At 40.1% G+C, this 144,179-nt stretch overlaps 1 protein-coding gene across 1 annotated transcript; it reads left to right on the forward strand.

Moving 5' to 3' along the window:
- Nucleotides 1–14,127: 14,127 nt before the first annotated feature.
- LOC150076567 (E3 ubiquitin-protein ligase PDZRN3-like) lies at nt 14,128–75,157 on the forward strand. Its single transcript, XM_090387384.1, has 9 exons — nt 14,128–14,195; nt 40,575–40,831; nt 43,726–43,852; nt 58,957–59,055; nt 60,957–61,019; nt 64,831–64,929; nt 73,132–73,200; nt 73,439–74,562; nt 74,650–75,157. Exons 2-9 carry the CDS (start codon nt 40,707–40,709, stop codon nt 75,155–75,157), a joined length of 2,214 nt encoding a protein of 737 aa, XP_090243510.1. The 5' UTR covers nt 14,128–14,195; nt 40,575–40,706.
- Nucleotides 75,158–144,179: the final 69,022 nt, after the last annotated feature.

Here is a 144,179-nt window from a genome sequence, read left to right on the forward strand (position 1 = left end):
CGTTTAGTTTCGGGATCATAGTTTCGTCTATGGTGACTAGCTGTGATAAATTTCCACTTGCTCTTCCTGGCAACACGACAACGTCTGGGAACCCATCTAGCAGACCTCACTAATTTGTAGCTCTGCAGCTAGTTCTTTGATGCTAATGGCGATCTTCCCAGATTACAGCCTCTGGGAAGATCATATTTCAAAACTCTTCTGTTGCAGTTGCTGGCCACCCTTGGATTTCTTCACTGCAGTTCTTCCACAAAAAACAGCGACCATTTCTTGTTGGATTGTTTTGGGTGTTTCCCTTTACAGAAATCATCTCTTTGGGCGCCTTCGCTGACTCGTGGGAACTTTACCACACCACACTTCGTGTACATGCTTATACGCTTAATATTTTCGCCACCGTTGTCCATCCTTTCACATAAGACTCCCATTAGACGTATTCTCATTAAGTTTTATATAATTGGTTTTTATAGAAAGATTTGTCGAGCCAAACCAAATTTCATTAAAATCGGACAAATAGAAATTCATCAGTTGTTATTTTTCCATACAATTTGCATATAAAAGAGATATTCGCAGATTAAAAGTAGTTTTAATGCAGTAATTAGCTTTAGACAGTATGCGCATGCTTCGCGCGCATTGTTATGCAACGCTCGTGAACGAGAGGCCGCTGTGATCAGATACATAAAAAGAGAACTTAAAAAAAAGTAATTTATATTTTACATCATAAAACTATAGAGTTTATTAATTCTGTAAAGTAATAATTATTAGCAGTTAAGGAGAAATATATTTACTTTTAACTTGTCGCAGTAAAATAAAAAAGAAAATTCAATTATTTAAGAAAAAGCCTGAAATGTAAACGCAATGCGTACATTATAGCTTTCATAAATCTATCCTCAATGATATCCAGAAAACCTCTCAGAATTACGTCAGGAGCCTTTAGAACTTCCCCACCTCAAAGTTTATATATGGAAGCTCATGAACCACCATTACATTTCAGAAGGAAAATTTTATTAGTGAACTGTGCATCCAAAGGTCGGGGCCAGAAACTCATCCTATTTGGGCATACGTCTTCCAGCCTCAACGGATTGCTCTATATGAAAATAAGCCACATTTCAATAAACCTGTAGGCACTAGACTCCATGAGATCACTTCAGACTGGAATCTACAGATTGAAAAAAAAAAAAAAATATCAAGATATGCTTCTCCGTGGACTACGGTTATGGTTAAATGTGATAGTTATTTCAGTTAGTAGGGTAAGCATCCTCCTGCAAGCTTAAATATAAGAACCTCATGTATCCACACGCAAAATTATTCTGAATATAATCAGATATAACTGATGGTTAGAAATCAGATAACACAGTAGATGCAGGGGCAGTCTTACCCGCTTTCACTGTTTCTGCTTCACTACGACACAGTTCAGTAATCTCTCTGCAGAACGTTTTGTCCTCTACCTAGCTCTTAATCACCTAGATTCTCAAACCAGAGCACAGCATATTATCTATACCGATTCTTTAAGCACTATTAACTCAATACAGAATGAAACACACAATTACCATCCCCTGATGAACCAATCAGATCTAAACTGATCCAGCTACAAGGCAAACAACTTGCAGTGATATTCTGCTGGATCCCAACTCATTGCGGAATACTCGGAAATGAAAATGCAGATCAGACAGCAAAACAACCAATAAATTAAAATGTAATTGATATGAAGATTCTTGTGCAAGACTACAAAACCATTTTACGAAAAACCTAATACTCCTGGAAAAATATATGTCAAGAACCTAGCAACAGTAAACTTATAGAGATGAAGACCCAGCCATCCTTCTGGACCTCGAGCACCAGGAAAGTAATAAGAAAAAGTGGTTCTTGCAAGAGTACGCATTGGACACTATCATATAACTCATATTTACCTTCTCAGAAACGAAGAATATCCATGGGGTACTCATTGCCATAATGTTCTCTCAGTAAATAGACTGCTCCTATTATCAGCAGGAAAGGTTACAATTATTTCTATCTCGCAGAAGTTTACAATGGATTGGTGGCAGGGAGAGTGCTTTCGAATACCCTCCGAAGTTTCCGCGCCTCAGTCTCTTAAATGGGAATGCCTGAAAGGTAAGGTGTACGCTCAAAAACCAAAAATCTTTGAGGATCTGTGATGGAACTACAGCAGGAAACACGTAGAATTCAATTGATTTGTGCACCGTTGTATCTACATAGTGTTAAAAAATATATATCCTTTATGTATGCGTGCAGATGGAGGATACCTTGAACACTTAATTGAGTTTTCCTTTTAAACAGAAGCGAAATGCAATTCAACTTTAAATAAAGTATTTAAGTTTCTTATCAGATTCACAAACTATGGATTGCTATAGGATGTATACACAATTCTGACTCACAATTTGGAAATACAAAGCTAGAAAATGCCAAATGACGAAATCCTTTTTTGTCTATAAATACAACTCTGTGGAACTGTCTGAAATTTTTCCATAGATCAACTAACTCAGCTGAGTCTGAAAGACCGCAGCAAGCTCCTCGCATTGTCGAAAGGATTCAAATGGTTTTTAAATCAGTGTCAAGTGAGAAATAATTACCCTGCTATGGAAGCCAAAGAGTTATATTAGAGAATGTGCAGCCGGAATTTTGTTTATTTCGAAGTAACGGATTCAAGAAACCCACGCGACGTACCACGAAATTAAAAGACAGAAATTACAAGAAAGAAAAGAACCCTTCGTGTTATCGCCGCTTGCTGAGCCGTATTACTTATTGGGCACGAGCTTTCGGACGGCACAAAAGAAGTATTCATCGTTGGGTTTCCTCTTCTCTGGGAGGCGAAGTTCACGCTCCTGGAGCACATCGTAAGAAAGTTGAGAAAGTGAAGATATTTGTTGTCGCACTTCGTTTGGCCCGCTGCCAATGAAATCGACACGTGTTGTGCTGGCTGTTGGCTTCTTTCGTTCTCTCTAGTTGCCATGGGTACCACGTGTTTTTCTTGTTAAAGCGTGAATGGTTTGTCGAAGAGAACAATCCTCGTGCAGGGCCCGGCTGCTTTACGGTTTCCTTTTGTCGATAAACTCTTCACGTTTTGTTGAGTTCGCAAAGAAGTGAAGTAGAAACATTTTCGGGTGAAAAGCGTCCCTCTAACTGCTCGAATTTTATTGGAGACGCAAAGCAAAGAGCAGTTGTATACACCGCGATGAAGAATCATTAAGTTGCCAGTGAAGAAGTCTTTTGTGCATCCACTTTTCTTTACTATCGTTGCCGCCAATAACTTGATTATTAAAGGATTGACCACGCCATGTTAATGATTACCTTGATCTTGGGATTCATTCCTTTTTTGGACAGTTTTAAAACAAAATTTCCGAATAGCTGCACTCAATGAATAAATGCCTAGTCGTCCGAAAATGTCCAGCTCCAGATTTAACCGTTCTTTCATCAGGCTGTTTTTAAGATGATATATTGTGGTCGGTAAGCAACTTGCGAAGCCGAACTGCCTTCCAGCAAACCCCAGACATTCTCAATTGGATTTAGATCTGGAAAATGTCTATCGTAATCAGGGTAGAAATGGACCATTGTAGGGTGAAGTCAGTGCCATACGACAGATATTCACCGGATGTAACTCGACCCTCTAACGGTATGATCGGACTTACTCCGCAGCAACAGAACATACTCCATACCATGATATCACCTGCAGCCACTTGAGCGGGGCACACGAGAACACATAGCTTCATGCATCGAGACTGTGTGCATGATGCATGTCGCACCAATGGTAGAGTGAAAGTGTAAATCGAAGATTGTCAGACAACACGATCTTTTTCCACTGTTCCATAGTCCAGTTGGCAGCACCATTCCGGTCAAATCTTTTGGACTTTTTTTTTTTTTTTTTTCAGAAGTAGCACACGACTGCCAAATCCCAGGTTCTTTTAACTCTTTCCACATAGTTCGGTTGGAAACGGGTCTTTCTTTGTCTAAACTTCCAACTTTCTCAGTCGGATTATCCCATTAAACTAAATTTTTCAGTCATTTTCTGTCCATTCGATCTTCTATTCTGACGCACAATTTGCTTTAAATTCCTGTGGTCTCGTTCATTGTATACTTTGAGATGGTTGATTTCGATATACCAGTGATTCCCTTTGTTTTTTATAAGACACGACATGAAATAGAGAGATCCATAATGCTCGCAATGAATAAATTTTGTGTTTCTAAGCACGTCTGTGCAAGAGCTAGTGGGAAACTAACCTTTGTTGGATCGGATTCAATTTTAATTTGAATTAGGCAACTAAAGACTTCAGACATCAGTATAAAGTTTATAAATTATGCGAATTATATTCGGCTGACAATTGGGGATGAAAACCCAGACTTTCCCTTTGTTGGATCAGCACTTGCTGTGGTACAACCATGATTGGCAATGTGCACTCCAGTGTAGTCTCAAATTAAACTGAAGTTCTACTCAAAATGGTTGCACGTAAATATATAAATTCGCATAAAATATTAAACCCAACGAATCTAAATATCATTGCGTACGTAAAACACTTCCAACTGTCTCAGTCAGATTATCCCATTCGTGTTTTGCAATCACTGCATTATATGGTCCCTCTTGTTTCTGCTACAAACTCCACTGCATGAATCGAAAAAGAAAATGAAGTTTAAATGTTCTACTTCGATATGTCCATCTTGCGCTGTAGGGTGAATACTTCTTTCTAATGGATTTCGATCTGCGTTTCATATTATCGTTGGAGCGTGAAAAAGATAAATCAAATGTGCTCTCTCTCTCTCTCTCTCTCTGCTGTAATAAAACATTAATTCTGCACTATATTTACTTGCCTGTTATGTAGCGTGACCGCTCCAAGATGGTGAAAGTACTGTGTAAGATATCCGCTTGATTATTGTTTAGTGGAATGAGTTCCAGTATCGGATGCTGAACTTCATAATCGTATATCGAAGTGCGGTAGCAATTCCTTTCTGACAGAATAGGAATTTCATGATGTACTGCCCCGAGTGGAAAAGGGACGGCAGCTGCAATTTCATTAAAAATACACCAGTGAGATGAGAAATGAGACCATTACAACGAAGCGTTGTCTCAGCTATTAAGAATGGCAAGATAAGTCTAATCGGATGGTTATTCTAGTGTCTAAGGGTACGTCTTAAATTCTGATTCATCTGAAAGACAACTGGGGGGGGCATTATGAAACCAGTTACCATCATGCATATTTGAGTTCGTGTCTCCAATTAAAGAGTATTTTCAAAATTCAAGTACCATTTCCAAGCCAATCTTAGAGGCTAAAAAGAACTTTACGAAATTCTCACGAAAATTTATGTCTGAATTCAACAACATAAAGAAAGATCATTTGCCTTTCAAACTCATAAAAAGAAAAGTAACTGCATCACCTAGCCAATACTGTGAGCCAAATTGTTGGAATATGTCAGAAATAGGGAGATTAATTCAGTCAATGCCAAATTGATCAAATCGTTTCACAATACCCAGTTTCAAGAAAATTTAATAAATGCAAAAATTATTGAATAAAATGAAATCAGATTAACTTCTAACTTGGTTTCATTGTAATCTTCCCCAAGCATGTCAAAATTTACGAACGAAAAAAGTTGATCTTTTCCAGTATGATAACAAACTCACTGGCCAAAAAATTAAACCTTTATTGAATATCTACTAGGGCCAACTTTTGCCCGAATTACAGCCCGAACATGTGGCTAGTTGTTGAGGAAGTCTAGCTCCATATTTGACTATTCTTCCAATGTTTGTTCCAATATATTGTGTGTCCGTTATTTGTTAACTGATGTACTGTTGTCGGCAGAGAACTGGGAAGCCGAACTGCCCTTTCCAACGTTTCCCAGTCATTCTCAATTACATTCAGATCTGAAGAATTAGGCCAGGGTACAAGTTGAAAACCCTCGAACCATTGAGATACAACTTTTGCCCGGTGGATATTTGCGTTGTCGTCGTCTTGAAAAAAAAATCCATCGCAATTCGGGTAAAAAATGAAGCATTCACGGTGAAGTCGATCTTATACAACAGAAAGATATTCATCGGAGGCAACACGACTTTCTAATGGTATGAGCCGACCCACTCCTTGCAAACAGAATACACTCCACACGATGATAACACCTTCACCCTTTTGACGGACACGAGACAGTCCGTCAAACGGATGTTGCATGGCTTCATGAGATACACACTTTTCCCTACCACTGGAGCAAAAAAATTGTAAATCGAGACTCGCTAGACCACATGATCTGTTTCTTCTGTTCCACAATCCAGTCTGGACAGTGGCGCCAGCATTCCAGTCGGATCTTTCGAATTTTTACAGGAAGAAGTTGCTTTTAGCGCTCAACTGCCAAATCCCAGATTCGTCAACTCAGCCGCATTCTTTGCCAAAATTTGATTTTTCAGTCATTTTCTACACACTGGATCTTCTATTCTGACGCGACAATTCGTGCGCTTGGACTACCGACTCTCTGCTGACCTTTTTTTCTTTTAGAGCTAATTGTGGCTCCTTTAAGATGTATGATGATAACACCTTTCTGAAATCGGAAAGATCTCCTGTCTGCCCCGTGACCAGATTCAAGAAGAGACGTCCCAGGCCAACGTACAGTATTTATCTGATAACAAGGAACTTATAATCATACGATGTGATACATTACTTTTGCTTACCAAATATTTAAATATCTATTAATGCCAACTGCAAAAAGTTTGTAATTTTTCGGCCAGTGAGTGTGGAATGGACTTTGTTATTTATAGTAAGGGAGTATGTGTAACTTTTTGTAAATTTTTTTGTAAATCAGGCAACGACCATAAATTGCATACGGTATCATGCGATCCTGATTTCCATCTAGATTTACCCCCATTCACTTGATAACAGCGACACCCTTCTATGGAATTCATTTGTACCCAGACAAACTGAGTCAGTTCAAATAAATCTTAAAGGACTACTTTTAAGTAGTTGAGACAATCACAATTTTGCATTGTCCATCCCAGAATTGACCCTCGCCTGGCTGAACAAACTATTTTCCAACTTATCGAGAAATTTCTTTCTTTCAGTGCATCTTTATTTTCAATAGAAACGCTTTGTGTTTCGTCCGTGCGGTTTCCGATTCTAAAAGGATTGCAACCAACTCGCTGTGTAGTCATTTTAACTGCCTTAAAGGACTTCTCCAGCTTTTAGGGGCTGCCTCCTGGAGTTTTTTCATTTATATTTTGATGATGGCTTTGTGCCAGGCTCGCAGTTTCTCATTTTCACGAGCTACTTCTTGGCGCCCTCACTCCCTCTCGTGCGCGTCTGTGAGGAAAGATAACAGGCACTCTGCTTCTCTGGCAAGCGAGATTGTATTTCTCGCGAGAATTCTGGCAAATATCTACGGAGCGATTAGCGAAGGAAAAAAGGCGTCGAACACGGGAACAAAGTTCACGCTCTCAAGTCCTTCCCCTGTTTGTACAATAAATGGAAAGTCGATTTTTTTAGCTCTTTTTTTTTCTTTCTTTTTATCTCTCTCACATTGCCAGGATGAATGAAAAAATTGGCGAACTCCAAGCATCCATTGTATGACAATAAACAGAGTTTCTAGTTTTATTTTTAACAGCGATTTAACAGTGATATTCCACTGTTACAAAAAATAACAGTTGCGTATAACTGCTCAAGTGATTTGAACAGTTAGACGCTACTGTACAGTCATCAATATCATCTCTGCCTGACTGAATAGAGTTGGACAATATACACCAGATAAGGGATAACGTGAACAGTATCCATGGGCGTTCCCTCTCCGATTTAATCACCATCTCGTTCGAGAAGTTGGAGAATGAATCACGCATTAGTGGTGGGGAATACCGTAGATGTACACTTCCCCCTTTACAGCAGTGGCGAACTCATAATAGTTGGCCTTCGGCCTCTACCCTTTGGCTATTCAGGGATCACCATTTCCTCTCTTCATGGCATCAACCGAGTGTCACTGAATAAACCTCACTAATGTAAGAAATGGGACAGAATACGAGATGAAAAGAAGTACAAGAAAAGGGGAAATGGAATAAACAGGGTAAAGATCAATCAACAAAGTTTTTTTAAAACAATACGCCATAAAATTAGGAGGGATGGATTAAAATCGAAATTAAAACTAAGAAATGGAGTAGAAATTGATTGAAAAGTAGGAATCTTTCGAAGGCGGTCCCCTAACAGAACATAAACGTCTAACGAATGTTCGTACGATTAATTCTAAGAAATAAGTGAAAGGAGGGAAGGGAGCAGGCCTAGGTTCCTACCTAATATTTCCCTGCCTCTTCTTGAGCAATTTCTGAGCAGAGGTTTGATCGCATTCCTCAAAGCATTATATCGGTGGTTTCCCTTCCAATATCCCTCTCAAATCTGAACTGGCAAAATGTTGCAGCGCACTTCAATCAATTTCTCGTGTTTTAACGGGAGAAACGAGATTAATTATTTGTGTGGAACGACACAAGCGCCACAGATCCTTCTTTAATGGAAATCAATTTCCTTTGAACGAATTTAGACGATGTAGAAGTTTCGTATGAGTTCCCTCCCCCTCAACTGTGTTTTTTTTATATATGCGTATTTAAAATATTTTGAAAGAAAGTGGGAGAGAACTGGGAAGGTCTTCTGGCAAATATAAAACGGAAATCCCTTTACAATTAATTAATATTTCCTTCCTATTTAATTTTTCACCTTCAAACCATTCGTAAGTATCACGCCAGATCAAAGGTTATTTCGTTGTTTTGCAGGGCAGCTTTGAAAGGCATCAACAAAATGAAATGACAGTCAAAATGATGGAAGAAATTTAGTTTTTACATTTAATCTAAACATTTGCATTTAATTTCTAATCGTGTGAAGATAACAGAGACGTTTGAGTTATCTTGGACTACCTTCACGCACATTTCTGAAATTACCAACAATTTTCATTTTGTTAATTACGTTTTCCTCTGATTACTCATGATCTTTTCTTCTCTTTTTTAAGGAGTGAGACAACTCAAGTACATAAAATCATACGAAAGCATTCTTAATACAGACTTATTTTACAACCAATTACTTCTTAAACCAAGAATACGTCCAGTCTTGGCTTTTAACAATTAAGACGGAAAATTATGCATTTTGATGGGACATGTCGATCAATTTTAACAGAATGTTTTGGAATTTACACCGGCAACAGTACAAACATCTTAACCTTCTAAGCCAAAGTGGTCATTGTTCAACCTCCACAGACTTCAAAACCGTGCGGAGGAAAACACCCTTGTAAATTCAAGTGAAGGAATTGCCAAAAACTTATATCATGAGTGGTCTGAAAGCACATCGACGAAATCTATGATTTAAAAACACCTAACCTGGGCTAAGGATCCTCCGAATTGAACATATTGCAGGTTTCCACTGTTGGGACCTTCTCCGATGAGTCCAAATTAAATCTCATGGATCGGCTGGAAATAGTATGTTCTGCATATGTGCAGTAAAGACTGTCACTCTGATTGTATTGAATCGAAAGTGAATTTTCATCGAGTCCAGATGATTTGGGACTGTATAAGAATCAAATGGGCGGAGCACACTTTATAAGTAGTACTATGGAAAAAAAAAAAGAGTCGGCAAGACTGTCTTTGCATTCACAAGAGATTTAAAGGAGAGGAGGGTAGTTAATAACCAGATCATTTTGATTCAAAATGGCTTAGATCGGTTTCAAAAATGGTCTGAAACTGGAAAATGCAATTGAGTTCTTCTAAATTAAATGTTTTTGCACCTGGAGAATAGGAATCCAGGAGCTTATAAGCTAGAGAAAAGGCGAGATTAAAAGACCAAGAATTTCCTATTCAGTCAGAATTTTCAACGTGGGGTATGGGATGCTAATCGATTTCCATATAAAAAAACAGCTTATAAATTGCGATAGAGGTTTACAAGACACTGAAGGTAATCAGTGAAATTAACGAGGAAGATATTTTCAAGGGCAGAAGCGAATTTCGGGGAGTAAAAGAAGGCTGATCTCATGAAGTTTGCTTTCGGACAGCGTGTCGTAGATCACTGGAATGAATTGCTTGGCACAGCGATAGTGTGGTAAAATTCAAAAATGGAATTGGACAGCCACTATTTATAAGCGGGGAAGGTACGATGACAGATCTTTTTTGGCAGATATAGGAAGAGCACACTTCCTTGAATATTTTAGCCATTATGCCACACTTAATTTTATTTTCCTATTTTTGTTTTTAGAAATCTTTATTTTCAACAACAGATACGTTGTGTTCACTACAATACGGCCCTTCACAGCTCGAAGGCCAAGAGTTAACGTGACAGAAATTATAATCTCCAGGGCAGGATAGACGTGTACAGTACCAGGTGGAGAACGGTTAACGCATATATTAGTGATGGCTAGTGAACGGCACGATTTAGTGATTGGAGTTATTTAGCAGCATGAATGGCTTGGATCATCAATAGTCTAATGGCACTAATCACTTCGCAGAGCAGTAGCCACCAAATTATCTATGCGCTTATATCGACAACTTATGCCATTGCGCCAGATCCAATTAAATGACTTATTCTTAGCTTCATAATAAAAAAAAGCAAATTCAGTTCTATTTGTCAGGAATTTGACTCTAGTGTGGAAAATATTGTTCAAATAGAAAATATAGTTCTACTTCAACAAAGCGTCCAGCATTGTTTAAGTAGAACTGTACCTTTTCAAGTAATTCGATATTTTTCCAGAAATCAGGTCTCCACGTCCTTACAGCATTCGAAATGTTCCAACCACTGATTTGTATATTAGTATAACCCTCTCTAACCATAATTTACGAAGAGGGGATTAAAGAGTTCTTATTGACCACTGAAAGCAAGAAACCAACTTCTTCGATATCGTTTTTCTCAAAAGTCTAGAAACAAATAGTGTTTCTTTCACGTTGTTTTCTTTAGGCATCGATGGCAATCAATTTTAAAGATGATATGGCGAATGCAATCCAAGTGATTGAGTAATTGTGTGCACCGAACACCCTCGCAGCTCCATTCCACGACTGCCCTCTGATTTTGGTGCTTCTGCTCCGATGTTAACTTCTTAACTGTATTTCAGTGAAGCCTTGATGCAATTACAGTCCAAGATGATCATAGAGAATCTGAAGTCCTTCATATCCAGTTCACCAATGTATTTTTGATACGCATTGAATCCTACAATACAGAAATAAAACCAAAGCAAGTAAACCTCATATTATATCAGACTGCAGGCATTAATTGAATCTTCGAATATATATTTTTAAGAAATCTTTCAAGAAAAATGAACGTACTAACCTTCGATAATATTTTAGTCAATGGGAAAAGCGATCCCTGCAAGACTTAACATTATTCAACTTCATAAGGCCCATGCGCAAAGGTACTCTGGACTCTCGCAAATACTTACGGATAGTTCAAAATTTGGCACAACCTCAAGAAATGCGAAGCTAAATCTGCCGCTGAAGAAATTTAGCATTGACCAAGTGGTCAACGATCTCCCGAACAGAGTAGTCGCGGGACCAGACAGATTTACACATTTTATTGTAAAGATATGCTCTATTTATACCGTAGATGTGCTACTGAAGATATTCGAAAAGATCCTTAAAGGTGGGACAATACCCAGCAAGTATCCCACCCCAGAAAAAAAAAAGAATAAAAAACTATAGGACGTTGTTCGGATTGAGAGAGTCGAGTCTGGAGTCAGTCAAGATGAGAGTCCTAAGAATGTAATCAGAACGACATATTCAGCAGTCACAAACACAGATGATCCTCGCTTAATCGACGGGATTCGAACTCCGGTTTTTTTAGGCGGTGTAAGGGGAAGGACAGCGACTCTACCAACTGTGTTCCCACAAGGACCCGTCAAAAGAAAAAGATTACAGACTTACAGAAATCGGCTGTTCACTGTTCAAGATTTTCGGGATCAGCCAGCCAGAAAAAAATGAATCCATTTTTGCCACACCAACCAAACATTTCATCTTCCCAGTACAGTATCATGTGGCAGAGATCACCAATATCAAATTTACTTGATATGTAGTTTAGAATATAAATGGTATAGGAGAGCACATTTAAACATGATATTCTACTATGTATTAAATTTGCTTTTGATGATGTCACAGTAATAATTCTTGAAAGATTGGCTTAATAAGATTGACTTAAGACGCTGCCCTTCTGACAATCTTAAGACCAAGGAACTTACTTTTTTTTTTTTTTTTTTTTTTAAATCGTGAAGTTGGTATTTCCCATCTCGTAGAAAGGAGTTTGCCTGGAGGTGGAGTCCTATCACAATTACTTTGGAACCACGATTACTTTGCCTCCTTATCCGCCTTAATACGTAGGAGTTGGTCATCCTTGCCGGAGGACTACAAAGCGAATGTCTTTTCCCACAGAATATTGGATCTTGAGATAGACGAACCAGATCTGTAGTTTTTGCAGTATCCATTTTAAGAACTACAGAACTTAATCGATATCTACAATCAAAACTAATGGATGCTCCCTCAACGATATACACCATTAAGGAGCCGAAAGAAAACAGCGGAATCTTCATTAAGAACCATTTATCGGTTATCTCAATTCTCTAACTAAGATTAGAGAACATCTCCCGTACGAGAATTCAATGATTGACATGAATTCGTATAACGATGTATCTGCAAGTATATTAATCGTTAATATTCAGGGATTAACAGAACCTCAATACAATATGTATCATAAAAGTTCTAAGGTTTTTAGACATTACTAAGATTTACTACTATCTGGAAGTGGACATTTACTGCAAATCCTTCTTTGAAATTTACTAACATAAAATCTATAACTTCCGTTCTTTGTTTGAGCCCCGAAATGTGTACCAAAAAAATCCGAAACTTTTAAGATTTCACCAAATGGTGTTAGCATTGATTTCCCGTTTGTTTTTATTGGCACCTCTGCGGGGGGGTCGACATCTACGATTTCAGTTTCATCATCATAACACGGCCGTCCGGAACTGCTAAGATGGCCATTTGATAAGGACAAAGTGTCTGCGAAGAAAAACACACTCGAGAGAGAGACACAACGACATCGGCGTTATGCTCGCGCAACTATCGGAGAGACATCGAAGATGAGGGGGATTTCGGGCTGAATGTTTGTCGACTCAATATGTGGGATGTCGCACCGCAAGTTGACGACGAACTTATTCATGGTAGCGGCTGCGGGCTCGTTTTCACGTGGAGTCTCCACATTCCTTCGATGCCACCAAAGCTAATCTGAACACGAGCGGTGCGGATTTGAAACCGGAACATACGATCGCATCAAAGGCACACTTGAATGGGAAGGTCTTATCTACAAGCTGTAAGAAATGCGCGTGTGATATCTAGTTTATTAAGAAAAACTGTTTTCTTAAATGAATTTAAGAAAACCGTCTTTCTTACGCAAAATAATCACACAAATTCGAAGAAATAAGGACCCCTCTGTTTAGAATGGAACCAGTAAAATTTTTATTAGTCACTGTAGCGAGGTACCTAAGTAGCTGTGTCAGTTCATTGCTCATTTCCTTAATCTGGGCTATTGATCTTTCGTCTCCTTACGAGGCGCATCTCCGTGCACTCACCTGTACTCCAACAGCTTTCCCCCATGTTCTCCGTGATGAGGGATGAGCAATGACAAATCTCTATCCCCTACCTCCTCCTCCTCCCACACAAGTGGAACGGCACGTCCGTATGGGAATAACTCCCCCAACATACCGTCCCTTGCCTGAGGCACTAAATCAACGTTCCATTACCAGTAACAAGTAAGCTATCCCCCGTTTTCCTCGCTGCGATCACCGTCTTACACGCATTGATCAAAGAACGCCCGCGGTAACGCGTACATACATACATGGGAAAAGCGCGCGTGCGCACACGCCCCGGCAGTTCTCCTCATTCACAGACAGGAAAGACCCGACGCTACGTTGCAATGGATGCAGAGAAACAGCCGGCATCTCTTTCTAGCCATCGCTACCCCCCTTCGGCCGTGGATGGGCCTCATCCAATTCCACGCAACAACAAATAGGTGTCTCCGGGAACGGTAGACAAGGCCTTCGTCTCTTGCGCACATGTGCCACGTGGCTAACTTTGCCTTGGCAACCGCCTTCTGAGTCCAGGGCCGCCGACCACCATCGCATATCGTACGCTTTTACTTTCTGAGGGGGGGTGTTGTGGAGAGTAGAGGGTGCAGAGGTGATTTGCTCAGAGGTCATCTGCCCACTGTACAACGGGAAAAGCGGTGAGTTTCTCATGTCCTCTTAATTTTTTGACCTCTCTGTTAATCCCTTGTTTTGTGTTCTCGTTTTTGTGGTACGAATTATGCGACAGTTAAGATTAAAGTATCGTCCTTCGTAATATTGCTTTGTGTATTCGATATTCGTGGGACCATCAGAAGCCATTCACTCTCATTTCCTGGGTAATCCAACACAATGGCGTTGGGCCCCAGTATGCCACGTTGTTTGCGTATTGATCTGATTTGTGGACTCGCAGTTAGCCGGGCAATTTCTGCAGAAACTAGTCTGGCAACGTAAATACCATCGGGTAAAAAATATCCACGTGCAGGGGCAACTAATAAGTCTCTGCCTTCGTACGAGCAATAAAATAAGAAATTATCAGCCGATGTCTGTGCATTACATTCCGAAAAACACGGTTTATCAGCTTGAGAATTTGTTAAATTACGATTAATATTGCGTACTTCCAAGATTTGTCTCTTAATTGCCCACTTGGATTTCCACAAGGTTTTCTGATGGACCTAAGGGCATCCCGACAAGGAACTACTGCAGTTAGATCATAGGTGGGTCCATTATAAGGATAAAGAATGTCCTGCCTTCTTCGATCCACTCTATTGAAATGGATCATTTGGTCAATTTCAACAGTGGTTGAAATGGTCCAATGGTCCATTTGGCGTTATAGCGGTGAAATTCGCGGAGGACACTACTGCACAATTTCCTATTTCTCAAGGAAATTGAAGATGATCGCTTTCATATGGTTCGCGAGGGTACACACGTCATCTACTGCACGAGGATTTTTTAGTATAACGCAATGAGTGAAAACACAACCACATTTTCTCATTCCCAAAGGCTACTGAACCCATATTGTACTCTCTGAAGTAGTAATACTGATGATAATTGTTGAATTGTCGTCAGCAACCCATTAAAGATTCTATGTGTATCCCATGTAGTGTAATACGTTAATTCTTAAGTTAGTTCATAACCAATACCTTTGGGGAAATGAAGGGATCGTAGCCGGTTAGCGAGAAATATTCAGAGATAGGTGAATCTTTTTCTAGGTTAAGAACTACTGTAACCATCCCGGTTTATAAACAGAAAATTTGTTTATTAAATTATTTAAAAATTAGCTTGAACTTTGGCAAAAATCACAGTCGCGTTTTACAGCAGCTTCGAAAGGTTTCACGAATTTTATCAGTATTCAGGTTTAACACAATTTATTCTCGAAGCGTTTTTCATCTTCAACATAAGCCGAAGAATTATTGATGGAAAGTCGTTTATTTCAAATAAAGTTTGTTATTTTAATGATGTTATTTAAAAAAAAACGTAAGACGAATATCTTTTTATGAGTGAAATAAATAAAAATATTAATAAAAAGTGGTCGGTTAACCTTCCTGATTTATGCTTAAGTTATCTTAAACCGATCGGGCGTGCATAACTCAAGTAGTAGAGAGTAATTCTAAATGTGTTCAGTCTTATTATTCTTTCAACAACAACTTACATCCCGACAGACAGAAACATTTATCTCACTTGGAACAGCGAACATTACAGTGACACAACAAGAAAAATAACTTCGCCCCTCTTTTCTCATATGTTTATAGTCTTCACTTGATGCCCAAGCAATCCCCTATATTGATCACGAAACAGTCTGGGGACGTGGGGTGTAGAGGAGGAAATACCTCCGTAAAGCTGCCAGACATCAGCTGCAACCTTTCTCAGAGACCTCCCTGCCCCTATACATCTTGCTTTACCTGATAGAGGAAGGGACGTGCGGAGAAGCCATTTTTCTATGGCTTGGGTTTGGACCGTTGCGAAGGTTGGCGGCAATTCGATCGCTTGATTTACGAGTGGAGTGAGAGACGGGCAAGCAAGCAACAGGATGTAAACCAGGAACATCCAGCTATCGATGATGGTTTTCTCACTTGTGCTCTAAACAAAAATACAAAGCTCTTAATCATTCTGTTTATCAAGTCATGTCACGTGCCGGAGAACTCAACTTCGAGAGCTTTCGGTTCGCTGATATCGCCGGAATTAAAATTGCTAATTTCGACTAAAACAACCCGCGTAATAAGGCAACTTCAGAATCGTCTACTACGCATTCTGAGGCACGCGTCTGTTTCAATGTCCAATCGGAAACGAGTTCTTGAGTACAAGTTCATTTAGAGTATCAGAGCAATATTGGCTTTCAAATTTCGAAATGTTCGTGTCTTTTATTAACGCTGGCAGATATTTTAAAGAGCCGCTAAATCTATTGGAAATTGTTTAAAAGATTTGATTCCATCGATTTTTTATCGATGTTTTGGCAACTTAAGCCACGATGCACCAAGTCCATCATTTCTAAGGTGAACGGCAGATACTAATAATATCCATTGAAGTGGAAACTTTTCTTAAATAATTTCAGCCGGAATCCACAGATCTAGTTAAAGTAATATTTTTATATAAATGTAAAATCATATAAATGTTACTTATATTCATTAATTTATGTATTCATAAATTTCTAAAAAATTAACTGAGCTTTAAATTTCTATATAGTTCTAAAATAAGCTCAAAGAACACGATGTATTTTAATTTCTCGGAATTTAAATGCTGAATACGAAATTATGTGGTAGAGAGAGAGATTTGATAAATTTCAACAGGAAAATCATGCAAATGAGATGAATTAAATGAATACAAATATTGATACGTTGATGGAAGTTACTGCTGGAAACTGTTCCTTGTAATAGATTAATAAAAGTAATTGTCGTCATTAAGACGAACTCTGGTATTAAAATATATATATATATATTAATAAATATAATTTATTAATATATTTATTTCACTTAAAGACACACAATGGCCAAAAATATTCGAAATTTTGTATTAAAACATTCGCAGACAGAAGAAATGTAAATAGATGTAAAGCCAACTTACGTGGAGTGATGACGTTTTGCCTCGTTGAGTATAAAGGCTGCACAGGCTGTTCGACTGCAGTAATCTGAAGAGAGAATGGGGAAGATGCGTGATCTATCGGACATTGAAAAAGGTCTTATCGTGGGTGCACGTTTAGCACGAGCCATGATTCAAGAAAGGAAAGACATAGAAAAGAAAGAAAGGTTTCTCAAAAGAATCCATCTCAAAGGTTTTTAAAGACTGGAAAGAAAGCGGTTCTTCCACATCTCAAAGGCGTAAATGTGGCAGAAAAACAATGATCCAAGAGCCGGCGTACTCTAAGGAGAACTGTATGAAAAATAGGACACCCAGTTTCAGCAAAACAATTCAATAAGCTCAGAATTGCCCTATTTCAACTCGCACCATGCGCAAGGAATTGAAGAAATTTGGTATTGGCATCGCCTGCCTATTCGGAAACCACTTTTTCAGAGAAAAACAGACAAATCCGTTTGGAAGAAAGTCATGGTGGTCAATCGAATTACGATGCACTTTATTTTGCACTGATGGTAGGCAGAGTGTGGCAAGAACTCTTCACGAAGCGAAGGACCTTGCTTTCCTTGTTAAGGGAACTCAAACATCTGGAGAGGTATCATGGTATGGGGGATGCTTTGCAGGTCACACTGGGTCCATTGATACCGTTGAAAGGTCGAATATCCTCCAGAGAGTATCTGAATATTATATCAGATTTGCTATATCCTGCAATGTTACACTTTTATCCCGAAGGTGATGGTTCCTTTATGGATGACAGCGCAACAGCGCATCCTGCCAGAATCGTGCAGGAATGGTTCGGAGAACATGACACGGATTTCCACCATCTTCCCTGCTCCCCACGTTCACTTGATCTCAGTCTTATTGACAATGTGTGGGATTTGCTGGGAAGACAGCTATTCAAGCAACCTCAGGTAAAATGTCTATTTTGCAATAGACTTAGTATAGTGTATGCATTATCCCACCAATTTATTAGAGAATCAAGCGTACAGATATCCGCATGCCCTCGTTCTTAGGAAAATGTTACTGTAGGTGATGTTCCTGCATCAGCGATCTCACGAGAGGCACTACAGTTGGCACTTCAATCAGTGGCTACTATGGGACAAACCCAACAAGTCAAGGCAGAATTTTCAACGGGGGTAACTAGCGATGTTTGATCCACCTCTGCTCTAAAATTGGAAAGCAACATTTTAAATAATCTAAACGGCGAAGATCGTTTCCGATACGACGATGTCTACAAGACGCGAATCATGCAAAAATGGTAAGCGGTATAGTATCCAGCATCTGCCATAGCCCGCACACTCGTCAGACGTGAATCCAATTGATGGGATCATCTGTAACGGCTCTCAGACGCATCCAAGATAGAAACCCCAGCAAGCAACAAATCTGACAGATCAAAAAGGTCATTCCCGAACAGGAATGGAAGAACTCCATCAGACACATCTGAGACGTTCCAACGCGCGTAGTTGATTTTGTCTCACACAGGATCTTGCTGTCATTGAAATTCAAAATGGACCAATGCGCTATTCTGTTAGAGAAGCGTATAATTCTAGTGTGGTTCAGTAATTCTTCATCGATTTATTAAACATGCACCGAAGGACTTCAAAAGTTCTTCGGCACATATGTGTTCCAACGTATTAATAGAGGTATTTAATGTTACGTACGTGTAACCAAAGATTATTTCAACTGTACCTCTTGTAGCTTCTCTTAACATTGCAAAACGTTAAAGAGAAGTTTTATTTCAAGGCCTTCATTTAAAAGCAATTATAAGTGTCTTCCACTGAGTAAGATTCCAGCGCATCTTAAACTAAGTAGGAGTACCATCAAAAGTGAGCGAGTGAGTAGCGTTGGGACTGCAACGCCGAGGTATATCTGCGGTTGTAAATGTTACCACCAAGATACAGCTGGCCATCCAAATAATTCGGCGAAGAAAACCTCTTCGCCGAATTACTTGGATGGCCAGCACGCGAGCTATTAACGCACAGAGGGACGTGGTGGTAGCGAATGGTTACCGCTGGTTTGGAGCCTTCCCCCTCGTTGCTTACAGCGTCCATCTCAGTCCTATTGAGGACCCCTTAAAGTGAGGCGTCCCCCGTGTTGCTGCTAAACGTAACTCGGCTAATTACATCAGAAGCTTTATGTCCTGAGGCGGCCGACCTTTCTACGAAATTAGAGACAGCCGCGTGATGCGAGTGTACCTTGGAGGAGATGACTTAGCGGAACAGAATACAAGAACAAACAGCGCCGTGTTCGGTTTGTTCCACGAATTTACATCGTCAGTTTTGAACAATGTGCCTCACCGGGTTCGCCCCTTTCGGGTGAAGAAGCGTTCTGTATCGAGGGACCGTGGCTCAGCTGCCGCCAGTAGAGCGAGACCGACTGTTTTTTTTTTACCTCCTCTCGGCTTTCTCTGACGCTTCCGACTTGGCCTTCTCAGATTTATTTTTCGATACAGCCTCGTGCGAAAATTCTTTACATTCGTTGTCACATGTCAACGGATAAGGGAAGGGGAAGACGCGGGAACGTACATACTGGTTTTTCTGTTGTCATCGGTGTCACCTTGTTGTTTTTCTCGGTCTTTCGTGAGTCACTCCAGTTTGGTGCGTCGTCAAACAAGCCACAGACACCACCCACTCCAATTTCGCAGTTTGAAGAAGCATCTAAAAACTAACCGCGTCCACCGACCGCCATTGCAGTTCATTCATTAACGACATTGTTGTCCGGATGACCTTCCTGCACATAAAATTTTGTTTCATAACTTCTGAATCGTGTTTGGAAGGGTTGGGGACGTTTCCCACGATGATACCCAAAGACCGCGTGCACAGTTTTAAGACAACGTTTTAGCCAGTGACTTAAGAAAAGTTAAAGTTTGCATCCCGGTGTTGGTATTTAACGAGGACCAAGAAGAAAGCCACGTAGCCCCTTCTGCGCCGTATAAAAGATTAATTCCCACCTCCAGACAACCCCGGATCAGGTGCAACGAAAGCAGTTTACGCTACGTTGACCCCAGGGACATGTAAATGAGTGCACGTGTTTTTATAGACCCTATCATATGTCGGAAGCTCGGAAACCACCTCGCGACTTTCATAAGTCCGTAATTAAATTTCATCTAGCGTGTTATCGCAGATTTATAGGTACCGAGCACCGTATCGACGCTAGCCAACAGAGACACCTTCGATCACGTGGCCGATGGCTGCGGCCAAGATGATTACTGACAGCTCAGAATTTTAATTAAAAACGCTAGGCGTCGCTGTTCTGCGGAACAAGTTAATGTGGCCTTTAGAAGAAGGAGATGGTTATTTTGATACCGGTCTGTTGAGCAGCTTCCATTTTGATGTAATCATTAATTTAAGGTCCCTCCCTCCGACCCACCTTAGCCAATTTACTCGTGCGTGATGAAGCCCACCGATACTATGACCAGCATTTTGCTATTGTCCTTCTACATTTTTCGGCATCCATTTCCTTCCTTAAGAAATATGACACCTTCGAATAATTGGACCATGCCTGCATTTTCTCTTGATGGTGTAAAACAAACATTATTTTCATATATGGAGGTTTGGAGCCTTCCCCCTCGTTGCTTACAGCGTCGATCTCAGTCCTATTGAGACCCCTTAAAGTGAGGCGCCCCCCGTAGGAGTTGCAAAAAGTGCTAAAGAAATACATACGGTTGGCCAAAGCACATGCGAAGATTTTACTGCTTTGTTTGCTGAAGCAGAGAGTTTTGTTGATGATCCTCTTTCGCTATATTCTATCACTGAGGACTCCTTGATGCATCAAACTCATATGAAAGATATATGCATTTATAGTCTTGAAATTTCGTAGTAAGATAAATAGGTGTCTCGGTTGTTGGAGTAGGGATTTAGGAGCATCAGCGACTAAGGCCATATTGCTCCTTGTATATTGTCTTTAACGTGTTCTGAGGTAGATTTTCTGTTTTATGGATGAAAAACCCGAGAGTGTGGAGATTTGATTTCATTATAACCTATTGCCATTGGTATATCTTCCAGAAGCCTCAATGCAGGTAGGTGGGGGAATCATGTGTAAGACGAGCAAGCAATACGTGAATTATCCAGATTATCCAGAGCTCATTCAAATGTATGATCGTAAATGAACGAAGTTATCGCTGCTAGACGAATTATCATGATGGATTACGAGGGTGGGAATTAATGTCTTCGTATTTAGTACGTGGTAAGAATATAGTGTCTTGGAAGATCCACAACTGTGCTATTAGAATTCTCCAAATGCGATGTTACCTTAAAGTTCCTATAGATAGATATTTGGTCACGGTTCCTTAACAGCTACTTGGTGTGTGTGTGTGCGGATAGTATTGGATTGTATTTTAGCCTCCAACTGAGCAGCCTGGAAAGCCGAAGTAGCTGTGGATCCAAACCCCCTTTTCTCGCTACGCCATGGCCGTGATCAATGTGTTATTAATGTGGCCCTAATGAAGCTATAGGTAGCTCGCATCGCGCTGTTTCGGAGGGGAAATCAATATTATAAACTTGTTAGGCGACGTGAACATCGCTGGGCAAAGCAGACGATCCCGCTGTTGGGTATTACTGGGAAAGAGGGATGATCGTGATGATAATGCCGCCATTATGTGGGGGGATCGGGGCACTTCGGGTCGTTTTTATCCCAGAGGTAACTAATGTTGGAAGAGGCGTACGGATGTGCAAAACGGAGGGCCACAAATGTAAACAAGGTCGAATCCTTAATTTTCGTACCACAGAGGGGGCTCTCGTGATAAAATTTTTGCTGACTATCGCGCAAATATAATAAAAACTTAAAGGAAGAAAGAGGAAGAGCTAATCCGATTGATGTTTAAATTAGAATCATTAAGAAGCAATTACGTTGGGAGAGAAAAGTGCAAAACAATAGCTGGCGACGCGTGAGTTAATTGTTCCTCTGGATTTCGGCATCTTTTTAAATAAGGCGGATAAATTATTTTTACTGAAGTAAGATTTAATGGCGCTGGAAAACACTTCTGAATATGAGAGATCTCGGAGAAAATCAGAAATAGAAATGCATTAATGTAAAAGGCTCACCTTTTTGTTGGGTTACAGCTCTTTAACTAGACATTTTAATGAAGTAGTAGATTTAAAAATATTTCACTTATTTTATTATTTAATATTAATTAAATAAGAAAATTTAATCCACCTTCTTTCAGGCGAAAGAAAGCAGAGGAAGTTTCTCTTTGAATGAGTTCTGATTACTGCTGGTTCGTCGCGTGCGTCCCAAAGTACTTTATAAGCATGGACAGGGTACGCGATCTGATGAAATTATTTCTCAATACTATCACGGACTGATCGGATAGTATTGAGAAGACTGAGAACCTTGCGGAATGTGGATGAGACGTGGGAGTACCCATGTCTCATCGATGGTCGTGATGAAAGTGCGAGCCGATAGATGTGAACGGTGGAAAGGCTGACCAGGGGACAACCAGCAGTTTTCCAAGACCACGATCCAATGAATCCTCTTCCGCATGGGCCACTGGAATAGGTGCCTAGTTGAGATACCATGCTTACAGCCAAATCACGTTTTCTGCTATGCCATATGGACAGTAGATGGAGAGTCCTGCGACAAACTGCGGAGAATTACTACAGTGTCCTGATTAACAGAAACAGGCAGGTAGCTGCAGATATGGGATGCTTTACTGGGAATCCCTCATATTCCTAGACCGCACCTGAATGCTAAAAACTAGCTATCCATTGTGACTGAACGGATACACCCCTTCATGGTGACTGTCTTCCCGGATGGAACACGCTGGCCATATAATATGAGAGTGGTTCACCAAACACGAAATGAGTCCCAGGTGTACTAGATGTCGAATGAATTCGTCGGATATGCATCTATTAGAACATATCTGAGATTACACGGATCGACAGATTGGATGCATCTGCATGGTGATGTATCTGAAATCTTTAAGAAACTAAATACTGAAGGCAACTTACTCTTTCTCAGGCAATGCACATAAGGAGGCATAAATTTAAATTGATGAAGAATAATTGCAGGACAAATGTGTAGAAATTTTTCTGAAGGAAAATTTCAGAGCGTCATTGATTGTTCGAACAAATTTCCATTTTGTGTTTTGGCGGAGGGTAATTTGGGATAAATTTTATTTATTTTATTCAGTCAAGGAATACGCTGGCAGGGTCTATTTAAAAGAAGCATTGGACGGAATTATTAGATGGAATCAATTAGAATTAATGCGTTCATCTTACCATGAAGATGTCAGCATTCATCGTCCGATGACTGTTGTTATTATGACATTGCAAAAGCAACTCAGGCCACTAGAACCTTTCTCAACTGGTAACCAATGCCATCTATCTCCTTTGTTTTCTCCCTAATGAACAGTATTATCAAATAATGAACTCAACCAACAAATTGGTTCTTGAACAGCAACAGCTGCTCTAAGAAACTGGAATACATTGTTTATTTGTAGCATTCAGAAGATGACATTAATTTCTAGGAATAACATTTTCAAAGATGAATGTCTCCTCTTACCATCTCCCGCTTATGGAAGTTTGAACTTCCATAAGCGGGAGATGCGGGTGCAGAGTATTAAGGCATTCCAAGAGAGCGAGTGTTTAATAAAAGCCCACAAAGGATTGAAAAATGAAATATTTGCCAAGTAAATATATCTTTATCAACCCCAAACCGAACGCTTGTGTCACGCTAATGAAAGTTCTTCAGAAAGTACCGCTTCCATCTACATTTAAAGACGTTCCATCGTGCTCCGCAGCAAGATCGCATTCAGAATGCACTTTTATGCCTTTTAAAAATCTGCGGGGCACACAAACCATTCTTCGCGGGGGTCTTTCTCAATGTCGTCTTTGTAAAGAGGGATCAGAGCGGAAATAGGATATTTTCCACACTTTCTGTGCTGTCCTCCAGACGAAAGAAAAGACGTTGAAGCCTCATTTCGAGAAAACTCTTTTTTTTCCCGAAGGAGTGTTCCTCGTTGCTCTTTTCTCGATGCCATTATCCCCCCCAAAGTGTGTATTTTCCAAACTTAAACTTTCTCGGGGTTGATATACAGAATATTTGCTTCATCAGTCCACACGAATATGTTCCCGATGCAAAATATCGCCATCTGGCAGTGTAAACAGAAGTGACAAATAGTGTCACATTTATTATCGCGAGTCTGTCTTCGTAACGCCCGCGAGTTCTTGGCGACGCACCCTCGTAAGTATGTAAATCTCCCGGAGCGAGATTAATGTGGCAACTGCTCAACCTCGCGCCAATTAATCCGCCTGCATGAACACCCACAGTTCCAAAAGGAATAAAATTATAAATAAAAGAAAAGGAAATGCGCTGCTTCGAAATAGAAAAATTATCCGGAGAACTCAGGAGGGCGAGACGTTGGTTTCCTTCATGAAAACAATACGTCGGAGGAGGGTCAAAGGAGATGGAAAGTGGGCGAACGGAAAAAGCTATTGGATTTTCTTCCAGGTTTGTCAACATTCGAAAAACAACAAAATGATATATTCGTGATGAATCCATCAGAAACAACCGACCGAGAAGCAGTGGGCGAAGTTATCCTTAGGAAAGAAGAGAGCGAAGAGATGATTGATGAATATGAAAGAAAAGGAGAAAGGTTGAAATACAGCAAGAGTTTCATTTCGGTTATTCATATGGAGATCAGCTCCTCCCTAGAAAATACAACTTTGAAGGAAAAATTATACGCTCGACTGACCCTTCTTTCTTTCTACTATACTGAAGAAAGAAGAACAGATTCGAGCTTTGCTTTTGTAAATTCAAGTAGCGTCTTAAGGAAGTCACAGATAAAACTATCTCCAACCAACTTCACAATCACTACTTATACAATAAGCTGATGAACTATGTTCTTCCCACTGGCGTGGTCTGAGTGGAAGAATCTATGCTGCTTTTTTTTTTTGGTCATTATGCCCACCTACCTAACAGTGGTTATGGTCTTCTATAGAGTCCATTCCACGGCGCGTGGCATGGACTCTGAACCTTGCAGGATGTACGTACATTTTACCATTCAGAATTGCATTTCATGAATCTGCGATAATCCAACTGGAGAATCCAAACGCCGGATCTGTCAATATCCACTTATCCACAGAGATGTTCTTTAGGATTCATATCCGGCGAATTCAGAGGCCAAGGTCTAGGGTTATTACGGATTTCTGCTATTTTTCAAGCTTTTAAATTTCTTTTCCCTCTCAAAAGTTAAAAGTCAAAAACGTGCATGGAATGTTAAAGGCTCATTTTTGGACCGGACAGGGGCTTCTACGACAACGCCGCCAGAAAACTGTTAAATTCCATATGCAGGAGTCGTCCTTGGTTCATCCAGCATCACCATACGTAACGCCAGTTTTAATTTTAAAATATTACATTCATCAGTTTTTTTCCCGACACCAACCTAGAAAGTTATTGTGCGACGGGTTTGCAAATAAGAACTCGCAGAGTTAAAGAACTACTCTGAGAACTCTTCTCTTAAGAAATCTAAGAATTCAGAGCTTTATTGTCAATATCAAGAGGTGTAGAGACTTAGCCGAAAACGTTTCTTGGAGGTTTTAAGGAATATTTGTGACAGAGAGATAGAATTTGAAAATTACACTTTAGAAGGTTTTTTTTTTTTTTTTTTTAATTTTAAGAAATATTTCTGAATAAAATATCATCGGGACCATAAACGGGATTGGCATAGCTCTGAATTAACGTTAAGATAACTCGGCCATAAGAAGTCAGTGCGTCGTGCATGCAAATACACTGCTCCAAAAAATTAACGGAACAAAATGTTTTCATGAATATTTTATTGTGAACATGTGGCCGAAAGTGAATATTTGGTATAATTGGCATCCTGACATGTAAATTCCGAGTATCCAATAGAAATCGATCTACCACCTTACACAGCGGCGCATTACGCAAATTATTCATAAAAACACGGGTTACCACCGCATCACTTCATTCCGTTTTTTAGCTTGCTCAGGGGATGGCCACATCCCCAGTACCCAGGATGACTAATCATCATTGTCGTTTAGATGATCCTTTGAGTTGGTGGGCCGTTGGAGTTGAAGCCAACAGTCTTCTCTTCTGGGCACTGTGGAAGCAGTTTCGGGAGACAGGAACCATTATATTTGAATAAGCACCCAGCGCTATGCTGTACCTTTTAAATGGCGGCTATAATTAACCATTTCATAGTTTCACAGAAGAATATTCACCTCCAGTGAATACCCTTCTGTCGTATCGGACCAATACAAACTTCAACCTGCAGTTTTTCAATGCTACTGGATTATGGTGGATTTTTTTTTCAATACCATAACACAACTATGCACTGTGCAAAATTTGTATCTGAATGGTGCGAGGATCTTTCCGAAGATTTCCAACGTCTATCCTGGCCACCTAATTCTACATATCTGAATACAATTGAGAATATGTGGAATAGGTTGGAAAGGGCAGTTAGGTTTCGTAGTTCTGTATCGACCACAATTAGGCAGCTGACAAATATCCTTAAGGAAAATGATCATATATGAAGTTAGATGTCTTTAGACCCTTAGTTCCTTTGAAAATATCTTTTGCTGAAGACATTTTTTAAGGGCATTTCTTCGGACTCGCCTTCTGAATCGGATGCCCAACTCTACTTGTTTCTTTCTTCTAAATCAACTAGAACATCTATGTCAATGACCCATCATTGCTCACATTTCAACTCCTCTGAAAAAACTTTCTTTTTAATATTTTTTCCTTAAAATTACATACTTCAGAAGTTCGAACCAATAGTAGGAAGTTTTACTCTCCTCCCCCCAACCCTTATTCTATCCATGATTCTAGGATATCATTTGCATTTGAGGATACCTTAAAATAAAGTTGAAAAATCTCAGCTTAAAAGAAATGCCAGAGTAAACTGATCCAATGAGAACTTTTTCCAGCAAGATGAATATACAAAATATAACTTATAATTTATATTCGTAAAATATTTAAGTAAACACGAACCTTAGCATTAATAATCCTTGGAAATAAGGAACTGCATCCAATGTGGCGCCCAAGACCTCGTCTTGATTAATAGATGAGGAACTTTAAAAACGTTGCTGTAAGCTATTTGGAAATCATTTGGGCACACCATGAAATTTATTTCGGATGTACAAATATTTGCATAATAATCCTTGTAAAAGCCGAAACAAATTCTACCTAGTTATGATGGAATGACAAAATAGGGGAGAAAGTAACTGAAACAGAGAGACTGTCGGCTGATGTTGAATGACAGTGATGGAGACCCGGGAAATGAGGACGTAGCGGGATTGTTGGAAGCAGCTGCATCCAAATCCTCGCATCACTGGAGCTGACACGCGAGGAAAGTTAATCGGCCTGCGAAACTGCCAGTCAGGCGTAAGGAGCGTGGCTGGTGGAGACGCTACGATGCGCACGGAGACGCGCCAGCAAGTCTTGAAAACAGTGTTGGAAGGATAAAGAGACTGACACTCACCACATCGGACTTTGTAATCCACGCATATTTTACGGGCAAGCAAGGGCTTTGAAGGAAGCTCGCATTCTCCTTCTCCGAGAGATAAATTCGCAGAAGACCGTCCGAATAGCGCCTGTGAACAGTTAGAAAGTTTCAGGTTATTAGGGACCTCGACTCCATAATTTAGTTTCATTCTACGCGGATGCTTAAAACAAGAAATATTTCTCTGATGCCCAACACCGCTCTCTTTTTCTAATAGCCTGATATTGGCTAAAAGAGATTTATTATTTTCACGGGAGAGTTCATCGAATAGCGACCTTTCTCTCCTTAAGAGATTCCACCAGAACTATATTAATGGGCAGCTATTCAAAACCCGATGAAAGCTCGATTTTCCATCTAAAATTTAAAATCTGAATTCTTTGGATTCTAATGAACAGAGCACTTATACTCAAATTTCGTGTGGAAATTTAACATCGATTTGTTTTCGTGACAATACTTTTTGTAATGTTCTAGAAGTATAACCCAAAATAATATTTTAGATTGCCGAAACCCAATATGGAACAATAAATATTCCAATCAATGTTGTTATGTGAAGGTTAGACGTTGACTGATTATTTGTAAGGTTTTAGGCGCATCAACAACTTAGGTCATATTGGGCCGTATATATTGTCTATGAATTGCGTGTGCTTTTTGCTCGATTTGCTTTTTGCTGGATGAAAAACCCGAGTTTTCCGGGTTTTTCATCCAGCCACCCTCTTCTGAGACTGACTAATTCAGCCAAGTTGCGAAAAGGGCCCATAAAAATATTCTGTAAGCATAATCTGTTATCCTTTTTCCAAAGCTAGATTTTCTGTTTGTAACTCTGCAAATAGGAATTTTCTTCAGTGAACTTCTTGAGTTAAAGAAAGTCGCAGTATAAATCAATAAGAAACTGCTACATTGAAGACTTTGTCTTATAATGTGCAGTTATTATCCAAGGATCTGAAAGAATTGGTTACGAATCTTATGTCAGTATTATATTGACAGTTTCAACTAAAAGATCAGAGGTCCCTTCCTGTTCCTATATTAATGAGTAAATGGCCAAATGCATGGATTGAAGGTTGAGAAAATGAACGAAGATACTTGTTGGCATCAGACTTGAATTTCTGTATACTGTAATTTTCACGAAATACATGCGAAGGAAAGTTCCAGAAAACAAAGTTGATGTGTTAAGCAAGGAATTTAAAAAAGTCGGTTCTGTGAGGTGGACATTGAGTGGATGCTGAATTGTTGAGGCATGTGTTCGGACTGGTTTGGAAGAAAGTGGGAGAACTACAGATGCCAATTCACAAGAATTGCGTCCATGGAAGTATCTATAGAAAGGCACACAGCAGAAACAGAACGTCTATGATACACAGAGTGGGGGGGGATTTTATAAGAGACATGTCATTAAATATCCTGTCTGCCCTCTTTCGAATGGAGTATAGAATATAGGGAGCTTTTGGGAACGCCGTTCCAAGTGTGGGAACAATATTCAATCATAGAGGTGCATTTCAGAGTGAATAGCTGTTTAGAATACGGCATAAGCACATCACAATATTTGTGAAGTCAGGGTAATCCTTAATAGAGATACGAGATCTTGTCTATAAATCTGAGAGTGGACTATGACAGGACTGAGTTCTAAAAACAGGACCGAGACAGAGATATGGGGTCCATAGAGAATATGACCCCCAAATCAGTGAGGCAGGCCTGCCCCACCAGAGCGGAAAGAGGGGCGGCGGGGAGGAGACCAGAGGTAACCCCCCCCCTCCCGCCCGGGGAGTGGAGGCCAAAGGCCACGCAAGTGAGCGTGACTAGGAATGCCTAATGCCTTGCATTCAAGAGAAAACAAAAAAACTTTCCGAAAATGGAAAAGGTTTCAATACTCAGCTGACTACCCGATGTACAAGAAAGAGCGGGCAACCTTCCTTAAATACAAAAGAAAAGCAATCCGGCAGCTGGTACTCAACAGAATAAATCACTCCAAATGTATTGCATCCAAATGCAACAAAGTTTTCCATACGGAAGAAAAGGGTATCTTTGACTTTCAACGAAGAGCCATCAGACCCAAACACCCGAAAACTGGTCGATTTCCTCATACACTCCAGGCAGCCCCTTTCAACTATATCTCTAACAAAGCAACACCTCATAAATACCATCAGTAGACTTCCCAATAAAACTACAATTCGTCCTGACGGTTTTCCTCTATTCATGCTTAAAGTGTGCAGTGCCTTCATTGTGGAGCCCTTTCTGTCAATCTTTAATCAGATATTAAATACCGGATCAATCCCGACAATGTGGAATCACTACAGGGTACAACCCATACCCAAAAGAAGAAACCCTAAGGAACCTAAGGACTTCAGACCGATCTCAGTGGGCTGCGCTCTATTAAAAGTGTTTGAGAAAACTATCTTATCAGCACTGATCGATCGAACAATGCTTCTCTCATAGACCCAAATATCTGCATACTGTGATCCCCAAAAGATCTACATATACAAACTTACTAGACACCCTGTTTAAAATTCAAACTGCTCTCAATAGTAAATCTCAGCTGGACGTCATCTTCCTTGATATTTCAGCTGCTGATGATAAGCTCTCAATTCCGCATTAGCAACAATAGCGCATTAGCAACTATCGCTATAATGCGCCAAAAAAGGTGCGAGAGGGGTCCTTCCTTTTCTGTAGAACATGCAGTGGACGGACATAGCGTCGTATAAAATTCTACCCTCGCGATTTTCTTTCTCGCGTTCAGTAAGAAACGAACTCTTCTCGACGGTTTGACTGTCATTGCTAATGCTTCTGTTGTTCGCTCGCACGAAGCCCACACCCCCTTCTGACTTTCGATAATCTGCAGCCGACTATCTCCCAGAAACATGGATGCACGGTGCTGTGAGCACGTTCTGTTAGAACGGCCTCCGTCTAACAAGTTGGCGACAAGATCCCTTGTCTGTTGCCTCCTTACGCGGTTCCAAGTTACCACTTAGGGAGAAATAAAAGCTCGCGAGAAGCGTCGTTATCTACTTCCAACTAACTACTAAAGAAGGGAGTGTTGTGTCGCAGTGTTTGCAAAATTCAACTAAGATGTAGATTGTTCTGAGCAGGATCCTGCGTCGCAGACTTCAGATAAAGCGAAATTAACCACGCATTTCGTTCGCCAAACCTAATTCGTTTAAATCGCTAAATTCGAGAAGTCAAGTTGTTCTGGTGTCCGTATTCATTGAGTTTAGGCAAACGAAGTAAACATTATTACTGACTGAAATCGATTTCAGCAATGGGCTTAGCGGGTAACATAAATGAATGAGAGGACCTTTGAGGAGAGCGGCTCCTTTAAAAGGGTATTTCTCTTTTCCTAAATTTAAGCATTTCTGTTGTGTTTTCGCTGCTCATCGAGCGGATGGACACATTCCGGTTGTAAATCCAATTCCCACAGTTGCTCTCGGTAGAGTCACTCATTGGCTTTGGTGTCCAGTAGCGTATTGTGCAATGAAATTCTGCACCCTCTTCGTTGATCTCAATCAGCTTCTTCATTGTCAGGGTTGCGATCTCTCGCAACCCTTTGGGGCCCTACAAAGTAATGAACATCCAGTTGTTTAGAACTTACCTCTTTAGAGGCAAGTACTTCTGATTTTGTAATGGCAGCCCTGATAATTTTGCCCTGAAGTAGCCAATGTAAGAGTGCGATCAGCACACGCATTTGAGCTGAGTCTCGTTAGTTTGAACCAGTGGCAACTACGCACGATTAATTCTTTCCAAGCGAGTAGCTTCTAAACAATTTTAATTACTACAACTCCAAGAAACTCCTGAACAAACGTCGACAAAACTGATCGCTTATTCTGCTAGAATATTAACTTACAATTATGGATGATCAGACCGCAATGGTGCTGGTGTTATAAATCTTGCGCAATCAGCTAGATTCTTTTCTTTATTCGTTAGACGTATGTCATATATAATGTAGATTCAAAGGTCCTAAAAAGCGACAAAAATAAAAGAAAGCTTTTGTCTCCACCGTTCATTGAACTGATGACTCTGCGTCCAACCTTCAGTTACTCCAACAAGACGAAACAGAATAACCCTTATTTGCAGAAGCTGCTTCAATTCCCTACTAATATAAGCGCGGGCAAAATGACATTTTCCCTTTTGTTGACTATCCCAGCTTGCGATCGACGAATTTCGTTCGTTTGGAGGAAAGCGCTCATGCATTCCTACCTGCACGTGCGCGTAGGCGCACTAGAGAGACAGATCGTTCAAATAGCGGAAACCAAAATGTTTGTTATCAGGGTCATCCAACTTGCCACCACTCTCAGAGCGAAGAACCTTCCCCCCCCCTACCATTAGCGATTAGTGTCGCCATCTGATGTGTATTTGCAGAATTTTTAAATGGTTTTTCATGTTATATCTCTTTTTATATTCTCTTGTTCTTAAAGCTCACTTTTGAATTTTGGAATGCCACCTCGATAAAAAAGGACAAAATTTGCGAAATGTTTAACAAGGCAATAAATAATAATAGATCCATATTGCGAATAAGTCTATATGCTTCAAATCTTACTGTCCAAGGTCCATCAATGATAGTCTCTAAAGTCCATCAATGATGGTCTCTAATGTCCACCAATGTCTTTTCCTGCAAATCTCCTTCGTAATCACGAAGGACATTTGCAGGAAAAGACATTGATGACCCACCGACAAAATGAATAAGCAACCCTTGAAAAGTTCTAGTATGGAATTCATCTACTTCCAAGCCAGTTTGCAGAAAATTTCAGGGTATATCGTGAAATATTTATTTATTTGCTCTGGGGGAAAGGGAGCACGATATGAACACATAAAAACCTCCGCGCTGCACGCGGCCCAGATTATCGTAAATTTGAACGAGCGATCTCTACGACCGGACGTCGGATCGTAGAATTTTCTCAAGAACGTTGTCCAGAGTTTACTTATTGAGAAAGTAGGAGATGCATCGTACACCGACTACCAAACAGTACCTCTGAGGGATCATTTAAGCCAGCGCTGCAATTGCATCGAATCCCCAGTTGAAAAGATGGTCATTGTTGATTTCAAGTTCCGGCACATTCGTGATTAAGAGTGGATGTCCGAATTTTTGGACCAACATTTGCATGCGTTGGATAAACTTTTGCTGTACATAAAGCACACAAACGTCAAAATATAGACAATACGCAAAATAAATTATATTCTTTGATGCCCAAATACTTTCTGGTAACTCTGGAACCAAAAATCGGCCTCTCCATTGCAGTGGATTCTTCTGTTGACGAGTCTACGGGTGTACCTTTTTTTTTTCTTGTTTTCAGAAAAGGGAAAAAAAAATCTTTCTTCATCAACCCAACCGGAGAGCCACGCGCCGCGATTTCCTCACTCCCCCCCCCCGAATTCGCCCCTTATAAATTGGTCATCTCCGTTCCTTCTTGCCACAACTATGAAGAGACTAAATGTTGCTTTTATCACTAGCGAATCACTGGATGCATTCCCAGGCAGCACGGGTTTGTAACCATGGCAATAACACCAAAACAGCTCGCTCATGGAAGGGTCTCTCTCTCATCCTATGTATATATATATATGGGATGGGGTACAGGAAAAAAATCTCAGTACGCAAACATAATTCACAGAGAACCGAGTCGCTTGGAGAATCACTGGTTCCGGAGAAACACATCCATCGCTACATTTCTACGGCAGCATCCGCATTGGCACCGCTCTGGGAGGGAGTTCTGACAGCAATTGAGCTGGAGATATCGGAATTTGATTGAAAGGGAAAACTGGGAGGAGTGTCGGAGCACAGAGTATCGGACACACACGAGTATTCCTAGGGCCGGAAGTTCTTATAATGCGCGTGCTGGTTTATGTGGATCAAAAGTGCCGTCGAGTTGCCTGCCTCCCCTTATCTTCCAGTTTAGAACCTTCATTTCTGTACAGTTGAATAAAACAGAATTTTATCCTTAAGAATATCTGCAACGCGTCTTTCATCTAGCTCTTCAAATCCTTTACGTTTTTCTTCTTCGATTACACTGCACGGAATCCCTACCTCCAACAAAAACTGTTGCTCAAAGAATCCGAAGGGTTTATTGTATGCTCTTAATCCCCTCAAAATATTTATTAATACTTAAGTTTTTGATAGTTAATGGGAGTAAAGTTTATGATACTATTAACCGTACGAAATCTGCCCTCTTTGAAAATTCAATATTCATGGCGGTTTGGGATGGATTTTTTGTTTTGTTCAGAGGATTTATACAATTAATGTTAAACATAACATAAAATTATAATTTTACTTCGATTCTATTGGTACTGACCAAAATTCCCTAAGATCGATGCTAAATTTTCCTCGCAATTAAACATTTTGGTTATTTTCCTGCATGGCACAGTATCCAAAAACATCGTTGTGATTGCAACTATGTGGTAACGATAAGTCAAAACCATCGATCCAAAGAACTTTTAGTGTTCATCTATATTATCCACAGTTCACTTGGATTATTTAGTGTCTTTTTGATTGCGCGAAAAAGTTGTAGGGGCAACGAAGTCCTCAGGGCTGTTTCGCAGAGCTCTTGCCCGATATAAAAGTTGAAATCTTGTTAACCAGTACCATTGCTGAATTTTAAAGATAACTTTATCCATTAATTATCATCTTATTAAATTATATTACAATTCTTAAAGCATTGATTCCACGTAATACGAACTCTGAGAGAAAAGAATAAAATAAAAGGCTAAAGATTGAAGTGCAAGAGATCCGTCTTCGTAATTACAAATACTAGAGTTGTTGGAAAGACAGACTTCAGGCGTATTCCTCTTCTCCCTCGATAGAAAGAAGCGTAATTGAAGAAAAGCAGCGTAAAATCATGCGAATCGGTATATAAACAACTCTCACAACGATCTGAATTCGAATTCAATTATGGCATTTGACCTTTAGGAGTGCAATCATTTAATGACGCTTGTTTTCAACCTTGGAGCATTTGCGAGGATGCGTTTACTCGACATGAAAATTCGTTCGGATTAGGGAACACCCCTCCCCCCTCCCCTTTCTTAAATAAGGCAAACAGACGTTCGTTAATAAGAGAAGGATTGCCAGGTTGGAGTGTGTGTACCAAGATATCGTGGCACGGTTTCTTTTATGCGGAAAGCGAAGTTCTTTTGCGTTTTCAGATGTTTTTATGCCCAACGGGATAAAATCGAATAAATTACTAAAATAATGAGTGCGATGTAAGGCAAAGCTGCTTTGCACATTCACCGCTGAAGGCAGTTACTTCAATTCTGGAAGCTTATCGTGTGCCTACGGTGGAAATGACACGTAACAGGGATGCCAATGACTCACGCGTATCCATGGCAACGAGAACGAGTCTTTACTCCGATTCCTTATCAGTGCTTCTTTTATCAGAGCTTTTTTTCTCTCTCTCTCTCCATTCCTTCTCCGTTTCTCTCTTTCCAATCTGCCCCCCCTCCTCCCCTTTCTGCTTCCCATTCAATTAAGTATAGCGTTTTTGAAGAGTGCCAGCGAAGCGCACGTGGTTAGCACATCATCGCAACAGCAGCGGCTAGAAACAGCACCCGGGAGTGGCGGGATCAGATTGGATGCTGCCACAGTGGCCCCGACGATGTTGGGGATGCCCTCGCGATCGTTCCTTGGAGAGCCGTAGGCCATCTCTAAGAGGGATATCGAGATGAGAATGGATGCCGAGCGGAGATGGGGAGGCTGTTAAATGTTTCTCTCGCAGCACGAGACAGAAACTGTAAAACTTCGGATGACTGCGAAGAAGCCCGCCAAATGGCACGTTCCCAGCTATTATTGATCCGCTCATTTTTTGCTCTCTTTGAGAGGGGGGGAGGGGGGAATAGGTATCCGTTTCTTCTTTGGTCATTTTTTGTTGCACCATCCTAAATCATGACCCAGGTGCATCAAGGAAATGGCAAGTTTCACCTAGCGCTTTCTCGAGATATTTAATAACCTCAAGATGTGATCCGAGATACGTACTTCGAGAACTATTCTTCTCCCTCTAGTTATTTTTAAGATGTTTGCGCTGATATGTGAATGCAACAGGTGCAATATAAGCGCAAGAATATTCTCACTGTAGCAAATAGTCCATTGCACTCGTAACAGCAGAGTATATCCGTGGCACCGATATTAAATCACACGAAACATGATATCAGAAAGAGGGAGAAAATTCTGTAGGAATTTATGGTATTTACAGTATTTTAGGATCTCACGAATGTACCTTGCAATGCGCAATTGGAGAGATTTCATTTTCTATTGCTAAAATACCTGCGAGTCATAAGTTCAATGAATATTTCAATTAACTTTGAAAATTGCCAAATTAGAATTTGGAGAAGCGTTGGACAACTCAGACCACGCATCATCAGCGTATCGTGTCCGTAACTTGCGCGTTCTGTAGCCAATTTATTTTATATGCGGGATGAAAATAAAAAATAGGAAAAATCCCTGGAAAAAATAGGAAAAATCCTGGAAAAGTAAACGCCACTGTTTGACGAAGCCAACTGAGTTAACTCTTTCGTTCATCCACAGAATTCGAAGCCAACCTTTCTCAGTTTAATTCTCTCTGGTTGAAATCATCGGTTTGACCACTTCCAGTTTTCGCATCCAGTCTGGAATACACATTCGGTCACATTTTTAAATTGGAAGCTTAGCAATCCATGATTACAAAATTTTTTATTAGGTAAAGACAGAGTCTTAGTAATTTAACTAATCTTGAGGAATACCATTTAAAAATTCGTTATAATGTATTGCTGAAATCTTGGATAAGTCATGAGCTCATTTATAAAGAATAACCAATCTATCCTCATTTCAATTTAAAGCAAATTTAAACCGAAAGCAAGTTTTCTAATGGCAGCCATCCTTTTTCAATTTGAATTAGTCCCCTTATGTGTATAGTCAGAACTAAACGAAGGAGTCACGATGGAGTTTAATCAATCCATTGAAAGCCTTAAAACACTTCAATTAGATCTCATTGATGCCTTATCTCTAGACACTTGAATTTGCAGAACTGAAATCTTTGATGCCAATCTTATTTTCTCTTCTTCACTCTTTCCAGCAGACCCAGGCCTGTATATAATACGCAGATGTTGTCTAACCATTGCTTTATAGAGAGAAATAATTATCTCTATATCCCGGCTGACAAAATCCTGTATATCATTGACAATCCCATAAATCCTAAGCATCTGCACTGCTCCGAGAACTTCATATCTGATTGCACAATTATCTGCCAGATCTTTTTCATTTTCTTCTAACCTGAGTGTAGTATCACACAGTTGATACGTGAATCTGTTATCACTGCTATCCATGTGCAGTACCTTACACAGGTCAATGTTAAACTCCAACTGACGCTTCTCAGCCCACCTTCCTAATTTGTCTGGACCTTGTTGCAGTGGCTACGTTGATTACTATGATTAACTACCCTGCCAACCTCTGTATCATCTGCAAAATTAGGCATCAAGCCTCTTATACCTTCATCAACATCAGTCACCAGCACCGAACCCCGAGGAACTCCGATAATAATAAGGTTAGTCCAAGAAAAGCATTGGCCATTGTAACCACTCTCAATCTTCTCCCACTCAACCATCTTTATCCATAGCAGTAACTTGCCCGTAATTCCTGACTCCATTATTTTTCATAGAACAGAAATAAAAATTAAAAGTCATGCAGTTACATTTCGCTCTATGATTCCTCCTTCCTCCCCTTTGTGAATAGCGGAGACATCTTCAAACTGTAGACTCTTCCCATCAAAGGAGGTGTCTACAGGTTGCTAAACTTCTGGGTTTCATCTTCTCAAATGCAATATTTGCATTTGAGAAGTTTACTTCGAGCAACGTATAGTGGAACATTGGAAAAAGTTGCTTGCAAAGGTGGCCGAGGAGGGCAGTTTGGCGAAATTCATGGAAAAATTGGACAGGCAATTTTTGACGATGGGAATAATGTGGGGTTCTTTTCGGATGGAGATGCATTTTTCAAGAAGTTGTCGGTGTGGCGCGGTGGTTCTATCTGCTTATAAAAATAACATCGGTCGAAGTAGAAGCTCGAATGACAGGCAATAAGTGATCCACGCCACGGTGGATTATTTCCTTAACTCCAAGATCACAAGTAAGATAAAGCCAAGTATAAACTTGTGACATTATCATGACTGGAACACGGCTTTATATCGATTGCTTATGTCAGGTAGTTCTATCGTCTTTTTCCAACGCATCCCATTGCCTCAAACGCTTCCTGCTTGTCGATAATTTCTTCTCGCCACAGCGGAAATTTCAGAAAACAGTCCGCCAAGCGACACCAAAGTTATGAGGCCGAGAGTTATGAGTGAGATGGATGAAACCGCAGACTCTTCGCACCCTCTTTAATTACTACCAATTATTCCTGTTTCGGCAGCCAATTTTGCCAGCTACTAAATCAGCGAACCGGGCTATTTCCCGGATGTATTTGCGCTGTCATTTCTACGGGACTGCGTTCAGAACTTTCAGTAATTGTCCCGTAATTGTGGTCCGTAAAATTAATGAGTTCCTTCGGAGTAACTCGATTGTTGTATAACATAGGGGAGGCCGTTGCTTCTTTGACGCGTTATTAGCGCGAGGTGGGAGAAATTGAGATAAGAAGGCGTAAAATTTTTGCAGAAGATGAACGAACTTTACAAAGTCGATTTTCTTTTTAGAGGACGAGGAGTTTGACAATAAGGCGATCAGGACAAACTTTTTGAAAGTTTCCAGAAACTTTCTAATGATGATACATTATTTGGTTTCTTCTGGAAGTCAGTGAAATTGATGGACTGAAGCCAAAGGACTTTGGATCCAATGTGTTTTATTGTGTCAATGGTTGCATCGACGTACTCTACTTCGCTTGTAAAGCTGATGCGGTGCACTGTAATCTGACCCGAAGCAATATTGCCATCCATTTTAGAAGCCTTTACAGAAACATTCAGTCCAGGAAATCTGTTTCAAGCACACCCACATTGAGGTTGAACTTAATTATCATCCTGATAAACATCAGTTGCTTGCGCAACTGATAAATTATCAGGATATTAATTGGGAGCTCACTCCAGAGAAGTAAAAAAAAACCATGGAGGAGGATCAACAATGGTTTGGGTATCAATAATATTCTTTAGGTCCTCTCATCACCCTGAAAGGGCGAATTAATGCCGCTGATTACCTTGATATTCTGAGTGATCCAGTTCATCCCACGATTCAAATATTTTCCCCACAAACGATGCCACGTTTCAGGAGCCTTTACAGAAACATGGTCCAATAAAAACAGCCAGATTGCTTAGCCATGAACTAAGGCTAATCATCTCCCATGGCCTGCACAGTCACCACACTAAAACGCCACTGAGGACATATTTGGAGAGGAGAGTGAGAAGCAGATTTCCTCTAGCTTCATTCAAGGACTTTGAAACGTTTCTCCATGAAGAATGGACCAATATTCCTCTTAAATAGTTCAAAATGTATTTGAATCTATTCCATGTGCAATAGAAGCTGTTTTAAAAGCAAACGGTGGCCCCTAAACATAGTACCGCATACATGTAAATCTTATTACAGGTATTTTCCATTATTTCGTCAACCCCCTGTACACTAACAGAAGAACACAACCAGTTCTATCACATTAAAAACAATAGATGTCGGCAATAATATGACATTACGCTTGACATCGCCCGTCCAATTTGCAATATTTCAGGAAATAAACAGTGACGGCAGTCAATAAGATGAGCATCGATCTGTGGTCCATGCGAGTACTTTGAGTTTAAAACTCATTGCTGAGGAAACCACTTTCGCACGAATAAGTTGATTCAAAACGTGCACGAATTCATTGTAGAGTTGCTTTCCACAGGAGACGCTTTTTCTTTTCTAGTAGTCTTCTGTATCAACAGTAATTCTATTTAATATGTTTTCTATTACGCTGAACTTTCACTCGTGCCAGTTTCAATAAAGATTTAAAATAAAATTCGTCGTTAGTCGAATCACAAAAAGTTGGCAAAAACAAGTTATATCTTCCAGATGTTGAGAGCAGACATTCTTGTCGAGCTCTGCAACTATACCACGTAATTGTTTTTTTTTTTTTTTTTTTATGGAGCATGAGCGACTAAGACTATGATGTACCAAGTCCAACACGTAATTGGTGAACCCTTGTTCTATAATGCTGGATAACAAAGCTTCTACTGTATATGAAATACCAGAAGTGAGTTTAAAGTTATGAAAGTCCAGTTGAGTTATGCAAAAAATTATTTTTCTTGCCCATCTAGTTATAGAAGAGGACCGATCCATCCTGCTATTTCCGACTTCATAACTAACACGATATGGCAAGATACTCGTAGTTTCCCCACTGCGCAAGAAGGCTGTCTCCAGAAGGATAATACTATGTCAGAGGAGCCAAAAATTCATCTCCTCACTTCTCTAACCCATTGCTGTATCTCCAGCATCCAAGTGAAAGGAACAAAAGCTTAATTTCCACTGTTGAGCACCACCTCAATCCTGCATTCTCATCAGCTTCGCCTCCTGGCAGAACACAATCTCTAAGGATGGCCGATTATTAACTCAATTACTTGAGACAGAGAAGGTCATTACTTGTTTCTGCCCTCGTCGTAGGCGTTCTGTAATTGGCGGGATTATTAACTACACGTTGTGATCCTGGAACACATTCGCACACAAGAGCAGGCACCCGCCTGAAATGTTGGAACTTAGTTTTCATCAATGGTTGCTACGAGAAGAGAACCGTTGTGAGCCTGTCATCTTCAGCCCACGTGTTGCTGTCGACAAGGCAACGGTAACTAAGGTAACGGCCGCTCAGCCTCTTTCGCGACAAATGAGCCTCAGACAATCCACAACTACGAGGCATTTGTTTGGTTCGCGTTTCTTTTCTGTCTTTCCGAATTGTCTTTTATTTGGTTCTTCGCCGACATTCAGAAAGTCTTTCAGTTGGATTTCGCTAAATGAAAAAAAAAAAAAAGAAGATCCAGCACACTTAGTCATATTACAGTTACAAGTTGAATTCGTGTTATTTTCTCTTTCCAACTGTCTCACTGTTTCAATTCCCTCTCGTTTCCAGGTAAACGGACGGGATCTATCCAAGGCCACTCACGAGGAAGCAATAGAAGCATTTCGCTCAGCCAAAGACCCGATTGTTGTGGAAGTCCTAAGGAAATCATCGAAGCCTCAAGTTCCTCCTCCTCCACCAAGTATGATGACCGAAAGCCCCCTGTCATCCCCTGAATCTCCGACCTACTGCGACAGTTCCACGCAAACAGAATGGACTGGAGGATGGGAGTCTCCGCCAATGGGTCTGTTTCCCTTCAGCCAGACAAGGTAAGTGCGTTTAAAAGTACTTTTCAATTCAAACGTGTCTGGAATTTCTTTTTTTTCTGTACTCAATCGCATGCATTAGCAGTGGCAAATGATTCAAGAAAGCAAGCTTAAAAAAAAAAAAGCAACTTCCCATTTCATCCCCTCCAATAGTTTTTCCCTTCCTTGAATTTATTTACGTCATCTATTTATTCACACAACAGATGGAAGTTTGTTCCAGCAATAACCACCCGCTGGCTAAAAAAGCAAACTTCAGCACCCTCTATTCTGCAATCATCCTTCCTTTACAGTATAATGGTTCTGCCACATTACCAAAAAGATGGAATGAAAATGCTGGCTAGCCAAATAAATTTCGATGATGGGTATCTTTCGTACTCAGAATTTCATTAAAGAGGGTCCAAATTAATGAAGTTCGATATGCAGTATTTCACGCTAGTCACAATGCTTTCAATGGGCGAAGGCAACGTGTTGGGAGTGATAGTAGTGACATGGAAAGTGACGCTACCCTTCAGGTGGATGAGAGTAGATACTGTTTAAGTACTCCCTCAGCCAGAAATCAAGGGGGGGGGGGATATCGGGCGAAAATATCCGTGGGGGAATTTCTTAGTTTAGCATCGACTGATCATTTTGTCACCGGCGAAATGCCTCCAGAACAAGTCTTGCACAGATCGAGCAACGAGCTCCATGTTATATAAACACTCTAGATTTCAGCCAACCCCATTGCCGGAGCACAGAATGGCAAAGGTTTTCGGCATGTTCCGAAACGTTTACTCTACAGTGGAGCAAATAACAGACCTTGGCCTTCCAGGCTGAATCCCAGAAGAATGGTCCAAATCAAGAAATAAGTGGTGAAACCAGTCACTTCCAGAGAGTATAGTAGAACTGTGTAACCTGACCATACGGGAGGTTTCCGACGTTCAATACCCATAAGGCATTTGGACATCGGAAAACCCCCGTATTTAGACTCCCGCTCCAAGTGCCGTGTTTTTTCACCCGCCTGAAGGCATGCCAAGAATGTGAGGGTGGCTGTATTTCTGTTCTGCACGTCATCCACTTTAAATTTTTCCAATATTTGAGAACAGATAACATCGAAACACTTTCCTCAATGATCCCCATATTATGGAAATGCACAACGGAGTTAGCGCCAATGCTCTGAGTCTTCCTCGGAGGTTGCAATCTTTTCCCCAGGTGCTCAACAATACTTGGACGTCCATAAACTATGCCGAAGGTTCTTCATCATCCATCAAACTGCATGTATTATGAATGGGCCTTTCCTAAAGTTTTACCGATGGTATTTCTGAAGTACCACTGCTACTATTGTCCTTTAAACTCACTCGTTATTCTGTTCTTCAGCAATGCGACATTGGCGACGGCCACATTTCTTTCCCTGATGTCCCATTAGCTGTTTTTCTGCTATTCTTTTCTTCATTTTGGACTTCTGATTTTCGATATTGAGGTATTCTGGCTATACACACAAACTCCTCGCTGTTATCAGAAAATGACAAACTTTCAAAAGATCGTATTTCACCTCAAACTTTGTCCCGAAGGTAAAACATCCACCAGTTTTCTGACTGATCCATGAGATTTGCTATCTTCGACTGTACTCTTCCTATCCAAAATGAAAGCCAAATTACAAATAAAGTCCGAGAGGACCTATATGGCGGCCTTGAGGGAAAAAAAAATCCATAACAGGATACCTAGCGCTAAAGAAGCAATATGATGTCCACTTCATCCAAAGAAACAGAGCAACCGGGCAGTAAAATAAGCACTGTCTTCAATTTACCCAATGTCTAGAATACTCCTTTCTAGAGTCTTTAACCAATTCTGCATGCAAAATCAAAACAAAAAGGGTGGTATTTTAAGCGATGTACGCAAAAACAGAGCTGTTGGGGAAAATGTAAATTGGCGAGACAAGGAGGTCGTTTGAAACTAGAATCGCTGTATGTTTTAAACATGTAGACGAGGGAAATACTTGGTAATCTCAGGTAATGGAAATGATTACGATACCTTTTTTTGTTTTTGAATCTACATGTATAGTTACAAAAGAACCTTTAGAGAGTGGGGTTTCTGGGTTACTCTGATTGACCAATCAGGGATCAACCACTCTCTTATGACGTTATTCTGGACAGTATGATCATCTAGAGGAGTAGTGCATTTAACCAGGAGACTGGCAGAAGTTTCGGAAGGTGATGCTATTAACAAAAGTAATTACAGCTGCGTTATGGTGTATTAATTGGCAGTTACCCCCTTAATGGAAATAACCAGCGACGGAAACGACTTTTAAAGTCATGATTACGAGAATCAGACCTGTTGTGGAAGCCTCGAAAGCGGGAGCTGTGGTGATGCTGAGGTTGGGATACCGCTGCAGAAAGACAGGATCTAATTAACGATTAGAACTTAGAAAAATCTCTCGTTACCCAAGCTAAAATTTTCCACCACTTTGGACAACTCTAATTGGAGGAATGAATGGACAATAGGGTAGATGCGCAGAAAATAAAATGTTCTCAGTTTAAGCCATGCGCTTAATGTTTGTTTTTTGTTATCAGTTTACTAAATGCATAATTGTTAAAATCCAAGAGGAAATAAGTAAAGTACATTACAAAAATGTTGGCTGCATACTACGATTTGAGGAACATGTTGCTATTTGCTTATTTTAATAACGTGGAGGTGCTCCACGTAACTGCAACAATTTCTAATTAGTAAATGTGCAGTAGTGTGGTTTATCGGTCAAACAGCGTGCATTGATTGGTGAAAAGAAATCGATTTTTTATAAACGCAGTTCTTCGCTATCTATTTTCTTCTTGAACGTTTCTTAAAAATGTGGATATAATCTTTCCCATTCTTTTGACGCATTTAATACCAAACAAATATTCAGATTATGGTTTATTTATATCCAGCCTTGTGCAGTCCACTTCCCACCAGATGTCGCTTCTCGACGACGATGTTATGGACCACCACTACGAAACGCTCATGGAAGACCAGGATCAAGAAGAGGAAGAAGTGGGTTGTGAAGTGGAATACGAGGTATTTGCATTTCTTTTTGCTGTTTTTATTTATGCAGGTTGCATTTTGATTTGTGCTTGGAAAGACCAGTGAAATTAAATTGAAAAATTATCTCGCCAATTTAGAAACGAGTTGCATTTATTCTGAAAATCATGAACATTTTTGTCGTATCTTTCTAGTAATAAGTCTTAGAACATAAAAGCTTTGAGTACTCACAATCACTTAAATCACCACATCTAAGTCAAAAAGTTCTTCGTAGTTGATTTGGTAATTACAGCGGTAATTTGGTAAAGTGAAAAAGCTTCCAAAGAGTAAAGATTAAAAGTACTCAGAGCGGATTAACTTCTTTAGCAACATTTACGAGCAAAACGGAAGAGGTGTGGTGTTAGAAGGTAAAACGTTGACGGGGATCTTCTGTTCTAATTACTTTAATCGGCGATTTGGGAAAGGATTATATGCCGCTTTGCCTTGTCCACCCACCCCTCTGAAGGCAAAGTTTAGTTTTGAACTTGAATCAACGCCACACGCTCTAAATCGGCGGGGTATCCAAATAGTGAATAAACACAGAGGACAAGCATGGCCCTCGGGAAATATTTTTTCGGCAATGGCATAACTTGCAGAGTCCAGTTCCGTTTCATATGGACTAACGGCTGTTCCATTCTTTTCTCTGACTCTCGAGAATAACTGCTAATGTCAAAAAACTAATCTGAAGAGTGTACTTGAAGTCATTTCTCAAGTTGGTACAGTTCCCTCTTTCTGAAGACTGGATTTTTTCGTTTTACAGATTGACAAATGATTTGAGTGAAGGATGGAGTTCAATCTAAATCAGAGATAGAACATTGAAAGCCATGTGCTGTTACATTCTGTCCGTTGCTGGATTTCTTGCAATCCCCGGACAGTTTGTCTACTCTCATGTAAAATAACAAATGCAGTTTTTATTAACTTAGATTTTTTAAACGAATATTTTACAAATAATTAAAGTATTAAATAATATGTGGTGAATTAGAAATATTTAATAAAACTAGGATTGAAACTGATTTAATTTCAAATTGTCTGACAACTTTCCTGGACTACTCGCAGGCTTTGTGCAACCAGCAATCTGCTTTAATGGTGCCTTAAGCCTTCCATTAATCTATGGGGATACTGCCAGGATTATTTGATTCATAGTTTTCTTATTTTTTCCTTCGGATTTACTACATCTAAGCAATTGCTTCTATTTGCGAACGACTTTTAGAAACATTTATTTTAATTCTTTACTTCTTGCAACAAGTATTAGATTGTTATTCAAGATTGAGTTTCACCTAATAATCACATCAATACAGAAATTTTCAAGATTTGTCATTTTCATCCCGGATCTAGGATCACGATGGTAGTCACTGTTTGTAACCCTAAGTTACAATCGAAACTTCTGAGTTTTATATCTTTAAGTTATAAGAACTGGCTCGTCTGTTTCCTTACAGTATACGAAGAGTTCTCGTCACCGAGTAGTTAGGACAGTCATTAGCGCCTGTGGGTTTTCTTCTTCAGGAGTGGAAGAAATCGTTGCCCACTTCTCCCGTAAAAGTTCTCATGATATCTTGCCATTAGCGTTTTTCTTACTTCCTTATCTCTAGCCTTAATGCAATTAGACTTACCGCATTCGAGGTCACGTGCGCTAACTTAATCTTCGATAACTTCAAAGATAGAATAATAAAAAATGTAAACGAGCTCATTCTGAGCGAAACGTTTAGACAGTCTTGGATTTACAGTTTTTTCACATGGGTGGATGCAATTACCATAACCCGTTTCCTTCCTGGCACAAATCAATGTCATAAGATTTTGCCGAATCTATCTACAGCATACACAAAAGAATAAGAACATTGGTTGAATACTCTTTTTGTTTCCTCCTGCACGTTGTCTTCGTTGCAATCTCCTCATTTTACATTTCCACGAGGCTTCGTGTTTTACAGGAACTGACAGTTGAGTAGCGAGAGTAAGGCCCAACATCGAATTATGGAGTCTACAACGCGAGTCGAAAAATGAAAAATTAGATTAAAACTAAATGAAGTAAAATATACGAAATAACAGCTTTAAATACTAGTGAAATAATGCTGGACAGTTACCAATTATGATATATCTTTGAGATAACACAGACATACTGCAAGTGGCAGATCAAGGAGAAACACGTCTAAAATTATTAAAAACAGGGCTTTCTAATCCCTGTGTTTTTGTAAACTGCGTGACATAGTATTAGTATTGGCTGCATGGTGCAAGAAAGCCTATGGCTTATGCTGCACCAGCTAAAAAAAAAAAAAAAAAAAAAAAAATCCGAACAAAACAATGATAAAAACAAAAAAATAAATAATAATGATTATAAAGAAAAGGAAATTAAGCCTATCATCCTATGCGCTTCCCTTACCCGAAAGTACTATCCAGATGACCTTTGAATTTCCCCAAACTGTCGGCCTCTACCACCCATGAAGGCAACTTATTCCAGTAATTTATAACTCGCTGGCTAAAATAAAACTTCCTGCAGTCCAATCTAAACATTTCCCCCCCGTAACTTGAATTATTGTCCCCTAGTTCTAGCATCATTTATAATCTTGAAAATTTTGTCCTCATTCATTTTACTGATGCCTCTCAGAGCCTTAAACACCTCAATCAAATCTCCTCTAAGGTGTCTAGTTTCCAAACTCTGCAACCCACATATTCGAAGTCTTTCTTCATAAGGACGCCCTTTTGCCGATCTCACCAGGCGAGTTACCCTTCTTTGCACCCTTTCAAGAAGCTCGATGTCTTTCTTTAGGTGCGGTCTCCATACTTGAACACAGTATTCCAAGTGTGGTCTAACATAAGCCTTATATAATGGGATTATCACGTCCCTATCTCTACTTGCAAAAGTTCGATAGATCATCGATAGGACACCATGGGCCTTCCTTGCAACCTGTTTACAATGCTCAGAGAATTTCATGTCTGACCGCATCGTAACACCCAAGTCCCTTTCCTCCAGTACTGGGTTTAGTTGAACTCCACCAAGTGAATAAGTTTTTTTGGGATTACTGTTTCCCAGGTGTAATACCTTACACTTTGTTGGATTAAAGCACAGCTGCCATTTTTCTGACCATTCCTGAAGTCTATCTTGGTCTCTCTGAAGAAGCTCAGCTTGACAGTGATCATTAACTACTCTACCAATTTTAACATCATCTGCAAATTTAGACATCACGCCCTCTATCCCTTCATCAATGTCGTTTATGAAAATTAAAAACAACAGTGGTCCTAATACTGATCCTTGGGGAACCCCACTTCTTACATCAACCCAATCTGAGGAATAGCCATTTATCACAACCCTCTGCCTCCTGCCCTGAAGCCATCCTTCTATCCATCTAAGGATTTTCCCAGTGATTCCAACCTGTTCCAGCTTATAAAGCAACCGCTCATGTGGGACTGAGTCAGAAGCTTTGCTGAAATCTAAATAAACAATGTCGAAATTATTCCCTAAATCCAGCTCGTGAGTGACCATTTCGAAATAGCGAACCAGATTTGTTAAACATGATTTTCCCTTTACAAAACCATGCTGAGTATCCTTGAGAATTTCAATTCGATCCAAATGATCCTGAATTCCACCCTTGATCATTGCCTCCATGATTTTCCCTACTACTGAAGTCAGACTGACAGGTCGATAATTTCCAACTTCACTTTTAGAGCCACCCTTATGTACGGGAGATACATTTGCGCTTTTCCAATCCAAGGGAATCTCCCCAGAGTCTAGTGATGCTCGCATAATTAGCCTCAATGGTTCAATGCACTCGCTTGCCGTCCCCCCTTAAGATTATAGAGTATATTCCATCAACTCCAGGAGCCTTACAGGTCTGTAGGCTCGAAAGTTTTTTCATTAAATAATCTTGCGAAATTTCAATATCATTAATTACATATTTTTTAACTTCGCTCCCACAGTTTCCCATTGCTACAAAAGGCTTTTCATTTGTAAATATCGATGCAAAATAACTGTTGAGTTCATCTGCAACGGCAGCTGGTGTATTTATTACTATCCCCTTTCCCTTAACGTAAAGGTCCGATCTGGTTTGTCCTGCTCTTCTTGGCATTTATATATGTGAAGAATTCTTTATCCCCCCTCTTTGCTCTGTTTGCTAGTGATTTCTCTTAAACTGCCTTTGCCTGTCGAACCTTTTCTGTGGCTCTATTACACATGTACGACTAAAACTCAAGAAAAGGAGAAGATCCTGTTTTACGTAAGGGAAGGACAGTCTTTTACTAGGATATGCTGGGAAAAAAAAAAAACTTGCCTTCTAGCGAGAGGACACTGTAATTGGAGTTTCTTAGTGCTACATTTTATTAGGTTCACTCTTCTCTTCCAATCTATGTGGTCTGTTAACACTTAAACTGTTCCACAGGACAAAGATTCAAGATTCAAGTTATTCTAACTTACAACTGGTCGGTCAGTGATTGGTCACGTTTGTATTATTCCCATTTAAGCTGCCTTGATGTCTATTGTCAAGTTCCTTGGTGGTGGCTTTATTCAAACTACGGTTATCTCTTGAATACCGAAGATCGAGTACTCTTGATGTACCCAGTATTAATTTAATTAGAATTTATCCTCTTGCGATGTAACTTAAAACTATGAGAGGAAAAGGCTACTCTCATTGTGTATTTGATAGTGATTGGTCCAACAGCTGTTCCCAATATCTCTCTTCAATGCCTTTGCCTTTCTTGTCATAATACGTGTCAACTGCAGACATCATTAGCGTCTCTTACCAGATTTTAGATGAATATCATTATAAACTTAATACTCCCTACAATACGATGCCTCCTCAACAGCTCACAAATGGGTTTTACATTAATTTCTTTAATGGCGTCTTCAACAAATCAAATCGAACTCTGTCTACACTTAATGGCATCTGTCGAGATTGTTTCTTTCATTATCAGCCACAAGTGGCTGATACAAGTAGTTACCGTTTTCAAGTAATCTATGTACAGGAAAGTTACTGACTTAATTTCCTTTTAATAATTGTTGAAGGCCATATATTCTTTGATTCCAAACCAAAAAGGCTTCAATTATTGTGCTGATAATTATCTATCTATGTTTGACTTAATACGGCAGATCACCGCCTTCTCGTTCCCATTTTCCAAAGTCGCCGGACGTGGGCATCTTCAGCTTTCAAATTTCTCTTTCTCATGGCTGATAGTGCACCTTCCTTCCATGTTTTTCTAGGGCGTCCTCGCCTTCTATTCCCTTGTGGTATCCACTCATATATAATTTTAGGCCATCTCATTTCATTAATGCGCAGCAGATATCCAAACCATCTCAACATCCTATTTTCTATTCTTTCTATAATATCTTCATCTGTCTTATTTCCTCATACGTTATCCTCTCTGGCCTAGAAACCCTAGCACTCCGACGTAGGTAGTCCATCTCTAGGGCCCTAAGCTTCTTTTTGTCACACTCTTTCAGTGTCCATACCTCACATCCGTAGAAAAGTACCGATTCCACCTAAAGACGGTCCAATATGTTTTTTTAGTTATACGGGAGATATTGTTGTCCCACACAGAGTTTAGGGCAATAAGAATCTTCCTACTTTGATGAATTTTTTTGTAAACTTCCCCTTTCCCGTAATCCATCTTTAGTTAATCTACATCCAAGACATTTGGTAAAGTCAACAGGTTTTAGATGTATAGGCTGTGTAACTTTCAATTCATCAGGATGTTCTGCTGTGTGCTTAGGTATTCGGTCTTTGTAAAATTGATATTGAGTCCCCATTGGTCATACGTAAGTTGCAATTTTCTCAACATGTATTGTAAATCATAAGCTTCTTGTACAATGATAACCTGATCATCGGCAAAATTTAGACTCCAAAAAATATCTGTCATTAATTGGTACTCCCATTCCATAACAGCTTATTTTCCATTCTTATAATGCACATTCCAAGAAAATATTAAACATAAAGGTGATAGGCTACATCCTTGTCTCAGCCCCTTTGTTGGATAGATTGTGTTAGATAAAGTATTCGCAACTTTAATATAGGCCACGTTGTTATCGTACAATTCCCTAATCAGTTCCACAAGCTCTGGATCAAATGACATATTTTGAAGGGCTTTCCATAATTCCTTTCTTGGAGCGGAGTCATAATCCTTTACTAAATCGATGAAGGCAAAGAAGGTATTTTTATTCTTTACTTTTCTTTTCTTCACCAGCTGTTGTAGAACAAACAGATTGTCCACAGAAGAGCGACCTGACCTAAATCCACTTTGTTCTTCACTTATCCTCCTCTCTTAATTTTAACTGAAGCACTTTAGAGTACAGTCTGGACATAGTGCAATTAATACTTAAGCCTCTATAGTTCCCCGGATCCAGCTTATTTCCTTTTTTTATACAGGGATGAAATATAACTTACTTTCCATTCATTTGGAGTTTTCCTTAGCTGTATTCATCTGTGCTATCAGATCGAAAAGACTTGGTGACCATATTTAATTAGTTCCATCTTCCCAGGTGATCCATATTTAATTAGTTCCATATTTAATCAGTTCCATCTTCCCACTATGTTCCCAGGGCCTGGAGATTTTTTGTTCTTCATTAATTTTGCACAGTCAAGGAATTGATGTTTTATAATTTCCATCTCCCTATTATCTACTGATGGAGGGGTAATTATGCTCTGATACTGTGAGAGTCTTTCGTTTAGGAGGTTATTATAATGATTTTCTCATGTTGGCATATCTATAAAGTTATTCGATCGAGATTCAGTTGTTTTCAATGCTCTCAAGCTTCGCCAGGCTTCGGATGACTGTGTTCCTCCTAATGAGCTGTCAATTTCTTGGCATCTTTTCTCCCATGCTGCATCCTTGGATTGAGCAATTTTCCTTTTAACTGCTCTATTGCACCTTTTGTATTCTTCTCTATTTTCCTGATTTTTAATCATTAACCATTTGGTAATAGACTCTCTTCTTTTGACCAAACCCACTACCTCCTCATTCCCCCAATACTGTTGCTTACATTTGTGATCAATTAGGCCTAGTGCTTCGTTAGCAGAATTATATGGTGGTTTTAATGCTGTTATATAAGATATTCACTTCTATTTATCCAATGGAGATTCGTGGTTCCGTTAAAGATCCCTAATACTGTCATGAGATAATAGTTCCAGTTTATAGGCAATATTTTCTTGTACTACCCGATTGTCTTTACTGACCGTATTAGGCCTCACTTGCTCCTTATTCTGGTATTTGAATAAAATATTTGCAATCCGACCCGCAGTTGGCATCTCTCATTACCCTGCAGTCTTTGGTTGTCCATACCGACTTCTGGCGAGTAATTATAAAGTCTATAATTGGTTTCTGCTGGAGTGAGGATCGCTCCCATGCCCTGTCTGTAAATGTCTATGGATATTTTGTGTTGAAGAATGTTCAGGTGGTACTGTTTACGGAACCCGATAAGTCTCTCACCGTTGTCCTTCACAGTCTCTTTTCCAAAGCGACCCACTACATCGTCATTCCATTTTTGATCCAACTCGTCCCTTTAGATCTCCTGATAATTATTCTACACAAAAATGTCCTTAGATTAACAAGGATGACAGCAAATATACTCGTTCTCGCAGCAGCGAAATTGGACCATTACATATTTTAATGGTGATGGACCAATTTCTTATGACTGGAGCATTAGCAACTAAGACCATATTTCTCAGTATATACTGTTTGTAAATTGCGTGTGTCTGAACATTTAAACTTGAGATCAAGGAGAAATCCGTCTCTTTTCTGTTTTTCTATTTGCTGGATGAAAAACCCGAGTTTCCGACTAGCCACTAGTGAAAAGGGCCCATAAAAAGTCCTCACATCATCAACGGGACTCGAACCCAGATCTTTTCCACCCGGTGGGGGGAGAGTGGCGATTTGTGAAGTTTCATAACTAACCACAGGCTATCCAGCCTGTGTTTAGTTATGAAACTTCACATTTGATGAAAAATGGCTTCTTCGGCCTTAGGGAATGAAATGAGTTTATTTGGCGTAGTTTTCCCCAAGTTTCAAACCTAACATACAGGCACTGTTAAACCCATTTAAGTTGGCTTTATGAAAACAATAACAAATGGCGATACTCGAAGGAGGTACGCTAACATAAATGATATTTTCGGGAAAATAAAGCGCTGGCCCGTTTCACTCGGGATGCCTTCGTTAAATGTTTTGGCAAGAGTAATGATACGCACTTGCAGAGATCTGGAGATAAAAAAATTAAAGTAAAAAGAAATTACCGGCGTGACTTGTGTGCGCCGGTTGAAATATGACACATCGGCAAGCGCGAGGGTTCAGCGCAGCACTGCTGAAGCAATGATGGCTGTAAATGCATCTTAGGCGTTACGTTTGATAATTTGAATCAATCACATCACCTGAGTCAGTGTTCAGTTGCACTCCGCTGAGCATGAAGCGAATGCATTGCCGGCTGTCATGAGGTCGCATCATCCCTCGCGACTATTCATGACGCTCACTAATTCTCTTACGCACCGACTGGGGTTGATCGATGAGACGCGAAGTCAACGTGCTGCCACACCACTGATGCCTCTCCTCTCTCTCTCTCTCTCTTTCGATGGAACGAAAGTTTACTAACAATCAGGACCGCTAGAGGTCGCTCGTTGCTATGGTACAAATACGTGGGCAGTTAGGGCAATTTACCTCGGCTTCTGCTTTTTGTATCGCTTCCTTATCTGCGCGATACAATTCGGAAGAAATCAATGAGCGTGCATGCGCAGAATTCCCCATCACTGCTAACTCTGACACGATCTATTGATTGTCCTTGCCAATTAAGTCGTTTAATTGATTTACACTTTGCGAGCTGTAAACGACTCCCAAGGACATATTGTTGAATACGAACGGATATTGGTCGAGTCTCTCTCAAACAAAACATGCAGTCCGGCAAGAGATAACAACTGCATCTCCAGGAAATGGAGATGTGGGAAACATAAGAATTCTCGGGACAATAAATGCAAAATATTCCAGAGTACAGTTACTGCAAATTAGTTCCACTTACTATGTTACTTTACATAACATAGTAGAATAGAAGTTAACTGATTTAACCATCGAAAGTGGATTATTTATCAGATTAACATTGTACTGGTAAACTGGCAGTTTTTTTTAACACTGTCTTAATGACTTACGCAAAGACCATTCTTTTGTGTTTAAAACTATCTACTCATTTGAAGACGCTGGTTTTTTTTTTCTGAACATGAAGCGGATGCTGATTTGCTATCCATCTCAATCTACACATTTTAATATGAAGAGCATCAAGATGTCCATGGAACTGGAGCGTTGGTTCAAATATCACTTCTAGCTCTGTATGGTGGTAGACTCAAGATTGAAGAACCGTTTAGCATCACTGGAAGTTATGGTTGGTTTGGCTTCAGTGAGATAAACATCATTACAGATTTTGAATTTAATTTGATGACTTCAGCGATTTGTTGGTGGGTGGACTTCTGTTAAAGTTTTATATAATTTGCACAGCATAGTACGACTGATCTGTTGGCAATGAATGGGATGAGGATAGCTGTGGAGGGCAAATCGTAAACTTGTGGGCTTTCCCACTTTAAAGTGAACGATTCCATTAAACAGAAGAGATCATAGGAAAAGAAGTAAGTTTCCATTGTTTCATCATTGATTTCTCAGAGATGTGGAGGAAGTTAAAGCTGTTAAAAGCTGACTAACGTTAGAGTTGTTAAAAGTCCAGAGAGATAACCGGGAGCTCGAAATTTTCTTGGAACACATTTAGCACTGAGCTTGTTAGAGAAACAAGGTTTGTTACAGTTGATCGCCATTTCATTGAATAATATACCTGAGAAGGGTTTTGTGATAGCATTTGGGCTGTTAAGATTGGGAGTAAAACTTTCTCCATGAGTTTCAGTAGTTCTAACGCTTTGACAATTGGTGAATTGACTTTTGGAACTGGTGTGTCTGGTACACTCTACCAAGCCCTTTTAGCCTTCTTAAATGGCTCAGCCCTTTTCTATAAGAAAAGGTCTCAACTACTTAAGAAGGAACTGAGCCATCACTTGCTGTGACATCTGCGCAACATCCAATAACTGTGGTCCTTGGTTGTGGCTGGTAAAATACCTCGGCCAGCACTTTCATCTTAATTGTCTAAGGAATCAGGTCTGTGCATTTTTACTACGTCTCTTGTCCATTTCGAAAACTTCATAGATCTTATGTTTCCTCCTAGGAGGAGTCTGCGCTACACATTTACACCAATGTCCACATGCCGGGACTTGCAATGAATTACCAGTCGTCGATGCTGTTCGAATTATGGAAGTCAATGTTGGAGTGAAGAGAGGTCAGGTGGGAGGAGGATTGTGGGTATTAGCTGTTATAATCCAACAAGTGATGTGTCCGATCAACTGTATTGTCTGAAAGGGATATTAGGAGTACCCTATGTATAAATACGTAGAAGAAAGACCAAACAACTCACTGAGAGTAATGAAAAACCTAATGTTATCGAGAAATTATAACAAATGTTTAGGCTTCTGTTGGTTGTCCTTGTATTCAAAGAGAATATTCAAGAGTTTCTTTTAACATGATAGATCGGTAAGTAAGTGCAATTCTATATCCGACACCCTTTACGATATTACTCGCCGTCGGAAATATGAGCGAAGTAATCTCAGTGCACCCGCTAGAAGGGAAATATTTTGGCATTTAACAAGAAAAACTACCTCTACCTGTCTGTGAACATTCCGTCTTCACATAAGACGCAAGAGGGGTCAGCCAGAATGCCATCGTTCTCAGAAAAAAGAAATCTGCGCTAAGCTTAAAATAGCCGATGAGTGCACACGCAAAAAATCGCCTGCACATTAAATCCGCAATACTTTTACCACGTCTACAAATCTTGGTTCCTTAAGTACTGGATGACATTCCAGCATGACAGTTCTTTCGCAGTTGGAGTGTCTCCTGACGGATGGAGAGACTCTGGGACAGGGGACGGACTGCTTCGGCTAACAAATAGGATGATTCGTCAAACCGTACTGTCTGATCCGGGTCATTTGTTTTCTCTACGAAGTGGCCAAAACACTTCAACCAGCAAACGTTCCATACCATCGGCGTTTAGCGGTGATTGATTGCGTCTTCGGAATGTGCAAAAATTGTGGGGGATACACGGGCCGCTAGACAGCTCGTGATGGTTACAAGATTCCCGTAGATGCCAGTGGTGTTTATTGTTCCTCGTGTTTCGAAGCCTTCAATAAAAACCACCGGACACCGAGTGATTCATAAGAAGAACAAATATGGAGCGCGTGGTTTTTAGTTTTAGGGAAGCTACTAGACAGCCGGCTTATGAATAATGAAGATAGATTTAAGCATAAAGTGCACGGCCAGAAATGGCTTCCCAGCTGTAATTTCGACAAAGTACAGCTCTTGAATGAGACAGCCTAATGTCTAACGAAGTGGAATTTACAGATAAATGCATTATATTTTCATGCAGCCGTAAAATTGCCCACAGCGCAGTTGCAACAGTGGATCGAGGATACCCACCACACAAACATCTTGGCTAATACAGTTTATGAGACAAATAAACGTAAAGAAATAATTCTGCGGTCTGCCTACGTGTATGTTGTCGCAGTAATAACCCACTGGCTGATTACTCCGTATAAATCGGGACCAGGAAGAAATGTTGTGGAAAAGCACCGAGAATTCGATGCAATTACACGAAGTGGCCCAACTATGCTCTGAAGAAAATAAATAAATCGTGTCGTCCTTTCTTGTTCGGATACATTTACTTTTATTTATGCTGGTGGTAGAGTGGAGAGCGCGCATATTAACGTGATATCGACGACTGATTTTATGTGAGCGTGGATGAAAGGGGAAAACAGAACGCGATGCGCAGAAAAGTTTTCCGAATCCAGCCCGCATCATTTTAATTTATCAGTCCGTCCACCGAAGCGTACCGACACGCGAAGCCCAGAAGAAAAGTCTTTCCAAAGTTCTGCGAATATCGTTAGGCAAAAACTCCTTACTTTTCGCAATCTATCAGCCCCATCCGTTGTCTGTCTATCTCATCCTCCGGTACGCCTGCGTCTTCAGATGCAGTCTTTCATCCTCTCCCGTTCGTTCTGTGCGTCATACTTTGTAGCTAATCTCGTTAGAAGCCATTTTGGCCAAATGCACGAGACAGAGAGGCACGAGGTGAATCCACTTTCTCAATTTCGAAAGCCTGCTTTCTATAGACGGCTTTTCTCCTGACCGTCCGTGTAAAAAGGGATGTGGAGACGCGGGTTACTAATAGTGGAGAGCAGCAACCCACGTGCTGATTCTCTAAGCACATTTCATTTAGACTAAGAGCGAAGGTAAGAAAAGAAAGAAGAGGCAGGACGAGATCGTGCTTGCTGAGATGTTGAAAAACGTCGTTTCTGATTAGCATGGCTGGTTTCAGCAGAGGCCGGGATCTCGTGGGACAGACACGGAAACCAATGCACTACCTAATGGATGGATGGTGGATAGATGAGAGAGAGAGAGGGGAAGCTGCTTCTCTCGATGTGTTGACGCCACACTGTACTGTGTCGTGTCGTTACTGCAATCTCATGGGTGGTGTCTGTTTAAAACGCATTTCCAGACGCTCAGTTTCAAGAAAAAAAAAAGGAAAAATTTAAATGATTTCGTGCAACGACTTTCCCCCATTCAGAACCTCGCAGGGCTATTTGGAGGGACACGTGCCACTAAACAGCCTCAGAATCAGGAAACATTTAAGCTTAAAGGGGCCGTGAAATGATTCTGGCGGTAAATTGACAAACCTCCTTCTGCAAGAGATATCACCAAAGTTGAAGTGTGGAGGAAGGCAGGCTATTTAAGGGGAGGGAAAACTTAGAGGCTGTAAATGAGTGCCATTTTCCATCTTATTTTCTGACCGTAAAGATATGATGAAGGCCGGGGGGAGAAGAGAAAGAGACTTTGGGCCATTTACAGAACCATGATGGGCTTAAAGCTCTATCTTCTCCACTCTCGATGTCTCTGGATAGAGTTGTGCATAATATAAAAAAAGTTTTAGTTTCAGTACACCACATGTGTTTTGTGTACCCGTACACTGTAATACCCACTATTTCTGATCAAAAGCAATTTTTCATGAGCGATAACATTTATCGAAAGATTTCCCACCTAACTAGCAAAATGTAGTAAGGTTTTCGTTTATCCTTAGAGAGTGGACTTATAGTTTGCGTGTTTTCTCAGCATCTTATCTGTCAGTCTTTTTCTACTATATCAAGATAGAGATTCCGCTGTCCTCCTTACAATAAAAAACTTAGAAAAAGCCTTCCACGTCAGATTAATTTGCTCAGCCTGCTCTGAACATACGTTGTTAATTGAGTGAAGGTTTCTTGGGTACTTCGATCATAAATCACAGTCGTATCTTTGTCGTGTATTGCGTTTACATGTGCTGGTAAACGTGTATATTTACCAGCCCACTTTCTTCTACCAATATTTATATCCTCCTTGAATCCTCAAAGAAACGGAGAATTGCCTACTACCCATCTTAACCAAACAAATCCTGCCAGGTGAATCTACCAAACTAAAACACAAACTGACCACAACAAGCTTACTAGCGGAGAATTCTGCAAGCATTTAAAGATAACAAGGCTAGCAGTTGTCTACTTGACATTAAATTTGCAATGCACTAACCCCAAGCACCCCCCTTCCCAGTTGCGAGGAAGTAGATCAAAGGCGATGTGCTAAAATTCGTAAATTCGCTCCAAACGACAAGTGTAGGATTTCTTAATTACTTGAGTATGAATAAGAAATCCTGCACACGGATAGTTAATGCTGATGTATCCCAAGCATATTTAAGCCCTCCAAGCAGTGTGGAATAAAGAACTGTGATACGGCATTAACGTGATATTGTGCATCAAACAGAACCCCCCGATGGAACTTCATCCACGCGAGGGCCACTCATCAGATGCAAATCGTGTTATCTGATGATCAACTGCTGATGTCAGACGATTTTTCTCAAATCTGTAAATCAATCTGCAAATTAGGATGTTTTGCTTTGCTTTCTTCTATTCAAAAGGCAATCTAGCCCGTTCCTTCTGATTTTAATGATACTAATTGCTATCTGAAAGATATTTGCAGATTTTCTTCAATACATTACTTTGCATTGGCCCGGTCGGACAACCTTGCACAGCTCAATTCTTTTGAGGTCGAAGTCAACTCCTTCGCCGACGACTTGAAAAATCAATAAAGCCATCGCTTCGAGGTCATCTCTTCAGACATCAAGTGCCTCACTACAATATTGTCTAGATTCATTTCCTCATTGTCCACACAAGAACTAGATGAACTTGAACTTTTCGATTGTAAATGTAGATTCAATACTAGACCTAAATAGAATTCTTTAATACGTTCCGATTACTTCATCGACTGTGGTGCGTTGTTGACTTAATTGTATGTCCTAGATTTGATTTGCATAATTCCCTTCAGGTCTTGTCTGCAGTCCCGCATGCTTTTAAAGTTCTTAGGTCTAATTGAATTCTTGACCATTGCGACATAATCGGGTCATCCTATCTCAACTGTTTAATAATAATAGGTTTTCCCGAATTTCCGGGAGGAAAAAAACAATGCAGCTCTCGTCTGATACCGACTAACTCAGCCACGTTGTGAAAAAGACCAAAAAATTTCTCACTTCATCGACGGGACTCAAATTCGGAATCTTTTCAACCCGGTGAGGGGAAGACGGCGATTCTACCCATGAAGGCGGGGGGTTGCATTGAATAATACCGAAGATTGCACTAACATGAATGAGGCAGGAACTTTCCACGATGGATATTGCACATATTGTAAATCTAGAAAGAAGTTAGTTCACGTCTTCACCCACAAATACGACAATAAATTCAAAGTATGTTGAGCGATAAATTTTGGGAATGCAACAAAATGTCAGTTAATTTTAGGTCGCTGTGCGAATAACGCCTAAGAATTTAGAAGAGTCGCTATCGAAGATGAATGGGCTACAGCCATCCAAATCGTTATCCCCTTAGTTAGCGTAAACTGGAAGGTAAATTAAGAATTTGTTCACTTCAATAAATCACCTGTATTGCTATTCGCTGGTCTTAGTGTTAAAATAACTTCAACATTACTGTATGATATGTTAACTTATTAATTTATCAACTTACATTACAATGTCTTCATTTCAGGAAATCACCTTGCGACGAAGCCACAGTGAGGAAAAGTTAGGCCTAACTCTATGTTATGGAGCACCTGACGAAGCCGAGACTGATATTTTCGTCAGTGAGGTCAGTGGGACGCCTGATTATTTGCTATACCAAAAGTGAACAATTTTATAAACCAACGATTCTTAAACGTTCGCATTCCAAAATTCAATTTTTCACCTGTCCCTTTAAAATTGTTGTAATGAATAATGTGCTTTTAAATAACTCTGTCTTTTCAAATTTCAATTTTCTGACAATGTATTTCATTTAGAATTTTTGGAACTAGAATGGAGGAGGTGACTGCTGAAAAAAATTAAGGTTACGAATCTCTGTTACATTGTTTTTTTTTTTTTTTTTTTTTGGTCTATATGCTGATCATCCAAAGAATCTGAAATATCACAATAGTTTAACAGACCGCACGTGAGGGAGAGAAAATGGTACTTTTACCATCCAATTAATGTTTTTCAAGTAATCTCAGCTCATATATTAGATTTAGTAAGCTTACTTTCTGAATTAGGCTGCTTCAAAATGACACTTAGAGCTGGGAGCTCTGTAAGACTTTTTGATTCAGTGTCAAAGTTCTCGAAGCGATTTTCTTGCAATCGCAACAACGTTAACAAATATTACCAAATGTTTCGATACTGGGCACTGATGGTCGATGGAATCAGTTCTTGACGCCGACACTCCTTGCCATCCCATGAAAATGACCAATATGCCACGTTTAGATTTGGAGGGTTTATACCTAACGCAACTACAAGTTGAGTGTAAGTCCTCCTCTCTTGAATTTTCTTTAATGACATTGACGAGGGAGTAGGGGATTGTTATTATTTTTACAGCGACTAAGGCCGCATTGGGCTATATCCATTTGGTCTTAACACGTATATGTTCATTAGATGAAAAACGCAGAATTAGTCCCAGTGTAACGCTACTCTCTCGAGATCTCAGCCTGAGATCGGCTAACTACATTCTCGACCGAAGAGGGGTACAAAACTCGTCCATTTATAAACTGGAATCAAACCCAACCCTTCTAAACATCTGGAGGAATACAACTAGAAGCTCGTAATGGAAGATACCAGCCTGGTACCCTCTATCATCTTCTAATCTCTGATCAAACGACCACAGATTTCATCAAAAGTCTGCAAGAACTGTTTGGTCACTTGATTTTCTAACTTCTTCAAAGGCCCACTAACCTGGCCAATGGTGTTAAAAAAACTCGACTTATTCCCAACATTAAATTTGTGCTTTAAAGACAAACTTGCTTTTTTTGTGTGATAAATAGGAGGGTGGAATCTTTGGCGATTCAGTCGCCAAACAGAAAAAAAAAAAAAAAAAAAAAAAATCAAACTTCTTCAGTGTCTTTATGCACATTATACACATTTCTGCAGTATAGCACACTAAACTTGAGTATCGTTTAAGACAAACCAATCGTGTGACTATTTTTATTTAATTTCACTTCCTTCACCTTAATTTTTATCGATTTGTTTTAATTTGACATGCTTTCTGGAGCGATGTCTTAATTTTAAATTTCACTTTGCAATCTTCAGTTTTTAATTTTAAATAATACTACTGAATTCTTGGAGGAGAGTTCTACATAATTATAAAGCTTGTACTATTTTAATTATTCCTAGTTTCGCTGTTCAACGCTGTTGCTATAAAACACTAACGCCATATTTTTTTATTATTATTATTTATTTAGCTAAGTCTGATGCACGCACTCGTGCAGCACGAACTGTATTTGATCAAATTTGCATTGCAACGTATCGCATAAAAAATCCTGAAAGTTAATGGCTTCTCATGTTTGTTAGTGTATTCCTTCAAAATCTTTAAAATCTACCCAATTTCTTATAACTGCATTCACTACTGGCGCTAATTATCCCTTCATAAATTTATCCTTTTATGGACAAAGTTGCGGCAATTTTTTTTCTAAAATTATTTCCAATAAGAAATAATTCCTCTTGACTAATTGAATTTACTTCGTCTTGTAGATTGAACCTGTCAGTGTTGCTTCCAAAGATGGCAGAATTCAAGAAGGCGATCAACTCCTACAAGTAAGTTTGATTATCGTGATTTTAACCTGAAAGTTTATGTTAAGAGTCAATTATCTATCTGTCGCATTAAACTCGAAATAATAGGATTAACAAGCTCTTAGAAGGTGACTACAATTAATATAAAGGAATCGCGAAATAAATTCGAAAGAGTTATCTACAAAGCAGGGTTTAATTTTGATATATTCATTCGTTTTCTTGATTTGTAGTAGTTTTCTATATAACACTACAAATCTGTGTGAAATTTGAAATTTTATGCAAATGGTGCACGATTTCAATGTTTCCAATGGTGGAAATCGAAAATTCCAAATTTTCTGAACTCAACATTTCTAAAGAAGTCGTCAGAACACGTGCAATGATTTTCATTGGTCGATTTCTAATTAATACGAGAAAGAACGAAGAAATGAAGTTCCTCGTGACTTTTTTTTAAACTAATCTACCCATGTTAGCTGCATATACTGTCTGTTTTTTTAATCTCGCAGTTTCGGAAGTTTTACTTCGATATTTTTCGCAATGGCGTTATCACGTTTACCCCCTGTAAGAGATAGTCTCATACAGGGGGTATCGTGTTAGATTTTTCACAAGGGTTCTTTTAAAACCCGTGTTTTGTCGAAGCTTCATCTAGCTACCTCTGGCTCCCGATTTATCTAAATGGAACTTTCCATTTAGATGTTTAAAACACTGTTTAAAGTTAAGTTGCAGTAATAAAGCATGCTTTCTGTAGAGCAGTTTTTAAAATTCCTCTCCTGTGAAAATATCAGCGTTGTAACTAAGTACATTCCTTCTCTAAAAGGCTCGAAGAATGTAGCATCCCGTCATGCAACAGAATGAAAATAATGGAATTTGTCAAAGAAGTTGCGCTTTTACTATTACGAAAATTATTTTCAACGCATCCTCTGCTTCTCGTTGACCTTTAACCGTTTCTTCGTCTGCAGAGGAAGAAGCGAGAGAAAAAAAAAAATTGTCCTCTGAGTGGAGGAGACAGCGCTAGGAATCCTCCTCTTATTATCCGTTACTATAGCAACCGCTTGTCCTTTACGAGTGGAAGAAGGAAAATGAGGCATATTGTCTTCCATGAAAATAAAATAAAACGCCCCTTTAGAAAATTATTATTGCAGCCACTTTTCGGTGTTGAATACGCCCCTTAACCCCCCCATTATAATTATTTTAGTTATGCGATATTTTATTAAGTTTTAATTGCGCGACTGGAATTAACTCCTAAGGAGAATGTGAGGGCTATCGCTGTAGGAGTATTAACTGTTTCGAAAGTGAGGCTGCAAATTCTGGTATTGCGACACCCTCACTTGAGAGGATGTTTCGCCGGTGGAGCAGATTTAGACATCGTTGTACAGTGTAGCGAGTGCCCTAAAGAAAATACCACAACCGCTAAAATCTAAGAAATTCTTTTCTTTTCCCGGTGTAGTTTGTATCGAAAATAGAAATTCAAACATTAAACACGGTTTTAATGCGGTTTTGACAGCTTTAGACAATCCATGCACGCTTAGCGTGTAACGTTTTTTGAAACTCGTGGCACGTGGTGTCGCTTGTAAAGAAGTGCGTGAGAGAGAGAGGGGGGGAGGTTAAAAAAAACTAATAAATACAGTACACTGAACAGCCAACTTTACAAAATGTAAAACTAAAGAGTTTTATTAACTTCCTATAAAATTATTATCTTAGTAATTAATTGATAAAAAGGTATGTATTTTTTATTTCTGTTAATTATAGAAAAATTTAAAAATTCAATTAATTTATGAAAAATTTGACACGACTGAAACGTAATGCACTGTGCACATTAACTTTTTAAAATTAATATTTGTTAATTAAAATCAGTATTTATTATATCGATTTTATTTATTAATTTTAATCGATATTAAATCAATATTTACGAAAATTAATATTTGTTATTAATTAAAATCAATTGAATAAATAAATGTATCTCTGCCGACATTCAATGGATTTTTATTAAATTTCAAAATGCATATATTTAGAATTCATTAAAAAATAATTAAATACAAAAATATTTATATTTACAGACCAAGAAAAAATTAACGCGTCTGAAATTAATGTTGTTATTAACAGCGCCAATTAATAATACACAATTAATATTACAGCTCCAATTAATATTACACAATGCGCACACATGAGCTAATTTGTCTTAAAAATAAATAAATAAACAAACATTTAAATTTTATACTGCAAGAAAAAATTTCTCTATGTATATTGACTGATATCGAAGAGTAGCGAAATATAAAATTTCTGATGCATGGGAATTTAGTTTTTCTTTTCTTTTTTAAATATCCAAAAGGTTAGATTGAGAAGACTTAATTCATTTAAAATTACAGTCCAATGACAGGACCTGCGCCCCTTCGAGATATTAAGCTTACATATTCGGTTTACTCTTGTAATTTAAAAATATTGCATATGTAATCCTTCACAATTATTTACCTTGCTCTTCACATATAAACAACTCACTCCTGTTAGTTCTAACTCTCTTATTATTAATAAATAGCCATGGCCAAGCTGCTTAATTTTTAGTACTTTCATACCTAATATATCTGAAGGTGTTGCATATGAAAGACGAGTATCACTGCTGAAATAGCTTTTGCTTTTAGTTTTTCATTTTAGTTCCTACAGGTTCACTTTTATAATAAAAAATGTGCATCTTTCAATAATTGTACAATCGTTATTGTGTTTCTGCCGATTATATCAGTTTCTGTTGGAAATGTGGTCTATTAAAAAATTAACTGAAGGTATAATTAAATTTTTACCACCGGATCAGAGCACTAGTCATACCAAGAATTTTGATGAAATAATAATATCCATTACAGCATACATCCAGTGTGCACAAGATAACGTCCACTACACACAGATTTCGGAAAATCACAGACAACACCTAACTGCCTTTCGAATGATGCTTGCTTCATTTTCCTCACAGCACAGCCCACGACCATATTATGTGGCTGCCTGTGATTCCAGGCAGCCACATAACTTGGAGTCGGCCAATGTCATATCTGATAATGTGACAAATCAAAGGGTAAATGAACAAGAAATTACCAGTCAGTAGGTTCCTGCAGGATCTCCTTCACACACACTACACAGATATGTGAAGGAGTGCTAAGAAACTCCAAAAAATGTACACAAAAAATGCTTGGTACAACTATTGAATCATGTAGAGTGGAATTTACAAGAAATTGTTACCACAGCAAGTCATCATAAAAAAAGACTTTGCACCCTTTGCACGTGAAAGGGTTACTGTTATCCCCTTGATAACTTAGTTGCGCATCCCTAAGGAGATACAGTTTCCGTTTTTGAACTTTCAATTTCGAAAACAGAAATAAAATAAACTTCTTAATAAAAATATGGTTCGAATGGTTTATGCTTAAACCATTTTAAATCATATCTCACCACTCGTCCTCGGATCGTTTATCCCGGGTTTCCACCTTAGTAAAAATTTTCCTAGGGGTTTCCTTGCGTACAATTGCCTTCATCCTCTTTGGGAGACTTGATTATTCCGAATTTCTTTCATTATGGCAAATATTCCTTTTGCCTCGTTTTCTATGACCATCGTGAAGATTAACGTGATAATATTAAACAGCCAACCTTATCTGGTCACATTGCGCCGATTTATATGATCGGCGCAATGCGACCAACTTAAACCTTTAATGTAAGATACATTAGAAAGCAAAGATGGCCTAAAACATACAGTATTCCTAAATTAGCACTTCTCAACTATTAATTCACTGTTTTCTTCATACTTTTATAAATAAATTTCAGTATTATAAATAAAGAATTCATTTTATTATTTCGATTTTAGATTAACGGAGTAGAAGTCCATAATCGGGAACAGGCTGTCAAACTATTTTCAGATAAAAGGAAGGAGTTCACGTTACTCGTGGCCCGGCCTCACTTGCAAGTAAGTAAACTGCACTTATGGCCGTAAAATATGCAATACGATTATTCAATATATTTAGTATGATCATTTAATTAACTGTACATGATTTACTATACTGAGTTGAATTTTAAGGAGTATACATACAAGGTGTGGAAATAAAGTGACATCGAAGATGACCGCAACATCACAGTACCGGAATGGTGCTGTGCTGTGGGTCATGTTCTATGGGTTTGAAAGTAATAATCGAAGGGGCATGTGTAGTTCAAATTTCCTACAACAAATGGTGGTACAGAGATCGTCCAGTAGGCTGAGAGGTTGCAAATAACAACTAGTTCCATGTCACGATTTTGCAATGGAACAACTATAAATGGTTAAAAGATGAACGTGAGGATGACAAAAGAAGAGGGCGTTTGTCAACCTCTCGAAATGAGAGATAGATTTGCAGAAGTTCAGGAAATTGTGGAAGAGATCTTCGTTTGACCCTCGGAATGATGCCGAGGAGTTAAATATGAACAAGAAGACGATTCGTTAAATTCATGAAGGAAAAGGAAAGTCTGTGCAAAATTTTACCGCAACAGCCTCGCGGATGTCATCATGCGAACACTTCATCCAGATTTTTCAAGATAGCTTTAATTTAATAATAATAATAATAAGATTCTTTATTAACATAAATTTTATACACTAGTGATTCCTTACACAGAAAGCCAGAGGAATCTTACATTTAGTTGTTTATACAAGTGATTTTGATTTATAAAAAAAAAATAATAAATAAATAAATAGTTGAGCAGAACATGAAATTACATCGGCTAACTAAGATCGGCACTTACACAAATGTCCTTTACAAACCGCAAGATGGGACAAGATGCCATCTCGATATGCCTTGTCTATCGTCCACAGGTCGATGTCGATGTTGAGCGAGTTGAGTGTCCAGAGTCACATTAGGGAAGTGTCTTTTGAAATTCTGTAACCGCTGGAGCCTTGAGCATAAGGAGGGAGTACTATGGCGATGTCTACCTGGCAATCGCCAACCAACCGTGTTCCAGATGTCGATGTGATCCTGCTTAGCTGAGCACAGATGAAGGAATGACTTTATTTTCAGCACATGGGCTCTGTGGACTATGGGCGTATATTGCACGTTGCAGCAGAGAGTAGATTTAGATGTTGTGTAGATCTGGTGCGACCACAAGTTGGCCCACTTCAGCACCCAGAATTCGAGGCCCCACAGCTTCCTGAGGCTGGTGGGTGGTGCCGCCGACCAAACTTCCACGGCATACAAGAGTACACTACAGAAATAAGTTGCGAGGTACTTCTTGATTATTTTCTTATTGTGCGTTTTGCACAGATCAATTTTCATTCCCCAGAACGCTCTCAGGGCTTTGGAATACTGAGCTTGGATTTGTTTTTTATAGGTGAGGTTGGCATCAAGGATTACTCCTAGGAAATTGACACTATCTGTGGGAGTCAGGACATTTCCTACCAATATCGGAAGTAGAGAAGATGCAGTATCAGTAGAAGTCATCCGACTTGGCATAAAGATAAGATAGTTTGACTTCTCTGGATTGACTGACAGGCCAAAAAATTTAGCATACTTATAGAATGTATTTAGGTAGCTGTTTACAGATTCAGAGGCGGTTTGTCTTTCTTGTGAAGGACCAACATGGCGTTTGCATGGCAAGTAGCAAACAATATCATCAGCATACGATAGGAAAGCTGGAATTTGATCCATTAGTGGAACGAATATTGCTGCAAATAACAAGGCTGAGAGACAACTACCTTGTGGGATCCCTACTTCGACGCTTTTAGTGACTTTAACGCCATCGCCTTCGAAGTGAAGCATTCTCCTAGATAGCAAACTATTGAGGATCTCGAGCATCTTTCCGGATATCCCGTAGAATCTCTCAAGTAAGGCAAGAAGGGGTGTTATTTGGACTGAGTCGAAAGCAGATTTCATGTCGAGAAAAATGGTGTGAAGATCTTCGTTGTCATTCTGGGCTTGAAGTATTTTCTGTGATAATGACTGTAGGCAGGTTACAGTAGATCTATTAGGCATGGAATAATGGGTGTGTTCTGGCCTATGCGCAAAGATTGCGAGTACTACATCATCTATAATGATGTAGCACTCGCAATCTCGAGGCATTTCAGGAAGGGAGAGGCAATTGATATTGGTCTGAAGTCAGCCGGTCTTTTCGCATGAGGCTTTTTCGGAACTGCCACGACTCTGTATGATAACCAGCTTGAAGGCACCTGTGCAAATTTGAGTACTTTGTTGTAGAGTTGAGTGAGCTCTTTGCTGATGAAATGAGAAGCAATTTTTAGACTAAACAGAGGTATTGCGTCAATTCCTATGGTGGACTTGTCAGGTAGTGAATTTATTATATTTATTAGTTGTTCTTCGGAAATTTCTGTATTACTAGTAGGTGAAGAAATGTTAAGCGCTTCGTTCCAAGGATATGCTTCGGACACACGGTGATCTCGCTTAAAACGCAGCACATGCTCACACCATTCCTGGACATCTAAAGGCAGAGGGGTGCAAGTATGACTTGTGGACCCCTGAATAGACGGCAGGTTCATGAAATTGTCAATAGAAAATTGTTTCCTCTTCTGGAAATCCATCCTTGCTTTGGAAAATCTGGCGTATGACTCTTGTGAAGGCGACTTCTTGTAAGAGGCATGGGCTGCCTGTTTTTCCCTAAAGGCCTTGGTCAGGAGGTCATTCCACCATGGCTTTGAGTGGGGACTAAGGATGCAAGTTTTGGACATTGCAGACCTTGCAATGAATTTCCTGGATTGTGTTTTCCCTGGAGATAAGTGTTGGGTATTTCAATACAACGCAGGGACGAAACATCGGAGCATGAAACGGAGTTCAAAATCATCACTTAAGCCCAACAAATTTCGTTTACAGAAGTTCAGGGTCAAGGCAGTGCTGATTATGGTTTTTTTTTTTGGAACAAACAGGTTGTGATTCACAAGGAACTTGTACCTGATGGGGAGCGAGTCAATGTGATTCGTTTTATGTATAATACAGCGTAAGAACGGTGTAATAAGTGCATTCAGTCTGGCAGTGATTACATTGAATAAAAATAAAACCATTTTTGAGCTCTTTCAACTTTACGTTCTCTTTGTCCAGTCCGAAGTTTATTGTCACACCTCGTGTGTGTGTGTGTGTGTGTGTGTGTGTGTGTGTGTGTGTGTGTGTGTGTGTGTGTGTGTGTGTGTGTGTGTACACAAAGAAGGGATGCGTTCTCCAGGGTTCGAATTCCTCAGAATTCACAAGACCTCGGTGCACGAAAAAAATCCAAGGGACATACTCTTTCAATAGCTCTTAAATTCCGCTCTAAAGTTCGTTGAGAAGCTGGGGGCCCCTTGACGAAAGTACAGCCCAAAATTTCCTTTAAATTTCAACGCAAGGTGACGTACAAGTTCCATTTCTTCCTATATCGCGTTTTATATACTCATTTTATGCAGGGTGTTTCAAAATTGCAAATGTAGGATCATATTCTACAGCTAACAATAAGATTGAAAGGTCTTATAAACATTCTTTATTTCTGAGATTTATGTTTAAACACTAAACATAAATTATAAAACCGATTAAAACAGAAAAAAAACATTACGTTCAATTTATATCATAAAAATATGACTTTAAAACAGGCTTTAAGCAGTGCAAGACGTGAGTATAAACACCGAAGTGGTTGCTGTTGTAATACTGTAAGAATCATACCAATCATTCAGTCGTGCAAGTATCTTTTAAACATAAGTTCCAGAAGAGTTGTTTCATCTGCAGGCGTATGATAGATATTACATGAACAGCAATCGTATTCAATCCAAAATACGCCTTTTTGGCACAAGACGCAGAAACTTTTGGCAGTGGCTCATTTTGCGGTGCACCCTTGAATTAGAAACAAATATGTCGAACTAGAATTCAAGTAGAAACAACATAAATCGAATAATCTTCAATAAAAATAAACATTATTTTTTGGGAAATAATATACAGGGTGTTTCAGTTAAACGTTTCAGAACTTCTAAGAGGGGTAGGGTACATCCTGACAACTCGAAATCATATAGCAATGTGGGGTCGGAAATGCTTTCCTGAAGCGGTGTTGTACACAGAAGCACCATAAAGAAAAGAGACCGTAAGTGAGAAATCGTTTCAATAATACATGAAAAGAAGCAAAAGGTACATGGATTAAAGTAAGTGTTCGAAGTTTCTTCCACGGGCTACAATGCACGCCTCACATCTCCGACGCATGGACATCCGAACATTCTGGAATACTCCAGGCGAATTTCGAATTTCTTCGGCAGCTACTGCGATTCTTGCAACCAGCTCCTCAGCATTGTCAACAGGGGTGTCATAAACTAGCGATTTCATATGACCCCAGAAATAAAAATCAAGACATGATAGGTCGGATGACCGAGCAGGCCAACGCACGGGACCACCACGTCCGATCCACTGTTCACCAAATGTGACATCCAGGTAGTTACGAACATCTCCGCTATAATGGGCAGGGGCTTCATCGTGTTGGAACCACATTGTCTGTTGCGTCGATGCAGAAATCTGTTCATCTCTCAAAAGTTGTGGCAATACTTGCTGCAGAAAGATCAAGTAGATAGGTCCGGTTAGACGACACGGTAACAGGTAAGGTCCGATGAGGTGATCTCCCATAATACCGGCCCATACATTGACCGAAAATCGAATCTGTGCTGCACGACGTCGTATTGCATGCGGGTTCTCGACCTCCCAGATATGGTCGTTATACGTGTTGAAAATTCCTTCCCTTGTGAAGGATGCCTCATCGGAAAACAACACTTCAGCAGGAAAAAGGGGATTTGTAGCACATTTTCCAAGGTACCACTGTGCGAAAGCAATACGAGGTGCATAATCGTCCGGTTGCTGTGTCTGGACACGCTGCACGTGAAACGGATGCATGTCTTGTTCTCGGAGAATCCTCCAGACGCTGCAATGGGAAACCCCGACTGCGTTTGCTAGACTTCGTGTACTCGTTCTTGGATTCCCCTGTACATGCTGCAGCACATTCTGTTCGACGGCTGGAGTCCGTGCTGTTCTTACCCTGTCCCTGTCAGCTCTTTCAAATGAACCTCTCTCAGCTAACCTCTGGTGCAGTCTTGCAAAGAAATTATGACTGGGAATACGCCTCGTCGGATATTATTATTATTATTATCAGTTTATTTAACAAACACCCCTGTACAGAAATTTCCTAGGAGGGTGGCCGTACATACATCACTTATTAGAGTGTAACAGGATTAAATATCAGCAAATACATAAGATATATACACCTAGAGGAAGAATTACATACAGACATCCTGCATTCACAGAAAAATTACAAACCAATATATGTACATAGAAAAATTACAAAATTACAAAACAATGTACATACATAGAAAAATGACATCGTCATTTACACTATGAATTGGTCCTCATTTTTATTCTCTGAACAAAAGGAATACCCTCAGTCCTATAACAGTCTTTTGGAAACACAATATATCGTTCATTTAAGATTTTTATGAGTTCGGCACTTGAAGTCTTTCTTCAATTACTTTCTTTATCATATTTGTAGTTCTGTGTACAGATCCTCTGCAATGAGCTTCCTGTAAGTTTTCTCGTGGCAGTACCTGTCCGGGTCTATTTTGAGATCTCTAAACAGCTCCAGAGTATTGGCAGGAAACATCCGCTTTAATCCGTCCGTGTGGTGGAGAGCGCTTCGAAGACTATGAGGGTTGAGGAGGCGGGTTCCAGGGCGGGGCCTAACTACAAGATTTTCAATTTGAGGGGCATCTAAACTTCCAGTGAGAAGTTGTGCTAGAGTGCAGATGTTACGTATTGTGATCATCTGAATCCACGGAGCTATGTTCAAGTTTGCGTACAGTATGGATTTCGAAATTGTGAAGGGCTTCCCGGCGATCCTATTTAACCACCGGAGCAACCAGTACTCCAGGCTGAGAAATTTCCTGATATAAGTATTTGGAGCAGAGGACCAAATTGTCGAAGCATATAAGGATACAGGAACGATACATCTTTGGATATATTGGGTCACTAGCTGCTGGTTTCGAATCGTTCCGCGTACAAACGCTGTGCGGCTGGCCCACTACAATTTGCAGCCCCGTACGCCAAATGCATATCGGCTAACTCTGCGTTCGTGTAATAATCCATCCTACTAACTTGGCGTTCTTGTTCAAGAAATTCGAAATTCGCCTGGAGTATTCCAGAATGTTCGGATGTCCATGCGTCGGATATGTGAGGCGTGCATTGTAGCCCGTGGAAGAAACTTCGAACACTTACTTTAATCCATGTACCTTTTGCTTCTTTTCATGTATTATTAAAACGATTTCTCACTTACGGTCTCTTTTCTTTTTATGGTGCTTCTGTGTACAACACCGCTTCAGGAAAGCATTTCCGACCCCACATTGCTATATGATTTCGAGTTGTCAGGATGTACCCTACCCCTCTTAGAAGTTCTGAAACGTTTAACTGAAACACCCTGTATATTTATTATACGTTTCGCGTATTTCTATGGAATACGACAAAATTGCAAATGTAGGATCATATTCTACGTTAAAATAATCTTTTTTTGATATTATTTTAACTCATTGAAATATTAAAAAAATATTATTTTAACATGTTGGGTTTTAGGCCATGTCGCTACGTATTGCGTGTGTTTTCAGATTGATTTGAAATCCTCGCCGGGACCGACTAAAATAGCCACGTTCCATAAAATTCCTCGCATCATTGACGGTATTCATACTCAGATCTTTACTTATACCAACTATACTAACCACGAGAGCGTTTCCCCCAGAACAAGTCGAGGAAGAATACCTACATTTGGGGATCATTTTAAGGATAATTTATATCTATACCAGGCAACTTTTCCCGGGATGTTTCTCACTTTTTAAATACAGTGCGGAATACAATAATCGATGGACTGATCAAAACTGCCCTGTACAATGGCCACCATGATCATCCAACCTCACACTCTTCGATTACTGTGGAGGGGGACACGTGAAATCCATGGTTTATTCTACGCGTAGTACCATTGAGAAACCGCATTTAGAAAGCTGCTAAAACAATAACATTTTGTTCTGCTTATTCAGCTGTGTATTTTTAAAATACATATTCATGAACCAAAACATTATCACTACTCATCTTCAGGAGTGGACCCATCCCACATCACCTAGAAGTGACGGTACCGACTGACAGTTCCTTAGTACGAATCCCGTGCATCAATGATTTGCGGTGCTAGGAAGGTCAGCATCTCAGCAATCGCGGGCATTGTCGGCTGTTCGAGGGCCGTGTAGTGAAGGTGTGGCAGAAATAGTCCAAAGAGAGAACCACCAAACGTACCAGACGGGGAGACCACCAATGGTTGCCAGCCGAGGTGAACGGCGGTTGGCACATGCTGTCCAGGACAACGGACTACTCATAATCACTCAGTTAACGGCAGACTACAAACAGGGCACATAAGAGAAACATTTTGGAGCATAATATCCGGTGGACAGGCCTACGGAGTAGGCGAGCTGTTCATATTTCAATATTGACGGAAGGTCGTTGGCACCTCCGCTTATAGTTGGCACGCCAGCACCGTTTCTGGACATTGAATGACTAGTAAAGAGTCGCCTGGTCTGATGATTCATGGTTCCACCCCCATCATGTCAGAGGATTGGTGAGTATTCGATGGGAGGAGGTGAACAGTTACAAGCATGGTTTTGGGGGATATTTTTATGGCAATCACTGGGTCTCCTCATTCCCATTGAACCACCGGATCCTACAACGGCATTGTTTCGGACCAAATTTGGCTGTATACAGTGACCGTGTACTCTTTCAAAACAACACCCGGCGTTACAAGGCCACCATTGTGCAGGAATGGTTCGAGAATCATGTCAAAGCATTTCGTGTACTTTCCTGACGGCAAAATACCCCCAACATCAATCTCGTCGAACATTTGTGAGATGCGGTAGAACATAGCATTCGCCAATGCGTCGCTTCGTTGCCGAACTCCGAGACGTTCAACTGTCCAGCTGGTCCAGGATAGTTGAGAACACCTTCTGCCATCTCGTGAAGTCGATACCACGCCGGGTGCATGTATTATCACGGCGAAAGGCGATCCAATACGCTTTTAAGTTAGCGGTCACAACGATTTGGATCATGATTGTATACAAATAACAACTAATTGAATGTGTTCATATTTCTGAAACCAGTGCTTTGTTTTTCAGGAGGATGACGATGTGGAGGAACAATCGGAAGAACTAACGCTGGGAATATTCTCCAATCACGTGCTCATGGTATGTACGTTATTTCATTTAGTGTTTTGTATTTTAAAAAATTTCAACAAAAAAATCGGAGTCATATCAAAGTACAATTCAATTTTATAAGCACTTTATAATCAAAATACGATTTTTTTAAACTATTTTTTGCTGGTATCGATTTGAGGGTTCTTCTCTCTGGAATCATGCTGCCAAAACATCAATTATATCAAGAAATGATTGCTAAACATTCACTGTTTCCGTTTTTATTTTTCAGGAAGCTCACGAAGACGAAGGAGGCACAACAGACACGGGAACGGCTGAAATATTTCATCCACACGAGAAGGATAGTGGGGTCGGAAGGACTGACGAAAGCACGAGGAACGACGAAAGCTCGGACCACGAGGATTGCAACACGATCGATCCGCACCATCGCCTCTTAAAACAGCTTAGCCTCACTGCTTCCGGTTTCGCCTTCAGTTCCAATGGGACGGAACACGATAACGGCGACACTTCACGAGAAGACTGCCAGTTTCGCGACGATGTCATGGATCATAAGTGCGCCAGTACCAGTACGAGTAGTTTAGTGGAGCAACCTGAACAGGCAACGCTGTCCCGAGTCCAGTCAGATGCTAGTCTCGATCGCGAAATGGCCCTGTTGAATCAAGAAATGCAAACGATCCAATTAGAATGCGAATCGTTAGTAAACCGTCACATGCAAGAGCAGAAGCAGCAGTGGTTCCGGTGCCAAGCGGGACATTCCTACGTTGCCATCGGTGACGTCAATCAAAAGAGGTCCCCCGAATCGCAGCCCCGTCATCAGCTGGACAGAAGAGAAAGCATCGAAAGGTGGGTGCGAAGCATGGCTTTCGAAAAACGTCACAAGGCCCTGGCCAGAGTGTCAGAGGACAAAGAACGCGATTCTTCCAGTGCCTACAACACCGGCGAGAGCTCGCGAAGTACACCACTTACTCTCGAACTCACCCCGTTGCCGCAGTGCGATCGAACGATGGGAGACTTTCACGGCTCTATGATGTCGTTGGTCTCTCCAAAGTTGGTCGACAAAAGCACTCAGCTCCGCGAGTCTGATGTTGCCAGCGTCGTTAGCTGTGACACGTGTCGTTATTGCCGCGTTCTAGCGCAAAGTGACCGAGAAGAAAGGCTACCTCCGTCTCCGGACCACTTCCCAAGGAGCAGTGGACGAAAGCTGACATTCAGCATCCCGGATGAGCAGTACAGTGAGAAGCAAAGGAACAGGAACTACGTCAAGTTTTACCCGTGCACAACGATGTATACAAACCAGGCCAACTTGCAGCACACAATATGGCTCCAGCAGCAACTCTTCCGCCAGGCGCTGGCTCAACAGCAATATCGCCAAACAGTCGAACAGCCGCTGCCAACGTGCGCTCCACTGACGTCCAAACAATATCCTTTTCCACATCCTACTCCGCCAAGGGCAATGTTCCCCACCGATGCTCATTTTTTCAGTTCCTCTAGGTATTCTGGTCTGTGTACGGTGAAGGAAGACGACAGCGAAATGAAAATGGAGTGGAAGGTCAAGAGGCGTCCAGACGGTACACGATACATCACTCGTCGGCCAATAAGAAATAAAATCTTGAAAGAAAGAGCGATGAAAATTATGGAGGAACGCTGTGGTCTCACAACGGACGATGACGCCATGAGCGAACTAAAGATTGGACGATACTGGTCGAAAGAAGAACGAAAACGCCACCTGGAAAGAGCTCGTGATAGGAAAAGAAAGGAAATTATGATGAAAGCAAAGATGGCCAGTGTGAAAGAGAAACCGGAGGAAGACTGCATTGTTCAGGTGAAAAAGGACGTTGTGGTGGAAGCGACCCACAAAAAGATCAATAAAAGAAAGGGGAAGGCGGTCGTAGAAGAACCTCCGGTTCAAGACGTATTGGTACACGGTAGTACTAAAGGTCAGAGTGCAGGACCAAAGCCGTTAGGACTTCTCTCTGTGACTACAGTATGACTTTGAAGTTTTGTACAGTTTTGTAAATATATACATATATTAATATAGATCTTGTATATGTTTTGATTTCATAAAATATAGCTACCACGGTGCTTGTACTCTTTGTCAAAGTCTGGCTTGTTGATAAATGTCGGTTCTGTAATACAGAAACGAATATATTTAACGATAATATATGTTCAATATGTGCCTAGAGATTTTCTTTCTATCTTAAGATTTGAATAACCACAGAGTTAGAACTTATTTTTGAAATTCCTGCGCTATAAAGATTCAAGCTATTATATATATGTGAAAAAAAAGAAAATCGGGGTAAAAGATCAAGGCGTAGTGCATTCCAAAATGAAGGAGAAGGAAACGTTTTCAACTATCCTTAAATTCGGGTACAAACGTTAGGAATAAATGATTTTAAAATATGTTTCCTTCGTTTGTACGATAAAGAATTTTCTCAGAAAATAAACAGGTCCATTTGGAATTCTTGCTTGATCCGACTGCAACTTCGTTTGAAAGACCAATACACTAATAAACAATCTTCATTTATAGACTTGTCCACCACGGTAGACAAGGCGAGGAGTATTACATATATGCAGTAAGGTATATACAATAAGACTGTACATACAGTAAAGTACTATTAGAAAAAAATTGTATTTAGAAAAGTAACATAATACGTAGGTAATACATAACCATAAGGAACACAAAGTAAAATATATGAATATTAAAGAACAAATAGCAATCATAACAATATATTAATATTGTTGAGTTCAGTTTAGCTGTCCAGGTTCTGTCTTCACGTGAGGCATTCAGTACTATCAATAGAAGAAACTGGTGGTACTGATATTTGTCAGAGATTCATTTGTATGAAGTGCGCAGTCCTCAACTGAAGTGAAGCGCTTGAAAACGGTCGCAGAGCCTGAAATGTTTCTAATATCCGTATACGTGTATTAAGTCTATATAAGTGTGTGTTCACGGCTGATTTGCATTTTGAAAAACCTGGAATAACGTGGAACACAGTCTCGATTGAACAGGATTTCAGAAATTCTTCCAGTCGTCGACAAACTTCTAACCCAAACTTCTTAAAACGAGTTAAAAAGTGGCGAAACCACTAAACTGTCACGGAAGGCATTAGATCTAGTTGTGGGATGGTTAGCTGATCAACCACAACACCAGTTCGCAATCGTGGAGGGAATTGGTATTTGAGGGTTCCCATTTCAGCAGCTAGATTTCGCATGCCAAAACGGTATTTTGCAGAGTGGAGATAGGGGGTAACAGAGGCCCATAATTCAGTAGCATATAGGCTCGTCGGGTTTTGATTTATTTGGATGGTCTTGAACATGTAGATGTTGTTTGGCTTTCCAACGTAGAGAACTAAAGCGCTTTGGGAGGCGCTCTACGTGGGCGTTAAATCTTAATATATGGTAAAATAATTCGACGGCCCTGGTCTTTGTGGGCCGTGAAGCTTGGTGCCATTATTTCTGAGAAGGTCGATAACAGATGGTAGAGAGAGAGACCATGGACGCAGATTTAGCTGAGTTCAAGTCAGTTATATGGATACAGCTTTTGCTAAGGTGTAGAAAGTGACAAATTTGAGCCAGTTAGTAATGAGATTGACAGCTAGTTTGGGGACCAGCCCTCACTGTTATACAGAACGCAGCACTGACCAGCCAGTAGTCCTGACTATGGTTGGTCAGTGCTGCAACTTCGAGTATAGAGTATGACTAGTTGTTTTCCTTCAGGTGCGTGGTTCTTCAAAAGATGGCTAAACCTGACACTTCAGGCCACAAACATTTTCTCATTAGGAACTTTAGGCACAGTGATTAGGGCTTACGAAAATAGTAGAGGATCCTGAGAAACAATTCGAATAGTGTTTAACGGTTTTATTCCAACAATAAAATTCTAATTTTTTGGTACAGATTTCCAAGAAATGCTTTCTTCGGTATTTTACGTTGGCAAAATCGTTAACAACGTCAAAGTTCGTAATGGGAGTATGTTAGTGGTGGAATAAGTGTTGTGGAAGAGTAAGCTATCCTCGTGAAGAAGATTATAATAAATAACAAGTCGCAAATTGGAAAAAATGAGCTTAAATTATTCGCTAAACGAAAAATAATTTACACCACGCTTGTGATGTGAATTAATTTGTTCGCTATAAATTAAAATGCTGGAGAATTTAAATTTAAAAGCCAATACACCGAAATGATCAATTTGCAGGCAAGTTTTTGATTCCTCTTTCGGAAAGAAGAATCGGAAACGTTGAATGAGCATCAGGCCTTTACCACTAACAGTTTTTCATTTCATAAATAATTTATTATATCCCACGTTTGCCTTTCACATAACACAAATGAGTTTATTTTCAGAGATTGCGGTTTCTTCAACCAGTAATAGCAATTTACTGACTGCAGGTTACTCTCAACTGATTGGTTAGTTTATTTTTATTTTTTCTATAGCAGGAAATTTTACGTTCGCTGTAACCATATAGCCATTAAGAAGTTGCGCATCTAAGAAAAAAAAATCAATAATGTACAGTAGTAAAAAACGTAAATGAAAAGACACCCGCCTTTTAAATTCAACTGCTTTTATGACAAAGATGTCACTTAATTAGTCTGAGTGGATAAAATTCATGAACAAAACGAAACTTGTTGAGGTTAATGTGCAGGAATTATAAAATATTCACGTAATCGAATATAAAAGAGGTTTTAAAACGCAACCAAACATAATTAAATTTAATAAAAATTAAAATAAGTACTTCAACGTTTTTGGCGAACAAGGTCTTGTAAAGTGAGAAATTTAAAGATCGGGAGAAGTCATAATTCCAGGTGAAGTGCAGTTTGGAGTGATTCGTGTGTGGATGGAATGAAGTGCTGTGACCGCGAGATTATGGTTATAAAAACTCATAAAATTTAACAATTCTTGGGGATTCAATGGGGAAATTTTCAAGATTTCTGCTAATAGCAACATCGATTTTGCTATTAACTCTACATTCAATACTCTTAATGCAGTTAGTGCGCATGTGACATATCCATTCGTAAGAGGTCGTATATTTGGCTCTATAGAGTATTTTTAGAGACAGATTGCCGAGAATTTTGGTTGGGCTGGTAAATGGATGCGTGCCTAACTTCATTACTCAGTATCACTTACTCAATATCACATTTGACAATCATTGCACAGGTCTCCCATTTGGAAGAAGACCACACGGGGAAATAGCGATAGATTTCGTAAATGAGTGCATTAAGCAATTTTTTTTTTCTGTTAGCTTCGAAAGATGTAATGTAATGAAAACTCCACATTGACGTACTTAACTGCAGCACTAATTGAAGCTACGTCTTAATAAAGGCATTAAGAAAAATGTGTCTGCAAAAATTAAGATTGGGAAAGTAAATTCACATTCCATTTTTCATAATTATTGGAAAAAACCTCAGCTTTCGCGGTATGAATTACCGGCATTTGCCCTGTGGCTACAAGAAAACGTTTATAATTTCTTTATAGGGAAATATATTCTATAAACCAAGGATAAACCGAATCAAGTCTCAAACAATAGATTTCAGTTAGTTATTTAAGAACCTATAGACATTACCTGGGATGCCAACTGTCCTTTTTTTTTCTTTTTTCTTTTTCATTTTTACAGAAATCCACACTCAAAAAAATGTCCCATAAACAGTTGCAATTGTAAGAACATGAGTGAGCACTCTTGAGAAACGCAGCCTTGGGTGGCTATAAAAACAAAAGGAATATATTATTATATTCTATAAATATAATAGTATATTAAAATATATATTATATTAATGTAGTGCGTTACGAATTATAAACCCAGGCAGGTCACGTACATCATAATAATACTAGTACAGTAGTTTAATATGGTATACAAAAATCATAATCAGACTTCCATCATTAGAGTAGCAGACTACTGTAATGATATGGAGCGAAAGATACTCGCTGTCCAAGAAAAAATTAGAAACCGTCATTCAGTGTCTACTACGGCTACCTCTTTTTCGAATTACAGGAAGGAGACTGAACAAGTCTGGCTCCATATTTGACCATTCTTCATCAAGGTATTTGTCAGCAGCTGTATTTTGTGCTTTATAGAGAACTATAAATCCGAATTTCCCTTTCCAACATATCCTAGATATTCTCAATTCCATTCTGATCTCAAAAATTAGGAACAGAGGGTAGACGTTGGAAATCTTGAGGATGCTCCTCGTAACACGTCCTTCGAAAAAATATGAGCGGACACAGTCCGTACCAACGGAACACGCCTCTCCATGATACCACTTTCAGCGACTTGAATGGTGGAAGCAAGACAGTCAGGATTTTTTTTTTTATGAAAACCCCAAACACGAGAGGTATTAAAACCTATAGTAATAGCAACCTATAGGTTGCAGGTTGAGAAGATGAAAGAATATTTGTTGACATTACACTTCAACTTCTATAGATTCTAATTTTCAGGAAATGCGTTTGATCCTTCATACGCATTTCCTGAAAATTACAAAATTCCTGAAGATTGTTCCAGAAAACGTAAGTTTAATTAATAAAACAGGAAGAAGAAAAGTTGGTTACGCGATTTTGAAGTCGGACAGTAAATTTATGTTGGCTGGTTGCGGCACCGTGTTCTGACTGCTCTCGAAGAGGGAGCGGGAATTATATAAAACAATTCAGAATAACAGTGCCCATGGAAGTGTCTGTAGAAGAGGCATGCAGCAGAAACAGTACGTCTATGAGACAGCGAGTGGAGAGACTGTTAAAGATGAGGCATTAATTAACCTAACTGCTCTCTTCTGAATGGAATCAAGAAGCCTGAGAGAGGTTTTGGGGGCACCACCCCAGATGTGGGAACAATATTCCATGGTAGGGCGGATTTGTGATTTTTACAAAGTGAACAGCTGTTTGGAAGAAAAGTAACGCTGAGAGCGAAAGAGAAAACCAAGTTTTTTAAATGCAGAGGAAGCAATATTTGTAATGTGCTTGTGCCAAGAGAGATTAGAAGTCAGGGTAATCCCCAAAAGAGATATATCAACTTGCCTAGAAATCAGAGTGTCACCAAAGATAAGCATAGGAATTTTAGACTGAGTTTTAGAAGGATTGAAATCAACTAAGTTGTCTTTGCCCCACTGGAGAATTACCTGGAGATCGGCATTTAAGGAATTCGTAGTGGATATTCGAGAAGTTGAAGCTGATTAAGCAAGTCAAGGTTTCTCAAAATGGAAAGTGGAATGCAATGTGTTATCATCGGCAAAACTATGGATAGGATTTACAGTCAATGGAAGAAGGTCATTAATATACAAGAGGAAAAAAGTGGGGAAAAGAACTGAACCTTGAGTTCAGTTCTTTTCCCCCACTTGAGTCAACAGTATTAGTGGAGAAGACAGAGAGCCAATAATCCGCAGTGAGTGGTCAGAGAGAAAATTGAATACTCAAGTATATAAAACAGTTGGCAAAACATAAGATGGAAGCTTATTTATAAGGCATTTATGCCAAACACTATCAAAAGCCTTTGAAATGTCAAGAGAAACTTTTCCATTGAATTTGTCCACAGATGGGTAACATAAGCCAGAATATTACCAGTGGATCGAAACTGAAGGAATCCCATACTGACGAACTTTGATCACATGGAAGGTTTCTAGATATTTTAAGATTTGGCGGTTAATTGAATTCTCCATTACTTTAGAAAGAGTAGAAGTAATTGCAATGGGACGATAATTTGGATGGGAAGGATTTATCACCCTTTTTAGGAACTGGCTGGATATGAGCAAATTTCCAAGAAGGAGGAAAAAGACCTGTGGAATAAGAAACTGAAAAAGGCGATAGAGAACAGGAGTAAGTTAAGGAGCAGAGATTTTGAGAAGTTGAAAAATACCATCAGGACCTGGAGCTTTCTTAGCATCAAGATTCATCAAAATCCTTCTGACATGCTTTAGGTCAATCCCCAAAAGAAGCCCTTCTGACTTCTTTTGGGGATTACCCTGACTACAGGAGTTATTGAACAGAGTGTGCTGAGAATTGTGGGAGGTGGTTTCCCATGATCATTGATACACTAGTTGGAAGAAAAATAGGATGCTAGTAGGTCAGCTTTATCTTTGGCTGATGAGGCAATAGAGTTTTGACAGAGGTTCCCACCTCTCTTTTGGGATGGATGCTTTCGACAAGCCAGTGATTTCCTTTGTTTTCTCAACTTTGGCTCCTGCTAAACATGATCCAAACTTTTTTAAAATCGAAAATATAACTTGTCTTCCCAATAACCACATGGACTTAGAAGTCAGACGAAAGTACACAATTTATCTGATACCAAGGAACATGTGCTCATACCATGTGACAACTTACATTCGTATACCATACGTTTAATTATCTGTTGACTCTAATTGCAAAACTTTCTAATTTTTTGGCCAACAAGTGTAAAACAAACTTACTTCTCACTTAATTACCAGATTACAGAAAAACATTTTGTATAGTATACAATTCGTATAAAATATTCATTAAGCAGAAAGATAAGCAGTGACTTAGGCAATATTGCGCCGTATATCTGTAAACTGCGCGTGTTCTGTGGTTTTTCTATTTACTCTTCGAAAAACCCGAGATTTTGGAATTAAAACCTTGCTACCCTTGCCTGAGATCAACTGACAATATACACGGAGCAATACGGACTTAGTCACCGATGCTCCTAAAATCCCTATTATAACAACATTTCACTGATCGCAGTCAAAGTCTTACACACCCGAGTTACGTCCTAGCCAAGATATTTAGTTGCCAATTTGTTGTTGTTGCAGCAGTCTTATTGGAGCGTTCATAGCGTATCAGAGACAGAAAAATCCCTCGAGATTTAATTGTTCGAAAAGAACCGCATTAAACAAGGTCTTTTTTTAACTAATAAGCCTAGTTAAAAAGTGCCCTCCAGCATTACAAGAAGTGATTCAAACAGTTGATAAGGGGCAGCAACAAACTTGTTCAAATTCACTGAGGTTATCTATTGCTCGCCATACATCTGTTACTACAACTGCATCGAGCGCAGTATACCGGGCAGTAGGTGTTTTATAAGATCGAAGGATTCAGGATGGTTATTAAACATACTGTGGATAGATGAAGCTCACTTTCACCTTGATAAATAAACTAAATAATTTTCTGTTTATACTCCTCTATACTAAAGAAGAACCTTTATGATATAATGAAATCTTACCTCTCAGGAGGGTAAATAATTGTAAACACGCCATATAGAAGCCTAACTAGACCGGTCCGCATGAGCTGCCGTTAGGGTCCGGTCCTGGGGCCGCTCCTGTGGAATATGGTTCTCGACGAGTTCCTCGCACTGGACTTGGGTGATACTCGCTCCCAGTCATTATGATATCAGCAGACTCAAGAGCCAAATTGGACACCATTGCAAGCCAGGCAATGACAAAACTTCAGGAACCGGCCTCGACCCACCTCTTACAAATCTCCTCCACAAAGATTTCCACCATTCCCCTGAAATGAAGACTGTATCCTCGACGGTCGCCACAAATAAAAATTGGATTTAAAACCCTCAAACTCACCGCGGAACTTAAATATACTTGTGTGCAAAACTTAAGGACCAACACTATTTCTAAAGGTTACAACCACAAAATCTTTACATAAGGTACTCTTTACTGATGTGAGAGTAGATTCAGTCTCAGCAGCGATTCTGGACGTCAGCTAATCTGGCGAGAGGTTGGCCCACGATATCACCCCGCAAACATCACTGAAAGGGATCGATATGGCGGTCGAGGTGTTCTCGTCTGAGGAGGCGTTACCTTGGATGGACGTACATAACTCCAGATACTGGAAGGCGGTACTGTAACCGGTACACGCTACTGTACTGAGGTATTCCTTCCCCATGTGCGTCTGTTCTGCGGTGCCATTTGCCCCGAGTTAGTGTTTATGGATGATAACGCCACACTCCATCGCACTGCAGCTATTGATATGCTTTTGGAAAGTGAGTACATTGTTTGCGTGGATTGGCCTGAAAGTTCCACCGATCCAAATCCCATCGAACACATATGGAATGCTCTGAGGAGACGCCTAGCGGCACGTCCACACCCACTAGAAAATGTTCACCAGCTGAAGATGGCGCTGACAGTGGAATGGACGATGTTACCGCAAGAACTTAACAACATTGTTCTAAGTATGGACAGGCGGTGCAAAGCCCGTATCGACATTAGGGGTGACCATATGTCCTACTGAGGACCACCTCTTCCCTTTGTTCCATCTTTGGCAGTGATGCATCTCTATCATGGCTGTCAGTGCTATTTGCCATTTTTGAATAAAGTCCCTCTGTACCGTTTTGTTTCCGTTGTTGTGTCGGTGTTGTTTCCTTCAGCATTTCTGTACCTCGCGAGGTTCCTTTGGTATGCTTTTCCTATATTCAGGCTACTCCTGTGAAAACCTGACTGATCTTTAAATTTTGCACATCAGTGTATTTAAGCAACGTTTCAACCTCACCTGAAACATAAGGAGTTAAAATAAGAAACTACGCGGCCTTAGTTGCAAGAGTCACCAGGAGGGCCTGAGGACTTAAAAAACGCATCCTCTTACTATATTACAAAACCATTTCAACCCTGTAATCACATATGCCTCACCTATATGGTACCATAAATCCCTTACTTCTGTAAACAGAAGAACCTGGATATCAACCAAAGAACTGTACTCCTTGTTATCGCCAGAGCCTGCTGTACGGTCGGTATACACGCTCAGCAGGTCCTCGCTGGAGCCCTCCCACTGGACCTAGAATAATCAAGACAGCTATGCTATACCACCTTGCAAAGGGAGTCCCCACCACCTATGCTGGATACACCACAGATCTCACAAACAATCAGACGACGGAGAAAGCAAACCTAATCCAACACCTGCAGCGGGCATGGCAGAACAGATGGGCGCATTTTACGAAAGCGCATTTGACAAGGCAATTCCTACCAGATATTGACAAGGTGTACCCCCCCCCCTGATTTCATCCAGGATCGAATATGACCTTTCTAATCACAGGAAAGGACCATACAACGCCAAATTGGCAGCCTTTGGCTCGTTTGACAGCCCACTATGCATTTGCGGGCAGGCGGAGACATGGGACCATCTGATGCACCGATGTGAACACTATGAGGACCTGCGATGCCTCCTAATAACAAGGACAAGATACTCGCCGCTTAATAAGAGTCGCACTTACTCGAAACGGAGGACGAATACAGAGCGCTCTCATTTTTCTCCAGGAGAAGAACGTTGATTGCCGTTCACGGTACCAACTAAACACAACCCGAGCTAAATAAAGAAGGGACAGCATACAAAGGAAATTGGCAAATGGGACTTCCCACTCTCTGGTTGGACAATGTATAACCCGGTCAGTCACGCAAATTGGACCTCGAGTGGACCAAAAACTACCAACATCACCGGAAGGCTTTCCCCATGAATGACTCACAGCGGACCTCCGACAAATGACATGGACGAACTCTAACTGCGAAAACTTCCAGCTATGCTGGCGCCATTCACGATCTGTACCTCACTCTCTTGTGAGGTGCCCTATCTTTCCCCCTTCCTGAGAGGGGAGGAGACAGTGTGCTGTCCTCCCCCTCCGCCACCGCACTCTTCGTCTGGTAAGGCACGGGCCTCCTCACTTTTCTCTATTGTCCCCATACTTCTGTCTCTCACCCGAAGTCTTCAATCTCCCTTTCCTCTCTAGCTATCTCACGACTAGCGTTTTACTTGTCAAAACTACTCAAGCCCCACACTCAGTTTTTAACTCTACCCCGCACGCATAACTTATATCTCAAACGGTGTGAGGATGTTTGATGCTGCCCAAGTTACCGAGAATAGATAACAACAGTCTTCCCTAATGGGGAAGTTGCCTATTCGAGGGATTTAGATTTAATCTCATATCTTACAATATGAGATACGATTAAAACGACGCCAATTATCTACTTCGGCAGTTCACTACGACCAAAGCATGGTGCAATGGCGTGCCTTAAGTCCACACCAGTTCACTGGTGTGGACTTAAGGCACGCTCTATTATTGGCCACTCTTTCTTTGAAACCGTTAAAACTCGAGGGCATTTTGAGATATGCAGAATCAACAGCACCCGAAGTCTTAGCCTGTCGAGGGCCAAAATTATCGCGGAGATTAATTAAATGTGGGATTATAATTAATTTCTTACGCAGGATGGTGCCTCGCATTGATAATAATGTCAAACAGCCCCATCAGCAACTTCACCGAAGGGAGAATTATTAGTCGTCATTTCTACGACCCAATCTCTAGGATCAACTTAAAGAGGTGGTCACTTTGCGTGCTCCCCCGGTTTTCAAATTTCGAACTAGCTTGTTTAAAAAAATCCCACTTATGCCTATTACAATGCCAGAACACTTCTTTTCCAATACGATTTTCGAGTTATTAAACGTGGGAAAGGACTTTATAACCACCCTGTACTTGATTCCGAAGACAGCGGGTCTGGTTTTGTATGATTTCAATATGTTTTCAGTACGTTTAGCATCTGTTACCTCTCTTCTCGAAGAGCACATCAGTAACGTTTCCGTGTTCTCATTTGCATCCCCCCGGCGTAAAGTGAATATTTGCGCTCATTTCTCAGGTCGCCAGGAGGCTTTTTAATATGCCCGGCGCAGCAGCATTGATCGTTGGTTGCGTTTGGGTTTTGTTCCATCGCCAGTTAGGGAATATTCATCTACCCCGTTTCTAGTTTTATGGCCTCGTTGACTGCCCGGCCAGCTGTCACAGTTTTGGCTCAACATATTTCTAATCTGAAAAGGTAAAACCGAAGAAGATGTTAACTGCCACGCGCTCTTTTCTGTTTGAATAATACTGTCACGATTATTCTGCTTCGGATGGTTTCTAAACTTCGAGAAGTGAGCAGCTGGTGCTCTACCCCAGGTAAGATGGCCGTATCGGAGGAGATTACGCTCTATCAACGTACGAAACTTGACACCAACAGGCGCACTTCCACTTACAGGTTTATTCTTGTGGTATTTCGTAAGGTTACGTGGAAATTGTTTTTCGTGTATTATGTGGTCGATTTGCTTTTCATGGCTGATAAACCCGAGTTTCTGGAATGGAAAAAAATGCTACCTTCGCCCGAGACCCGCTAACTCAGCCTTGTTGTTAATAAGGTCTATAAAAATTCCTTTCGTCTTAGGGAGGACGCCGACCCTACGAGAGCGCAAGCCTGGTCATGTGATTGGAAAGAGCTAATTGGTGCGAGAAGCCAACGCGGACTGCCAAGATTTGTACAGGCTAAGAGAAAGGCTACAGTCAGACAAATAGCAATGCAGTACAACAGTGGTAACTAAGAGACACTTCAGAACACAAAATTCGTCGTAGCTTGTCATGCTATCGTAGCCAATGACCGAACCCAAGTTCTATCCCCATCAGCACACACAAGATGAGTTGAGGAATACCAACAGTGGTGATTTAGAAAAAAAAGATCTACCTAGTTTGACGAATCAGCTTTCTTTCTTCTGTTCCTGCTGATGGGAGGGTCGAATATGGCGAAAACAGCATGAATCCATGGACCCATCCTGTCAGTTTAATCGTGACGGTGCAAGGTTGTGTCGAATGTTCTCGTAGTTCACATGGGAGGGGGTTCGTTTGATACCAGTAGAGCAAAATTTGGTTGTCATAAGTTATCTGGGGGTTTGTTCCAACCTCATTACTTGACGGTTGCAATTTATTCATCAGCAAAGGGATTTTTCCAACTAGTAATGCGCCATGTTTGTCACGAAGCCAGAACTGGTTCCAGGAACATGAGAGTGGATTCTGCTTACTGCTGTAATTTCCTCAATCATCAGATATAAATCAAATGGAATGAGTGCGATGAGATGGAGCGAACTCAACTCAACCATTTCTTTTTCTGCTGTTTTTAATTCAATCCCAGAAAGCGTATAAGTTATCATTGGGTTGCTTTGTCCTTTTGTAAGATCTGTATTTTGCTGCATTAAAACATAGCTGCCATTTTTTCTGACCATTCTTGAAGCCTGTTCAAGTCATCCTGAAGAAGTACAGCTTGGCACTGTGCATTAATGACTTTCCCAATCTTTACGTTGTCTGCAAATTTTAAAATCACGCCCTTTCGATGTCGTTAATGAAAATCAGAAAGAACATTCTCTAAGGCTTGCCCAAGAACTGATCATTGGGGAACTCCATTTATGACGTTACATCAATCTGAAGAATTGATCACAACCCTCTGCCTTCTGCCCTACAGTCACCCTACAATCTTTCCAGTAATAACAGCATGCTCCGGTTTATACAGTAACCTCTCACGAGGGACTGAGTTATATGCTTTGCTAAAATCCGAATAAACTACGCCAAAATTGATCCCTATATCCAGTTCATGAATTGTTGTTTCAAAATTGCTCGCTTAGTTAGATAAACATGACTTATCCTTAACAAAATCATGTTGTGTCCTTCAGAATGCTATTTCTTTCTAGATGTCTCTGGATAATCATTGTCTCTAAGACTTTCTCCACCAATGAAGTCAGACTAATCTGTAGTTTCTGACTTCTCTTAAAATCACCTTTATGTATTGGCGATAAGTTGGCATAATCCCAATGATTCCCTCATAATTAAGCTCATTGGTTCCATACATTCTCTAGCCGTCTCTCTTAAAATTGCTGGGCATACGTCGTCAACTCAGAGAGCCTTACTTGCCTTTAGGCTGAAAAGTTTTTCTAATAAACAGTCATCAGTAATTTCGAAAACACTAATTTCATATGGGTCATCCTCACTTGCACAGCCTCTCTTCAGCATTAAGGATCGTGTGTCAGTAAAGATCCTTAATAAACCTAAATCTCTTTCAACCAGAGCAGTCTGCACTTGATACATCATTTGGCAGGCTACGAGATACCTTAATCCCTGACTACTTCCAGTTACATTCGTTTCTAGGGCAAGCATCCGTTTCTTCAGTGACTTAAATTCTTCTCGTAATGCATCAAGTTCTAATTTGAGATTGGCACAATCCTTTCACTGGGTGCAAAGAAAAGAATCATCAGTTGAGCTTTGTTTGTCTATTACACCAATCTTAAAATTGACGAATAGAATTGACAACTGACGAACTCGTGACTAACACCGAAAATGGCCTCAGGTGTTTCCGTCTGGGTCATGATATCCTGCAAACCCAATCACTTATGCGCACATCACTATGCTACCTAAAAAGCATAACACGTTTGAGGGTAGAAAAACCCGCCCATCCCAAAATTTCATGCCTAGTCTTGCCGAGGATAGCCGACGACATAATCCAGTTCACAGAGAAAGTATTAATGTGTCTTCCTGTAACACACCAGAAACAAACAAACGGTTTTCTGAAATGTACAACATTACTTCCGTTGCAACCAGAGAGCAAATTTTTGTATCAAGGCTGGGACCCACAACACAGCCCAAAAATATTAAAGCCATGTGTGAGGGCGAACATGGGATAACTGTGGAAGTAAAGCAAGTGAAAACACGACACCCAGCTTACTCCTCCTTTATAATCTCTTGTCCACCAGATAAGGCAACTCGCCTACAAGACGTAAGCGCCTGGCCAGTAGGTACCTTAGTCAAGCCCTACAGAGACAGATGGGCCAGACCACTGGTTAAAAATGATGCAAGGAATCGGGCTCAATAGCAATCAAGAAAACTACCCCCAGCTGGGGATGCAGAACATCACATCCACCTGTTTGCACAAAACGTGAGGAGCATCTCAAATAAGCTCCACACCCTACAAACGATGATGATGTACGGGGACCTGGATTTCATTTGCCTAATCGAAACCTGGTTGGGAAATGGAAAACAGTTAGATCGGCTAACTGCGGCAGCAAACTGCAAATGTGTGGGAACCGGAAGAACAGATAGGCGAGGAGGGGGAGTTATAATTTGCTATCAAAATAAATACCAGTCTATAAGAGAACGAAAAACCAATTCAAATAATTTTGAAGGGATTTGCGTTACCTTTTCAAAAGAGCACGTGAAAATACAGATATGCATCATATACCTCCCACCTGAGCACACAAAGGAGACAAGAAACGAACTCTATGCTTGGCTTGCTGCAAATCTAAAGCCATCAGTCGACACAATAATAGCGGGAGATTTTAATTTGCCTCTTCCGAAACACAGGGAGGCCAAGAAAGAGCTGGATGCTACATTGGGTGCATTGCACTTGACGCAGCTTCTGACACCAGTAACAAGGGGAATGCAGCAACTTGACCTGTTGTACCATAGTTCCTTAGACATAAGGCTAACGCAAAACTGCATAAAATTTAAGTCGGACCACAATCCCATTGAAATAGAAGCAGCACTGAAGATACACAAATACATGCAGGGTAACCACACGAACTGGGAAAAGCAAAGTAAGTATCTTTTCTCCGTGAAGTATATTAATGCAGAGGTCATTCTCAGTCACCTGACTAGTTACAACTGGAATGACCTGCAAGAAAAGCCAGTAGACGAAGCTTTAGAAATGATCACTAAAAAGCTATACCAAACAGCATTGGAAGGAGCAGCAAAAGAAATCAAAATATCTGAGAGAACAAAAGAATGGTTTAACCCACAACTGAAAGAAAGTTTCCTCAGGAAGCAAAAACTGTATAGAAAATGGCAAAGAACGGGTCATCCTGCCGATCACATTCGTTATAAGAAAGAAAGAGCACATTTCATCAAAGCAAAACGACAGGCACACTGCAGTGTTATTCATAACAAACTAAAACGAGCAAAAAGAATTACTAGCAATAGAAATAGCACAGAGAATATGACAGAATGCATTTTCAAGGAATGGGCTAATAACACTTTTAGTAACCTGCATGGACTGAATCAAATTGAGAACACTGATAATGGTAACAAAATTTTGGAATTCCTGAAAGATTTAAACAAGCGAAACTATTCGGCAAGAGAGGAACCAACAAGACCTCCATTGAGTGAAATACAAATCACCAAAGAGAGCGTAATGAAAGCAATCAACGATCTGCCCAATAAGGCCACTGTTGGACCAGACAAATTTCCAATGTTCATCCTTAAAATAAGTAGCCCATTTATAATAGATCTATTACTGCACATCTATCAGAAAATCATCAGGTCAGGAGCTTTCCCGCAAGCTTGGAAAAATTACATTGTAACCCCAATACCAAAGATTAAACACCCAAAATTGGCTAAGGATTACAGACCAATTTCTGTTAGTTGCACCCTACAGAAGGTATTCGAAAAAGCACTGCTTCCCACCATCAATCAACACTGCTTCAGCCATAGACCACCACATTTGCACTCAGTTATTTCGGGTAGATCAACAATAACAAACTTACTGGAAACCCTTTTTTGCGTGCAGAAAGCACTAAATGAGAAAAAGCAAATTGATATTATTTTTTTGGATATCTCCGCAGCCTACGACAACGTCTCAATTCCAGCGCTCATTGCGATTTTAAAGAATTATTTTAATGTAAGAGGAAATCTGTTAACTGTAATAACCAGGCTGCTAGAACATAGGAAACTTATTGTTAAGCACCAAAAGCTACAATCTTGCTTTACCATCTCGCAAGGAGTGCCTCAAGGGGGAGTTCTTTCGGCTACTCTCTTCGCGGCCGTCCTGGAGCCGTTTCTTGCACGGTACTACAATTTTATAACATATGCTGACGATGTAAAATTCTTCATCACTTCCAAAGACCATGAATCAGCAGAAAGTATTTGCCAGATGGCAAATAGCACAATCCGAGAATTTGAGAGCTACCTGGATTGCATCGGGCTCCGTATTAATGCACAGAAGTCTGCCCAAATGACCATAAGTTACAAGCAGAATAAAAATGACATCTCAATCTCTGTGAACGGGTCTAGTGTGGAAAAAGTGCACTCTCACCTGGACCTGGGTCTTAAGTGGGATGACAGACTCACCTTTGCTCAACACTTCGCCCATATGAAGACAAAAATATTCGCCGCTTTATGGGCTACTAGGCAGGAACTGGTAGGAATTAGGGATCCTCAGCTAGCGACCAAGTACATTTTAATGTGTGTCCTGCCAATTGCAATGTATGCCTCGCAAATCTGGTCTTCAGCTCCAGATTCACATTATAAGTCCGTCCTTGGGATCGAGTACTGGTTCTTGCGATGGCTTAACAGAGTTGCTGGCCACCCTTTTACTATCTCAAGGGCCATTCTCTACTCAAACCTTAACATCACACCCTGGATGCAGCGGACAATTAACAGGAACATACACACTCTCGCACAAATGCTCACAGGCAGAGTGGATGCTCCAGTCCTGGATAATATTCTAGTTAAACCGCGTGCCACTGCTAGACGTTGCGGAGAACTAAATAATCCACTGCGTTCAGTCCTGAACAATCTTAGTAGCCTGCAAAGATTCTTCCCATCAAATGCAGCGAGAATATTTAACTCACTACAGATAGATGCCGAAAAACTGTGTGAGGATGCAACATACCGGAAAGAGATCTTCCAGGATTCGTACAGACTTACCGAAATATGAATCGGCCGCAAAGTACTAAAGAATTGTGAATAAAAGTGAAGCTTTCTGCTTTAAGAACAATAATAATCTGTTGACTGTAAAAATATACCTTCTGTAACAGTTATGTTAATATGTAAGTTATATGTGGAATTATTAATGAATTGTAAATATATGAGCTGTATAATGTTTGTACACAATCATAAATGTGTAAATACTGTATGTATTAAACATAAAATGTGTATAAAATGTATTTCGGGACGAGACTACGTGTTCAGTATATGTAACCCACTGCACGTAGTATCTCGTACCCTGATATGTACTTAGCACCCTCCTGGCACTTTGCCGTCCCGGGGTGGTTTCCTTATGGAAATAAACAGATAATAATAATAATAATAATATCCTTGAGCTTTGTATTTCAAGTACCGAAGTTACTTTGGGTTAGCTTATGTTGCTTTCGATAAACGCTGACTCAATGAAGAAATCTGTTTTTACATCTATAAGCCGCTCAGCTCTTTCCCAATACTAACTAACTCTGCCAATCCTTTACAGGTTTTAGTTTATATGAAATGCGGTTAAAATAATGTAAGCTTGTTGAATTTCTGAATTGGAGTAAGAAAGAAAAGGTAGAAATGGACAAATCGCGAGAGTGAAAGGAGATGATGATGAGATTCGTGAGCAACGTGGAAGCATTGGAGAGCTGCTATCTCATCCGAACACATCCTGCCACCCTTAATCATTCGCAACAACTCTGAGCGGGTGATAATACCGCGCGTCAGAACCTCTTGATGGATACTGCTTAGAACACTTCGCTCATGCCTTTCCGATTCGCTGACCTCTGTTGCTGGTCATTCGAGTCCACTACCGATCACATACCCCTGTCCCCCCTGCAGAGGAAGTAATTAAATCCGCGAGTCCTTGTTGCTCCTTTTCGCGCTGCTTGAGCACCAACTGAGGCGATGGGGGTGGCGAAGAACGACAACTGAACACAGCCAGCTGCAAAGTTCTTCGGAAAGGAACTGACTGAAGACAAAAGTCGAAATTTGTGATCATCTTCAGATACCGGAGTAGGGGATAATGTAAAGAGAAACCAACAGAAAATGTTGAAAGTAGTTTACAAGTGAACCGAAACTTGGGGGTACGGAGGGGGAAACAAGAAAGAGAGCATTCTTTTACATCGCGTGTCGTTGTGCCTTTTCCCAGCTTCCCCTTTTTTAAATTTATTTTCTTCTTATTAAAAGTACTGATTTAATAATTATATAAAAGTATTAGATTGCGAAGATTACAGTGAGGCGCGGGTTGGAAACTTTTTTCGAGGGCTGTCAAACGGCGAATGAAGCACAATCAATACATTCATTTACTGCAGCCGATATTACAAAATTAATTATGAAAATTAGGACCACCCAGAAAAAAAATGTGTATTTCGAAAAAGACCTGATGAAAAATCAGCACTTCCGGTGCAACTTTATGTAGCATATATTACAATATTATGACCTCCACAGACCAGCAGATAAGAAACAGAGGTCCGAGCGCTATTCACTGAGAGACCCACTTGCTACTTCAGCCCCTCACGGAAACTCCATTTCTGATGTCTCTTTCCCTTCAATCAACCCCTAAATCACTGATGGATCTTCCTTATTATCCCAACTCGCTTTAATTTATAACCTCTATAAGAACGGTATCAAAGGCCTTACTAAAATCCAGCTATGTAATGCCAAAGTTCTTTCTCGAGTCCAACTGGTTTATGTTTGTCATAGTAATTTCCCAGATCGGAAGGCAAAAAATCTCTCCTTCGTGAAACCATGCTGAAGTTCGTGTATTGATTTTCGTGAGCTTGACTGGAATGCGGAGCAGCTTGATTACCAGAAAAGGACTACACACTTCAAAAGACGAAATGTCACTCTTAGTTACAAGGGTTCTAAAAAATAACATGGGAGAAACGAATGACAGGTGGCCACCCGTAGGATTTTAGTGGTAATTTTAGTTTCAGAATTTAAATCTCTCGGAAACGCTGTGGCATATTTCAACAACGATACAGATTTCAAAATCCAAACTTACAAATGAATGGAATAATCATCGGATTATTTCCATTTCTGGAAACATATACCTGGAGAAACTCAGCTACACGGAAGAGAAATTTGAACTTTAAAACGAAGGGACAGACTTAAAACACTGTGGTTTTAAGTAGCAATCTCATCTGTGCTGTGAATCCCAGAAGAGGTCGTAGCAATCTCCTAATGTTGCTTCAATGATTTCCAGCAGAACAGATGAGATTGCTCAAGGCCGGGCCTTGTGTATCTGGGATACACAGGATTAGTTGAACGAAAAACACGACTATTAGCGAAAATCTAAGTGTAACAACACTGTTTGTAAAACAGAATACTACCAGAGAAGTTGGTCGAAATATCTGGAAGATGTTTCAGCCAATAGGTTTCGGACGACCAACGAGAAGACGGAAGGACCGAGCCCACGTTGAAAGACAGAAACAGGCTTAAATAAGCCTACTCTGATAATTTCATCATTCAATTTATTAGACTCCTTTGCGATTTCTTAACGAAATTGGCGTCTTTCAGAAACGAAGATACGACTGTAGCCGAATGGTCAAATTAGAGTTATCCAAAACGTTGGTCCGAATTCATGGAATATCACAAAGCACGTAATGTTCTTGTACTCGAACTTGTAAACTCCTTTGTTCTCATGTGGTTGTCTCAAAACACGTAGAATATGTAAATATGTATAATATAATAAAATATATAATAAGTATTTTGAATATTTATATACAGTGTTATATTCGTACACCCCTCAGCTGATAGGTGTCACGTTCTACCCAAGCACTACGTGTCAGACATAAACAAGCTGAGAGGACTACCTACGTGTGGCACAACACGTAGTGGAAGATCCATACTTCTATCAGAAGGACAACGCTTCATGTCATACTGTTCGTGTTTAAGGATTTTTTTGAGGGTTGAAATTTTGCTGAAACCAAATGTATATATATATACATTACAGGTACATTACAAGAAAAAGTCAATGCAACTTGGTCAACATCTAAAATAACACGAATTTCTTGTTTTCTAAGTGAACTCAAGACCGGGTCGATTTCGAGTTCAACAAATGCATGTTAAAAAAAAAATCGATCACAGTTTGCATGCTCGTGGACGTTTTATCACTGGAAAAGCCTGTTTAAGTTGGCATTCAATCCAGATCGTCTGGGAGGGAAGGATACTTTCCAAGGGGCGCAGTATTCCTTGAATTTAGCTCAGCGTAGATAGAGGTTGAGTTAAGTGCTAGTGTCCCAAACACATCCAAAATGCTTTGGTAGACTATAAACAAACAGGATTTACAACAAATATGACACCACGTGGATTAGAAAAACGGCGTGTGGACTAATGAATCTGCACTTACCACTCGGCTAAGGAGAAATGGACATTAGAGTAACACTGTCAGGCTGCAGTAAAATTTCTCGCCATATACCTCCCCCCCCTCAGAGGGGAGAGCTGTTTGTTCGTTATTTGGTTTTTAGGAGCATTAGCAACTAAGGCCATATTGCTCCGAAGGGGAGAGCACCTGATCCAACTCTGACAGCATGTTATATGGTGGCGTGTTTGGAAATTAATCCCTATTTGCTGTAGAATGATTCAAGACGTATGCTCATCTGGATGGAGCTGTAAATAATACCCTGAAAGGGCTACCTGTGATGGGGTACCGTAGAGTACGGTTTGACCTGTTTGTGCTTTCAAGTGGAAAGATGATTACAAAATCTCGAACACAAATGCTTTCTGGAGCAGTGGACTTCTTGACAGCCACATCAAGGGGATTAGAGTAGCCCAGTGGTCAGCCCGGGAGTTCTATCACACGCGTTTCAGTTGACTGTAGTTGGAGCTCAGGTGATGATTGTATTCTTCAAAATGGTTAGTTGTAAGTTCCTGACTTTTGTGGTCGCGCTGGAGTATAAAGAGAGTAGCTGGTAGTATAGTTGGGTCCAATATTATAGGCAGGATAAAACGTCCTATCAATTATCAATGATCATCACAATTATCGTCAAAGAAATTGTCACTTTCTGTTTACCAGTCTACGATGCTCTTTAAGGATCATCTGAAGTTGCAGTCCGAGAAGTCTCGCGATATGCTCCCGTTTTGTGACTGTTGATTTCATTTAAGTGTACTTTCTGCAGGAGGCATCAGTCGATGTGTACTTCTCATTAACGCACTTGGAAGGCTTTCATCGGAGAAAGTTATTTTTCTCCCTTTATAACACGGCACTGGTTCTAAATGGATGAAGTAATGAAACCAGTCATAGAAAGCATACAATGCGCATGTGATACAGTTGGACGCGGTACATGAAAAAGCACCTTCATAAAAACCCACGGGAACATCTCTTTCTCTTCCTTCTCCGCCTGCTTCTTATCTGTGTGTGTTGCTAAAAACTTAGTTAAACATTTACCACGAATTGTCTTCTCTAACAGAATTCTGAGCGAGCCATCAAAGTGGGTTTACACGATCTTTATTTCATCCCCATGAATTATGGACATGCCCTTCATAAATAAGGCCTCCTGTATTAATTATTAGGTTCCATGGCGACGCTAAGCAGAAAGCACACAACTTCTCGACGAAGACATGGGAATAATGCAATATCTCTCCGCCAATGCGACCCTGCCGCTCCCTTCTCACCCACCATAGCTCAAGGGTACTCGCGGAAGAGTAGTGGAGATGCGACAGAGACCGAGAAAGGTAGCGAATGACAGGATATGGACACATTTTTGCTCTGTAAACATCCTCGACGACCCCCGTCGTAGCGGCAGAACGCTACCATCCACATTTTTGTTAGCATTCCCTCGAGTCTCGAGGGCACGTGGTCTAATGGAGTCGCCGTCGGAAGCGAAGACATTCTCGCCGGTTCTCTGGTGTCAGAATGGTTATTTCGTCATTCCCACGGCGACGCTGGCAGTGTCCCTGGGGAGGGAGATGCAGGTATCGCATTCTCCGAGATAGTAACCGACACGGATGAGGGGAGGGTGGAGGGGAAGAGAAAGAGAGATGCGTTGGATTAGACGGAGTTAAAAGCCTTGAGTGGTCCATTTCACAAGCGACCATACGTGGCGACAGCATATCGGATATGGCAGTTCGTCTGTCATCCGTACAGGGAAGAGGACAATTATAACCTCCCTCTACTAGGATGATCGACGAAGCGCTGCCTCCTGCCCCCTCCCGTTCGGAAGCAATTGCATTAAACTCGACTGTCTCGAATGCCAACGGTAGCGACAAGATGGGAGAGTTTCAGGAAGGGCACCGTTGGTTGCAAAGCGAAAGCAGAAATAGAAGAACGCACTCTGCAGACGAGTTTTTTTCCTCGCAGAAGATATTAAAAAGGTCTTGAAGGCAATTTAAGATTTATGATGGAAAGGTGCGGCCAACTTTCGAAAGATTTAGGTGATCCTTCAACTATTTAATAAAAGTTTAAAGCAACAAAATTAATGGTTGCAAATAAACTCTGGAAAAAAAGATTACGGTTTTAAATATCCGTAATTTTTTTTGTTTTTTTTTTTGGAATTTTAGACCCTCAAAACCCTAACCAAGCAAATAATATTTATTAACAATAGAATTTATTATAAAAAATAATTAAAAAATTAAAATCAATACAAATTATGCATTTGTACACTGGTAACTACCCAGTTGACCCTTGAATTTCTTCAAACTGTCAGCCTCAATTACCTGCGAAAGCATGTTCCAGTAGTCATCTCGCTGGCTAAAAGAAAACTTCCTACAATCCAGCCCAAGCCTCTTCCTCTGTAATTTGAATGTATAGCCCCTAGTTCTGGAATTCTTTATAACAGTGAAAATTCCGCATTCATTCGTTTTACTAACTCCCTCTCAAAGCTTTATGAATTATAACCAGAAACCCCCCCCCCCTCCCTTCATGTACAGTGCCTGGTTGAAAAGTTCTGTAGCCCACATAATCGAAGTCTTTCCTCGTACTGTCGCCCTTTTACTAAAAACACCAATTCAAGTTGCCGGTCTATGGACCCTTTCAAGAAGTTCAATGTTCGCTTTTCAAATGAGATCTCTTTGGAATACTGTGAGGACACAGTGTTCCAAATGTTCAGTGTTCCAAATTGCCTCATACAGTAGAATTATGACTTCTCTATCTCTACAGAACATTGTTTGATAAATCATCGATAGGATACCATGGACTTTCCTGGCCTTCTGTTTACAGTGCTCATAAAACTTGATTATCTGTCCGTATAGTAACTCTAAGATCCCTTTCTTCCCCTATTGTTTTAATTTCGACCCCACCAAGTTGATAAGTTATTTTGGATTGCTGTTTCCCAATTGCCTTGCATTTTTACTGCATCAACACAGCTGCCATTTTGAAGCCTATTCAAGTCATCCAGAAGGCGCTGCTTGTCACTGATCATTAACGACTCACCCAGTCTTTACACCTGCAAATTTTGACATACGCCCTTTATCGACATTGTTAATGAAAATGAGAAACAATAGTGGTCCTAGAACCGATTCTTGAGGAACTCCAACTTCTGAGGTTACACCAATCTGAAGAATATCCATTAATCACAACTCTTCCTTCTGCTCAGCAGTCACCCTGCAATTCATCTTAGAACATTTCCGGTAATTCCAACTTAAACAGTAACCTCTCAAAAGGGACTGAGAGGTTACTGAAAAATTTCTCTACATTTATCTCAGGAGTAAGTGTCAAAATAGCTTACTAGAATAGTTAAACGTGATTTTGCCTTAACAAAACCATGTTGTGTTTCCTTTTCTCTAATAAACAGCACTATGACGATTAAGTAACATCAGAGGCCACTATCCAAGAAATATGGATCCAGTTATCCTTCTTCCAGATATGCCACACCAACCAATGAATTTATGGGCATGTCAGAGGGTTTCGTACAAACTCACTTTGAAACCGTGGAGCAAAAAAAAAAAAAAACTCATCGTTCAAGCATTGGAGCTATTTTTATAAATACAGATTTCTTGTTGACGTGGACTTCGACTACAGCCCGATGGTTGTAAAAAGAAGACGTTCCTACAGCTTGCGACATTGGACAGTGATTTTTGAACAAGATTGTAAAAAGCGCAATCTTGAATTAACGAATCAGATAGCCGACACTGCAAAACAACACACAGAACTACCAACAAACTGCAACTCGGGAGAGACCCCGAAACCTGCATCGAGTGATCACACCGACATCGATGATACAATTCGTTGCTCGCCTGAGTTAAATTGTTTCAAAAACGCAAATCATGCCGAACAACGCAAGGTGCCGTTAACTAGCAGAGAATTTGGCTTAAAGTCAAGAAATGTCACTTCTGGGCAACGACCAAATTTCTAATGATGATAACGATCCACCGATTATCAACTCTTTTCAAATACCTTTGGAATGACTAAGAGAGAATAACAAAAATAACATTATTTCGGAAATTTCTAATGGGTCTCAGTACAAGAAGATATATCCACACATACTATAAAAAAGAAGACGTTCCTACAGCAATTTCAGGAAATCCATCTCAAAACCCTAACACCGGGAGGTTATATGAAAAAGGATGCGCATTTATAAATGGCAGTAATGGAATTACCTCCAATAACACGACGAACTTAGCTCTCCAAATCGCTACAACGCATTTAAAAACTGTAATTGCTATTAAAAATCTATGATCCTCACCTCAAGAAGAGCTGGACTGCTTTTATGAAACCATTAACAAAGTTACAAACAACCATGGTCCATGCTACAGTGCTCCTGATTCAAATTATCCACACTGGTTCTCTAAGGAACTAAAATCCCCACTGGCAAAAAAAAAACGAAAAATGCATAGTAGATTTAAGATAAATAATTAAATATGCCTTTATAATAAATATTCTTCCTTAAGAAGACTAGTCAAGATGACATTAAAAAACAGAACTACAACAAATACTTGGGCTTTGTCGAAAGAAGAATCTTTGAGGCATAAGATATGAAGCCTATATTCAGCTATTTCAAGGTAAAAAGTCAAAAAAGTCGCTACCCAATGACTTGTTATCTTTGTCTGAGGCGGACTACCTGGAAGGTAACGAAATTTTTCCTCTCAACTACACTGATACACTAACAGTATTTGAAATCAACTAAGCAGAACTGTTGAGCACAATCCACAGTATGAAAAAGGACCTCACACGAGGCCCGGATGGTATCCCTACTGCTTTATGGAAAAAATGTGGAACCACACTTGTAAAGCCATTACTTCACTTAATAAAATTGTTCTATGAGAACAGCATCTATCAAGCTCAATTAAAAAAGGAGACCCATCCTCACCCAACAACCACAGACCATTTTATCAATTAAATACACTCTCGAAGATAATTGAATCCATTGTAATGAACCAGCTATTCAAATTTATGAAACTTAACCTGTCGGATTATTCTCAAGGATTTATCAAGGGTCTTCCACCTGCACAGTTTGTCTCGAATATATCCCAGGCGCTTGACAAAGGAGAACAAGTCGACTCCATCTTCCTTGATTTAAGCAAAGTCTTCGACAAGGTAGTTCATCAGAGACTAATTAATAAACTGCATCGCTATGGTCTCAGAGGACAGGCACTAAACTGGATTGCAAACTACTTGGAAGGTAGACATGTATAGTATCTTATGTAGGACGGCAACTGAACGAAAGTTCAACTCCGTCTTTATACACTGTGATGATTACAGAAAGCATTGTAAAAGGCCAGAAATGTGTGCAATGTTATGTTCGTGCAGTGTGTGTTGTTTAGTTGTTTCTGGCCGTTTTGTCACCTATATAATAAAAAAAAATAAATGAAATAAAAGAAAATAAAAACTTTATCTATGTCTTTGCCCACGTCTTTATGCAGCGCTGCCCAAAGTGGTCCACAAAGAGAAAAGGTGTACTGTCAAACAGAAGTAGTAATATCATTCAAACATGATCGGCAGGAACAATTTCTAGATATAATTCTGAATTCTGTTTATCTGGAGTGGTGTCAGAAGTCTCTGGTCGAAGACGGTATCACTGAGCAGAGGAAGGATTAAATTGCAGAGAGTCTTGATAAAGGATGAGTCCGAAAAGTGTAGCATCTGTTAAAATCTTTGCGTGTTCTTGAAAACCACAACAATTTTGTATATTACGTCATCAGGACGACAGAAGAGGCAACACACAATTGTATTATGATTTATAAAATAAATAAATAATTTTTTTCTGTTTATACTCCGGCACGACAACCAAGTCAGTAGAGTTTACAATAAATCGTCAATACAAATATTTATCGTATTTAGTAGCCACAGGCTTGAACCCCGGTCCACTCAAGGAACGCGTGCTATGCACTCTCGCTCCTGACCACTGGGCTACGTTATCATGTTTTCAGTTTGATTTCTTGAATTAACATTGAGGTTGAAAGCCTTCCTGCGTTTAAAAGCAGCATTGCAAAAGGTTTGAAAGCCCTGGAAATTGTTGACAGAAATGAGTATCTTCTCACGTCCGGGACAGAGGTTTTGTACTCTTTGACTTAAGAGCCAATCTTAGATCCTCGCAAATGGAGCATTCAAAAAAGTACGTGAGGAGAGTCTTCCGGTAGCCCACAACGACAGGAGACTGTATTGGAAAGTCTGAATTGGTAGAGTTTTGCGTTAAGCGAACCATGTCCAGTTAGTATGTAGGAGGTAAACAGTGAGGGTGAAAACCATTTTCTGGTGGATGATGAGAGTAGTGTAGTTACGTCGGGAACGAAGTTTTTGGTGACAGCTCCTGTTTCGGTAGAATTCCATCTATTCTGCCAGGTGTTCACTAACAAATTCCAACATTTGGTTCGCTTAGTTTTGGGATCAGCCTGAGGGTTAACAATGATTCCCTGAAATTCCGTAGAAATGCCTTTGCAGATGTAAAAGCAAAGCCCTCTAAACACGACATGCAGGTCAAGTGGTATAATGCCTGCAAAAGTCTGTAGAGCTGGAGTTGATACTATTCGGCAAACGTGAAGTAGGCTAAGGAGAAAACAACGTTGAATAGTGGATAACTTACTTTGTACTTGGACGGTAGAGAAATGTCCGTGACACTTAAAGGTAAAATCTCATATCCTTTCAAGCCTGAAATTGGTGTCCCACAGGGTTCATCCTTAGGCCCGCTATTATTTCTTATCTACATCAACGACCTGCCAAGTATCCTTGGAGACTACCAAATCAAAATCAACATATTTGCAGACGACATGAAAATTTATAAAGCAATGGGCAGTACCAATGACTGCATCATCCTAAACGAAGCTCTTCAACGAGTTATTCGGTGGCGGAAAGAGAACCAAATGGTAGTCAATGAAAATAAGTGCAAGCTGATGAGTTTTTCCAATGCACACACAAAAAAAAAAACAAACAAACTTAATTTTTCTTATTGTATCAACAACAAGTAAATCAAAAAAGTTAGCACGGTCAAAAATTTAGGTATATTAATTAAAGAATCATTTCCTTTTGATGTTCATGTCTCAAACGTTGTGAAGGCAGCTATCAAAAAAAAAAAAAAAACTGGTTTCCTGAAAAGAATTAACCGAGACTTCAATCAATTAGCACTTTTCCTCTTTCTCTAAAAAATTTATGTTAGGCCAGCCCTAGAATTTGCCTCACAGGTCTGGTCCCCACACGCAGCTTACCAAAAATTAGAAATTGAAAACATTCAAAAAAGAGCAATACAGCACGTTTGCTTTAAAAGTGGCCTTGAATACAATGAGAAACCTTACCAAAAGTGGTGTGTATTCTTTGGACTTGAAACGCTAGAAGAAAGAAGAGATAAAGCCGGTTTACTCCTTTTTAACCAGCTGTTAAATGGTACCCTGACTTGCCCTCATCCGACAAGAACTTGAAGAAACCATCCACTGCTGAAACCATCCTATGCGAGAACAAATTATGGATACTACAACTTCTATAACAGGACTGCAAGATCAATCAACAAAGTAAATCTGGAGATATTGGACACCCCTGGACATTTCAAGAGGCAATTGAAATTGCTAACCTCATCCGTTACCTGAACCTTAAATTTGACTCTACTTGCAAGTTCTAAGACTCTGATTGTGTAATGTGTGTGTGAAGAAATACCAGTGTTCTACCTTCCTCCTACCTGTCCACTTAAATCTGACTGATTCCTCCTCTTTTTATTTATTTAGTTTTATTTTTATCTGTAGACTTCGATTTACTATTTTGTGTTCTCTTTATGTACATTTACTTTTCTCTTTACTTTGGAAATATATACTCCAAGCTTCTTCTTTGAAGCTGTGTAATAATGCTTTGTAGCTGCACCCTCAGGCATGTTTGATTGCTGTTTTTTGTAGCTGTTAATAATAAAGACAAACAGACAGAAAAGCAATAACAATAATAAGGTGGAAGCATGTACGACAAAAAACAAAGCTGGAGAAAGGACTGAGCGAGTGAAATTTCGCCTTTTCAAAAGTGTTTGAGAGTTTCAGTAAAGATCCCTCTTCGACTAAATACCCCAGTGTCAGAAGTTCGAAACCAAATATTATTCCTACATTAGTGCATTGGTTACCATTGAATGATTAATTTAGAGATACCTTTTATGTCAGTATCCAGAATAGGAAGAACAAGAAATCTGAAGAAACAAATCGTGTGAATCTGGATGGATAATTTCTAAGACACATTTGCTGCGTGTGAATTGTGCGTTGTGAATAACTGAATAATAGCGGGGTGTGAATTGGGCCAGCATATCTCGCTTGAATCATGTAAAAGCGAATATCAGAACTGTCAAACTAAACGTATTCGTGATTACAGCATGATTACACAGAGTGGCAGTTGAAAACGAGATTGATACTAGAAAAAGATAACAATCCCATGTATGAGTAAACTACCTTAGTTTATTCAAAGTAAAACTTCCTACGGCGTCCACAACCTGCATGGCAATGATTACGAAGACACTGGAACGACTGATCGAAGGCTGTAGCTGGCATACTGTTCAATGTTCTCGTCACAGCTATTTTAATAGTGTCGACGTCATCAAATTAAAGACCTTTCAGTGGTGCCTTGAGCTTCAGGAACAAGAAGTCCCGCGGGCTAAGTTTGTGACTACGATTGGTACGACGGTACGCAGACGTTTTTGCTAACTAAAAACTCCTGAACAAGGAGAATCTCGTAGCTTGTTGAGTTGTCGTGCAAGAGGAACCAACTGCCATCGTCTTCATATTTAGCATTAGTACAAGCACATGATGCAAGAAAGCAAGCTTATAGACCATCAGCCAAAAAAAAAAACCCTTCACATTTCACCAAAGTTTCTATAGTTCTGCCCAGAATAAATTTGAGCTGTCAACTTCCACAACGACAGATAGAAGTTTGTTCTACTAAACAACCACCCTTTGGCTAAAGGCAAATTTCCGCACATTTATTCTACAACTGTCCTTCCTCAATTTGAATTTATGCCCCTTCAGTTTGTAAGCTGAGTAAGAGGAAGAATTCCATCAGCATTCAGCCTGCTCACACCATTCAGGGCTTTATACAACTCAATCAGATCACATAGCAGGTGCCTAGTCTCCAGACGCTGCAATTTGCAGAACTTAAGCCTTTCTTGGTAAAAGTACCCCCCTTCGTTCCCCGCCCCAATCTTGTTGACCTCCTATGTACTCGTTCCAGCAGTTCTACATCCTTCCTAAAATGAGGAGGCCTCATTTTAGGAAGTACCTTCCTGATTTTAGGAAGGTACAGGCCACACCTTGAGTACTGCATTCAAGGGAATAATCATCTTGTATAAGGGGAGGTATTAGCAGGGATAAGAGGTGACTATTCCATTATACAAGAAGGTAACTATCCCCTTTTAACTGGATAGATACCATCCACCCCAGTTGTACAAGGGGATAATCACCTCCTTATCCCTGCTAACAAAATTCCTGCATATCATGACAGGACCCCATGAGCTGCTCTTGCAGCCTACATATGCACTGATCAGAAAACTTTATATGTGACTGCGCAGTTATCTCTCGGTCTTTTTCATTCTCCGCTTCCTTGAGTGTACTACCGCACAGTTGGTACGTTACTCTGAAGGTTACTGCTTCCAATATGCAGTACTTTACACTTGTCAATGTTAAACTTCAGTTACCACCGCTCAGCTCATCTGCTCAACTTTTCTCGATCCTATTGCAGAGGCGTACTGTCATTAACAACCCTGCTAACCTTCATATCATCTGAAAACTTGGACATTAACTCTGATATATCTTCATCAATATCATTGATAAATACAGAAATCAACGATGGGCACAACACCGTACCCTACAGGACTCCATTAATAACATCAGTCCACGAAGAGCAGTGGCTATTGATTACCACTCCCTGTCTTCTCCCACTCAACCATCCTTTTATCCATTGTAGCAACTTGCCCTTTGATGCCATACTGCGTCAGTTTGTACAGCAGTCTTCCATGTGCAAGAGTCTCAAAAGCTTTTCTGAAATCCAAGTATATGATATCAAAATTATTACTTGCATCCAGTTCCTTTGTGACCACATCATAGTATCCAATCAAATTTGTAAGACAAGACATCCCCATTGACAAACCCATGCTGTATCTCAACTATAACTGAAGTCTTGTCTAGATAATCCTGCAATGCTTCCTTAACCAGTGATTCCATTATTTTTTCCCGAACAGAAGTTAAACTAACAGGTCTGCAATAATCGCGTCACCATTTTATCTCCCCCCTCCTTTGTGAATTGGGGTACATTTGCACATCTCTAGTCCGTGGGGACCTTCCCTGAGTCCAAGGATGTTCTCATAATCATGGCTAAGGGTCTGCTTACTTCGTTTGCTGCTTCCTTTAATATAACTTGATAGATACCATCCACCACAGATGCCTTTCTTATATTTAACCTGGACAATTTCTCTTCCACTTTGCTCTCAGTTATTACAAAATCTTTTAACTCCCTATTATAATTTGATAATTTCGGCATTCTCCTCCCTGAACAACTCCTTATGTGCGAATGTAGATGCAAAATACTCATTCGGTTTACCAGCTACCTGAGCAGCATCATCAACAGTCGAACCTCTGCACCAAACATTTCAAAACATCCAAATAGTAGGCAACAGTAACAATTTAGCTGTTGTGTACGAACTCATTGTGCACAATTCCCTTGCTATGGCGTAGAAAGTGATAAGCATGGTTTCGATTTGTCTTGTCGAACTTTGTCTTTTTAGGAGAGTATTCCGAACTCTGCACTTTGTCGCAGTATCCTACTGAATACACCACGTTTCTCACCCATAACGACCAAATTCAGGAAGTTGGAGTTGCTTTCGATAAGTTTGGAGTATATGATGAAAGCCTTTTCGATCAATTCGGCCCTGGAAAGATTGTGCAAGGCTCAACGGGTAGAATTTTTTTCAGCCTGGACTGTACTTGTTAACAGGACAGATTGCTTCTACAGGGATGTGATACACTTAAATAGAAAGGGTGCAAGAATATTTGCTGATGCTATCGAGGAAGTGTTAGGTGGGTCGGAAAACTGCTAGCTTGGGGGGAGACAAAGACGAATAGATTAACAGTAGCCACCGGCAGAGGTGAAAGAGATTCTTGCACTGCTTCTATTAGAATGAGCAGCAGCCTGGAAAACAAGATGCATGGTATTTCAGAGACTGCTGGGAGTCATTGCGGTACAAGTAAACACATGGGTTGTGTTAGGGTAGCTAAGAATAGAAATAGGTGCATGTATACTTGCGTGTACACCAATGCTAGGAGTTTAGTAAATAAATTTGATGAATTTGAGGTATTGCTCAAAACATCAAAGGCAGATATTGTTGGGATATCAGAGACGTGGTGTCACACAGATATAAGGAATGCAGAACTGGAATTTGGGGAGTACAACATCTACAGAAAGGATAGACAGGATAGGAAGGGAGGAGGGGTTATGCTATTAGTTAAGAAATACATAAAATCCAAGGAAGTGAAGCCAGTGGACATCGCAGGACAGTGCAGTGTCGAGTCAGTTTGGTGTGACATAAGCATTGGGAGATCAAAATCGAGAGTAGGATTGTGCTATAGGCCTAATGACTCTGATGAGTATAATAAGATACTGTACAGGGAAATAGAGTGGGCCAGTAAATCAGAGAGCCTTAGAATAGGGGATTTTAATTTGATATTGACTGGAATTTGTGTGTTGGTCACTCACACATTAGCAGGGCTTTTGTGGATTTATTGGATGATTGTTTTCTACATCAGAATTTTGGGAGGCAACTAGAGGGAGTAATACTCTTGATTTGATTATCAGCAGTGATTCTTCATGCATTAAAAATCTGCAGATAAATGAACCACTAGGTGGCAGTGATCACAGTGTGTTGAAGTGGGATTTACTCAAGGAGGTAACTACCATCAGAGGCAAAGGGAAGGGTTTTTGCTTTCGTAAAGGCGACTATGATGGTCTGAGACAGTATTTAAATTCTATACAGTGGGACCAACTGATGATGTTACCAACAACAAATTCAAAATGGGAAGCATTCAAAGAACGTATCTTGGAAGCTACTAGGCTATACATACCAACTAAGAAATATTGTTCAAGGTTTAGGCCAAAATGGATGTCAGATGAACTGATGAGGCATATGGCAGAGAAGAAAAATGCATGGGATACTTACAAATTAACACGTGACACACAAGCCTATGATAGATACAAGTTGATCTGTAACCAAGTTACAAAGGAGGTTAGGCAGGCGAAGGCAGATTACGAGAAATCTTTCTCAAGGGATGCAAAGAAAAACAGCAAAGAGTTCTTTACTTATGTAAACTCTAGAAGGAAGGGGATAAATCAGATTGGTCCACTTGATATCGATGGGACAACTGTTGATGATCCTGCTCAGGCAGCTAACAAACTAAATGAATATTTTGCATCGGCATTCACACATGAGGAGTTATTCAGCGAGGGGAATGCCAGAGGTGTATTCAACTCTGGCAGTAAGCTAGAGAATCTTGTAATAACTGAGAGTAAAGTGGAGGAGAAATTGTTGAAGATAAACACAAGAAAGGCACCCGGGGTGGATGGGATCTATCCAGTTATATTAAAGGAGGCAGAAGAGGAAGTAAGCAAACCCTTAGCCATAATTATGAGAGCTTCCTTGGACTCAGGGGAGGTACCCACAGACTGGAGATGTGCAAATGTGACCCCAATTCACAAAGGAGGATCAAAGGCTGACACAAGTAATTATAGACCTGTGAGCTTAACTTCTGTTCCAGGAAAATTAATGGAGGCACTGGTTAAAGAAGCACTGCAGGATCATTTAGACAAGACTTTAGTTATAGCTCGGACACAGCATGGTTTTGTTAAGGGGAAGTCTTGCCTGCACAATTTGATTGGATACTATGATGCAGTCACAAAGGAACTGGATGCAGGGAATAACTTTGATATTATATACTTGAATCTTAGAAAGGCTTTTGATACTGTTGCACATGGAAGACTGCTGCACAAATTGGAGCAGTGTGACATTGGAGGAAAATTGCTGCTGTGGATAAAGGGGTGGCTGAGGGGGAGAAGACAGAGAGTGGTAATCAATGGACACTGCTCTTCGTGGACTAATGTTATTAGTGGAGTCCCTCAGGGCTCAGTGTTGGGTCCATTATTGTTTTCTGTATTCATAAATGATATTGATGATGGTATATCAAGCTTAATGTCAAAGTTTGCAGACGATACAAAGGTAGGCAGGGTTGTCAAGGACACTACTGACACTATGCTGCTGCAACAGGATCTGGAAAGGTTGAGCAGATGGGCTGAGAGGTGGCAAATGAAGTTTAACATTGACAAATGTAAAGTACTACACATGGGAAACAGCAACCCCAGAGCAACGTATCAACTCTGGGGTACTACACTGACAGTGGTAGAGAATGAAAGGGACCTGGGGGTGGTTGTGCAGGCAGATGTGAAGTTCTCTGAGCAGTGCAGACGGGCTGCAAGAGTAGCTCATGGTGTATTGTCAATGATATATAGGAATTTTTCTAGCAGGGATAAGGAGGTGATTATTCCCTTGTATAAGGCAATGGTCAGGCCACACCTAGAGTACTGTATACAGGTCTGGAGGCCTCATTTCAAGAAGGATGTAGAGATGCTGGAACGAGTACAGAGAAGGGCAACAAGATTAGTGAATGGAACAAAGGGGTGCTCTTACGAAGAAAGGCTTAAGTTTTGCAAATTACAGTGTCTGGAGACTAGGCACCAGCGAGGTGATCTGATAGAGGTGTATAAAGCCTTGAATGGTTTGAGCATGCTCAATGCTGATGGGATTCTTCCTCTCGCTCAGAATAATCATCTGAGAGGGCATAATTTCAAATTGAGGAAGGACAGATGTAGGATAGACGTGCGGAAATTTGCCTTTAGCCAGCAGGTAGTTGGTTTGTGGAACAGACTTCCATCCCTTGTCGTGGAAGTTGATAGCCTAAATAAGTTTAAGGCTCAGCTGGACAGGTATTTTGAACGAACAGAGGGGTGAAATGGAAGTGGGTTTTTTTTTTTTTTTTTGGCTGATGCTGCATAAGCTTTCTTTCTTGCATCAAATGCCTATGCTAATGCTAGTTCTCGAACACTGCCGAGAACCTATTGAGGTGTTCAAATCGCGCCTGCCTTTGATCGTCTGTTAACGATTGTGGAATAAGCCGCGCACAGACCTTCGTTTTCTTGAAATCCTGGGTTATTATTTCTAGAATCTTTTCCTTATCAGCGCAGAGAGCTTCTGAATCATTCAGAGCGTTGCATATCAGTCATTTAGAATGATTTCCAGCATCTTTTCAATCAACTCTTGCTTTTGAACCATTTTTGCTGGGCCCGTATGTTTGTCGTCTTCTAGTGGTTCTCTTCCAATTCGGCGAAACTTTTAATGCCACTGGAACACACGTGCACGAAACAGGCACTCCACACACTTTTGCTTTATCATTTCAAACGTTTCTGTGGCAGTTCTGCTCAATCTCCGATGCGTGGACCTTTGCGCGCATGCGCGAAGACGCATAGTCGCTGTTTGAGTTGCAGGTTTGGCCTGATTCGGTAGTTTTCATTCCTGTGATCACGACAGTCGGTCCAAAAGCATTGTCTAATTGATTTTGAATTGTGTTGAATTGATTATTTAATTATTTGTATTTTACTTTAATGTGCCGGTGGGTTGTCGATTTTTTCGTTTTTTCCGTTTTGGTTTCTGGAGGGTGTCGTACGGAGGTGTTCCGCGTGCTGTATTGAGGTGGGCTCCTCTTATTGATTTACTAATATTATTATTTTTATTATCATCGGTTTTTTTTTTTTTTTTATTTATTTGTTATTATTATTTTTTTTTATTTTTATATTTTATTATTATTTTTTTATTTACTTTTTTTATTTTATTTTATTTTTATATTTTTTTGTTTATTATTATTATTATTTTTTATTTTTATTTTTATTATTATTTTTTTTTTTATTATTATTATATATTTTTTTTTTAATTGGTCTCCGTTCAGAAAGCTCAGGCGACCCTGACGGAGACTTGCCAGAGAATAATGGGCAGCCTGGCTACCTCCTAGTGGTGTGTGCGGGCAACGTGGGGTTCCACCAGGGGCCCTGCGGCCAAATGCCAGGACACACAACAGAACCCAACACAAAACTACACACTCAACACACTACACTTTTTCTGGCATTTACAGTGTTCTGTATTTCTTCACAGTGTACATATGGCGCAGATGTGGGAAACCACAGGTGGCGCCCGACCCTAACACTATGCACACTATGCACTATAGTTCTGCTCAATCAACTCCCCCCCACCTCCCCTATGTTTACCCCATATAGAAATCTACACATATAAAAATGAAAGTAAGTTCCAATGTTCGAGCATTACTCAAAAAAAAAAAAAAAAAAAAAAAAAAGTCAGAAAAACACTAAATATTTGGCGAGTTTTGTTGATCCCTGAGAAGATTTCAGGTCGAATCCCAGAGTTCCTTCCCTCGCTTTCCCCCAGCAGAAACATTGCGAAAAAGCTGAAATAGCAGTTTCGATCCTTTCAAAGTTTAAGTTGCTGTTTAGAATAATCTTAGGGACCACCTAGGTACCAAAAAATTTCGTGAAGCCCACTTCATGGCTATCCAACACATGGAGTTTCTTAAAACACTTTGTTACATGGTGAGTAAATTAATAAATCATTTACATAATTATTAATATTTATTTGAATATGGACAATACGCAAACAAGGACAACTCTGACTGCATAAAAATATACTGGAAACAGAGGACTAGGTTGAATCCAGTCAGTGAAGAGGAGAATTTATAAGCTTCTTTTCACAAGCTGGCCAGGTTGATCGGTCCTGGCCTGGATCGCATGGCTTTATCTCGCATAAACTCCATTTTTCTTCCAACCACACTGGCAAAATCGACAACGGCACAATACTGAAGCCTCGTAGCCTTAGTTGCTTTGACGCTTAACAACGCACACACACTTACATACAACCTATATTTGTTAAAATTATACGACAGTTAAGATAATAATGCAACAACTTTCACGTAGATATTGTTTTACATTAAATTACACGTTATTAAGTAAAATCGTGGAATAAAGACACTTCAACGTTTTCTTTTCAAAACAAAAGAAACTCGTGGAAGTTGCAGTTCTTGGTCTGTAGGCTTAACTACGCAGATAAAGAGATCTCGAAAAGTGTTCCTCAAAGGCTAGCTAGTCACTTAAAGGATCATGCAGAAGTTGAGCCTTCTGTTTCGTTTATTCAAGATATACGAAATAAAAGCAACCTTGTTTTTCTGTAGTGCAAGTGGGTAGTTTGAATAAATGTTTAAAAAATTATTTTTGGCTGATGCTGAATGTTTTTCTTCCTTGCATTGTAGAACCGGAATCTGCCAGCTACAAAGAACCCAACTGTACGAATAACTAATCCATCCCACTAGTATTTTTCATTATGATGATTAACCTCATATCATAGATGAGGGGAAGTCTGGAAATACTTAACATTATACGCTCGCGGGCGTATAATGTCTCACAGCAATCCAAAGTAAAGTGGTGCAGTAACTGCAGCTTTAATTTAGAGGGGGCAGCTGATTTCTACGCGTATAAGCGATGGTAGAATAAATATATCACGTATACATTCATTGATGACAGAAAAATCGTGGGCATACTGAAGGTATTTATTTGCCATCGCAGCTGGAATACCCTAAGTGAAGCGCCTCCAGATGAATTGGCCTTCAGAGCCCAATGCGACTCCCAGATCCTTATGTTGCTGTGAAATGGGAATGGATTAATATACATTGGCCTTAGTCGTATTTATGTATATGCAAATTGGACGAGAAAATCTGGCAGGTAAATAAGGGCAAGATTAATTACTACAGGCAATGGTTTGACTAGAATCGTCTCGGGAGATTTAGATGTTGAGCTTTAAGGTCCTCGGCACACCTCAAAAGATCTCTAGGATGCAAGAAAGGAAGCAGAATTGCAGAGACCACAGAACACAAGCAAATTACAGACAGTATATACGGAACAATATGGCTTTTAAGTTGCCGATGCACCTAAAACCCTACAACGACAACCAACCTGAAGTTTTTCTAGAATCTTGAGCAGACAGGAGGCATTCGCAATGGATCTGTAATTTTGGGGACAGGCTGCATAATATGAGCATTCGATTTATGACAGAAAGGATTTTGCTCACTGATAGCATTGCATATGTGTAGCAGTTGGTTCTGGAAAGTATGGGCTTAGTGGCCTCATTAGAACCCCCGAACTGCATCAGCTCCAAAAGCAAGAGACGTGAAATGCATTGATTGATGTGACAGTGGTAAAGTGAAAATGTTTAGTGTAACTATTATGCTGAACGCTTACTGGGTGAAAAAGTTACTTAGTTAAAAGCTCTAGCAAATGTACTATGACCTTTGCTCAAGTTATTCTAAAGATGACACGAATCTTGTTCGCCATACTCCCAGAAGGTTAGAGAGCAAACCTATGCATTCCCTAGTAAAGATAGTATTAAGAAGGAGTGACACTCCACTGTGGCAAATCTAGAAATAAGATAGCAGTCGAGATGAGTCAGTTGTGGGGCAAGATTAAAATTGCAACTTAAATTTTATTTGAAGATACAGGATGTGCAGTTGGCTGAAGGCATAGCAGCTTCTTTCAATACGATGGAGTCAGAAGCTGAAGTAATGTATACTCAGGAATCGCTGAATTATGACCACTTATCTAATAGATGACGGTGGGTATCCATACGGCTCGCTTTACCTTCCAAAACATTCCACAGCTGTTCAGTTAGACTGAGGGACGAGCGAATTTAGAGGGCACTGTGTTCCTCGAACTATTCGTGCACAGTGCGGCCCGATAAGGCGCATTATCGTCTTGAAAGATCCCATTTCTGTAGGAAAGAAAGCAACATGGCAGTGTGCACATGGTCTCCTAAAAGCTACCGAAAAAAAAAAAAAAAAAAAAACCTAGTATTTTTAGGCCACCCGAATAATTAAATTCATCTGCTGTATATCTTATGTCTGTTAATTGCGTGTGTTCTATGGTCGATTTGTCTGTTTTGCTGGGGGGGGGAGACCTTGCTACCTACGCCTGAGACCGACTAACTTAGCCACGGAGTTAAAAAAAGCCCATTAAAGTTCCTGGCGTCATCGACAGGATTCGAACCTGAGCCTTTTCCCCCGGTGCAGGGATGACGGTAACGATGCCACTGTGCTATCCGCGCAGACTCCTAAAAGCTACCGGTAGACCTCACCCATGAAACGTTCGTTCATAAGTACCAGGAGTCCTATAGTTCTTGCCAGGAAAATATGCCCAATATTAAGCAACCGCTGTCACCTGCTTGGATAGTGGGCACCATGCAAGATGAGTCCATAGACTTCTGTTGCTTGCGCTACACATGAAGGCGTCCATCAGCGTGTCCAGGTATTTGAGCACTCGTTTGCAGTCCTCCAGTGTCCAACCGGCGCATCGTCATTTGGGATATTGTTCCTGCCTTTAGCCAAGTGGTCAGGGGCAACGGTGCATAAATACACACGCCTTGAGTGACCTTGGTTCAAACCCGTGACTACTATATTATTATTATTATCTTTATTTTCTCCTAAGAGACACCCGCTTACAGCTATTAACCAGGGGGTGCACATTCATATATACAAATATAATTTATATACATAATTATCTATTTATAATTTATACAAATCAGTCTTTATAAATTATACAAATTATACAATGTCTAAATTATACATTTTCTAAATCATACATTGTCTGATTAATTATATTATACACATCATTGCCTTATTTTACATGACAGGGAGATAGAAAGAGAGCACAAGCATAATTTACAATTTTACAAGGAATTAGAGAACGTTCACATCTACAGCACTATTTACAGCGAGTTCACAGAAAGACAAGACGTCCAATATAAACATAACAGGAGCAAAAACAGTCCCGACCACTTCATTTTCTTCATTTCCTGCATTCTCTTTTGTTTCCCTCTGTCGGCATCACTCAACATTTATAGGTGGAGTAATGCCTTTTGAAACACATCGGTCCTGTATCTCTTCTCTGCGCAAAGCCTTTCTGGGTCTGCTTGAAGATCGTTGAACATTTTAATAGTGTTCAAAGGAAAAAATCGCCGAAGGCTTTCCAGCTGTGTGAGCGCGCTACTGATTGGGAGGGATGTTGTTCTATTCGCCCACCTTTGCGTCATGTGGGGCCGAGTCAGCAGGTGGTCAGTTTTCGGCGAGTCGACTCTTCCGGTCAGTAGTTTTGCAAGCGTGAGGATGTTCCTGGTGACAATAATGTGAGACCAAGGCGTGACATCCAAGTTGGCATATAAAATGGTTCTTGAGATTGTAAATGGCTTCGTAGTGATCCTGTTTAACCATCTCAGCATCCAGTACTCTAAACCCAGGAAAGCCTTGATGGTAGCAACTGGGGCAGAAGACCAAATCTGAGATGCGTAGAGAGGGATGGGGATGACGCATCTTAAAATATATTGTTTAACAAGGTCAGGGTTCCTGATACCTACTAGTTCTTGTCTGGAGGTCCATAGCGCTGCGTAAGTTTTCTTCTTTACATGTCCGAAATGGGGTATGAAGTTTAGGTTTTCGTCCCATTTCAAACCAAGATCAATATGTGTCCTGACTTTTTTGACCACACTGCCATTTACGCGTATTGATATGTGGTTTTTTAATACCTTGTTGGTGAAAACCATTTGTGCTGTCTTGTGTTCATTTAGTCGGAGCCCCATGCAATTAAGGTATTCTTGCAACTCGGCGATTTTGGAGTTTGCTTCGTTGTTGCATTGTAAAGATGTGTTTTGGTCATTCGAGGTGACGAAATATTTCAAGTCGTCTGCATATACGACAAATTGCTTTTGATTTTGGGTCAGGAAGGGATGCAGTGCTGTTGCGAAGAGAGTAGCAGAGAGGACACCACCTTGTGGGACTCCCCTGTTGACTTGGAAGGTCTCTTTGGAAGTTCCATTTATGGCAGTGATGTGTCTCTCCCTCAAAGAACTCGTTATTATAGCTAATACGTGCCCAGTTATATGGAAATATTCCTCCAAGATGATAGTAATAGCCGAGATGGATATTCTGTCGAAAGCGGATGCAACGTCTAAGAAGACAATGTCTAATTGCTGTCTGAAGTTAAGGGCGTGTTGTATTCGAAATAGTCTCCATGAGATTGATGGTAGTAGATCTTTGTGGAATCACTGAATGAAGGTACTTCGGTCTATGCCCGAAGCAGTGATGGTTGATGGTATTTAAAATGGATTTCTCAAATATTTTTTGAATCGAACATCCAATTGCAATAGGCCTGTAGTCTTTGGCGGATTTAGGATTGCTATTTTTGGGAACAGGTTTAACGAAATACGTATTCCATATCTTCGGAAAGTGGTTTTCACTTAAAATTTTGAGGAAAATGTGAAGGAGCAGATCTATGATGTATACACTGCTGATCTTAATCATGAAGAGTGGGAATTTATCAGACCCAATTGTGGCTTTATTCTTGAGGCTATTCACAGCGGCTTTAATGTCATCTCTAGCGATACTGATTTGAGACAGTTCAGGATAGAACTCTGTCTTCAGTTTGCTAATTGCTTCACGGATTTTCTCTGTGTTGACTTCACTTTCAACTTGATTTTCTGCTAGAGGAGTTCCAAAGGTGGCTTGGGTCCATTCTGAGAAGATGTGCTCGGGCATTATATCCGTACGCCTTTTCTTATTATATATCCTGCTTCCTTTCTTTAAATGTGATCGCACCATGTCATAGTGAGCTTGACGTTTCAATCGAATGAACCGCGCTCTAGCTTCTTTATATCGAATATAATCAGGTGGGTGTTCAGTTTTTTTCCATTTTCTGAACAGTTTTTGCTTCTTTTTAAAAGCATATTTTACTTGTGGACTAAACCAGGAATTTGCTCGATGGGAAATTTTTATGTGTTTTGATGCGCCCTCAAGAGCAATAAAGTGAAGGGTATCCGAAAGTGCTTCTAAGGCATCGTCTACGGGGAGTTGGAAGAGATTTTGCCAGTTGAAATTCGCGAGCCGTTTCAAAATTACGTCTGGTTTTATATACTTGGTTGAGAAGATAACATCAGCGTTGTTTTCCCTCTTCCAGTTCTCTTTTTGTCTACAAGCTTGACTTCTCAGGTTGACTTGGATTGAGAGAGGGATGTGATCCGAAGCGAAGCGAGTCGTACTGTCAGTTAATGTGATGTCTAGAGCATCATAGTATACCAGGTCAAGGCGCTGTGTGCCTCTTGTGAGGGGCGTTTCAAGTTGTTTCATCGAGAGGGTTTCCATAGTATCATCCAATTCGCTCTTTGCATCTTTGTACTTAGGAAGAGGCATGTTCAAATCTCCCATCACAATAGATTCTACATTTGGGTTCAAGTTTGCAACGAGCCAAGTAAGGAGTTCATTTCTGGCTTCTCTGTCATGGTTGGGTGGAAGGTATATAATACAAATTTGTACATTCTTTGTACCTTCTCTGAAGGTTGCTGAGACGGCTTCAAAATTTTCCGAGTGTGACTCTTGGTTTTTAGTTACAGAGAAATTATTCTTATAGAGTATCATTACTCCTCCTCCTCTTTTGTTTTCTCTTCCTCTTGTAACGCATTTAAAACCAAAATTGTCAGCCAGAGCATCTAGCTGTCTATTATTTTGAAGACAGGTTTCTGTCAGGCAGATGAATTCATATTCGGAGCTTAATAGAAGGTTTTGCAAAGTGTGAAGTTTATTGGCTATGCTGCGCACATTTTGAAGGTAAAGAGAGACTTGCATATTTTCTTTCGAGTCTGATGAGGAATTCCTTAATTGCTACTGAGCAACCCTGGTTGAGAGCCTCGAAGCACGTTCCCTGAAGTGTTTAACCAGGGTGCCAGTGGGCCAAATGGTTTTGTCTAGTAATCGTGCTTCACAATTAATAGGGCATGAGATAGTGAAGGAGGAATATGCTGGATGTCTTGTTCGTACTTGTCGTACTTCCACGTCAATACCCATCCCCTCTACGCACATTTCTTTAATGACGCTCGGTGTGATACTGGGTTTAATCCGCGAGACAAATAGCTTTCCTCTTGTTTGAACTGAGGTGATGCTGTATCTTTCTGCAAGACAAGGGTGATAATCAGATGGCTGGGATGTTGGAGGATGATCGGTAGGATCGCCATTTGTCCGTATGGCATGTTGTTGCTGATGGGCATTTAGGTGAGGGGGGGTCCTTTTTAGTGGAATTTTGAGGGGCCGATTTTTTCGGCAGAGAAACAACCTGAGCAAAAGTAGGTTTCTGGTTCATGTTTGGCTCCGATGGAGGGGTTGATTTCTTTTTATTGCGGTCTTGGTTTGCAGAAGAAGTAGAGCTGGGGATAGCGGTCGCTGGACCGTTTTCTGACCTGTGCATTTGTGCATACCTTTTATTGGAGGATTGGTTTTTTGAATTATCAAAATTTTGAGGAGGTGGCTGCTCTTTGCAGGGATCAGCATCTTGCAACTCTGCCCTAAATTTGAGGGTAGTCGTCGGTTGTGATTTAATGTGCGGGTTCTCCATCGGTTTCCCTCTTGCAACTTTCGAGGTGCCAGCTGGGCAAGCCTGTGGGTTTTCGAGTATCGGGATATTTCGTCCGATTGTTCCGTTAATTGCACGTAGTTGAGTTAGGACTGTGTCTAATTTATCATCAATTAGTTTCTGTTTGGCTATTAAAGTTCTATTCTGCTCATGCAGTTCATGGTTTTCTTCTTTGATTCTTTGCAGAGTTTTGTGGATTGGAAGAAGGAGTTCCTCGAGTAACTCTTTTAGCATTTGAGACTCATGCTTAAAGTAATCCTGACCTGTTTGTCTTTCTTGATCATTCCGAGCCCCACTACAGCCTATTTCTTTAATGTAGTCAAGAGTATAATTTCCATCATCATATGTTTTCTTGTGCGCGCAATCGTCTGGGCATGCGTCACAACCTAAGATATCAATTAATGAGCCACTAAGGTTCCCGTTCAGCTCCGTTACTGCGAGGTTGTCGGAAACCTGTGGGGAAGGTTCCTCAGTTTCTGAGTCATCGTTGTCTATGACGTGAGATTCTGCTGCATTTATTTCTTCCCGTTGTTCTGCGCTATTGTTCTCGTTGTGTGACCTGCATTTTGAGCAAAGGAACTTCTTTCGTCTGCTTTGATTTAAGCGCACGATGTCAACTTGGGAACAGCAGCTCCCAATGACGCTTCCACATCGCGAGCATTTAATGGCGTATTTATTTACAACGTTACAAATGCCGCATACTTGCTCCGTCATATCAGATGGTTTCTTTTCCATATTTGTAACGATTGAGACCGTAGATGCGTTACTTATATATTTTACTTAAATCTGGAGCGTTGGCCAGATATTTCACTTATTTCTCGATGAAAGGTGCGGTAGTGGGGAGAGCTATACACTCCACACCCAGTTACGGTTTAATTGGAGCCTTTAATGTACGGAGCGACCTTGAGAGAAGATTAGTGGTGGGGAAAGCTGAGTAGTTGAACTTTCCGCAGACAAGAAAACTTATCTATAGCTGTACCACATATAGCATGCATGAGACCAAAAAACAATAATCACAATTTACCTGACTGTGCATTTCTTCCTTAGTTGGTATATTTAGATAGAGGCACTTCTGAACTTTCGATTAATACTAAATATAGCTAGTACATGACTCATAATTAAACTGAAAATATCAAAAAATACGGAGCACGATAATCACACTGTTGTCATCTCCGCCACCTAGCGTTATCCTTCGGTTCCCATGTATATACAGCGCTATTTCTTGTATTCTTTTTATCTCGTGAACTCCTTTGACCGTGTGGTCGTGACCTGCGCGACAGTTGACCTGTTCCAAGCTGGACAACTTTATCCAGTTCCACACTGGCTACGAATGGACGTGTGGCCATAAAATATAACGGGAAACTATTCAGCAACAAATTTCTTCATCTTCTGCAGCCTGAAGCAATTTCGAGCGCAGTCTCTGACCTGGGGAAGACGATCAAGTGTCCGTAACTAAAATAAAACTTGCTCTCCTTAAGCAACCCAAGTGGACCCAACACGCCCTAAGTCAAAACTACAACAAAAATGACGCGTTAATCTTCTAAAGATAATATCGGATATTTCACTACACCAGACCTTGGACGAATTCGGCCATCTTATGGTAGTCGTTTAATGGATATTCTAAGAAAAAAAAATATGTTTAGGATGCCCTTATGAACGCGTTCGGTTCCCATGTAAAACACTCCGAGTGATAAGTTTTAAAAATTTCCCGTAATCGAAAGGAAGTTTCCAACGACGACGAGAACATTGTCGCCATCTAGCGGCCACTTGTACAACTATTTTAGCGGCCATTTGTACAAGCTGATAATGGAGCGGAAAGATCTCGGTCTTCGAGCACCTACCGACATGTGGCTTTAATGTACGGCGCAATTACCGCGCAGGGCGCCGTCACCGAACGACACTTACCAGACGCCCCCCTCCCTTCCGCCCCCGATGGAATGATTACCCAGCGAAGCGGTACCGTTGCCCAAAATTGTTCTTAGTTATAGATCCTTTATGGACACACCGAGCGCGAGATTACAGACATGCACGCGCCTTTATACGTACCAGTTGTAGGACAGACAGGCAATCGAGAAGCAAATGAAGTCGGATGACAGGTGTTGGCCATGATATTCGGCAGCAAACTACAAATAGGGAACGGGTTTTCGCTTGCCCGGAGGCTATTAAAGATATTAGACAAAGCCATAAAGGGGGCTCCCTCGACACCCTGCGCGTCCATCTGGCTACTTGGAATAAAGGATGGTCGCGGGACAGAACCCTTTGCTCGCAAATTAATTGGCAGCTTTATCTTGGAAACTCCTTCGCCATAAATTAAAGGTTTTAATAACCTTTCGGGATCGGCGGAGGCATCCCGGCTAAAATTCTTGGCGAGTGTAGGAGTAGGCAGCTCGCTCGTGCCACTCCTGGCTTTGTGGGTGTGCCTGCTCTGCGCGTTAAGAAAATATAAAAATCAATTTCCTTTTTTTCCTACCATATCTACCTTCCTTAGTGTCCGTTTACAAATTTAGCGCAAAGTTCTGGGCACGCGGAATACTGAAAAGGGAGCTTCCTTTTGTTTCAAATATAAATGTAGATAACAGCTTTTTTATCGTGTCAAAGTTACTGTTGGATTCTGCTAATTTGTAGAGCATTCTTTCTCCTCATTAGAAGGAAGCGTGCTCTAGTGCCTCTTGTCGACAACACTACAATAAACCCTCGCTAATTCGAAGGTCTTCTTCTTATTGAAAAATGGAGATTTTTTTTAAACGAGAAAATTTACTGATAACAATTCCAAACTTCTTTCTCAATAACATTGATGGCATTCATATTGTTGGATAATATCTCTGCGCATTCTTTGTGGAAAATCCTATCGATGGACGATGGGCAAATGTCTTTCCTTACCTCCCACAGCTCTCCACACAACCTAGGATTCAAGGAATCACTCTCAGCTATAAATATTTGTTTTTTGTTTTTTTTGAAGGGGGGTTTGGATTCTGACAATGAACGCGAGAGTAGAGAAGGCATTGGTTAATATTAAAATAAATTGGTTAATATTAAAAATTATAACAACAAATGTGCTATTTACAACTGGGCTGAGTGACAAAAAGGATATTAATTTGGGGGATGGGTGGCCAAAGTAGATGAGGCTGGATAAATCACAGTTCAGCATCGTCTCAAGAAGGACCACTGTGGCAGATTTAGTTGCCTTCTACTGCATTCCATAAGTGAAAATGTATTCTGATAGCTGGCTGGCTGAGTTGATGGGCTGTACCTTGGGGATCATTTTGTGCCCAGTGGTGTTCAGTAGCTCATGAAGTTTAGCTTTCCGTGGAGTAATGGTATCTCTAAACAAACCCTGAAAGTACACAGCCTAAAGGGACTCCTGCTGTTATAATTCTGGATAATCATTTTTGGTCAGCTGCGGGTGTAACGTTCTGTTTTTTTTTTGTTTTTTTTTTTGTTAATAGGGATATTGCGAATTTTATGATGACACGCTCAATATTAAAATAATTCTCAGGCAGGAAGATGACTTTGGAGTATTGACAGCATCTAACGAAACCCTATTATCCAGGTAGCTCAGAACAGAAAAGATAGCATTAGTTATAGACAGCAAGTTGATTGCAGATTGATTCTTTGCTGCTTCCTGGATCTGTGATGGAAGCTGAGAAATTATGTGGATTTTATTAGTTGGAATAATAAAGGCTTTTTCTAAAAAGAAGCGAAGAAGAAGAAACATAATCGACCCGCTCCACACCTCTTCCAACGAATACTAAGTGAGGGGGTTATCCCGAAAACATGGAAGAAATATTACGTAAAACCAGTTCCAAAAATAAACAATCCTAAAACCAGTAAAGACTTCAGGCCCATCGCATTCGGATGCTCTCTGCAAAAAATATTTGAGAAAGCAATCCTGAACACCGTCAATCAGCACTGCTTTGGGGACAGGCCAGAATCCCTCACTTCGAACACATTAGGAAAAAGACATACGCAGCACTCTGGAGCACTAGACAAGAACTCACCGGTCTCCGAAGCCCTCATCTCATGATCCAATACATCCTTAAATGCGTTACACCGATTCCGTTGTACGCATCGACTATCTGGTCATCGGCCGCCAAGAACAACATCAAGGCCTTCTTAAGAGTTGGCTCTTGAGATAACTAAATAAGATCGCCGGGAAACCGTTTACCATTTCAAGAGCGGTCTTGTTTGCCAATCTGGACATCACACCCTGGAAGTATATCATCACAACCAGAAACATCTTAACTCTGGCAAAGCTACTAACGGAGAGAGAGAATAGATGCGCCGAAAGTGGGAACTGTGATCACTCGCCCTCGGATGATACGACCGAGAATAAACAAGGAAGAACCAAAATCTCAAGTGTGAATTGACTCAGTTGGACTCTCTGGGGAGATTCTTTCCAGAAAATACTGTGAATTATTTTAATAATTTAAATATAGATCCAGAGAAACTATGTACAGACAAAATGTATAGGACAGAAATCTTTGGTAATGTGTACCGGCAGGTACAAATATAATAAGAAGACTAATTTAATAATTTATATAATAATATTTAGCATTTAACAACCATTCGCAATTAATTAAACCAACTTAACAATTCATTAACCACATGCTCTGTGTGTTTCTTAATCTCCAAATTTTGTATATAAGTTCATGTAAACTTGTAAATACTGATATAATGTAACCACACCCTCTAACTACATGCTGCTGTTTATGGGTGTCTCGGAAGAGAAATAAACAGTTGTTGTTACTGGCCGTAACTGCCCACCCTGTCCAGTTCTGGAAGGAACAGAATGGCCCTCACCATGAATGAAGAAGATCATCAGGACCATTGGCAAGGATGGAGTTAATGGCAGTGATGACCATCTGCTTAATCAGTTGATTTTTTCCAAGAATGTCAAAATCCTTTTGGTCATACAGGGGAGGAAAGAATTAGATCGTGGATGTGTTGATATGTGCGACCCATCCATTCAGAAATCCATCATCCATTGGGAAATCTTCACAGATTCACTTTCCTTTTGCCAATGTACATATACTGTTTGATTGCCACTGATCTTTTCCTATTAAAATGACATTCTTTTCCGAAGGTTAGTCTATCTTGTATCTAGTTTAATTGTTTCCAAGCTTTGTATTAAGCATGGAAACAATCGCGTTTGTTCCAATCTTTGATTTTTATGGTGGACGCTTATAATGTCACTCGGTTATTAGTCTGTCCGTCCGTCTGTCACAGCATTGTATCTCTGGAACCACTCGACCTATTGACTTGAAATTTTGCATGGGGCTGTACATCATGTGGGCCAACATAACGCCATATTGATCGTTGTCGACAAAAATTTGTCTGAGAAATGGGGGAGTAAAATGTGGGAGGGACAAAAAATGTTTTCGACAACCTATAGCTTATTATACACCATTGGAAAGAGCTCAACGAGTAGGTTTAAAATATAATTTTAAAATATTTTTTAAATTAAAAATGGCGGCGCCAGACAAGAAAATGTGACTAATTTGGAGTCCCCCTCTATTTCCGTCGTTAATGGAGCCAAAAATTTAAAAATCACATTAGCTATGAGTTATTCGATGCTTATCAAGGGAAAACTATTCCGATTGAAATCTATCATTTACTTTTTGTGTTAAATTTAAAAAAAAAAATTATTGCACTTCGATAGCGCGCTTCTTTGTACTACGTAACTCTCCTTTTGGTGACAAAAAGATTGTTAAATAGTTAGTTAATAATTCTATAAAAAGGTCATTTATAAATTTTGCGAGGAGAAGTATTTTTGAACAATTTTCAAAGCTAAGGAGGTACTCAGAGAGCCAATGTTGAAGCGGCGGTGGTGGGGAGGCGCCTGCGCGAAGTCTTCCACGGCCCTCACCGTGCAAGACTCATCGCAGTAACCAGTAGAATATCACCATATACAAAAAAGACTAATTTAAATATACTTAATGTTTATATAACGCTTTCCACTGAGACATTATATTTTAACAGAAGAGGCCGAGGTCAGTCGCTTTTCGATGGTAGAAACAAACTGTGTTTGTCTTTTCAACAACAAAAAACTGTCTGAGGAGAAAACGATCAGAAAGGGCGAATCAGTTGGTGTAGACCGTTAACGTGAATATCCAGGCCATACTGAAAGATTTTAAAGAGATAAGCCCGGATATACACAGTTAACGTTTGTCTCGAGTACGCGCGTCCAATCTAAGTGGAGATTAAAAAAAAGCCAGATACGCGCTTATTGATCATAAGCCACACTGACCAGACAAGTTCGGTACTATGTATTTTATCTATACCTTTTTTTTTAAATTTTATTTATTGTAAGATAGAATCCTCGCCAAACCTTGGCAACCCCGCCTATATTTAAAATCTATAGATTCAGTCCTAAAAGCGCATAAAAAAGTCACGATTAGGTCTCTAGTCCAAATCAAATAACAGATTCAGCAAATTCCTTCTTGATGACCAATCTGAACAGATTTTCCTTGAAGCACTAAATCGCTACAGAAATACGACTAGTAGCAGAAATAGCCACACGCAGGAGCATGATACGAGGAAAAGCACCAGACTACACCCAAGGACAAGGGGCAAGATAAATCTGAGTCTCTAGCCCACAATACGTTGTCTTATAATTCTTGGATCTTCTTCAAAATTTAACTTTAAAAATACGCAGCTGAAACAGGAAAGTTGACCAGGTGCTGTGAACAAAGCCAGCACAGAGATCACAGAAGACCCGGCACCACAAACCAAGTTAACACAGAAATATCAGTTGATTTGAGACCATAAACCAAGTCAGCACAGAGACTCCAAATGCCCCAGCAGCAAGCGCCAATTCTTCAGTCAGAGAAAGAATTATCACTCAACGATAAGAATATATAGTTGCAAAGTGGAAATGAACATTTGTAAGAACAAAATTCTTACACTTATCCTAGCGAATGTTATGTTATAAATATTATAACATAACAAGAAAAAAAAGATGTAAATAGTAAATAATATTATTTACATAGGATGATTTTCAACCCGATTTCGATCGCTCTGTACCATAGAGTCAAGTAGGGGAGGATTAACGTAACAACGGGAGGTAGCAGGACGGTACACAAGACAATGGGAGCACTGGAACACTAGTACAAAGGGAGCACCGCAAGGCCAGTTCATGGTCGCATAAACAGAAAGTGAGCAGCTCTTTGGAAGGAAAGAACAAGGGAACCGACTCCCCCTTGTGGAGAGGAAGATTTTAAGAACTAGGAGGGTGAAGAAAACCCTGGATGCGATATACACTATGTAGAAATGGCTGCCGCTATTTGAAACAGACCGACTCCTTGAGCACTTACTGATTTCAAGGAGCGGTAGAGAAGAAACAGAGTGGACTAATGGCGGTAAGTGAATCGGGAATGATCACAAGGAAATATCTAGAAATTGCTAGACGCCCTGTAGTTCATCGAAGTTGATGAAAATTTCGTAAACAGGAAGTTACCGCAGGAGAGGGAAGGGCCAAGAAAAACGGAAGAAGTGGGAGAGAGCGAATGAGAATAATGAGATGATGGAGAACGAACGACGATTGGATCAAAATACTGTAGAATGAGCGGCTGAAACAAAAGGCAGATGCAAGACAGGAAAGGAAAGTTTTTTGTGGGAGAGTGGTGAGTTTTGGCAGTGTGGAAGTTTGGAGAGTTCCCGTGGAGATGCCTGAGTGATGTGCGGCTGGAAAGAAATCCCGAGAAGTGCCGGGAGAATCGCCAGAAAGTAGCGGCCAGAGTAATGAGTTGTGGGAGATGCTGTTTAAGAGTTGTTGAAATAGGAAGGAGATAATCCTTGAAAGATGGAAACACCTATACTGGAGCTGAGTAAAAAGGATCGAAAAGCCTCACCATAGAACGATAAGGAAGAGCTACATAGCCAGGCTTCTTAATAAAGCAGTAAGAAGAGTCCTGATAATCCTATTATGCTTCCCAGTTTCGTCGAACTGATCAGACGCCCAAAAAGCAGGCCGGAGCAACTTATTTAATAGCCGTATGGAAAGAAGAGCGAGTTCCTGAACGTAGGAGAATCCCTGTAGATGAACAGCAGTACTTTGCCGATGAAAAATTCCAGTTGGAGCCTGATGATGCCCTATGCTGTCGATGATGAGTCGCCCCTGAACTGAGAAAAGGTAGTGTAAAGAGTGATTCCCTAAGTTAATATGTAAGTACGAGATAATAATTTTAAGCTAGATTTGAAGAGAAGGACTTTAGAAAAATGTTTATTTAGTTGATAGTAGATTTGAAGAGAAGGACTTTAGAAAAATGTTTATTTAGTTGATAGTAGATTTGGTATTGATTAGTATAAAAGGAAGAAAAGGGTTCATAGATGTATGTACTTCATCTCAAGGATAAGTTAAAGCAAGGAAGATTTAGATACATGTACTTGAGACTGGTATGTTCTAAGTTAAGAAGTAAAGGTGTTCTATGTACTTGAAACGTTACAAGATATTAAGATTGAATTATTTTGGAAGGGATAAATTAATGAAAGATTATAGCGGGGATTTATAAATCTAGGACAATATCCATAGAGGTGTTAAGCCCACTGAGGTAATTCCAGTTGGGAAGTTTAACTGTTAGAAAGTAAAAATAATGTTATGAGATGTAACCTAAACCAGAAGGAGAAAAGCAGAAAGACACGAAGAGACATATTATATCATTTGCTATTAATTTTACATCTTAACACACATATAATGCCAGTTATTAACATTATACCAATTGATGTTGTATGATACAATTCTTTAATGTATATACTGTGAAATAAACAAATTTATATATGTTTATCATGTGTAGTATTGAGTCATTCTGAATACTCAGCCAGTCCAGAGGAGACATACACGAACTATTATTCCCCCAGAATCTGTGATCTTCTGTGCAGTATACAAGTCAGGTGTTAACGTGGAGGGGAGGTAAATTAAGGGGGAAATTTAATTGAGAAATACAAAGTTAAAAGAGGTGGGTCTGGAAGGTTAACGGATTTATTAATAAATAAATAAATAATAATAAAAGAAAAAAGTATTATCCCCTAGAATAACTAACACCACAAAACTAACCACCCCCCACAATTGGCGAGCAAAGCCAGGATATATCCTCACGACGGAAGGCTGGTGTTCAGAACGACAGATTAAAAAGTAATTCAGTTGCTGAAACTGAGGAAAAAATTCAGCTGGCGAGCCAGAAAAAAGAATAGTAAGTATAATAGGTTGATTAATTTGAGGTAATGTGCATATAGTTGTGAATTGATTAAGATATATATAATTTTGGAATTAAAGAGGAATTAGATTGTTAGTTAAGTTAAACCCCCAAAGATAAGTCATGGCTACCAGGAGAGCGAACAGCAGTAGGGATAGAGAAATGGAAAATAATAATGGACGGGAGACATCAGTAGAAACTATTATTTCCAGTGTAGGGAACGATAATAGGGGGACACTCAAACTAAGTAAGTTTTTAAAAACATTTAGGGGCGAGCCATCAGAAAGCATAGACTATTTTCTACGGAGACTAAAACTGATTAAAGAAAAGGAAGGCCTGTCTGAACTGGAAATAGTCATGATGGCGGAATTCAAGCTAGAAGGCAGGGCCCAGACTAAATATTTAGAGGAGACCCAAGCGATGGAGGTGGAAACCCTAGATGAATTTGAAAAGATATTAAGAAAGCTATTTTCCCCGAAAAACTCTTTTCTAGAAGGAATAGGTATATTAAATAACTACTCTCAAACAAGTCGGGAAACAGTAGAAGAGTATCATAAAAGATTTATAAATGTAAAATTAAATACAGAAGTATCGGAAAAAGAAAGTAGCGCTTTTGACAAAATCCTGATGGGGCAGTTTTTGATGGGGGTCAGGGATAAATACAAAAAAGAAATTTTGAGGAGAAAACCAAATTCATTAGCAGAGGCCCTGGAACTAGCCGTAGAGGAGCAAAAATTAGATTTCCAAAGTCGGGGGGCAATTAGAAGGGACATAAATATAGTATCAACGGGAGAAGAGACAAAACCAAGCAGTACTAAAGAAAAAGGGGGCGAAAATAAGCTAGAGGGACTAGAGAGACAGATAGCTGGGATGGAAGTTAAATTAAATAGATTATTAGGAGAATTGAACACAAAAAAGAACGCTCAAGATCAAGATAATAGACAGTGGGGCGAAAACACTCAAACGGGGCAGATCACAAGAGGTGGATACAGCAGGGGGTGTATAGGAGAAGTCAAAGAAGTTAGGCGAGAAAGATATGGAAAGAAATGCTATATATGCGGGCGAAGCAATCACTGGACTAAGAACTGCTGGTACAGGGATAGATATCACGGGGACAGAAATAAACACTGCCAAGACAGGGGCACAAATCAAGGGCAGCATATAAGCATGAATGCTCTGCATCTTAGACGCTGGAAAAATAATTCCTGTGGAAAAGGGGGGAATAAATCAGGCAGCACAAGGACGATGCCACACACACTTAGAAGTAAGTTTATGAATAAAGAACCAATAGTTTTGGCCACTCGAGGACATAAATGGAATCATCCAAGGCAAGTGAAGTGTTATAGGTGTAGCAGATATGGGCATATAGCCAGATTCTGCTGGACTCAGATGGTGGATCAGGGAGTCAAGTATGGGAATACTGATCCCAGAAAGTCATGGAAGATCAAGACAGGTCGATTTTATCCTTGGCGCTCAAGAAACTTCATATTTGGTCCAATAGAGTGCAAGGATAGGCCAGAAATGAGAGAGATGAATTATGGAAGTCCGGTAGGTGAGAGAAACGATAAGAGATCAAGCTCGGAAATTGAAAAGAAAGAAAAGAAGTGGAAAGAGACTGAAAAAATTGATGTGAAAGGGCGAAAGAAGGGACCCAGACGGCGGAATAGAACCAAAACACTACACGTAGGAACATTAGAAGTAAAGGAGAAAGATAAAGAGAAACATGAAGATAGCGAAATGTTAAATAAAGTGGAAGAAAGTGGAGGTGAAAAGAATGACAACTTGGTAAATGAATCAACAGAGCAGAAAAGAATCGAATGGCCATGGAACCACATAACTGAAACTTCCTATGGGAAAAGGGCCCTCAAGTTGAAAGAGACAAACAGGCTACAACAAATGTGTCTAGGAGCAGCATTTAATGAGAACATGGGATGGGAATAGTTTAGTGAAGCCCAAAATATACATTTAATTAATGTACGTGTGCATTGTAAATATAATATTAAGAAGGGCTAATAAAGGAGTTGCAGGGTGCTTAAAGACAGATCAAGAGGGAATATAGAGTTGTTGTTAATAAGTAGGCCATGGAAGTAGACGCACAAGCAGGGAACCTGTAGAAAATTTATAATAGGGCTATAAATTTTAAAGGGAGGCGGAAGGAATGTAAGAACAAAATTCTTACACTTATCCTAGCGAATGTTATGTTATAAATATTATAACATAACAAGAAAAAAAAGATGTAAATAGTAAATAATATTATTTACATAGGATGATTTTCAACCCGATTTCGATCGCTCTGTACCATAGAGTCAAGTAGGGGAGGATTAACGTAACAACGGGAGGTAGCAGGACGGTACACAAGACAATGGGAGCACTGGAACACTAGTACAAAGGGAGCACCGCAAGGCCAGTTCATGGTCGCATAAACAGAAAGTGAGCAGCTCTTTGGAAGGAAAGAACAAGGGAACCGACTCCCCCTTGTGGAGAGGAAGATTTTAAGAACTAGGAGGGTGAAGAAAACCCTGGATGCGATATACACTATGTAGAAATGGCTGCCGCTATTTGAAACAGACCGACTCCTTGAGCACTTACTGATTTCAAGGAGCGGTAGAGAAGAAACAGAGTGGACTAATGGCGGTAAGTGAATCGGGGATGATCACAAGGAAATATCTAGAAATTGCTAGACGCCCTGTAGTTCATCGAAGTTGATGAAAATTTCGTAAACAGGAAGTTACCGCAGGAGAGGGAAGGGCCAAGAAAAACGGAAGAAGTGGGAGAGAGCGAATGAGAATAATGAGATGATGGAGAACGAACGACGATTGGATCAAAATACTGTAGAATGAGCGGCTGAAACAAAAGGCAGATGCAAGACAGGAAAGGAAAGTTTTTTGTGGGAGAGTGGTGAGTTTTGGCAGTGTGGAAGTTTGGAGAGTTCCCGTGGAGATGCCTGAGTGATGTGCGGCTGGAAAGAAATCCCGAGAAGTGCCGGGAGAATCGCCAGAAAGTAGCGGCCAGAGTAATGAGTTGTGGGAGATGCTGTTTAAGAGTTGTTGAAATAGGAAGGAGATAATCCTTGAAAGATGGAAACACCTATACTGGAGCTGAGTAAAAAGGATCGAAAAGCCTCACCATAGAACGATAAGGAAGAGCTACATAGCCAGGCTTCTTAATAAAGCAGTAAGAAGAGTCCTGATAATCCTATTATGCTTCCCAGTTTCGTCGAACTGATCAGACGCCCAAAAAGCAGGCCGGAGCAACTTATTTAATAGCCGTATGGAAAGAAGAGCGAGTTCCTGAACGTAGGAGAATCCCTGTAGATGAACAGCAGTACTTTGCCGATGAAAAATTCCAGTTGGAGCCTGATGATGCCCTATGCTGTCGATGATGAGTCGCCCCTGAACTGAGAAAAGGTAGTGTAAAGAGTGATTCCCTAAGTTAATATGTAAGTACGAGATAATAATTTTAAGCTAGATTTGAAGAGAAGGACTTTAGAAAAATGTTTATTTAGTTGATAGTAGATTTGAAGAGAAGGACTTTAGAAAAATGTTTATTTAGTTGATAGTAGATTTGGTATTGATTAGTATAAAAGGAAGAAAAGGGTTCATAGATGTATGTACTTCATCTCAAGGATAAGTTAAAGCAAGGAAGATTTAGATACATGTACTTGAGACTGGTATGTTCTAAGTTAAGAAGTAAAGGTGTTCTATGTACTTGAAACGTTACAAGATATTAAGATTGAATTATTTTGGAAGGGATAAATTAATGAAAGATTATAGCGGGGATTTATAAATCTAGGACAATATCCATAGAGGTGTTAAGCCCACTGAAGTAATTCCAGTTGGGAAGTTTAACTGTTAGAAAGTAAAAATAATGTTATGAGATGTAACCTAAACCAGAAGGAGAAAAGCAGAAAGACACGAAGAGACATATTATATCATTTGCTATTAATTTTACATCTTAACACACATATAATGCCAGTTATTAACATTATACCAATTGATGTTGTATGATACAATTCTTTAATGTATATACTGTGAAATAAACAAATTTATATATGTTTATCATGTGTAGTATTGAGTCATTCTGAATACTCAGCCAGTCCAGAGGAGACATACACGAACTATTATTCCCCCAGAATCTGTGATCTTCTGTGCAGTATACAAGTCAGGTGTTAACGTGGAGGGGAGGTAAATTAAGGGGGAAATTTAATTGAGAAATACAAAGTTAAAAGAGGTGGGTCTGGAAGGTTAACGGATTTATTAATAAATAAATAAATAATAATAAAAGAAAAAAGTATTATCCCCTAGAATAACTAACACCACAAAACTAACCACCCCCCACACATTCACGCTATACTAAAGACAAAATATCTCATCCATGTCCACCTACACCACATTGAAAATCCCTTTGGATATCCCATATCATCTGTCGTATCACAGAGTCCACCGAAGGCTAATTTTGTTGGTGGAGAATCTCTGAGATAATTCTTATGACCTTTACAACTCAGATGAGACCTTGGCCATTCGTAGCAAAATCAATACGTTTCTCCACTGGATTGTATCAAAGGTCCCAGCAAAAAATCAATGAAGATTCCAGGAACATATTTAGCTGTTCACATATTCAAAAACCGCATGGACTACATTCTCTGTACCATGGTCAGGGGCAAAGCCATATTGCAGGCCACATTACCTTCTACACGATAATCACATTTTACCACCTCTATTTGGCCCATATTATGTACGCCGCCTGAATACTTCCGCTGTAAAATAGTTCTAATTATAGAACAAAGATGAGCAATCCAGCACGTGAACCAAAGTAAATTATGTTCTCAAACAGCAGTCCACAAAGTTGTTAAAATCATTTACGGAGATTATATGCAATTATTTCTCCGGTAAGATTTAAGTGCTTTTAAAATGCTTTAAAAACAAAAGTTAATGCATTTCGAGGACGAGTCTGCTTTACTTTAAACTCGTCAATTAGCTTATTAGTTTTCACCTGTGTAAACAAGGCGGTGTTAAGTTAGGTTCAATGGGAGCAATTTATTGGACAGCACTTACAAAGTAGCGATAATGGAAAGTTCTCCACAAGCGAGAGGAATGTATAAATGAAAGGCTAATGTTTCAGCACGTCTTCTACGCAGCTGTATTACCCAATTAACATTTGTCCACACATCTACGCATAATATTGGAAGGTTTGACTTGTCTCGTTTAAATTCCTTCGATTGTAAACACATTAGCATCTTGAATTTCGAAGCATAGGAGTCCCATATTTGGAAGATTGCATTTCGGCAAAGGGGAGGGCGATTGAGAGGAGAGGGGGCTAAATAAGTTATTCATTCGTTCTTCCTCGTGGACTTCTCATTTTCTCTCATATTTCTGAATTATTGTTACTGATTTGTTCCCTTTTTCGCTAGCTGCAATGGCCTCTTTTTTCTTTCTAATCTTCATGTTATACCCTCATCAATCTGGAAAAGAAAACTTAAGTTTCATAATTAAGGTCTCCACGATACGACAGAAAAAAAATAACGAAAACTCTGGAAGAAAACTAATACATGAAAGGCGTTAATTACATTCTTCGCTGGCACTTTAATTACTGAAGTTAGAATTCCGTAAATCGTCAGCAAAGTCTAATAAATTTTAAACTTCACGGGTCCCGTGTACTTTGTCACGAGGGCATAAAAACATCTCCCTTCCGGTCACTCCGAAGGTGTTTTCACTCGTAAGAAGGTAGCGCTGAAATATTTTCCCTTTAGCGGGCAAAAAAGGTTATTAAAGCAAAGATAAGCTTCGGGAACAACTTTGAGACATCTGTTCAGAAGTGGAAGATCTGCAGAAGAGGGCGAATAATGGCAGGTAGCTGTGGGCCGGCTCTAGACAAAAGCGGAAAGTGCACCGTACTAGTGAGCCCTCAATGTCATTTCCCAACTTTCGAATATTAATCGAAAGTGGCAATTTTGCAAAGCCCTTTGAGTCCTGAAGCCTCAGGCTCGTTTCAAAAGAACGAATTGAATCGTACCTTAAGTAATTATTTTTATTGCGAAGTAATAAAACTGTAGGCAGCTAAAACTACATTGAACTGAATGGGACTGCAACTAAAAAAATAAAATACCTTGAGCTTCTTAAAATGGTCCGAAGATTGTCAATACCTGCTGAGAACTACAAAGTTAGTAAAACTAGACACCTTGGAGAGGATCTGATTGAAGTCCGTGAGGCTCGTGTTAGTAAAATGAATGAATGTGAAATTTCCATGGTTATTAATGATATAAATGAAATGACGTTACTCTTCAGAATTAATTTTAATTTCCGGGTCCAGAACTAGCACAACAACAAGTAAATTTTAATTACAGGGAAATACTTTTAGACTTGATTGCAGGAAGATTCCTTTTGGGTTAATTACTGGAATAATAAGTTGTCTCCATGGCGATTGATGTTGAAAAAATTTAAAGTTCAGCTAGATATGTATTTATGTCAGGAGGGAAGCATATAGGTAATTTATTTTATTTCGTTTTAAAATTATGAAATAATTAATATTCATAGATAAGTTTTAAATCAGATCTGGTTATTTGCAGTTGTTCTGGAACTTTGCAGCGTAATATTTCTAAGTTTATCTACGTGGTCAAAAATTTAGCCTCTGTAGTCCTGGTTACGCTGCAAATATCAGTCGATAAAATTAAGTGTTAGGTGGAAATTGTCCTAAAGTTGCATTTTTAAAATCTATCAGTTAATACAGTGCTCAGTGAACTGAACCGGATTACCACTATCAACAGATTTGATTGATTCTACTAGTAGGAGGGATGATGTGGAGTACGCAAGTATCGTTTAAACAAGTGTAGATGAGTCGCAAATTTCCAGGTATGTTTCAAAGAGACCATACCAATCAGTGAGGAAAGAAACCTCTGGTTATCGTAGTATTTATGATTGAAACACAATGCAATTCAAATAACTACCAGAAAATATAACATGTCCAAATATAATCAAATTAAAATTAGTATTTTGAACCTTTAAAAAACCAATAACTCACCAGCAGTCGAAGAAAATAAAGATGCACGCACCACAATAGAATTATCCTAGGCTGTAGGGGCCCTTTGAGTAACCAAGAGTTCTTCCAATTTACAGACAAACTATTTCAGACGAAATTGTAACACAACTTAGCAAAAAACAGAAACGACGTGCACAAGCTAGCAAAGACGAACTACTGGAAAAAACAACAATCTGAAGCGCCCCCAAATTGAAAGCACATAATTATAAAATACGTCACATACAGACCTAATTGCGAGCGTTATCCAAAACTCTTGGAAGGCTTTAAACCAAATCTAAAATAATAATAATAAAAAATATAAGTCACCTTTGCCTTTGATAATCTGGGCTCAGGCAGTTTCAAGTTTCAGCACACATTGCCGAATTAGTTCTTTAAAATCTAAGAGCAAAAGATCAATGTGATTGATGAAACAATCATCATAACTCGTTCAAAAGAAGTGTGAGAACCACTTTTTTTTTTATTTCTTCGAGACTGTGGATACTTCTGCTGCTCACTTGACCACTCTAAGACAGAGATTTTTCAGTTGCAATCATACGCAGCTATCATTCTGTTATGAATTTCTCTTGATACTTACTTTCAGCAGTAAGCAACTGAACCACTGAACTCTGGTCCTTTTTTTGGATGCACCTTATATTTGAAATTCCAAAAAGAAAAAGGTATACAAAACAACTCTAACAAAGGGCAAAATAAAACAGGCCTTGTTATGAACTAGCATGTTGATGTGTTCCTTTAAGCGAATGCAGATAAACTTACCCTACTCTGCTGAAATTAGCAAGGCTCAAACGTGTTTTAATGGAACTTCCTTCGTAATGAAATTTAATAAAGTTTGTAGAAGTTTTTCTAAACCATTGAAACTGCCATTGCCACTTTGACAAACCCCCAGCTACCCTCGGGCGAGCTCTGTCAACAATGATTCGGCAAACCATCATGACTCATTTTGAAGCGTCATCGATGGACAAACTCTGAACAATGCTTCTGCCAACTTCAAGAATTCCTTGAAACAGGAGCTCTCACACGCACCAAACCTTTCCCATAGTAGCACATATATCCACGCCTATACCGAAAATGATTTCACTACCTCCTTCCCCTCCCCTAGTGCTTTCCTAGCCAAGCTTCAGCAGTGCATTCAAAAAGCCATAGCCGATGTCTGTACCCAATACTGCATGGTCGATATAGATACTGTATACACCAACAGAGGTCTTCACTTCTCTGCAAAGTCTCTTCTGGAATGATTAGGGAGACATTCCGATGTCAGTGCCGCCCAGCACAACTACAACACACCCAACTGAACTGCACCTTGCAAGGGAAAGCGTAGAGCCTCAGCGTTATATAACAAATAGTTCACCAGCCAGCCAGGCCACAAATGAAGACCTTTGAAACAACTCATAAGCATAGACGGGCCATTGTACAAGCTATAACCACAGACAAAATGTACAAGACAGTACCACCCCTCCCCACACTCTTACTAACGCTAGTCTACAAACAGAGAATGCAAACCAATCTCTGTAGAGTAACCAGTCACCCCCTACATTTCACTGAAAATGTAAACAGCTACAAGACTCACAAAAGACCTGTATCTTCCTTTAGCCCAAATACACTTAGCAATGATGATGCCAGGTGAGTATACTGTTTAAAGGATAGCGCATCTACCAGCCGGTGTAAAAATAACAGCTGCATATTCAGGCGGGACACCAAGCTCTCACTACGTGCATTCAAGATGGCCAATATCCGGCTTCTAGGAACTCTCGCTGGGCCGACCCTGTGACTCTGCCCGCCACCCCGTTTCCCCAAAGATGACAGCACTATGCTTCGTGCGCTTAACCGTAATCATCAGCTTCACAAGGCACGACATAGAGCTGTAGGTACTCCTTCGACATCAAGACTTCAAGCCGCTCCACTCCCAAGGAATATGCGCCGGAGCATTTTCGTTTCACGCATGGATCTAAACACGCGACCGGACACAATCTCTCAGGTCATAAAGCTAGCTAACTATTATATTATGCCCCCGAATATTTAAATTCATATGCTGTGCTGTGTGTCTTATTTCTGTTGATTGCATGTGTTCTATGGTCGAGTTGCTGTTCGCTGGACATAAAACTCCAGTTTCGGAGGAAAAACCTTGCTACCTACGTCTGAGACCGACTAACTCAGCCACGGAGTGAAAAAAAAAACAAGTTCATCGCGTCATCGACGGGATTCGAACCCGGGCCTTTTCTACCCGGTGTGGGGAGGACGGTGAAGCTGTGCTACCGCGCCGACAGTTCATAAAAGAAGAACTAAACATAATAGCAACCGTAGAACAGTTTCCGTTCGTAGGAGAACCTACTCAGCATTTAGACCTGAAGTGGATGCCTGCGACCACGAGACGTTAGCACACCCTGCAAACTGGCCAGTGGATGTAAAAATTCGCCCGTTCTGAAATTCAGTCAAAAATAATCGGACAGTCAGTCGCACCAAGCAAACTATTCGTGCGAACAGCAGCTGACTACTTTCCCGTGATGTCCTCAACAGTATGCATTTCACTAAATGGCCCTGCAATCCATCCTTTATCCCCCTAAATACTACTGATTTACTAGTTCTTCCACAAAGTCCCCCCCCCGACATTAAAATTCAAGGCATGAATACTACAAATATTATCAAAAACTACAGCGGCCATCAAAGACACCTGTGCTTTTTTCAACCTGCAGAAGTATTTAGACTTCATCAAGAAACAGGCCTCCACCAACATATACAGTAGTGAAAAGAATCCCAATTTACAGGTTCTTCTTTCAAAATGCCAGATCGATCTGCAATAAACTAAACACAACTGAACAGCTTCTCCTCTCGAACATCTTTGAGGTCATATGCATCACAGAGACATGATTAGAGAAATATTAATAATCGCTCCCCTTTGCAATCCCAGCAGGTTTCTAGCTATATTGTGCCCCCACAGATGATCGAAAAGGAGGCGGCCCGTCATCCTCTTCAACTCTGAACACTTTTTCGTGTCTGCTATGCTCACTGTAGCACACAACAGTTTGATAAGGTACGCTAAAATGCCACGGTTTCCTAGTGGACATTGCTCCCATTTATATACCACCTGTCCCGAATCTATGGGGACTAAAATCTTCCACTTGCACTTGATCACCTCAATGGAAAACAAAGTTTTCTTCAAGACTTTAAATATGACCCTCACTAATCAACTGCGAACAAGAGGACCCCTACCTAATTTACATAGTATTTGCTTCCCTTACAGATGTTGAGGAATACGCCGAAGAGCAGTTCTAGTCCGATCATGACCCCAATCATCATTCGTTTCAGAATTCTCATACCTAACTTAGCATTATCCGTTCACGCGTTGGCAAGGCTACTTACTACGTAAGTACTACCTCATTGGTGGAGACGTGCTCTGGTTTATTCAGACAATGCTTGAGAACAGGACCATTATAGTTCGATGGCAATCTGCATTATACCAGGACTACTACAGTTGGAGTCCCACGAAGCGGGGTCCTGTCTGGAATCTTCTTCTCAGCTGTTCTCGTACCGTTCGTGACGGGCCGAACTGATATCATAACCTTTGCTGATGACACAAAACTGTTTACTCCCATCAGCCCTGGAGACACTGCTGAATACATCAATGCCATAATCCTTCAGAAAATCCGGAATCTTGGGGCCTTCCTCCTCGGTTTCGGACTTCCCATCAATCCTGAGAAGTCGAAACAATTAACTTTCTCTCTCAAACGGAGCCCAACGATAATGCAACCAATTTTAAGAGGATCCGCGATTTCTGCAGTTTTTTTTTTACGGGCGTTTTTTTTTTAACCAAAAGCTCTCCTTTGTACCGCACATAGACCACTTGCAAATAAAGTTCTGTCGACTCCAGTGGATGATTAAACAACAACTTATGCACGTCCATGACCAGGCTGTTGAGTGCGGATATATTAAGACGTGTTTATCTGGTCATACTCTATGGCGCCGAAGTCTGGTCTTCAACTGCTACGACCCATCTTAGACGGATTTTCGCGGGGGAATTCTGGCTATTGAAGTGGGCCATATGGAAATTTCGGCTTCCCCTGCACCAAGGACCACCCAGATAGCTATCAACTTCCTCCTGAAATTGGTAGCTTAAATAGATTAATTAAATAGATTAATTTTAAATAGATAAACTTTAAATAGATTAAAGTTGATAGCTTGAATAGTTGATAGCCTAGTCAAAGGGTCATAAAAACCCATAACAGGACCTAAATATTTGAACTGCGCAAGCTTCCTAGAAGTAGCCTCGGCCATTCCGTAGGACTTTCTTCAGGGTTGCAATCCGCCCTCACAATAAATCTTTTAACTAAATGGATCCTAACAATTTCCAATTATGCTGCCTCTAAGAAAATCCCTATGACTACACATTACCATCTCTCCACTGTACCATCCCTCTAACAGAGAAAGAAACACTTACGGTGGAGGCGATGTTCTCTCTCTCTCTCTCTCTCTCTCTCGCGTGCAGAGAGAGAGAAACGCGCATCATTTAATATGATAGCATTCTGTTCTGAAGGTATAAAGACACTCGTGCTTAGCATTTTTCCAAAAGGGGAAACAACATTCTCACCTCGTTTACGAGAGGCTGCGAAAATAAATCTGCGTTGTAAAGAGAACGCGTAACACAAAAAAGGCAATCAATCCTCGATCGGCCATTTTGAATGATTCAATGTTGCGTCTCTTTGTTTTCCTTTTCCTCCCACTAGTCAAATAGTAGCGCAGTGTGTGTGTGTGTTGTGAATAAAATTCAGCCGGAGGGAACAAATTAATGATCTTTCGACAAACACCACCGGCGGGTGCTTCAGCGTAAGTCTCGCGCAATAAATTTAAAAACAATGACCCGCGATCTCCTTCGACTGTTGTGTGTCCCCGTATAAATAATTGGGAAGTGGCGAGCAGTCCGTGTCATCCTGGAATGGATATCGTAATGCGATACTGTATATCAACAACGTTGCTAAGGTAACGTCACGTGCGCGAGGAAGTATGAATAGCCGAAGAATTTAAAGAAAGGTCTATTGTCATCGGAGCGAACTAAGGCGAAGACGTGGATCCACAAAGCGCACGGTGTGTGTGTGTGTGTGTGTGTGTGTGTGTGTGTGTGTGTGTGTGTGTGTGTGCAGTACTCTTGGATGCCCCGCTGTCTCCACTCCACTTCTGAAGGACTGCAGATGCGCGCCAGAATTCTGCGTTTGAGACAGGCGGGAAAAGTTGGCAAGGAAACTGCCACTAATGATATTTGATAAGGTTACTTGGCTGACGACTCCAGTATAGTTCGGTTTCAGCAACGTCTTTTGATAGATGGAAATTTAGCTTCCGGATGTCTTTTAGTTTGGAGAACTCGCGCTTCTGTGATCTGCCATCCAAATCGTCATAAAAAATCGATAAGAACAAAAAGTATTAATAAACAGGTCTTCAACAAATCAATATACGTGTGAGGTGACCTTTAAGTGACCAATACCTTATGAAATCGAGTAATTCGAAATGCGAGTCCTGACTCCACGGTGGCCCTAAGTCTTCTTCTCTTGCCTTCTACACTGACCTTCCTTTGAGTTCTCCTCTAGTAATTAACCTGTTGATTTTCTTTTGTTATGAAATTCTTACTGCGATCATAGTTTTCAATCCTATCGAATCCAGGTGTTCTGATTGTTTATTGAACTTCACTGAGCTGAGGAATTTTCGTGGAATATGTGAACTCCGTGGCTGAGTTAGTTGGCCTCAGGCGAGGATAGCAAAGCATTATCATATGGGCATAATACAAGGACGGATGAGATTGTTTTCATCCATCCTTGTATCATGGACGAGATTGTTCTTTGGTTGCGTAATACGAGAATTTATTATAAATGATTCCAGAACTAGAGACCCTAAATTCAAATACGGAGGAGGTAGTAATTATTGTAGATGAGGAACATCAGCGACTATGGCCATATTCCTCAGTGCATATTGTCTGTAAACTGCGCGTGTTCTGAGGTCGATTTTCTGTTTGCTGGATGAAAATCCTGATTTCCGGAAGAAAAAACCATGTCACACTCGCCTGAGACCGACTAACTCAGCCACATTCTGAAAAAGGCCATAAAAATTCCTCACGTATCGACGGGACTCGAACCTGGATCTTTTCCACGGGATGTTAGGGGGGACGGCGATTCTATTCAAATAAGGGGAAAGAGATTTAAACTGGATTGCAAGAAGTGGATCTTTTAACTACCGAGTTGTTAATTGCTGGAAATAAGTTGCCTTCGTGGATGATTGAGGCTGATAGCATGGGGAAATTCAGAAGTCAGTCACATACGTGAGGAGGAAAACGTTTTAATTTTTTTTATTTAAAAAAAAATAAAAAAAACAGCCGTTGGCTTTCTTGCCCTATTTGCCTAATATTAGACTTTGATGTATTTTTTCCCCTTTTTAAACAGACCAAACTTAGGATATACGCAACAATTTGTGGATGGTACGCTGACCATTAGTGAACTGAACTGACCTGCCTTAAATTCAAAACCACCCAACTTCGCATCCCACAAAGAAAAAAATAATAAGGGTTACAAAAAGTGAAGAGTCAATAACTGCTGGTTATTGTAGGTACAGCGAAGGGTAACCTCTTTGGACACTGCAGATCTTTTGTAACAAAGTTGTAAAAGATATCGCGATCAACGGGAACTTCAAGGGAGGGGGCTATTCAAGTCTTCTCGGTATCACGCTGTTCCTCTGCGCAGATAAAGCGACGAATAGCAAATGCAGGTATCAAAATACTTCCGGAAAGAAGGCGTTATTTCTTTTGTAAGAATTCATATCCGGCGTGTTTTTATTCGTTTTTTATCAGTCGATGATCGCGAGTGGAAGTATACGAAACGTGTCGCAGCACGCGAAATTCTCACATTAATTGAAGAACCCGCTCCACGTTGTGACAATTCATTTATCTCCACTACTGGAGAGCAATAGGACGGAGCAAAGGGACTGATAGAGACGTCACGTTTAATGATACGTCTCGACCTGGCGCGTGGCCGGTGTAGTAGTAGCTTAAGGGGAACGGTGTGTTGCACGAGAAGCACTGGCTAAGATATAATACGGCAGCGCACGCAACAATCGTTTGAAGATGAGCAAACGAAAGAACAAAAGAAATTAAAGGAAGAGAAAACGGATGTTTCCAACAACACCGCTCTCTCATCCGTTCCTCTCCCTGCGTTTCTGGCAGAGCACCTATACTAAATCCTCAAACAGCGCAGACGCAGAATGCTCGTAATAAACATGGCCCGAAAAGAGTTCAAATGCGCTCCAGCACCATGGCTGGCTGGAAATTCATTTAAATTTCTTTGCGCTCCTCCCCCCACTGCTCTTATAATCGTAAGCTTTGTTCGGTTTTGATTTATACAAATTTTGATTTTGATCTCCAACCGAACGAAATATATTAAGGTAAATTAAAAACTCATATTTAGGCACAAAAGTGATAAAACTTCTTGGGTTAAAATACGGTGAAGACGATGTAAAAGCAAGAACAAAATACCTGGTAGCTTTCGACATTCTGAGATGTCTTCGTCAACCATAAGATCTTTAGCAACGCTAATAATTAAATAGATGGATGAGCAGTACCACGGCAGTGTGGGAAGACCACATAACTAGCTGCTACTCGCGCAACATCCTATTACTCCATATATCCTTCTGGCTCAGACTTGCTCAATCACTGGGCTCATGCGAAGATTCAAGTAGATTAATGCAATTGTAGTTGGCAGTGATATGAAGTGATATCAACCAACGATAATGCAGCTGGGGAAAGATCTACTACAAATGTACGTAAACCGATAGCGACAGGCACCTGACCCTAATCAAAAGTGCACGTGTCTCTATCATATCCCTCCTCCCCACAAAAAAAATATTGCGTTCCCAAAGTCCGGACCTTGGGAACGAAATATGGATATCGATTAGCACTAATCACCAATTTGGTTTCCTTTCTTTGAACCCTTTCTATTTCTCTTCAAGTGTGCCCTCCAAACCTGGACACAATATCGTGTTATTTAGAACGGAGATGACATACATCCTTTTTCCCACTTGTGAAGGTCCTGTATATCATAAAAAAGATACTATGGGCCTTCCTGGTAACTTTTTACACTGTGTGGAAAATTTAATATGTGACCGAATCGCAATCGTAGTCTTTTTTGTCAGTCTTGGACACTTTTAACTCCATCCCCTCCCCAAGTTTATTTCGCACCTGGATTTTTTTGTTCCCAGGTGCAAAACCTTGTATTTACAATCGGTAAACTGCGCTTGCCTTTCTCACCATTCTTCAACCGATCCAAGTCATTCTGAAATAAAAAGCCCAGTTCTGGTCATTAAATATCTTATCTCCCTTTAAATCATCAGCAGACTTTGACGACGTCCCCTGCACTTGCTCATCAATATAAATAAGGAAGACGAGAAAGAGAATTGGCTGGAACACTGATCCCTGGGGGACCCCAGTTACTTTACTACTCCACCCTAAGGAACATTCATTTATAACTACTCTCCTTTTCCTGTACTTTAGCAGCTCTTGATCCAACAAAGGTCCAACCTGGTGATCCATCATTAATCCTAACTTATCTAGTTGATATAGACTTTCATGTGGAACCGTATCAAAAGCTTAGCAGAAGTCGAGGTAAATTCGTGCCTCCATACTGGGTCATAATAACTTGGTCATAATATTAACTAGTCTGGTCGGGAAAACTTCCCCTTCAAGAACCAGTGCTTTGATCTATTAGAATATCATTCCTATCTAGGTCCTGGAAGAGTGGAAGAGTTATTGTACCCTCGCCAAACTACTCATTGGCCAATCTGGCATGCCTGCTACTGGTGGATCCCCCAGCCATACCTAAGAGCAACACTTGCAATAGTTTTCCACCGGAACAGGCTTGCACTAACCGACAGGTTCCTTCCGAAACGGATGCTTGCGTCTCTGAACAGAGTGGTGAGTAGTTCGACGCGTTAATTAAGAAAAAAAAAAAAAAAATACAGATTAGAACTTATCAATGCCCTGTATGCTCAGGATTCTTGATGTGCTACTAGCACATCATCAATTCGATGAGTTTTTTCCCGTTGCTAACCCCAGGAGGAATTCAACGAGCATAGCAGCCTCGCTGAGTAGGATCGCTACACTCTATCGTGAATCTTTAAGCCTGCGCGGCTAACTAGGAAACAGTCGCCCCTGTGAACTGCAAGGCTCATGTTAAATCCTGTCGGTTATCACCATGATGGAATTTTTGTTGTCTGTAGTGTACAATATCACAATAAAAGTTTATTATTTAGTCATAGAATCCATGGTCTTGCCCATCACTTAAGTCAGACTCACTGATCTATGGTTGTCCAACAAGATTTTCGCACCTCCTTTGGAACTGGGAAGACGTTAGCTCTGTTCCAGTCCAGGGGAATCATTCCAGAGTCTAATGATCTTATTAGCATCCTCAACGGAATGATATGCTCATGTGCAGCTTTTTTAATATATTTTGATGTATTACTTAAGTATGTTTTTTATCCCTTCGACCAAGATTGAAGTACAAATTTCGGCTATCGAGAATTGCGATAAAGTTTCCAACAAAGTTTCAATATTATCAGTTTCCACGCTATTGGTGTTTCAAGTAAGACGTCAAAACTACAATCTAGTTCTGAAAAGGAGTTGGTTACCGACGAAGTTTAATACATCTCTTTATTCAGTTCAACGCTGAAAGCTACTGATAAATTGGTATCAACGAAACCACGTCCATCTGACTTTTATTTCCTAAAGAATTAGAATCTCGTCAGCATAAAATTGTTTTGCTATAACTGTTTTCTTTATTCGATAATGAATTCCCATTGGATTATTCTTTCTGGAGAAAAAAAAAAATACATTTTACAAGTGATTGAAAGATTTTTTTGTGGAAGAGTTAATTAAATACTTGTATTGAACAATCTTTTATCCTTAGATATTCTGTTTTTAACTATACATTAACTAGTATTGCTTAACAAGTATATTGTCTGGTTTCTTGATTTCCTACCAACACAAATAATCAGCCAGTTATCATCACCTACTAGTCCGGGTTCTCCGATCTAGTAACCGAAGTTAGATTGCATTTGGAGAACTCATGTTTGTTTTAGTTAAGAGATATAATAACTTTTTCTCCACTTTTTTTGACGAGACCTTGAATAGTGAAGCTTAGTGGCCTGAAATCCACTCCCCAATTAAATATCATATTCAAAACAGCCCTGATTCCCCCTCCCAAAGAAGAATCTGATCCTTGTCCAAGAACCTTTAAAATGCATCTGCGCGTATCCACGTTCTGATATTACGAACACTCTTTATAGCGAACACCATCATTCATCCGCTAAACTGACACCGTAATAACTGGCATTAAAAGGTGTAGTGAAACGTCTCTCGCTCCACCACTTTAAAGGGCCGTCAAGACGGAT

This window comes from Mastigoproctus giganteus, chromosome 13, assembly GCF_048544385.1.
Source record: "Mastigoproctus giganteus isolate SK-2022 chromosome 13, ASM4854438v1, whole genome shotgun sequence".
Taxonomy (NCBI): domain Eukaryota; kingdom Metazoa; phylum Arthropoda; class Arachnida; order Uropygi; family Thelyphonidae; genus Mastigoproctus; species Mastigoproctus giganteus.

Bases quoted from the DNA above. Each gene is read 5' to 3' on its own strand.
- LOC150076567 (XM_090387384.1), top strand. From the start codon at position 40,707: ATGATGACCGAAAGCCCCCTGTCATCCCCTGAATCTCCGACCTACTGC. The intron at 64,930-73,131 runs GTAAGTAAACTG...TTTGTTTTTCAG, and splicing joins TGGCCCGGCCTCACTTGCAA to GAGGATGACGATGTGGAGGA. The intron at 74,563-74,649 runs GTGCGCTCCACT...TCATTTTTTCAG, and splicing joins GTCGAACAGCCGCTGCCAAC to TTCCTCTAGGTATTCTGGTC.